Source organism: Tauraco erythrolophus, chromosome 11, assembly GCF_009769465.1.
Source record: "Tauraco erythrolophus isolate bTauEry1 chromosome 11, bTauEry1.pri, whole genome shotgun sequence".
In the NCBI taxonomy this organism is placed as follows: Eukaryota; Metazoa; Chordata; class Aves; order Musophagiformes; family Musophagidae; genus Tauraco; species Tauraco erythrolophus.
Window position 1 is genome coordinate 12,772,298 of NC_141475.1, and position 144,179 is coordinate 12,916,476.

The 144,179-nt window shown below is 37.7% G+C and overlaps 3 protein-coding genes across 11 annotated transcripts; all 3 read right to left on the reverse strand.

Moving 5' to 3' along the window:
* Nucleotides 1-5,270: 5,270 nt before the first annotated feature.
* On the reverse strand, nucleotides 5,271-32,804 carry GK5 (glycerol kinase 5). The gene is made up of 16 exons (XM_086618525.1): nucleotides 32,661-32,804; nucleotides 31,425-31,518; nucleotides 28,267-28,342; nucleotides 27,754-27,847; nucleotides 26,657-26,788; nucleotides 25,209-25,284; nucleotides 24,471-24,532; nucleotides 24,309-24,382; nucleotides 23,928-23,988; nucleotides 22,645-22,771; nucleotides 18,019-18,123; nucleotides 15,245-15,330; nucleotides 11,194-11,297; nucleotides 9,847-9,906; nucleotides 6,901-7,034; nucleotides 5,271-5,515 (listed from the first exon to the last, which is right to left on the reverse strand). Exons 1-16 carry the CDS (start codon nucleotides 32,796-32,798, stop codon nucleotides 5,379-5,381), a joined length of 1,560 nt encoding a protein of 519 aa, XP_086474651.1. The 5' UTR covers nucleotides 32,799-32,804; the 3' UTR covers nucleotides 5,271-5,378.
* A 2,103-nt stretch (nucleotides 32,805-34,907) lies between these two features.
* XRN1 (5'-3' exoribonuclease 1) lies at nucleotides 34,908-80,818 on the reverse strand. 8 transcript variants are annotated; one of them, XR_015222410.1, is made up of 45 exons: nucleotides 80,696-80,818; nucleotides 76,591-76,823; nucleotides 75,171-75,268; nucleotides 74,700-74,809; nucleotides 74,499-74,609; nucleotides 74,172-74,254; nucleotides 71,905-71,992; nucleotides 71,619-71,787; nucleotides 71,356-71,423; nucleotides 70,004-70,138; nucleotides 68,592-68,655; nucleotides 67,716-67,821; nucleotides 67,273-67,362; nucleotides 66,954-67,110; nucleotides 66,487-66,606; nucleotides 65,296-65,465; nucleotides 64,361-64,481; nucleotides 64,165-64,263; nucleotides 62,379-62,482; nucleotides 61,734-61,865; nucleotides 60,854-61,016; nucleotides 60,272-60,385; nucleotides 59,951-60,049; nucleotides 59,671-59,786; nucleotides 58,692-58,838; nucleotides 58,256-58,345; nucleotides 54,684-54,819; nucleotides 53,882-53,938; nucleotides 53,082-53,214; nucleotides 50,261-50,330; nucleotides 48,641-48,866; nucleotides 47,878-47,979; nucleotides 47,103-47,198; nucleotides 46,749-46,863; nucleotides 46,137-46,201; nucleotides 45,628-45,738; nucleotides 45,149-45,274; nucleotides 44,674-44,830; nucleotides 44,177-44,355; nucleotides 43,855-43,968; nucleotides 43,652-43,775; nucleotides 42,554-42,705; nucleotides 41,477-42,353; nucleotides 37,603-37,740; nucleotides 34,908-34,937 (listed from the first exon to the last, which is right to left on the reverse strand). XR_015222410.1 is itself a non-coding variant. In XM_086618519.1 (44 exons), exons 1-43 carry the CDS (start codon nucleotides 80,768-80,770, stop codon nucleotides 42,063-42,065), a joined length of 5,316 nt encoding a protein of 1,771 aa, XP_086474645.1. In that variant the 5' UTR covers nucleotides 80,771-80,818; the 3' UTR covers nucleotides 41,476-41,595; nucleotides 42,058-42,062. The 8 variants fall into 8 exon arrangements, 6 of the variants coding, with proteins under 6 accessions (XP_086474645.1, XP_086474647.1, XP_086474646.1 ...); XR_015222411.1 differs by lacking the exon at nucleotides 37,603-37,740 and having other exon boundaries at nucleotides 34,914-34,937; XM_086618519.1 differs by lacking the exons at nucleotides 34,908-34,937; nucleotides 37,603-37,740 and having other exon boundaries at nucleotides 41,476-41,595; nucleotides 42,058-42,353.
* Nucleotides 80,819-82,621: 1,803 nt separating this feature from the next.
* Nucleotides 82,622-125,914, reverse strand: ATR (ATR checkpoint kinase). 2 transcript variants are annotated; one of them, XM_086618763.1, is made up of 47 exons: nucleotides 125,856-125,914; nucleotides 124,944-125,035; nucleotides 123,447-123,590; nucleotides 121,977-122,866; nucleotides 120,767-120,954; nucleotides 119,298-119,501; nucleotides 118,851-119,077; nucleotides 117,904-118,056; nucleotides 117,556-117,754; nucleotides 116,688-116,947; nucleotides 116,081-116,271; nucleotides 115,877-115,977; nucleotides 115,381-115,552; nucleotides 114,531-114,698; nucleotides 113,852-114,046; nucleotides 113,316-113,501; nucleotides 112,744-112,836; nucleotides 110,936-111,066; nucleotides 110,597-110,740; nucleotides 109,360-109,453; nucleotides 108,481-108,606; nucleotides 105,057-105,263; nucleotides 104,726-104,839; nucleotides 103,708-103,823; nucleotides 102,705-102,825; nucleotides 101,644-101,781; nucleotides 100,345-100,552; nucleotides 99,696-99,874; nucleotides 98,634-98,798; nucleotides 97,347-97,438; nucleotides 96,668-96,759; nucleotides 96,133-96,310; nucleotides 94,749-94,925; nucleotides 94,165-94,324; nucleotides 93,441-93,620; nucleotides 91,971-92,113; nucleotides 91,455-91,552; nucleotides 90,091-90,323; nucleotides 89,170-89,304; nucleotides 88,374-88,574; nucleotides 87,914-88,057; nucleotides 87,007-87,157; nucleotides 85,955-86,111; nucleotides 85,671-85,824; nucleotides 84,611-84,762; nucleotides 84,256-84,361; nucleotides 82,622-82,842 (listed from the first exon to the last, which is right to left on the reverse strand). In XM_086618763.1, exons 1-47 carry the CDS (start codon nucleotides 125,912-125,914, stop codon nucleotides 82,669-82,671), a joined length of 7,992 nt encoding a protein of 2,663 aa, XP_086474889.1. In that variant the 3' UTR covers nucleotides 82,622-82,668. The 2 variants fall into 2 exon arrangements, with proteins under 2 accessions (XP_086474889.1, XP_086474890.1); XM_086618764.1 differs by lacking the exon at nucleotides 119,298-119,501 and having other exon boundaries at nucleotides 118,851-119,040; nucleotides 120,751-120,954.
* Between the last annotated feature and the right edge of the window lie 18,265 nt (nucleotides 125,915-144,179).

The following is a 144,179-nucleotide window of genomic DNA, read 5'->3' on the forward strand; positions in this document are numbered from 1 at the left end:
CCGTTACAGCAAGGCACACATCCAAGGCATGCAGTAATCTATTTTTCAAATTTCTGTAACACAAATTCACCTTAATGCCACTGAGCAAGCTGAGCAAAACAAGGTTTATGCAGATGTAGAAACACTATTCATGTTTTAGAAACTCCTAGACCATACACAGAGTAAACCAAACATGTTAAACTGTTGTTTTTCTTGCTCCACAGACAACGTTAAGTGTTCTAGAAAGACATATTTGATCCTACCTCCTCTTTACTAAAAAGCAAAGAAACATAAAAAACAGGTGTTCAGCCTGTAGAAGTTCTTAAATTAGCAAGTAAAAACTGTATGTTTACTTGAGTGGTATAGTTCACAACTGAAAATCTACCATATGCCCAGGAATTTGCTGACTTTGTGGTTTTAGTGTCTTTTCATCCTCTATTTAAAATACTTTTCATCACATGCAACAAGATCTTTATCAATATTTACAGTGTTATGCATGATACCTTCATGAAAGCATTAAAAAAAAAAAAAAAGCAAACTATTGAGTATTCTCCTTGAGACCTCTCCAACAGGTACAATCACAATAGCTCATATAAATGCAACTGAAGCATGCCCTGACAGAAGCTCCGAAGGCATGCACTGCCTTAGAAAAGGAAGCAAAACAGAAGAAAACCAGGTGGGCTGGTTTATTGCACTATTCAGTAAGTTACCTGAGCTAAACAAATACTTGAACTCAAACAGCCTCAATAAAGACACTTCTGCTTCAAATACCTGGTTTTAGTTCATTGGCTTATTTACTTTTCTGCAAGAAACACCAATGAACTGAAGTCAGATACAGTAACTGATTATGAACATGAAAAATAGGTGTTGTAACCACTAAGGAGAAAAAATGGAGAAAGGTCACTGTTGTAGTTTGCATTTGCTTTCAACAGCAAACTGCAGAATGAGATAACTATATATATATATATACATACATACACACTATTCAGCTTGAAGCTTCTGAAACAATGATGGGTTTGCAAGAGGCTAAATATGCCTCTTCTGAAACATTCTAAACCAATATATAGTCTTTCAGAACTTAACATAAATCCCAAACTTTATCCCAGAATGAGGGCTGCATTGAAAAACAACTTGGATTTTTTTTTTTCAGACATGCTAAGGCATGGGTTTAGTGGCTACTTACAGTAAAACCTGCACTGCAGGAACTTCTCATGTCTCCCTCCAGAAATGGTCACCAGTCTCCCAGCATTAGAACAACCTCTGGTTCCCTCTGCCTGGTCAGATCCCTTCCAGGTCCCTCACCTTCCCCTTTTACAACACGTTACTTTTCAACATTTGCTAGTTTCCTCGCTTTCTTGCCAGCCCACAACCCTAACTGTGATAACCTACACAAACACCGACAACAGACTCCTCACCTCTTTTCTCCTGCTGAACTTACCCCCACTCCCTATAAAACCTTGAAGTAAAATACTGCCCAACTTCTGGGTCAGAGCACTACCATATTCCCCAACTCAACCTGCAGTACTGACATACCTGTTTCTTTGAAGAGGGTATCACAACATTGTACTTTTTGGCTTGGACCACTAAGAGCATGAAACTCCCTCTTATTCGACTGGCAAGAAATAGTTGTTACCTTTTTCCACAAAGCTGCTGTTCAAATGGCGAGCCTCTGTGCTAGGCCTGATCCTGGAAATAGTGGGACTAGTTGAGGAATCTTGCTGCAGAGACTATACCAAAAAGCAGCTAGCGGGCTGAAACAGCAACTCAGTATTTTCCTTTTTTACTTTCTTCTGACAGGAAAGCAAGTATAAATGCTCTTGTCAAAACCAGATGAGAGCGACTGAATTAATTTTACATAAAGTTAGCTGTTACAGGAGAGGAAACACTGCTTAGAAGAAAACAGTACTCAAAAATCTTGGCAAAGTTCATTACAGTGAGATTTTAAACATAGCTGACTTGATTCTTTTCTTAGTTATGTAAGAAAACTCATATGTCTGCTCAGTATTTTCAACAAGCTGAAGACTGTTTTATCTGCCCTTTGTCTTCACGTGCAATAATTAATCCAATAGTAGTGAGATCCCTGCAACATTAGAGGGATTTTTCATGCCATGTAGTCCTCAATTACATAATAGGACTATATGTTGTTATGAATGATAAAATTGCCAAACTTAGGTGTAATTATCTACCATCAGCACCACGCGTATCTCTGAAGGCAGGATGCCCAGAGATCATTAACACATCTCTCAACTGAATTCCCAGTCTTCACATGCCTGACGAGGTACATTACTTCCCAATCCTAAGCAGAACATTCAGTCTCAACATGGTGTACCTCTTGAAATGATAAACCTACAAACTAGTTAATATTTATAGTTTTTGTACTGTTAACATTACTATCAAACCCAGCTGATAACAAACGTAAAATTGCATATACTTTTCAAACTGATGAAAACCACCCCTGAGGCAAAAATTTAAATATAAGTAAAAAGGGCACAAGTAAAAGCTGTAGTATTTTAAATAAAAGTTAGTAGGGTGAGGTTCTACAATGGTCTTAATGCCCTTCTGTGTAACAAAAATTGAGACAGTGAAGCACCTGGTAAAAATATCTAATTGCTTAAAGCTCATTTCAAATTCATTATCAATTAACAGGTACCACTTTAAGATACCAGCACATTCAAAATTTCCTAGGAAGATAAAATCAATTTTTCTTGTAACAGGTAAGCAAAAGAGGCTTGGTGATCCGTAACCAAATTTCTTCAAGATGTCTATTATAGTCTGTTCAGTCTTTGTGCAACTACCATCACAAGCTGTGGCAGACGCTCTAATGTCCAAAGGCTGCTCCATCTTGGTAGATTTAACAGTCTCTGTTTGTTTCAGAGACTTACTCACTACTTCGAACCTCTCCACAACAGAACACACAACTTTGCAGATCATTTGAAAGGCTTTTTGCATTCTTATTTTGCAGTGAAGTTTCTCTCCTGTAGATTTGAGGGTAGTGGAAGGAAAACAGTTTCCTGCTTCAAATTAAACAGTGACAGTGGTAAATAGTTATCCAGAATAGGTCCCCTAGGACACTATCTAGACCAAGAGGACTATATAATGTCTTGGGTATCTCCTATCTTTCTAGCTGTGCTATGGCCAGCATGAAAAGCACCAGCGTGTACAGGTGCAGTATAAGGCACACGGCTAGCTAAGTTACCTTCAGCTAAGTGATTGGAACAGAATCAGATTCAACTCCCATCAGAGCTTCATCTGGGAACACTGCAGGAACCCTCATCAAGCCCAGCAAAACCACAAAACTATTAAGTGAACATAAGTCAAGGAGCCTTCATCAGGAGGGTAACAGGTAGACATTATCCCTAGGCAGACTTTGATGAAACCGAACTCCTTCAGTGAGAACAAAGTGCTGAATACCAGTGACTGAAGCCACAAACTTCTGCTCAAAACACCAGACTGAAAGCCTATTTGGCCTAGTAGAACCTTCTTGCCAATAAGCATTTTCTTTAGCAGTGAGGTTGAGATGACAGAGAAAATCACAAGCTGAACACGGGCGTTGAAGCAAAACAAGCGTTCCACTATCCTGTGACTAGGGGAAATTTAGGTTAGATATCAGGAAAAATTTATTTACAGAGAGGGTTGTGAAGTATTGGAACAGGCTGCCCAGGGAGGTGGTGAAGTCCCCATCCCTGGAGGTGTTTAAAAACCGTGTAGGTTTGGTGTTGAGCAATATGGTTTAGGGACCCTGACAGTGCAGGGTGAATGGTTGGACTCGATGATCTTGAAGGTCTCTTCCAACCAGACTATTCCATGATTCTATTCTATGATTCTATGACTACTGGTTCTTATCTTACAGCAGGAGGAAGCATGGAAGGAACCTCGTCAATGGACTTTATATTAGTCTTGGCACAAAAAAAAAAAAAGCAGCATCTATAGAGCTGTCAACCATATAGATCGTATAGTCTGCCATATTACTAGAAAGACTCTCACATAGTCACCTGTTTCTGGACTTCAATTCAGGATTCCCATTAAAGTAGGTTCAGGAGAAGATGGTCTCTGCAACTTGAAGGATACCCAGAGGGAAAAAAAAAAAACCATGCCAAGATGTAGCACAGGTTGAAGGACAGAAATTAACAGGAGAATAAGAAAAATGGTACATTAAGCTAAGGGTGACAGGCAAATGAGGTCTAGTTTGAAGAAGAACACAGCTAGAGTAGATGCTCCAACTCCTGGTAGATGAGTGTGAAAGAAACTGAGAGAATGGTGTACGATTTGACCTTTTGTGTTTCAGAAAAAGTGAATGATAGTTCTTTTGCATTCTTCAATAATGTTAAATCTATAAACATTTCTTGTCTCCAGTGTCTGTGGAACACAATCACCCACAGCTTGAATTTGATACTATTCTGAAATGAAAATGTTTAATAATTTTACATTTTTGAAACTGATTTACACATACTCCTGAGAAAATTATAATTTAAGATTAGTGATAAACAAATACATAAGAATAATAAACTACAAATTTATTTAATTTATTTTAACAATACAAAAGTAATTCATAGCTTCAAAAATAGACTTTTGACCCCCTTTTAGCTAATAATAATAGGAGGTAACAATGGGTTTGAAAATACTAATGTTACAGATGTTTACAAGTTAGATAGCATACCTGTAACTACTTTTAATGTATTTGTACTAGCCATGCCAGATAATATAGCTTTTGGTCTTTATAAAATTTTAAAAAAATTGAGCTACAAACTAGATAGGAACCGCCAGCTACAAAAATGCTATTTTTTTTTTTTTTTATGGAGTACTGAAAGCCTATTTACTTTTGTATTTTATCTTAATTTAGTGCACAAAAATATCACCACAGAGCTGGGTCAAATGATTCCTTAGAAAGTCAACCAAATGGTGGTAACAGGCTACTAACAAGAAAATATCTTTGCACACGATCAAATTCATCATTACCCCATCCCCAATGATCATTTTCCTTTCCTTAGAAACGCTTAGGGAAGTATGTGTGCCTTTTACCCTTCTTTCATGATTAACATACCAAATATTTTAAAGATCAGAAGGGAGGTGAGTTCCTCAGTAGAAAACCTATCATAGGAAAAAACTCCCCATCTTCAGTACATGCTAGGATTCAGGCAGCTGGGCCACCCAAAGGAGGTCACTGAAGGGACACAAATGCTACAGCTGGACAACAGCTGTAATAGGGATGGTATGAAGGTTCATTACTGTGTGGTAAGCAAACTAGCAGCAGGGGGGTAAGTGAAGTACTTACTTATACTTATAAAGTATAACTTTATACCATCACAAGTTTCAGTTATGGTTTTTACTGTCCAGTTAATGTCAAGATTATAAATACGAATTAAAACATTTTAATTCTTCTATAACTAAAATGCCAATTTCTACCAGTGCAGAGAGCATTTCATTGCTTGTAGCCAGGTATCCATAGCAGGTTTGTATTCCTCCATGTCCTTCTGGGGCTCAAAAACTGCTTCTATTCGCCTTAGCTTCTTTAGTTGTTCTTTGTCAGTCCAAAATCCTATAAACAGAAAGTTCATTCTTAAGCTCAACTGCAAATATGTTATTTTTGACTTGTTTTAATTTATTTTGAAGAGATCCAAAGCAGAAACACAGTAAGAAATCATGACAGCTTTTCTTTACTCAACCAACAACTTTCTCAGAGGGAAGCATATTTCTAACATGTGAAACTCCTTTCCAATAGCATCCACTTGCTTGGAATCCTGACAACAGCACATCTGCTTAACTGGGACAGTTTCCAAGGAACAGCTCTGGCACACCGAAGTTCCCTTAGGTTTCATCCACACTGTGCTTTCAGCTGCAGGTCCCTCTCAACGAAGAAGGGCCACAGAAAACAGGACTTAGCACTAGTTGCTTTCTACTGTCTTAAAAATTGCATAAATGGCAAAAACCAGCTGGTGTTATGTATTCAGAGTAATTAATGCTATTGAATCATTCTTGTCTGACAAGGGCTGCAACTTTCTTCCAGTTTTAACTGCTGGGTCTTACCTGAGCATATAGTTTTTATGTTTCACTTGTGTTATTTACACATCAAAGCAATTGAATGAAGTTAATATCGATCTACAAAATACACTTCCATTAAGCAAAGCCATTGACAGTTTGTAGTTTTAAGTCTGGCTAATTACATACAACAATTCTGTGTGAATAGAACTGTTTTTTTTTTCCATGTTAATAATTTATTTTTTACTTCCATTGTGTTTATTTCTGTGAAAACGTTAAAGACTTGGTTCACAGATGAAAGGATACAGGTTCAGTAGGAATGACACGGCTGCACGTAAGCACGGCAGCTTCCTTGTCACGTGATCCATCCCCGCCAAGCACCGCTCCAGACAGTGCGAATACGGGAAGGGATGCAAAGTGTTGGGTCAAGAAAGAGGGAGGCAGCAAGAGAGGATTCACCTCTTTCTTCCCCAGTAGTATATCCTCCTAAATGTAAATTAACCATACAAACTTATACACAGATATTTTTCACATTAAACTCACTGTCACTATTCATTTATGTAAAACTAAACAAGCATGCAACTGCTCAGTAAACTGGGACATTGTGCTAGAAATACAAATAAGGTCCTTGACTTGGTTTATGTATGTTATCATTTCTTTCTTTCGTCCATCAAATACAAGTACATGGGTATAAAGCACAATACAGAGAAACATAAACACTACTTACCTTGGATTCTCACAAAAATGGCTGAAGTTTGGGGAGTTTTTACAATTATTTGAAGTTATGCATTGTTTTTTTCTAATTTCCTCCCCCCCCCTTGTTTACAAACAAATTGTTTTTACAATTATTTGAAGTTATGGACTGTTTTTTTCTAATTCCCCCCCCCCCGTTTACAAACATGTGTTATGAAGGTAAAAACAAAACCCCTTTAAATATAAACATACCTGAAGCAAGGCCTGCTAGAAAAGCTGCACCAAGACTAGACATGTCTGCATTTGCAGGTTTTTCTATTTTCTTATTAATTAAATCTGAAGTCATCTGCATGACAAAACTATTATTACTGACACCTCCATCAGCTCTATAGGGAAAGGGGAAGAAAAGTCAAAAAAAGGCATTTAGTTCAAATGTTTTTTGCCAACATTTCAGAAAACAACTTCTGGGGTTTCACACCCATGAACAAATCTTCCTGTCACTCATGCACAAACGCACTTCCATTTTATAGGCAAATTTAGAGGCCAGCACAAGATGCCCAGAAAAAAAAAAAAAGCCTATAAACTGAGGGAGGAATGGTAGACAGACACAGACACATTATCAAAAGCTTTGAAAGCTCCGTCTTCTAAAACTGTACATCATCCTGGTTGAAATGTTAGGGTTTATAACAGAATCCTTACTTAGTTATCACCACAACAGGACAACTGTCAAAAACATTACATTAAAAAACCCCTTTCAAGTGTTCTCAGATCCGGAAAAGTACTTTTTTCATTACTACCAAATGCACAGTTGCTTCTTTTTATGAGGAAGATGAGAATGAGGCTTCCATCTGTTTTCCTAACTGCATCATGTCAGAGACCCTTTCAGTGGAGAAAACTAGAACTTATCAATGCTGATCTTTAATCATCTGAGAGTGATTACTTGTGGTGCAAACTAATTACTCCTGGAAACAAAAAATAGCTGTAACAAAAAGCAATCTTTCAATTGTCAAAGATAGGTTTGTTATGGTGTTGGACTCCAATACCAGCCAGGTATGGAGTGGTTGTTCTACCAAACGTGATGCAGTAAAGACATGTACTGTTTATTACTACAGAAAGTGTTGGGTAATAAAACTTAACAGTTGCTTAGAAATCTTCAATTCAAATATGCCAGCTGAAATCTTCTATATTACATGATGCCTCAGAAAACTTTTGCATAAATGTTGTGGTTATTTCTGCAAGTAAGATCAGGAGACACTGCCTAATTCGTGATGTTACAGAGGTTTGCTTGTTTGTACATATGCAGTGAAGCAGAGTTACCACCTCTACACTATGGCATAAAACTCTTTAACTGGCAAAGTCACCTTGCTAATGCCAGTGATGTGCAATTTCCTTCTTCTGTAAAAATAAGACATTCATTTGATTCAAGTTACAAGGGGAAAAAAGAAATTTTCCAGATACTCAGTTTTACATTTAGCTAAATTTTGCTGCTAGATACTTTGAAGATTCAATCTGTTCAGTACATCTTCTAGCTTAAAGTTCCTATAGGCCATTTCACTGAGGATGTGCTATTTCACAGAAAAAGTAAATAGGTGACATTCCAGGACTCCAGGGACCACCAGGATCATCCTTATAAAGGTTGCTGCAGACTGCTACATCATAGGACATAAGGACTAACACTGAGGGCTCCTTCTCTGTGCTTTCTTTGATGGTGTTGAGACAAGCAAAGAGAAGTAATAGGAACGTAGAAGACTAATGAAAACAATTACTTTGTAGGAGCCAGAGATTGGGAAGAAAGGAGGGACATTGGACAATAGCTAAAAAGGGAATGAATGTATTTATGAGATAAAAATAACAACAATGAAAAAAACAAAGATAATGGATACTAAAGATGTGCAGAGAAAAGGATGGGAGAGCACTTTATAACCCTACTGAAAAACTCATTGTGTCTCATTATCTTCTAATGCGTAATCCACAATTTGAATTACTACTGATTGCAGTCAACTACTACAGTCACTATATGAAACAGCAATTTTATATTAACGAATAAAACAAACACAATCATACAATTTAAAGTTACCATTACAACATATGTGAGATCAGAATTCTAATGTTCCCTAGACAATACTTCCACACTTCCCATTTTTCAGTTTGGGGTCTTAATGTGACTTCTCAAATTTTGGATGCAATTTTCTATGTAAAAAAGCTTCCTAAGGAATCAACAATTGCAATGCTTTTCATCTTTTCCTCTTCATTAAAACCCCAAGCCTGGCTGTTCCTTCATCTCTGCCTACTCTGTCCCAGTATGTGATGGAAGACAGAAAATTTTACCTCCCCCTACTTTGTACTTTCACTTTTCTTCCACCACTCAAAAGTGTGACTTCTTAAATGTCTACATGCCTGCCAGTCTATGTCTTCCTTCACACGGGTACCGGGCAAAAAGGCACAAGAGGGACAGGACTGCTCGCCTCTCTGTCCTTGACCATGGTGTCACAGTGTCCCCTGGCTGCCAGAAGGAGAAGTTCTGGAGACCTTTCTAACGTGAGAGGGCTTCAGGCTCTAAAGACAACTGATACAATTGAAGTACCTACCGAAATGTGCAGCATAGTTTTCCAGCAACACATAATTCAGCTACATTTTCGAAGACGTTGTGAAAAGTATGTTCTAAGGATCACAGTTATCCCACTAAATTTGATTTGGTTCTTCGAAGACTGAAGCAAAACCAATGACTAACAATTAATTGTAAAAATATTCTCCCTTTTTCCCTCACAAACATGTCCAGTTTTAACTGACGTTATCAACAAATATTCAGTCTGTGACAGACTCAGTACAAAGAATTTCAGTATGAAAGAATGATAATAAAGGGTAGAATGACCCTTGTAGAAGGCATTGCTATATGCAGTCTACTGCTACTTGAAAACATGAATTTGTCTTTTTTTTTTAAAAAAAAAAAAAAGACCCATTCATTACTCACCTACTGACAATCACCAATGCCAACTGTTTAATTAATAACTGACTCTTCTGTGGGTAGTCTCTACTGCCACTTTTAAAGTTACATTAACATTTGACTTGGTAGTTACCTGTTTCTTAGCAGCAGAATTTTTACAGTAAGATAAAATGCATGATAAAATGCATAATAATATTCACACCTATTTAAATCAAACTACCATATATAAAATTTAGAAGTTACATGGAACTTACCGAATAGTTTGAAGAGGAATGCGAACCTTCTTCACAATGATATCATAAAGCTGTTTGTTTCTTTAAAAAAATATTTAGTTGAATTAAGCATTATATATTCCATAAAGCATTTCCAGAATCTACATAGTCAGAAAATAAAATACAAGGCAAAAAATGCCTCAGTTGTGTCAGAGCTGCTACAATAGCTAACAAGTTTCCAAAATGCAAAAATAAAATGAAAAAGACTGAAACCGGTCTTTGTTATACATCATTATGAACACACAAATATGGCTAAATCACAGACCATTCTATAGCAAGTCACTGTAGAAGGTAAATTTATTCCCACCTGAAACCAATGATAGGTTTCCACAGACAAGGTGCAATTGTTGATGTAACAAGCAGTTTAGAGTGAGGAAAGTAGGCTGACAGTGTTAACTAGAGTTTATCCAGCTGTTCTTTAAAGAGAATGTCTGAAGGCTGTAATCTTGACTTGTTCTGAAACACAAAGGACATCTACCCTTTTCTAGTTAGGTATTTGAAGGAGATGAGATTCTCAACATCCTTGTTTTCAAGAGGCCCATGCTTCAGTTCAGGAATTACTGCATCTTATGTTTCTCTTACAGTGCAGAAAAAAATGCATTAGAAACAGCTGCAGCAATTCAGAATGTTACTGTCCTCCAGACATCCTTTTTGCCTCTTTGCAGGACGTTACTGTGCCCAAAGCTGAGCTGGTGACTAGACGGAAGGAATCGTACCTGTGTTCCCTAACTGGCCACAATGCAGTGTGAGCCAGGCTCCCATACTCAACTTCAGTTCAAGGCATGCTGGATGGGTTTGCAAGGCAGAACCAACCTGTTCCACAGTGAGCTACTGATATGATATCATCAGTGATTAGCAGTAGTATCTTTAACCTTGACAGATAGATCTGGAAGTTGTTGTCCATTCACATCTTTCATAAAGCACCAAAAATTCAAACTTTAGCCAAAGAGCCAATATAAAACTTCCAGCTTCAGGGATACTTTAAACACAGCTGAAGCAGGCTACAGCTTCTGACAAAACACTGTCAAGACAGTAAGGATGAAATTTAAATAGAAAACATTTTTAGAACATACAGAAAACATTATAATTTAAGAACTCCTATATGGTTACCTAATAACAAAAACTGAGCTAATGAATACACACAAGTTTATTTGTAAAGCGTTAAAGGAAAAAAGGGAAGCAGCTAAAACTCCTTGTCAATGTAACAGTAATGGGTCACTACAATTTATATTTTACAAACTGCAGAAGTCCATGTATCCATTTCACACTGCTGAGCAAAATAAAAACAAACATAAGAAAATACAAATAAGATAGTTAAGCAAGCAGTACCTGAAAGCTACGGATTCCAATATAGCTCGTACAAGATGGTTTCTGGTAGTGGAAGGTTTCAGCCCCATGAAAGAGGCACATAAATATGGGTCATTCACAGAAACCTGCAGAAAAGATTTCACCATGAGTTCAGTGAATTGTATTTGTAGGCTTCTGAGAAAGGAGTCAAATAGTAAGAAAAAAATAACTTACGACAATTACAGGCAGCATAGTGAAAGAAGAAAATTGAAAACAATATGTAAGAGGTACATAGTGTTATTTTAGCTAACTCAGTGAACAGTTCAAATAGCTCCTTTCAACAGGAAGAAGATTTAAGTGACTTCTTCCAAATCTGACATATTAAAGAACACTAATCTGTATGACTTCCCTTTAAAATACCTATAGTGTACACTTTAAGTGCCTAGGACAGGGCACACTGGTATTGCTGTTCTCTAGCAAGATTTCACCCAGATGCTTTTTTTGTTTGTTTTTAACCACTCCTGCACTGCTGAAAGATGGATGAACTGACTTTTAAAAGTAACACTGAAAAGGATGGTAATACTTTTTATTATTTTATACTACAGGCTGTTTTCAATGACACTGACAAACAGAGTCCAACTAAAATTCTAATGATTGTGAAGTCGTCTTCTTTTTGCAGAACTGGAGGATCAATGGATGAATCTCCTCCCCACCCCTCTGATGAACTCTATCACAAAATACTAGTTTGCTGGTTCATACCTGGTTTGTGACAATGTTAAATCTTATTTTCACTGTAGACAGTAGTTTTTAAATTGAAACAATCCAATTGTATTGCGCTAAATATCAATTATGACAAAACTTACCAGAAGTTTTAATTATAAAGTACATAGACTCATATTTATAAAGTAAATTAAGGAAATGCTAACGTATGTTAAAAAAAGCCCACAACATACGGACAGGTACATGTAGCCAGAAGGAAAACTGGAATTTGGCAGAAGTTCCTAAATAGAAGAAACTTCTCTATTAAAGTAAAAGAAAATATTTTTTCTTTTCCTTATACAAGTACCCTTCCCATTCTAAGAATGGAACCACTTATCCAGCCTAGTAGGATAATAAGGATCCATGGCTTCCAAGTTTATTACCTTGTATATGAAAATCTGTAAACTAAAAAGCATAGACTTATATTCTACGTAAGGTTGAGACTCTTGAAAGAATCAATCATTAAAAAAAAAAGTTGCAGTGCATATGTATGCATACACCGCAGTAAGTTTTTGCTGTTACTACTAGCCAGAGCAAATTAACCCTGGCAACTTCTGTTTTTAGCAGAATAACTCAGAGGAAAAATTAGATTAAAGCACATATTCACTCAATTTCAAACACACTTTCGCAGTGATGCTCCTTTCGATGTGCTGCATCACAGCAGCAGAATTCAGTAAGAAATAAACTTAGTTTTATTGCCTTAATACAGATGGGTAGAGAAACATTTCTGCGTACAAAACGAACCTATGGGCTTCACAAGAACCCTCCCCAACCACTATCATTCTGAGGTCTAGGAAACACTACCATACAAGCAATTTGTGTTAGCATGTAGCCAGTGAAGCTAAGCAGACCTGTTACAGTCTGAGAAGTGTTCAACTCTCTTCATGTCCCTTTTCATACCATTTAATCCACTCAATTTCTAAACTGATACAGATTCTGTTACTGTGAGTCTACTAACGAAGCACGTTCCACTGAAATAAGCAGGGCTTTTAAAAGGCAAAGAAATTCACTTTGGTGGATACTACTAGTGGTACCTAGATGTCACTGTTAAAGAGAAATCTATTCAGTTTTCTTAGTACAGCTCCCAAATTTGGACTAGGAATATTAGAATTAGGGAAGACGACTGAACCAATGTTTACCAAGAAGCTAGCTGGAGCTCCTTCTGGAGAGAGTGTCAAGGAAGCAAGGAGGACACAAACCCGCAAAGCAAAACAAAAACCAATCAAAGAGGTTTTACCAACGTCTCTAGACTTGAATATTAATAGAATTAAAGATTCAAAAAAGATTTATATTAACATTTGTCTACCTCAGGATTCCTGTCTGCAAATATTGAAATTTGGCATGGCTCAACATTTGCTTTTTCACAGCACAGTTACTCACAGTAAATGCTAAATGGAATTATCTCAGCATAATCAAGCTTTATACCTTTAAAAACAAATATAATTATTAGGTTGGCTCTTTGAGAGAAGGTAGCTGGGCTACCTGCAGATGAAATTAAATTTTTCTCTGCCTTGTTCCATTAACATTTAGGACTTACACAAAGGTAAGGTTAAAGATATTACGTTTCTTCAGAAAAACACTAGTCCTGGGAACGATCAAACTGAGTATGGTAGACTGATGAAGACCAAAATAAAGTGCACTTTTGGTCACAGACAGAGAGATGAGCTGTCAAAAACATTCCATGTAGCTCTAAAATGTATATATTCAAACTAACAAATTACTATCTAAGATTTCTAAGAGAAAAGAAAAGGTGATTTTTGAGCAAAAAAGAGAATACTGTTTTCATCTTAATGACTTTTCTTTGTTTGGGTAACACAGTAACTTCTAAACACCTGATGGGTTCAAACATCAGTTCTGTATACAGCTGATGGCAGGCATTACTCAACCCCCACAGCACAGCAACAGCTTTTCATTTATCTTGCCTGGTCCATCTGCCCAATACAGTTTATAATGTTAATATTCCAAATGACAACTTGGAGACCAGGGCTACACCACAGAGTTTCTCCCGGACAGCAACACTGATTGGAAAAACAAAGTTTTGTGGAGACATGGATGTTTTCATGTTGACAAACCCACAATGTAGAACAACTCGCTGCTGAAAGCGAGTTTTTACTCAGATTATCTTATATTGCTTAGGAAAGTAGCATAACTAGATGAAAAAGTTGTGGGGCTCTGCACAGTCCCTAAGCTAGCAATGACTACATTAGCAAAACCTGTTTATTTTCATTCTGCGTAAACGTTTGTCTAAGAGCTCTGACTTGTAGCTCTGTCATATTTTGTGGTGACAAATTACAAACTATTATTACAAACTGTCAAACCCATACTAGAAGCACCTGCTTTGTAGCTAAATATGCAGTATGTCAGCTCCCCAGCTATCATAATTTGTCATTTAATGTAACGTATTAACTGGAATTCCCATCAATTTCTATCTAGACTAATATGCTACACTGAACTGCAGTATCAATATCACCCTTGTTGCTGCCTCTGCACAGGAAGAGTAATTCACATCTCTAATGAAACTCAAGAGGGACCACGAAAGGAGGCGGAAAGGACAGACATGAGGATACATAAGTCTCCAGCATAAACAGAAAGCAAGTAGAAAGAACCCAGAGCTCGTGGCCTAGAGGGGATCGTGTAACTGCAGAAAGTTCTTCAAATGGAGAGGAAGGTAAAAGCAAGCTACTGGAAAACAGAGGGGACTAAAGTGGAGAACAAATGCCAGGAACTCCTTACTATACACATTGTGATCAGCAAGAAGGCACAAACCCTATTTTAAAGGGAAAAATCTAACTCGGATTAAAATCTGGATATCAAAGAAGCGTCTATATGTTACTATCTTTGCTTTTCATAACACCAGGATTTGCAGTCTTGCTCATGTTTAAGTATGTTTAAGTATTCTGATGAATTGCAACCTACATCTCGAAAAGAGGCAGAATAAAATGAATTATTTTAGAACAGTGCTTAGAACTATTGTCTCGATGAAGGCTTTGCACGAGGCAGAAAAGCTATGGAATCAGTTTCTGTTTCTGCAGACACAGCCTGAGTTACTGTGGACAAGTAATTTAGTTTATCTGTCCCCCAGGTCTCCATCTGCAAAATCAAAGTAATTTTCGTATTTTGTAGGGTTTTTCTCATGGGGTGGGTGGTGTTTAAACATTCTCATACGACAATGACTTTCATACATTGTGGTGAAGGACAGAGAATAAGAACCTGAATAGTACAGAATAAATATTGTGATAAGATGAAAATTACTACATCTAAATATGTAAAAGTTAAAAGTTTAACTGGGTTATTAAAAATACATTCTCAATTGTATTAATAATAATAATTTTACCTGAAAATCTGGAACAAAACAAACGCCTTGAGAATCAACAATACTCCGCGCCATTTTTTCTGTTTCATCTACATTGGTGAAAAGATCTGTAAAGATGTGTAAGTCATATGCTTTTATTATTTACTTCAATTTCTTCATATATTACTAAGAGACAAAAATCTAGAGTTAGACTATTTCCTTTTGTAATATTCTCAAACTACATGTTCCAAGGGAAACGATCACTTCACCTGTATTTCATGTACATCAGTCTCATTAAAAAAAAAAAATACTATTCAGATGAAGGCTAAATTCAAAAGGATCCTCTCATATCTGTCATGCCATAGCCTTTTAATCTTCACATCCTGTAAGAAGTCATAAGCTTTCCAAAGAGGTATAAATGGGAATTAAGAATGCTAACAATGGCACCCTAAGAATGCTAAAAACCTAGATTTCCAAAGCGTAAAAAATGTTTTTCCCCCTAAAGATGTTGTTATTGTCAGCCCAAGTACCAAATGACTACAGAGATAGTTCTTTATACTCACCGTATTTTATCAGAGTGCTTAATATTTTTAAGTGACTAACACATGAATATAAATAAGGTAGGTTCTAATATCACCTCTTTGGTAGACACTACTTCTATTCTTTGTCTAGCCAGATGTCTCCTTTCACAATTCTATAGGCATCCCTCTTATCTTGGTCTTTACCCACATGCCGCTCTTGTGCTAACATCCATCTTCTGTAGTTTTAACCATCAATGTCCCCATGTGGCCACATAACATGTTTTTACAGAAGACTAGAGGTCTCCTGTAAATGACTGCTATTGTTTTTTCTTGTCTAAAATGTAAATTTCTGTATCAAAGATAAATTAGGGTAATCTAGCTCAATTTATCTTTGAAAAATCCATTTTGGTAACTTACCAGGAGTTTCAATTTACCTTTGTAATCTTCATAAATTTGTTTGAAAGCTTTGAATTCTACTGTGCCCAGACTAATAAGACTAAATCACATCTTCTCCTTCTTGTTGTATTTGCTATTACTGACCTATATATAGTACCTCTATGAAAGGACAGAAAATGAAAAAATTAAGTAAGATTCACTTCACCTTGAAATTCCACATACTACTTTTTCGAAATTTTTAGAAGTGATGTGATCCCACTAAAAGAAGCCCGTTAAACTAATTTTGTCCTGCTGCAGAAATTCCTATTTCCAAACCTTTACCACTATTATATGACTTATCTCCATCCATGTTGAGCCTCACTATCATAACTAAGGCCATTAGCTTACATTGTGTTTTGGCCCAATTCCTTCTGTAGAGCAAAAGTTTTACCCTTCTCTTTATTTGTAAAGCTGAGAAAAGTTTCTGAATTCTGCTTCTCAGCAATCACACTTCCAGAAAATAAAGATCTGATTTAGTAGAGACTTTATAGCAGCATGCCTGGTTTTTTATCTCCCTCTAAAACTTTCCCAGTTTTAGCCTGTGGTAACAACTGTAGGTTATGTCCATTTCACTACTGGCTAGCTAAAAATCCTTTATACTTTTGCTCTGCATACACCAATAATATCCATTTTCAGTATGGATAAGTTCTATATGGATAAGTATTCATTTCAGTATGGAATTTGGAGTAGCAAGCTTACGTATGTACCACTGATACTTGTATCTGCAGCACTGACTGTGTATTGAATGGAGTAATTTCCTCAAAAGACAGTGGCTGTTATCCTCTAGGCTCAGTCACATGTTCAACGATGAAGACCTGAGGACCAGTCTGAGCCATACATAATCCTTAAGGGCACATACATGAGCATATGTGCTCATATGCATCAGAAGCTGACAGCTTCTAGAAACATGGAATTTTGTGGTGAGCTACACTTCATGAAAACCTTTCCCAGATAACCCAAAGCTTGAGACACTAATTCCTTTTTATCACCCTAGTAAAGGTGTACTAAATTACTAAATTTACTATTGAGTACTTATTACTAAATTAAGTAAATAGCTTATTAGAACACTGGTAAAAGTTGTCCTATAAATAATAATTTATTACAACACTGGTAAAAGTTGTCCTATAAACAATCAGTAGTTTTGAAGATCAACTACTATAGAGCTAGTATTCTTAGTCTTTTATTAATCTGGAATGCTAATCTTTTCATTACATAATAGTCACAGCCAAAAGGCACATTACTTCTATATGAATCAACATACACAACGCCGTTACTTTTAAAGATAAAATTCTTCACATTATGTTCATACAACTCAAACCTGCTATTAATTCGGAGATGCACAGCTAGAGATCTCTCAAAAGCATTACAGCAACTGTTTGTGGAATATTGCATTTACAGTCATGCTACCTAGACTTAAAAGGTTGTCAATTTCTGTGCTTCTCCTCAACTGAAAATTCAAGTCCGAATACCCTGAAAGCACACATCTAACTTTAGACAGGTCTCCTTTACATCATTTCTATTCAAGTCTGGATACCAGGTTAAAAAAACAAAAGGCGGTGTCAGGAAGTTTGTCATGCTTGAGAGAAAGCAAGTGAGGAGTAAAACGTTTCAGGAAAATAAAAGCCTACTGAAGTAGGAGGGTCTGAGAGGCAGAGTCTGATGAGAAGATGATTGTGCAAACCAAATCCCCGCAGTAAACACTCAGAAGAGACTCTGCATTTTCCACTGTCCAAAACATGTAGGCTTGTTTCTTCAATCATGGATAATAAAACCAAGCCCAATAACATAACTAAAACACCATAAAACAGTTTCTTAAGTGGCAACCTATTTTACCCTATATACAGTTAAAGAACTACTTACTTATATCCTGAGCCCATTTTATGGCAGTGCCAACGTCTGACATGCAGCCTTCAGTTAAGTAAACAACTTCTTCTCCAATCTTCCAACCAATCAGTGGATACAGACCTTAATTATTTCCCATGAAACAAAACAAAACATCTAGTTAAATGAAATGTTTCCAGAAAAACATATACAAGCATCCCCCACAACAAACCCATCTTAAAATAAAAACAACCCACATAGTTTTTAGTCAATTCCTTTGCAGAATTAAGCTAAAAAACCAGTCACTGTTAGAGGTTAAATATATTGTTAAAAAATTTAGTGCTGGAATTACAAGAGACTTGAATGACAGTTTGTTAAACCAAAGTTAACCTAAAAAAAATTCATTATCAAATTACAAAAATATCCCACTTAAAGCTAAAGAGAAGAGCTATCTGCATTTATTTTCTTTTTAAATGACATGAGATTGTATATACTTAAAAAATTATCCATGTTTTCCTATTTGTTTTCAATCTACCTTATTTTCCCCAATGGCTTCTAAAAAGTCAGAATTTACTTCCTCCAGCATGAAGGCTGGACTTTTAGATGGGAAGCACAAATACCAAGACATATGTACAAAAAAAAAAAAAAAAGCAGCAGCACAAACTTAGAACATAGATCTTATTCATAGAAGAGGATGAGAGTGATACACTTTTTTATACCTTTTTCAATATACAATGCTTCCTCACATAGAAAGCAAAAAAAAGAAAATAAGTTTCACAATTTGCCCACCCTTGTCCCCAAAGGTTGCTGCCATTTAACTATAGTATTTTACATGTATGTTTGTCTAATTTAAACAAGAAAAGAAACATCCAAACTCATTAAAAATATTTGGTGATGTACTTTGTAACTACAAAAGATTAGCACTTCTATGATTTACATAATGGGATTTGCAGGAAGTTATGATTTCCACCAAACAGTTTTGCCTTTGCAGTGACTAAAGAAAAAAAAAAAATCAATGACTTTGAAAATTTCTTTTCCTTCTCTCAGAAGAAAGGCAGAAATACATAAACACTGTTAGTTTATTTGAAAACACAGTACAGCACCTTTCAAAAAGCTGTCTGCCTGAATATACTACTACATTAGAAATAAACAACCAACAATGAGGATAAACCTGATGATTTGTCCTTTGCCCCCTCCAGATATCTAGAAACAAGGATAGGCATACTACTTAAAACTGTCAGTGTGAGCACAAAGACCTTCTTGTTTGGTATCTGTATTAGTAAGGACATAGCACAAAGTCCTGCAGATTACTGCTTTTAATGCTAAAGCAAAAAGACTTCATTACCTGAACAGCAGATGATCTCCAGCACTGTGGCTGGACAAATGTTTTTCAGGTCGCTTGGTACGAACCTAAGCATTCAGTGGCCACTGCAATAAAAACTTCACCCAACCCCAGTATTGTAACTGTTGGAGTGAAGAAAGCACCCAGATCTTAAGGGAACCTGCTCAGTACTCAGATATCACAGGTAATGGAACAAAGGTAAATGAGTCCCAATAACTACAGGACCAGAAAAGCATCAGAGAAGATCTAGGAATTCTCTTTTCTCAAGGTGACTTTGCTGATATACAAGTCTCTCTCACAGAATCATCTCCAGTTTGTTTGCCTGCATCCAAAAGAGTGTCATGGTAGTACTAGCGCAACTGCAGAAACATGCTGGAGGCTTTCTGGTGCTTATAAGGGAAAACAATTAGCAGTACCTATTTAGATTAAAGTTTGTATTTGTCTCTTGAAAGGAAAAGATGATACACGTCTCTCCTTGGTGCTGGTCTCCCTTACAATCTTTATTTTCTACCAAAGGTGAAGCTGCAAAGCAGCAGGACCAAACAATTAACTGGGCCAAAAGCCCTAGAGAAGGACAGTGTGCTGGCTTTACGTGATGGGGTTTTGGTAGCACAGAAGGGACTGTGAAAATGGCCCCTGTAAGTAGCTGTGAAATGCTTCCCCAGCTCCAAAACTTGTTGGACCGGCCTCTGGCCAGGTTGGACCCCTCATCCCCTCAGGCCAGGGTCATGCCAATCAGTGCCTCTGTGAATGCTCTATTTAAGATGGAGACAAAGGAGCCTGAACCAGAGCTGGACCTACACTGAAGAGAGTGGGGAGGCGAGGGCTGGCCTCCTGGGTGGGCAGCTGCCCGTGCTGGACCACCACTACCTGACTGGAGATGGCTGCAGCAGTGTGGCTTGGAGAGCTCCAAACAGCCCCGCTCCCACAGCACCCACTGGGCAGAGTTCATCCTGCCGGGACTGCCAATGTTCGTCAGGCTCAGCACAGCTGCAGCAGAGAGAGGGCTGATACCTGAGAGAAATGGCCACACAGACACCAGGTCAGTGAAGATGGAGCAGGAGGAGGTGGGCCAGAGCTGAGATTCCCCTGCAACCCGTGGTGAGACGGCCAGCAGCCACTCTGTCGCCCATGGAGAATAATGGTGGAGCTGAGAGCCACTCGCAGCCCGTGGAGAAGCCCACGCTGGAGCAGAGATGCCTGTGCCTGAAGGAGGTCATAGAGAATGGTCTCTGTGAGCTGCTGGAGGCTGATGACGAGCAGAGAGGCATCTGAAGTCCCCGAAGGACCCCACACCTGAGCAGGTGGCAGCTCCCTAAGAAGCCGTGACTCTGGGGAAGAAGCCCGTGAAAGAGCAATCTGATGGGTAAGGATTGCATCCTACGGGAAGGACTTATGTTGGAGAAATCAGTGGACTGTCACATGAGGAGGGGATCCACTGGAGCAGGGGAAAAGAGTGTAAGGAGTCCTCCTCCTTTAAGACAGGAGCGGCAGAAACAATGTGTGACAAACTGACCTGCAACTCCCCCATTCCCTATTCCCCTGCACCACTTGGGGAAGAAGGTAGAGCCAGGGAAGAAGGGAGGGGTGGGAGGAAGGTGATTTTTAAGATCTGGCTTTGTTTCTTGCTATCGTCTCTGAATGAACCTTTAACGAGTTAAATTTTTTTGTCCCCAAGCTAAGCCCGTTTTGCCCAGGGTCATGGTTGCTGGATGATCACTCCCTGTTCTGATCTGGACCCTCAGGCCTTTTGTTACGTTTTTCTCCTCTCCACCTCACTGAGCGAGAGGAGTAAGTGAGGGACCCTGTGGTGGCTTAGCTGCCAACTGGGCTAAACCATGACAGACAGCTAATTAGGGACAGAGAAGTCCATCAGTTTACCCTCCTACAGATGCTCACACCAGAATCTCTAGTAGGGTAAGATAATTTACCTCTAGGGAACAGATCAATACGACATTTGGCACAACCACAGTTACTAAGAACTATCAGACTGTCAGAGAGGTAGATTTAAAATCTATACAACATGTTTCCATCATTGAATTCTGAGAAGTGCTGTTCTCAAAGGAACTATTTCTTTTTAAACTGTCATATAGAGCAACTAAATGTAGATCAGAAACTAGAGCAGCAGCTAATGAATAGCTTCTACAAGGACGTTGTAGGGATTCATCTTGCAGTCTTAAATACATATGTCAACTTTAAAGATTGAACACCTTACATTTCATGCCCAGGGCACTGAGAAAGCAGGTACCTAACTTGTCCTACTAACCATACCATATGACAGCCAAAGAACATAGGGAAAATTATTTTTACATAAATAACAGCCTAAAGCAGTTAAAGTTTCAGAGCACTGCCTTAAAAGATTTCAGCTCCTATCAGATCACAATAGCCATATATTTTCTTAAAAGAAAACAAAATGGAAAAAACTTACAGCATGGTTTCTGCTATTACATTCCCACAGACTACATACATCTGATTTCCTAAGTAAAAGTATCATCATAATGACATCATTAAGTAGCCTAAAAAGCATTCGTATTTATAGGGAATCCAACGTCTGTGCTATTCAGTTCTGACACATCTCCTGTATTTGCCAAGGTCCTTCCAGAGTTTAGCTGGTAAAGTCTCCTTAGCACACTGCTGCCCTCCTCCCCAGTCTCATCCCTTCCACTTTAAATCATAGGCTTCCTGAAATTAGCAACTGTTTAAAAAAATGACAGACAGAGACCGTGCAGGCAAATTTACTTCAGTATCGTCTGTTGCTCTCTTGACAATTAGCCATCTATGACAAATTAACAAGCCCGACAGACCACAAACATTCAGAACAACAAAGTTTAAAACACTAGGAACACATTGGGGAACTCATTTCTAGTATTTTACAAGAAAACTAATAATTGTTAATCCTGCATTATCTCATTGAAGGTACTTCAAAGCATAAGGGCTGAAGAGGAGGACCATCCAGCGATCCATTGGAACATTTTGATGGGTAAGCCAGAGGGCCAATCCTCTTTTTCCCCATTACTGTATAATACTGCTATCAAGAAAAACAGGTGAAGAAAAAGAAAAAAAGGAGGGCTGCAGGTAGCAGACATAATTATTAGCGATGTTACTTAAATTCTCTTCTTGAAAAGTATGTTTCAGGATACACGAGATCTACATTTCTAAGTAAAAATTTCCAGTCTTCTGTTCTGAAATCACTTTCAAGCTGTTTTTCTACAGCTAAAGACAGCAGGAAAAGAATAGCCCTGTTTTATCTCTTTTTGTACCCTCATCATTAACAGCTGTCAAGTAATGTGAAATACTGTGACACTAAAATTTTACTAGCTTACTTCTCCATGATGCAAAGAGATGCCCTCCAGTATTCACATTCCAGAAACCACCTGTTCCCATCGTCAATTTAACATCTCCTGGGTGAAAGCAGCATTCTCCAAACATGGCTGACTGCTGGTCAGCTACCTGCCATACCAACAAAAACAATATGACAAGTTAGCTACCAACTACCAACCTACAATGCTGCTGGATTTTAAAATATCAGTGCAAACACTTCAGAGTTCTGAGCACAAATACCATTCAGAATTATTACGAGAGGACTTATACACAATTTCTTAAGTATTTGCAGGCCATTCCAATAGTCAGATTTATCACTAGAATCAAATTACATGAGGTTTGGACACAATGAGAATATCTGTAATATTGCTTGCAACACTGAAAATCATGCTATGGAAACAAAAGAAGTATTTTATGGTTTAGTATTTAACAAGGATAAAGGAGGCATTTACAATCCCAGGGAACAGAACAGAGTAGCTTGGCTTGAATTCCTCTTCCCCCAAATAGAAAGCTGAAGTTTTGAGGTCTCACCTTCCTTTCTCCCTGCTATGCCTGCTCTTGTACCAAATTATTCCATGCTCAATTTTTCAACAATGATGATGGTTATTGAATATATTTATTTATGTTTATGCCTTGTTGAAACAGTAAGTTTACAGATAAATTGAGCTTACAATTCTTTAAAAATAGCTGGAGAAATTGATGTTAGCTAGATGACATTTCTCCCATTTAGCTCAAATCAGGCAGATTTTTCTGCAAGGCACTTTACAAAAATAATGGGTTTTTCTTATCCAAATCCTAACTACTGAGGCAAGAAGATGTAATTCTCTATTTCTTTTTAGTGAAAAAAATAAATAGAAGGTACCGCAAGTGGATCTGTTAACAAATACTCTTACATTTGTGTAGAGTCTTACTGAAGTCAAGCCAGGATGGACTCCATTGCACTACTTTATCTGCAAGAACTGATTTTAAGCCAGAGACACACATTACCAGAGCTGCGAGCAGAACTCAGCTCTGTTAAGTCATACATTCAGTGCTTAATCATTTGGTCATCTAACCCTGATGGGCCTCAGCCTCTAGAAATCCCTTCTTGTTCCTCTCTCCTCCTTTCTCCCTAAGGTTGTAAACTGAGTTTTTGGAGAAAAATTCAACAACCAATTCTACTGTAGTTAAGTCACAGAGAAGGAACAGAGAATACTTACTAAACAAGCAAGTATTAAATCAAAGCTAGATAAAAAGAATATAGGTACAAATATAGAGATTTAAGTAAGAAAACATTTTCACTCACCACTGCCATTATTGGAACAGGTACCCCAAATATTTCAGAGTCAGCTGATCCGAAGTTGAAGCTTACAACAAATGTTATGGAGAAACATCAAAACATTAAATTGACTTTTTTGTAAAAATGAAATCTAGATATATAATATCAGGCCTGGGTCTGCATCACATATGAAAGGATTTATTTCAAAGAAAGCATTAAAACTGTCACATCAAGAAATATTGAAGAAATAAAGTTTTGGATGTAGTGTTAAGTACACCTGCATATAAAAATAATTTTTTTTTTTGGTTTAACAATCTATTACTTGGCCTGTGCAGATTATATATTGTTTCAGTAAAGACAATTAATTTAACAGATATCATATTCTTTTGAATATGCCTTCATAGTTACCTTGTGTCTTTCACTGGAGGATAAATAGACATTGGAATGGAAAGTAAATTACTCAAAGTGGGGTTCCAACATTTCTGAAATAATATGGAAAAAGTAAAAGTGTCAGCAACTCACTCAGAAGCACAATAAATAGCAACAACATTTTTTCGGAACAGCACATACCGTAAAGGGTTCAAAAATGCCTGTAGCACTGGCATTTGAGTAATCTGTAGCATAAACAGAACCTACCATAAAAAAAAAAAAAAGAACAAAGATTTCAAACAGTCAAATATTTAAGAGTAATTTTAAACATACTTTTCCTTTAAACATCTCAGTGGCTCCCATGCTATATAACCTGAGCAGCTATAGGCAAAGTCATGATGATACAATGAGCACAGAAACTTTGCCTGCTGATCACTATAATGTGTATATATTAATTACCTTATTTTACCCTTATGGATCTGGCTAGAAGAGGGCTGGTACTTTTGACAATATGTACAACACTGACTGCATCGCTGTCTATCACGATCTATCCAATTGCTCAGGCATTAGCCCTCAGGACAGAAACTCATAATTCTTCCACATTTCTAACAAATCTTTGTTCTTTTGCTTTTGCAGATACTTTTCTTCAATCAAGGCCAATTAGCTCTGGTAGTCCTTTTTAACTTTTAAATGCTTAAAAGGTTGATTACACTGAAAAATCATTTCCCTTCTGACTACCCTTCCTGGCAGGTCCAAAGAATAATTAATTTAGCAGGGTTTTTTTTTAAACGGTAAATATATTACAATATTCATCAATTATTTAAAAAAGCACAAACAGTTTAAAAAGTATTTGAATTCTAGGATATATCAATGACAGTTATGAATATGATTACTTAGATTCCAGTATGTCGTATGTTTAAGAGGAACTGTGGCATTCACCTTTAGTCAATCTATACAGTAACCACGTGTCAACTGTTCCAAAGCAGCAGTTATTTTTCTTAGCAGCTTCTTCAGCCTGGGAACAAACATACATACAAAAAAAGTATTTGCAACTGGGTACAATAGAGAGAAACATATTTCCTGATTTCTTTCTCATTTTCTTTGTGGTTAATGATAAAATCCCCAGAAAATATGTCTAGTAAATAAAGAAAACAAAGTCCTGCACACTGCACTTACATAAAAAATTTACAGAAAAAGAATAAATAAGTGTATTCTAAAATATATGCTTGAGAACAATAAAGATGGAGTCATTGTTTTCTGGTTTATGATGTCTGTAAAGACTTCAAAATGTTATTTTCCTTGGGATTTTTTTCCCCCTCTTTAAAATGGGAAATTCAGGTTTCAACTAATTTCTACTAACTGATACCATGTACAACTACAGAATTCAGAAAAAGAACATACAAACAAATTAACTCACAACATGACTGAATACATTATTCTCTGTAATTAAGAGCCATGAATTTTTGAGCTTCTTGGTTTGATACTCACATATTTTAAGTATTAGTGCCTGAAAAAATGTGGGATAATGTTCATCTCACACTGAAAACTCAGCGGCTGCATGATTTTCAATTCTACAGTCCTCCAAATTAACACCTCACATTTTCAACAGGCCCAAATAAACATGTCAGTAAAAAAATTATACTTGAACTTCTCAATAGTTAGTTTTGTGACAGAATATACCAGACAAAACTCAAAAGATTGCGGGGTTTCTTTACTCACAGTAGAAAATGGATGACAATCATTTGCGTCAAAAATAATTTGAAAATTAACATAGAAAATAAGACGACTAAAGTTATAAATACAATAGGAAGAAACAAGGAAAATGGTAAGGATTAGAGCAAAGGATACAGCAACTAATAGCTCAGTGCTCATTAATCCATTAGAGTATCCCAGCACAACTTATTTTATGTGTATTTTCCAATTTACATTACAACAAAACACAAAATAAATCGCAGTGTTTGACTGTTCAGTATGATATTATTTGTAAACACTGAAATAATGCAGAGTGGAAATATAAGAATACCAGTGGAAAATAAATACAATTGTCAGGCAAAGCTATAGAGTGCAAACAACTTTAAAACAAAGTACAATTACTAATTGTGTAATTATATTAAGTGAGTGAAATAAGGTGATTTGATTATATTACTTATGCATGAAGAAAACTTTTTACTACTACATATTTCCAGAGTCAGAGGGAAAAAACTGTATAAGCATGAGTAGGGATCTAGGTAGACAGCTTTTGAACATTAACACAGATAAAGATCTTTCATTCTGGTTCTTCTAAGGCAAAGAACGAGCAAGACAAAACTGAAGAGGTTACAACAAATCTAAGTCACTAGCCGCTAATATGACTGAAGAAAGCTATTATTTTTCCCTTTCCAGCTTACCTCCTGTATGTTTTTAAAAACCCATGACAACTTCATAGAAGTTTGTTGTGTTGAAAAAGTAAGAAAACTTGGTGCCAAATACCGATCGCTCCCAGTCAAGAAATGAAGTACTGTAAAAATAACATGGATCACCTGTTTCAAAAGAAAACAATTACTTAACTTTTAATCTCTCCCTTTAAAGGTTTCTTATCAATTATCATCTTTAAAGGATGACAACACAGATGAAAGCTGCTGACATGAGATTAGATTCAGAAAGTTAAAACTCTGCTAGTGAATCCTTATGTAGGATTTCAACCCACCAAATACAGGAAAGAGAAGCTTCACTAAGGAAGTCTATTTCACTGACTTCTGCTGGCGCACTGGCAAGAGAGGGCTCTGCATTATGCAGACAGGTCACCTACACGAGCACAACACATGATGCGGTTGACAACGTTACCTACTGTTATTCCAGTAAAAGTTCTCCTACAGTAGACAGGCTCAATCACATTTTAATGGGTTAACCAAAATTCAATCATTATTTCCATTTTCATTCACAGAATAAATCAGTGGCAAAACCAAGAATTTAACTTCTTATTGTGAGCGTGCTAGTCAGTTTCCACTTACAGGAAAAGTAACTTCAGCTTTTGCACTCAGAGCAAATCTTTCTCTTCTAAAGGTACGAAGTGTAAGATACGAGCAGCATAAAATGTATCTTCTATTGATAATCTGAGCAGAGTACATTAAAAAAAAAACAACAAATAGACAAACAAAAAACCCAAAACACTGCCAACCAAGAACTATCTACATCCAAAAATTATGCAGTAGCAGTGTTAACATGCAACATTTTAAAACAACAAAGAGACTAAAAAGTAACAAAATGCATGCTATGCCTACAAATCTCTCCTCCTATCATTCATTACCTTCAGGCTATCAGTACCACATTTTTTCTCCGTCTTACCGTCCATGCTCATCTTGCCCAGTTAAATGTTTTTATGCCACAACACGTCATATTAACATGTTAACAGGACACTTGGTGTATTTCATGTATTGCCCTTGCTCTTCATAACAATGAAACAGTTTAATATGTCCTAGCAGTATCTAGTTTAGCACAGTTTTACCTTCAGCAGAAGGGACTTATTCCAAGAAGTCACAAGTTCTGCACTTCTTAAGTCTTGCCAACTTATGAAATTATGAAAAGGTTTCCCTGTCCTCCTGAAAAACAGTATTTGAACATTCCCATTTAAAACTATACAACACACACTGCCTAAAAAATTCAACGTCATTCAAACATTTCCAGTTCGGTTAACACTAGGTCAATTCCTAAAATAAGTGCATATCCTCCTGGCGAATTTGAGGAATTAGTAAACAGGCATGCAGACATTTTGAGTGTGAGGCTTCTCATGAGAATGAAAAAATACGTAGGTATTCATCTCTTCCAAAGTATTAAGAACGAAACAAAAGGGACATACACTTATAAACCATCCTGAACTGCTGCAAGGTGTGGCTGTGGAAACACAAGAGAACACAGTGACTAACCTTTGTTGCTTTCAGGTCGTGACTTGCATGATTAAACATCTCTACAGTCTGCTTCTATGAATAAAAATTCATTTCAAACAACACAATATACATACTTGTGCCATGTAATGAAAGTTGCTCTCTGCGTTGAGATGCCAAGACCAGCAATCTGCCTCATGTGAAGTCCCGCAGCTAAAAACCAAAAACAAACCACACAAAAAATCCCACATTTATTTGATGAAACAAACAAAAATACAACTTTTCCAATATAACTATAAAACCTATAGAATTCTTAGGAAATTAATTATTTAAGAGAATATAAATCTCTATGCCAACTAAGCAGTGAAATATCAGCAAACTCTGAGTCAGAACAACTGACTCCAAATCAGGGGAATAAACCTATGTATTTTACAAAAGCAGTTGTGGCACACTGGCCCTTTCCACCTTCTGAAAGGTCTATTTATACTTTATCTGAACATACCCAGAGACAGGCAGACAGGTTACATATGCCTATATAATCAATTAAACCGTGCATTTCACATGGATGAATGTGAATGAAAGCACAAACAGAAGTAAGCGCCTTTAAAAACTTATGGAAAGAAATTGCATAAAAAAACAAAACTAGGTTGTTTCTGTAGGCAGTAAATAGATTCATGCCAATACACCATGATTTTTTACATTGCTTTAATAATGACATGCCTCACCTTAAATATAATATTCCTTAAGGGATCTTTCAAAATTCGTAAGAGCAAATTTGCTTAAACCCCGTATCACTGAATGCAAAAAAGTATACTTCAAATTCAGAAGTATAAAAATGTACATTTGAGTATACACCAATTTTGCTGTCAAACCTTACCTTCAAATAACTGTTACAGAACGTTTCTCCTAACACATATAACTGTAAATAATTAAGTATGTCTACAGGTATTTTCAAAGCAGCTCTGGTCAGCTTCCCCAGTACCTCCATACATGCTTACAGAAGCAAAATTATACAAAAAAAAAAAATCCATCAGGAAATTCCTCTTAAATGACAGACTACCTACTTTGTCCAACGAACTGCTACTCTGAAGGGCTCTCAACGCTGCTACTTGAACACATCACAGATTAAGCAGGTCCTGCTCATACAGGTCCTTATGTTAACTTCCAAGTGCGAAGTTACTCATTCGCACAAGCATATGCTGCAGACTCTACAACCGACAGCCTCTGAGTGACAATTTCAGAAGGAGTTTCATAGAGAAAGAGGATGTCTTGCTCTGCCAACCTCTACACGTGCTTCTGCACCTTCCCTTATACTGGTCCTTGCGTCCCTGCAGGCAGTGGTATCAAGGCCCTCAATCAGCTGAAAATTAACACAGTGCCTTTGCAAGGCTATCTGCTCCAACTGCCTGCCCAAGTGCTGCTGGTAGCAGGAGCGTACGGGAGGAGGACCTGGGAGTGGGTGGCTTGAGAACAACAGTATTTCTTTTTCAGTAGCAGCTGAGTCTAAACTGAAAGCAAAGCCACACCAGTACTGCCACAGCTCACTGCAGATTAGAGTAGCGTGTCTTACTGCTCTCCATCTCCGCAAGCTTCATGCTCCTATCGCTTTTCCTGTGATGACTATCATGCTCTTTAGACCCCAATGACAGCGGAGATAACTTCCATTAAAGAGTAAAAACAAAACAGAAGAGAAAGCACATGCGCTTTTCAGCTAAGCGGGTGAGCTAAGCTGCCTCCTGGAAGGCTTTAACAAGCACCAGAGTGTGAGATAGGGGTGGGACTATGCAGCCAGAAGCAGTTCCCACCTTTAGGTAGTACTGAACTACATCAGCTCATCCACTCACACATGGAATCACTTGTTTTAGCTCCACAAGCACTGTAAACTGAAGAGCTCCTATGCCTTCTTTCTGCTTCCCATCATTCCTGCCCCCAGTACCACACCCTCTCTTGCGCTGGCACAAATATTCGTGAAGCTCTGCTGGCATAAACAACTGCACAGTAATTTGACTCAGGAAACTGCTCTGGACTCAAAACAACCCTGTAAAAAGGAGGGTGGGACTGCTTCTTCTGACAGCAGTGTGGGATTATGCTCACTTACATTACGCAGCCACTTAAAAATGGCTTGCTGACAGTGTGCACAGCTTGGGCACAAGAAAAGCTTCCCCTTTTAAAACTAGCTGAAAAATCTTGCTTCCTGCTTTGCCCCACAGAATGGGAGTAGAGGAAGCGAGTAAGGACTTCAGAGGTTGAAGTGACATTGCTATTCTTGCGACAGAACAGTGGTGGCTGCGGAGAAAACAGACCAAAATAATCAGCTGCAGCTTACACCTGGTAGCAGTTACTTTCCCTGTCCCCTAGGCTGCCTTCCAAAGGAAGAGATGACAGCAGTTTTGCCTTGCACCAGGCTTGGAGGCAGAGTGACGCTTGGAGACCAAACTGCAAGAGCGGCTGAACAGGAGGAACTTTAGGCATCAAAAGAAAGAGTATGACGCACACACACGACAAGGAGGCTGGGGCACTGTGAGAATGCGAATTGGGGTGCAGCTGGCAGGTCCAGGACATCGGCATGGCACAGAAGGTGATCCATGCTGGACCGCAGAATGCTGGAGCCAGTATAATGCAAAAGCTGTGAGAGTTGTAGAAACTAAGTGCACAGAAAGAGCAGAAAAGGAGGAAAACAAAAACTTTAGAAGTGTGGCAGAAAAGAGAGTTATCTGTGTTTTAGTGCGTGGAGTACTAGGAAATTTTAGGCTAAAGTACAAACAGAAAAGAACAACAATACAGAAATCAGATGGTAAGAACTGTTTACAGTTTAAACAGGGAAAGTGGGAGTATCGAGTTGTAACTGAGTGAGCACAACTATACAGCATCCTACTTTCTTTCTCTCATACACTCACATCTGCACACACAAAGCAGCAGTAGAATAATAGGGAATCAGAAGGAGAAACAAGCCTACTCTGTACACAGAGGTGTCAGGAGGAAAACAGATGCTGAGGAAGGATACACAAAAAGCTGGAACAACAAGGTGCTGTCACTGACATGTAAATCGAATACACACACTGCTTCTGGCCCTACTTCAATCCTAATTGGCCCCACTGAAAGAAAAAAAAGTAACTGAAGTGTCCTATTTCACATAATGATTGAACAGGCCTTAAAGAACGTTGTAGATCTGTGCTCAGTGATGAATTTTCAGTACTTTTAAAAAATACATACAGATAACCTTATTATCTAGCTAACTATCTTTACTAATTTTGATGAATAATTTATTAACTTGTCAAACTTTATAAGCCCTTACCTTGTACAGCCTCCTTTATTACATCAACAAACTGATTCCACAGCACTTCGGGATCTAACTCAACCCAGCCAGGACGAGGATAAAGCGATTCTACCTGTTCACGAAAGACACACAGCACAGTTACGATCCCTAGTTCACAGAAACCAGCACTCTTGAGGAAGTTTGTGCACATATATTTGGTTGTGCTGGGTTTTGTTCTTAATTTTCTGAATCTACTGCAAGAGCAGAAACAACAGTATTTGCCACTCTTAAAACATGATTGAATGCAGGAACGTAATCTCTAGATGACCTCCTCCACTCAGAGGGAATAAAGAAGCCCAAACCCCCGGGAACTGGGGAGCCCGTAAACCCCTGTTGGGTCTCCAAACTGGAAACCAGGTTTCTGAGAGAGCCTTTTGGCTCCGCTGCTGAACTGGGACATCAATGCCTCTGAGCAGCTCACTAGCAGCATGGCACAGCAGGCGAGGAATCACCCACCTGATGGGCTTCCAGCAAGAGGGAAGGTCAGCTCTACCGAGCACATCCCTCTCTGTCTCTGAAAATCCATCAGGTTTCTTACGCTTTTCCTCACTGCAATCTTTGTTGTAACAGCGAACAAAAAAAAAAAAAACACGATTTCTGGAGATTGTCTTTATCCCAAACTCACAAGCCATGCAAACCAAAAGTAGCCTGAAATTCCTGTTCCAAAGTTAACACTTTTTTTTACGCAGCGCCGTTACATAATGGGACGTGTATAACCGCAGGTCTCAGCTATGCCCTGCTAACAGAAGTCGTTAAGCGCCTAAAGCGAAGGTAGCAGGGAAGGGCGGGCAGGAGCAAACGCTGAGAGGTACCGGGGGAGTGCCGTGGGGGTACCCCCGTGGGGCTGCCCACCGGGTCGGCCGTTTCGTTTCACCCAGGTGCTCTGAGGGCGCCGGGGAAGAAGGCGGCTCAAGGGATGCCAGTGCACTGGGAACAGCCAAGCCAGGGGAGCGCCGCCAACGCTTCCTATGCCCAGCCCCGACCCACATCTGACCCGGGCAGCCCGCGGCCTCCCGGGGCCCCGCAGGTCAAAGCCTGCGGGCACTCGGGGGAGAACGGCGCGGTGGGCCCCGCCCGCAGGCGCCTCCCGCGGCGGCGGCGGCTGCTCCTCAGGCAAACACCGCCTCGGGCCGCCCTCGCCCGGGGGCGGGCGACCCGCGCCGCTCGGGCACGCCCCGCAGCGCGCCCGCTGCTGCCCTCCCGCCGGCGATTCACCTTCCGGCAGCTGGAGCCTCTCACCGCGGCCGCCCGGTCGTAGACGTGGCACTTCACCACCGTGCTGCCCACGTCCACTCCCACCACGTACGGCGCGACGGCGGCGGCGGCGCCGCTCTCCTGCTGCCCGCAGGGCATCGCCCCCCGCAGCCCGGCGCGCAGCGATCGCGGACTACAGCCAGGCGGCCGCCGCCCGCCAGAACACCGCCGCCCAGCCCCGCCGCGGGGCGGGCGCCCGCCCGGCCGACCTATGGGCGCGGGGAGGGCGGCGGGAGGCGGGCCGCGGCAGGGCGATGCCGTCGGGCGGGCAGGTGGCGCCCGCCGCCGCCGCCGGCGGCAGCCTCAGTGCGGCCTCCGCAGGCCGCGTCCCCGGCGCGGGCCCCGCGGCGGAGAGCAGCGCCGGGCCGCCGCGGGGCGGGCGCGGACGGCGGCACCTGCGCGGCCGCTCCCTCAGGCGGGATTCCCGGCGGCGACGGCGCTGCCTCAGCGAGAGCAAAGCCACAAACCCAAAATCCCATGTTCAGGCTGTGCAGTTTCTCTATAAACGTACCAAATGCCCGTAAAAGGCTTTCAATTATACACCGAAGGTTAAAGGGTTTCTAAAAGACAGAATTCAGCGAGCGCCACTGGATTATTTCCTCACGGTGCGAGTACTGACTCGAAGATTCAGTTTTAACTCTGATTTAAGTAGAAGAATTAGTCAATTAGTTTTATCTCATTTAATCGGAGCAGGAAAAGCAAGAGCGAAAAATACACAGAAAAATACTTTCCCTTTGCACTTCTGTTTGGCCCCTCTTACTTTGGCAAAAAGTTGCACTATGAACACAGGAAATTATGTGGGATAAGTGTCTCATGGTATTTGATTTTTAAACCAGGAATACTAAGGACAGAGAAAGCCACATAAGGAGAGGCTCCCCACCTCTCCCAGGCAGCTGCAGAGGTCATTGGGACAAAGGTCTGGATTACGGGAAATGGAAGGCATGTGAAAGAGAAAGCCAAGGAATGGCTGCTTTACCTCTTCTCCCTAAGGAACAACTCATTAAAAAGTCACATAATCTCTTTGATTTTTGTATTCTCTTTAACTATATCTTGACAAGTTATAATCTCTTGCTATGCAGCTAATAGATATATGTCAGAGAAAGGTATCAAGTACTTCATATCTGATTAAGTCTATTTTTCTTCAAACGAATTTTTTTGTTAGTTTCAGTATATAACAATTATTTAGAACTCCTGACGAGAGCTCCCATTATAAATAAGAGTCAACATGTGTAACTGGTATAAAAGGCTAAAACTTCTCCAAACATTGAAAAACTAAGAAGCGTTAAGTTAAATTGGGAAAATGCATATTGACATCGATGCTTTTACAGTAGCAATACAAGTGGGTCCCATTTCACTGCAAGATGAAGCAAAACTTCAAAAAGAAAATGAAGGTGCAGTTTACTTTTTTCTTTTACAAGCTCTTAATGTAACAAATACATACCCCTCTGATTCACTGTGTTGCATGGAAGTGACCATAAGCCAATTTCTCTATAGGAATCTTAAACTCTGTTTAATGTTACTAAGAACTTAGATGCATCTTGAAAAGGAACACCATATATACATTGGGAAAAGATAACATGAACCAACTTGCACAGTTGCAGTCCATACGTAATCTCAGTTACATAGCATGTATGAAAATTGCTCAATTTATGAGAGGCTTATGAAATAAAATTTTGTATTATTCTTCTGTCTCCAATGCGATAAAAGCAATGCGACAAAGGAGGCAACAGGTTTTCAGACATGCACACCTTGTACATACATGACTTATCTGGCATTAGCTTATTTTATTTTGTCACAAATAACATCATTCCCACACAGGCACTCCTCGTCTATCCAAAACCTCTGCCACCCTCGGAGAAAAGTCTTATCACCAACATGGGTAAAAGCCCCAAATTCAGCTTAGTACAGACAAGAAACATTTAATTTGAAGTGACGATGTACGGATACCCTCCTCTTAAACTGCGCTGCAACGCTGATAACAAGCCTGCATAACCTCTACTACCACCCTACTCTTCCTGTTTGGGTGAGAGCATGCAGGTGCCATTTCCACCCTTCAGAAGGCAGAGAATTCACACACCTGGGGTCACATACCAATTACTGCAGCAGCTATGTCCCATACTTCTGCATCTTCTCTGCTGAAATCCTCAGCTTCTTTGGTCCCTGGAAAGCATGACTAGTCAGATACTGGAGTATCAAACCAAGTGAAGGAGTGGAGGCACTCCAGGGACCTGGCCAATGCTGTAGCAAAGGAAAGAGTTACTAAGTAAAACCAACCAAATGGCAGAACATCAGGGACAAGAAGATCCTCCGTTGCTGGCAGCGATGACAAAACCTCCACCATGAGCAATTTATATTGAATATTTGTTAGCAACGTCATCACACTTAGCATGTTTCAGTCAGCAACAAGTACATTTTAGAGGATGCCAAGCAAGAGGGGTTTGCCCCAGTTATCCAGGTTAAAATAGGCCTTGAGAGATGGGACTGCTACAGATCCAGCAGACCTAATTACTAGAAAGAAAACATGATCTTGCCATTTCTAGGACCAGATTTTTTAATGGGAATTTCCAAATTATTAATTAAACTGTATTTGGAATAGGTAACTTATTTTTTCTTTTAAATAAAGGTATTCTCAAGTGCGTTTCTGTTGTGTGACTGATAAATAGGAGCCCCTTTGCTCACCCCAGGCTTCCAGAACAAATCAAACTTGCCAGTGGCAGTGCTAACAGGATTCCAGTTACTGGAATCTAGGAGAGCAAGACCCAAAATTTATAATGCATGTTTTTTTTTCTTTAACTTCCCTTCCTTAGCTGTATTTTGTTAAGATGCATCTACCAATCTACTGCCTCATCAAACTCTGATTTACCATTTTACCCACCTCCTTGGCTCTACCATTTTAACGAGTTTTAACATTATGAAAGCGTTGACCTCAGGGTTCTTAGTCAGTTTTCATTTAAGTAAGAAAGAGCCCACTAATTTCTGTTGCTCCATTGGTTGGTGCAGCGCACACGCATCATTCATTAGGCCTTGCCTGGAAACTTAACAGATGGCCCAAAATGAAAGCAATGACTTTTTGGCAAATTTTGCTGCAATAATTTACCATATGACCCTTCTCAGCAGTTCCTCCTGTACTCCTGCCAGAATTTACCACTCCCCTTGACGTCAACAGACAGAACCACATACAATGACATCAGTTAATCCAGCATGTTAGCTTTGTGAGTGACTAAGAGTTTTAAGCAGATTTGGGATGTTTCTTAAGCCGTTCCACTCTTGCTAAATCATCCCACCCTCACACTGTGAACTGTTGTACCAACACAGCTGTTCTTGTGGCTCCATGGTGAGCTATCAGGCTGAAAAATAATATGGGGGAAAGAGTTTCAAATCAGATTACTTCCTTGATATGGTTCATAATGTGGCAATACAGTTTGGCACGATCCAGTGGGAACAAATAATAAGAGACTGGTTAAGCCAGTGTTTTGACTAAAGATTTGCACATCAAAACTGTGCCCACACACATGAGGTTTTTGCATTGTGCCTAAGGCACAAGCAGTCCTTCCTTTCTGCCAGCTCTTTGACAGAAGTAACCTTTGACAGAAAATGAGGTGGACTTTAGGACCATCAAGTTTTAAGCCAAGACTTTTTCTACTAAAGCAAGTGAAGTGAAAACTGGTGTACTTATTCCATTAATGTTTCATTATTTGCCCATACTTTTAACCCATCCGCAGTAACACCTATATTTGGAGACGTGCAATGTGTGTATATGAGATAATGACCATCATCCTCTGGATGTCTCTTAAGAAATTATGATGTGGATTAAAAGTGACAGAACTATGAACAGTTTTGAGAAAATAAAAGATTGAGTCCCACGTCTGTGTATATATATTTGTGTGTAAATACATGTGATGAATGGTCATTTGCACCTAGAAAATCCAGGGCTGAACAGCTCTTTAAAAGAATATTGATTTCAAAGTCTGGAAATTCACAGGAAAAAAATCTAAAAATAAAGAGAGGAAAATGGCCATCAATGAATCTTAAGTAGAAGAACAAGAGAAGGGATATATTACAGGCTACAAAGATTAAAAACTACTTAAGAACTATAATTTCAATAGGACCTAGCCACTTTTTTTTTTTTAAAAAAAAAAGAATTAAAAAAGAAAGCAAGTGGAAGGAAAAGGAAAAAATTTAAACATAGAAGAATCTAGAAGAACAAACCGTCTCGGTATAGGCTCAGTGAACTCAGAGGTTTTAGCAGCCTACACTGCTCTCCATTTACCCTGCTGAGATAAGTTTCAATGACTGACAAAGCATTTCAGCTGTTTCAAAGAAACATGCACTGGAAGAAACATCAAGAGCTAATAGTAAATGTCACATTCTACCCTAAATTAGTGCTAAATCTAACACGTGCATAGGTTACTCTGAAATAATCACTCCTTTGTACTGGATTCATACTTCTCTTTTCACCCCATACCTGCAACATGCTAAAAGTTGCTGACTTTGAATTTTATTGCTGTTGTTACTTGCACAGAAATTACACTTGGCTTTTGATTGCCAGCCTTTGTCTTTCTTGCAATTACGCAAAATACAGGACTAAGGGTGATCATCAACTTTCATAAAGCAATGCTGATGCGGTAATGCTTACTGACTACGTTTTATCAGAAAAAATAATTTTTAATGAAAAATGCTTTCTCTGTCCTTTCAAATAACAGGAATCAAGTTTACTGTTTGCACTTGATAGCATTGTGATTCCTTCTGTTCTTTGATTTGTATTGTCTTTCTAAGCAGAAATGAAACAGGAAATTTGTAAATAACAGAAAAATAATAGTAAACACCCTGTCAAAAATTGGCAGCAATAAGGAACTGTTGTTGGAACCACGGACTCTTTTGTTACTAAACAACAGCTACTTACCTCATGATATCCAATTCTTCCAAATATTTATCAGTTACAGTCTCAATATTCATGGATCCTCATGCACCTGAATTTGGATTCTTTTGGCCAAGAGCGTGTATTCAGAGTGCCCTTATACCCTTGGTGTCACTGTGTCCCCTTTCCAGAGACAGAAAGAGAAGAACATAACTGTCTCTCAGTAGTAAGGGAGACTGATTATGGAATACATATGGAGATCACATCTCAAATAAAAAGAATTACGAAAATCCTTTACTGTAAGTAACTATTGCTTCTTTAAGATTCCTCACTCTCAGGGGTCATCTATATAGTAGTTCAGATGAACTAAACTAAACTGAACAAAAGTCACTTAATTTTCGAATGGGAGTGTCCATGCAAGATTTATTACGCACAAACTGATATATTTTAAAGTTCTCTCTTTACTAAATTTGTTTAATATTCTGTAGTGCTATATATTGAGATGGGAAAAGTAACAAGGCAGAAGTTGCCATGCAGAATAATTGCAGTAGTTAAAAGTCCATTGACTAATAATTTGAAGACAGCTTACCAAAATGCAAGATTGTATCTTGGTATCTTCATGTTGAGTGATAGGACCTGAATGTATATACCAACCAGACTGTTCTATACAGAATATTGTTACATAAAGTTGCAGCAGCTGGTCATGTTAAGAGCGTGCTCCATTCGTTATGCTATGCTTTAAACAAGCTAATTCACCCAACACGAGAAGGAAAGTAACATCTCCCTACATGAAAAGCTGGTGCTGCAGTTGGTAAAAGACAGATCCTAACAAAGTTCGTAACTCACAACCAAGGATACTCAGAATTAACGGCATGACGACAGTGTTCGTTATGCTTTAAAAGGGAACGACAAGTAGAGTTTGAACATAATCTTAGAGATAACTGGTCAAAGAGAACAAAACTCAGCAGGCTGTATATATACACAAGACAAAGGTGAAGAAACTTATTTACCCTCTATTTACCTCTCTAAAATAAGGGTAAAATCTAGTAACATTAATTCAGCAATTTTGAATTAAAAAAAAAATCTGCTATTATTAGGGATGAGGAAATCAAATTATGAAATGTAACTGGTCATTTGTCTCAAAGAAATTCAAACACATAACACTGCTTTTAGTGTGGTTTGTCATTATGCTTCATTCGGAAGCCTGGTTACAAATAAGGTAACTACTCTTACTCTACTTTGGCAAAAATCTCAGCACAAAGTTTTGCTCCAGGTACAGAAAAGGGTATCAAATATTTCTGGTACTCATGGCTCCTCCTATTTTTCAGCTATCATCTGGATTTGCACCTTGTTAAGAACCACTAGGACTGAACTTGCTGGACTGCCTTTTCTATAGCTAGCTTGTTTGTTCTAAATCTAATGCGTGATGGAGGCCAAAGAAATTTTGCAAGATCAGTATCTAGTTAAATGCTTTTAATTGCAAAGTGATCAACAGCCTTTTTAACAAACTTTGTGTCTTGAGCTCAGTAAGAGCTGAAAGCCATCAAAAAATAGCCCAGAGGTGGGCAGTTGCTGCTTCTGAGAATTGTGGAAATTTGCCTTCATGAGATTTAATCTACATCTTAAAATTTTGGTTTGGAGCACCCAGAAGTTCCCATATAGTATTTAGAAATAAAACAGTGAAAGTAAGTAATGTTTCTTCTTTCAATATTTAATCCAAGCAGACACAGACACAATTTATAAAATTATTCTATTGCATTAAAGTTTTATATAGCATTTAACTTTTATGAATGTTTTTCCTTCAGTGTATCATATATTCATATTTTAAAATAGCTTTGCACAGTTCTTTGTGCAACTACATGCTAAAAATCTGCAAGTGCACACTTAACACTAAACAGCACAAAAAATACATTCTGTATCCATTCATATGCAAATTTAAAACATTTCACTTGGCAGATAAACAATGAAAAGTTATTTTTAAAAAAATCAGAAACTACAAAAACGCGCACATAAAAGTCTTCCCTTTTGGAATTTTAGTAAAATACTGCTCTGTATAAGATCTAATGAAAAACTCCAGTGCTTACAAAATACTTTATATCTATGAGAAAAACAAATGCTTAAATTCATATCTGTATGAATTAAACATAATCACCTTGTTAAAATATAAAACTGAAATCGTAGGGGACATGGCATAGGTCAATGTAGATGTCACATCTACCAGGACATGTAAAACTGTAATTAACTGGGCACCAGGCAGTCAGTGTTATAGAATATATAAACTAAAAATCAGGGACTAATACAATATGCAGTAGCTACAGAATAAAGTGTTTAACCCGCTATATATACTAAATGTAGCAATTCTACTTCAAGAGGGAGACGAAGTCTTAGTCTGAAGTAAGTAGTTAATAATAAAAATTGCTGTGTTTACCGTGTCAATAGTATAGTGATCTTCATAACTTTGTTTCTATAAAAACACCATAAACTGGCTATCCAGATACGTCAGAATTCTGTGATGCAAGAATCTGACGTAGCCTCATCTCTGTCACAGGAATTTCTAAACAGATCTTTTCTCCGATGATCAGATAATTCATATAGGATATGGGGGACTAACACCTGTGTCTCATAACTAAATTTCACATAAACATTTCTAAAATATTGGCGTGTCAGCATCGTGTCAGTCTCGTGTTGCTACTGACAATAAATCACCAAAACATACAACTTTCTCTTTATGGAATATGGCTTCAAACCCTCTTGAGACTAGATGGCTGTAAAGAGAATAACAAAATCAATGTATTTTAAGATTGTAAATAGAGTATTCTACAAGGTTTGTGATACTAGGTAAAATTAAATAAAACTTCTTAACCTTGTTTTTTATCTTTGTGATCCTTTTTATAGGGCTTGCTGCTATTCTACAAATACTGCTGAGGCAACAACTGTTTCTGAGAAATCAATATAAAAAAATCCTATAACACAGTAACAATGTGAAACTGGGTACTACACCAAGAAATGGAGGCAAAGAACAAGGTAGGGGAACTGACAGAAAGTCTACAGACTTGCAGATCCAACACAAAACCTGTGTGGAGGTAACAGAGTGAATCACTAAAGAATGCTCTATTTCTGAGCTTTCTGGGCCTTAGAGGAATTTTTTTTTTTTCCTGGAACAGATTAGAATAAAGAAGAAAAATGAAATTTAATAAACATCAGTAAACAGCACCTACTGAGGCTTCAAATTTTCTTTTACACTGAAGATTTCTTATTAATATCAATAAGAACGGTACATGTGGGTTAAAAATAGTACAGGGACCTTTGAGCCTTCTTTTTTTTTCCTATATGAACTAAGAATGATGGATTTACTTCTTTTACAACATAGCTCCCTCCAAAAATACCAGTCAATTTTTTTGTCTGAATATTCTCATGGAACCAACAGTAACAGTTTCTGGTAATTTAATTTTGCTACACAGAACTTCTATCACAAGACTGAAAAATAAATATTAAAAGTCACTAGCAACAAAAAATAACCTACAAGGTTATACAGATATAACCTTGAGAAGGTTTCAAGGCGCAGACTCTTGGAGGAGAAACGGACTCTAAGTAAACATAACTTTGACAACCATACTACACAAATGGACATCTTTAAACTCTGGCCATTTTTATAATTTAGAAAAAAATCAGGGTATCACTAGCATTTTAGGAGGCTATGCAGATCTGTAGTAGACATCTATGTTATTTTATCATCAGAAAACAATTAAATTGATAATGCTGCTAGATTAAAAAACCTAAATGTAATTTACCAAAGAGGTCTCTACTCTGCAAATGTATTTTTTATTTGATACATCCTATAAATTAATCTCCTGGAACAGATTCTGCATCAGCAACCATTTTTTTGCTGCTTTAATACTAGAGATACGGTAATACCTACATTTTGAAAGTTGTAAAGATGTTGCCATCTGGGATAAAACCTAGCAGTTCATAGTTAAAGTGGATTTGGCAGTTCCACTGTAGTTAGGTTTTAGTCACACTGATTCAACTCAGAAGGACCTGGAGAGCCAATATAAAAGCTGCATTTAAATAATTTTTCCTTTCTGTCTTATTACACTATTTCAAAATAAGCTAGCATACAAAATGTCATACTAAGCAATGTTAGGTGCCCAACTCATTACTGCTCCATATCCCTCCCAAAAAGCACGGCAATTCTGAATTAAGGTTGCCACTGTTATTGCTGCTTACCCAGTATAGTCTGTAAGCCACTGTTTAGAAACCTAGGCACAATGGATGGCATGGTAACCTTAACTCAGCATTTCCTGGCTTTTGTTAATTTCAGTGAAAATAATTAAGTTTTAACATAATTTTTATAACAACCTGAAAATCATAGCAAATAAAATGTATTTCATTTTATATTATACTTAAAGTGGCTGGTCTTTTTAATAGAGCTTTCTGATTTTTTTAAATGACAGAACATAACAGTGGGGGAAGAGTTAAAGATAAAATACACCTAGCTACCATATTTATTCTGAAGATTTTGGTGCGCCAAAATTGACAGCCAGCTTTCTTGCCTTTCTCTTGCTGGAAGTGTTTGGTGTTGATTTGTTATGAGGAACGCTTGGAGTAGCCACATTATCTTGAAATGAAACAGTGGACTGAGCAGCTTGAGGAGATTTTAAAGGAGCTGAAGAACTATCTTGCTGAGTGTGGTCAGAAGACACTGGCTGTTCGTTCTTTAGTGGTGCAGCTTGAGGGGAACTCTGAAACTCCTTGAGCTCAAAGTTTTTCTTGCTAGCAGCCCTTTTTTTAGTTACCTTTAAATTAAATAAATATTATTTAACAGAATGCATTCTCAAAAAACTGCAAATATTCCACTTTTAGAAAACATGCATACAGTTTTTTACAATAATTTTGTAATACTAAATAGTGCTTCACAGTGGGGCTGTTGTTGCATTCGTCATGTAGGCATGTTTTTTACAAAAATAGCATATTAAGTCAAACCTGTCAATCTTACCTGCAGAGGTATAAACTGGTTGTGAGAACCAACTGGTATAGTTCCTGCAAGAGACACATTTCCTGGATAGGAGCCAGGATAATAATGTTTAGGCACTGGAGTTCCCCATGACACTGGACCAAACATGTGAGACGATGGAGGCATTATATTAGCTGTGAAAACAAGTAACTTTTAGCACTCTTTCCTCAAAAGGAGGATACCAACTCCCCAAGACCACATATGTACCCCAAATACATTTATCTGCATGTTGTTTCTTTTTCCAATAAAGCTTCATATTCTCCATATTTACTTGAAAATAGATAAGTATTTCTTTATTATCAAAAAAATCCCAAACAAACAGTTGTTCTTTTACAGAACTACACCTAAATGACAGCACCACTAAGTCATGGCACCTGCATTTCAGAGCACAAATAACTTAGTATCTTCGCAACCTTAGCTGAAGTGAATTGTTTTAGTAGAAGGTTGCAAGTTTAGGCTATCCCTTTGAAACAAGTCAGCAACATAGAAACCTTGGGGAAAAAGAGATGCAGCAGCTGCTGTATGGGTTACTAGGATGCTACAATGGTACTGACTCATTAATTACTAGCATGAATGTGAGCTTTAGTAGAATACGAAATAGAGGGGAACCAGAACACCACTAAGATTTTTAGCAATTTTTGGAGGGGTTACTTACCATGCTAATGTTTGGCAGTGTACAACAGGATTGGGATGTAGCACGTCAGTGAAAGTTGGTTATAAACAAATAAAATCACTAATGCATAGATAACCATTAACTACACAGGGGGGGGAAAAAGAAAAATCCATGTAGAAAGTCAGGGGTTTGAATTCTGGAGTGGGACTTAACTACTGTTGTATTGAAGGAAAAAAAAAACCTACAACTAAGACTGAATGGACGAATACATTCTTGAGGAAAACAAATAATCAGGAGTGATGTGATTCTTTGTACTGAATTAATTTGCATATAGATGAGAAGAGGTTCATGAACTGTTTTCAAAGCACTTCAGACATACAACTACATACACAAAGACCAAAAACAGAACTATTACAATTACAAGAAATCATGACAATATTTGAAACATGTACTAATCAAATACTTACCAGGGGGTTGTGCAAATACTGGAGGAATAGATCCAGGTGGTACAGGAACTCCCAGCGGTTGATAATTTGGAAACACTGGTGGAGGCGGAGGTGGAGGCAAAGGGAAGTTTACTCCTATAGAACTCTATAAAGAAGGAAACAGGATTACAAACAGACACAATGCAATAGAGACAAAGATTTTAAAAGATTCTTGGCATCCTCACCAAACGCTGTAAAGCAAAAAGTGCAGCTTTCTCCTTTGCTTCAGCTTCAGAATGACACTGTGGTCCATGAACCAGCAAACCATTTGATAATTTTATGTGACAAACTGTCATGGTCTAGAAAAATGAGATAACATTTTTGAGGAAATTTGCATTGCTGACAAACTGTAAGACAGAAACAGAGGATTTGTTTGTTTTGAAAAAAGGCAAGAAAAGGAGCTAAGGTTTTATTTTTAGGTGGATTTCAGTGCTTAGTCCAAATGTTTAATATAGGTCAGTTGAAACAAAGTTGAGATCTTTAACTTTCACAGAAACAGCTTTTTACCTGTGGTGTTTTTAGGAAAGAGAAATCTGGTTGCGACATTCCAAGAAGAGAACAAATACGAGAAAGTTCAGAAACTGTAGACAGTGCAGGCTGTGGACAAACGAAAGGGTGACCTCCGGTTTCCAGTGCTGGTGTGTTCTGAGGGCCTCCAGGGCTATGAGGCTTGTTCATATAAGCAGCTGACAAAAAAAAACCCCAAACAAAAAGAAACAAAAAAAAGCTGTGTCACAAACATTTCCTGCACTGAAAGGATAGCAACTTTGTTATTAGCAGAAAAAAGAGAATATTTCAAGTTTTTTGCTAGTATTTGCGTATCTGACTAACAAAAATCAGGATACTATCTATAAAGATATTTTTAGATCTGAATAAAAAAGTAGAACTGAAAAAGACGGACATTTTATTACCATATTTTGAAAAACAGTACTATACTGTTAGCTATGTTCTAAAATGTCACTACAAGGTGAAGCTCTGAACTATGAACTGATGTCTAAACATACCCATTTTTTTCGTTTGTCTATATTGCAAGGCAGCTCCATGGCAATCCTGTCTACCAGGGGGAGCAGGAACATCATTAACTTGGCATTTCACTTCATTCCTTGTTTCCAGGTCAGAGCCATCTATCTTCAAAATCTCTTTGAGCATCTGTGTTCCTTTCTTTAAAAAGAAAATAAACTATTCAGGGACATGATGGCATTCAGATAACACCATCTTCTTTATTAACTCTGAATATCATAATCGGTAACAAAATCTGAATTTTTGTTTTCCTATCAGTTACATTTTGCCAAAGCACAGATAACAGCATCTTAGCATAAAGAAATGTTTGTTAATTTTCTTGGAGAATAGCTAATTAAAAGCTCATCAATATGTTTCAAAAGACGGCACGAGGTTTCATGGAGTTTCTTTAAATAGAAGCATTGATGCTACGACAGCAGATGCTAAATTGCAATGTAATGATTCCCGCAGTATACAGACCATAGCAAATGATTGTGGTGACAGATGTTCTTCATTTGTAGCTCTTGCTTCCTTGGAATAAGTCTGCACTTCATTTTCTTTGGAAATTTTCAAAGAAGCCAGAAGGCTTTCAAGTTCATTGTCCTTCTTAAAACAAATTAAAAAAAAAAAAGGTACATCAACTTAGTATATTACAAGCAGATGCAAGAGGAAGAGTATATTAGTTTACTGAGATTAATTTTATGCTCATTCAAGAATTTCTTCTCTTAGCTTGAGAGTGTGAGCAGATACCCAGAGAGTGCATCAAGTTCTGCACCGTAAAAAGATGCAAGTATTGACCAATAGAGAATTGATTTAAAGAATGATCAAGGTTATATAGGTTTGTCTTGTATTTGTTATAAACATGAATTTGCACAAGTGACCAGGAATAACTGGAACAAAATGGACTGGAAACTGAAGTTATTCAAAGAGCACAAGAAAATAAATTATCTAGATCCTACCTTTCCACCTGTACAGGGACCATCAACTGCAGCCTTCTGAATTACAGGCACGTTGGGACTTTCATTCCTCTTCAAAAGTTTGACATTGTACTTATTCACACCTGCAAAATTCTGAAATAAACTGCAGCATTTATTATTGAATACTAATACACCATTACTCGTTATAACACAACCATATTAGAGAAACGCATCTGCAAGAAGCTTTCACAAGCTAATATTCTTGGAGGATTTCAGCTTACTGAAAACCTAGCATTCATGTTTTCCTATTACAGCATAGCTTTTAGAGTCTGAGAAGAATAGGAAAATCATTTGGTATCATCGTTATCCATCTTATGCACTTTCTCTCCTTTTCTGTCTATAAAATCTCAACGGGGAAAAAAAAATCTCCTAAATAAAATTTACCTAGTAAAAGAATCAACTAAGATGAAGCTAAAGAGAAATCTGTGTAACGATGAATCAAGTCAGAGTAAAATGAAAAGAATACATTTACTCAGTACAGAAGAAATTACCTGTTTGTTTGATATTTTATTATGCAGCTGACTTTCACCTCTTGTAACTTTGGAATCTTCTTTAACTACAAAAGAATGAATTCTTTTGAAATGCTCTTAGAAACCATAATAATAAGCAAGACTCAAAAAAATTAATAACTCCATACAAGTACACAGAGTTGCATTTATTTGAATGGTTGCATCAAATGTTTAATTCATACTTTATAGGTTATTCGGTGTATGCTTTTCTTGTAGGATAAAATAAAATTAACTATATGCAATAATATGTCTAATTTTGCATTCTACAAACATGATCACAAGCAAATTTTCAAAGCCATGTTGTGGGTTTGGTTTTTAGGTTTTGTGTTTCGTTTGTTTGGTTTTTATATATCAGATGGGTGAAAAGCCAACATAATGCAGAACAGCTTGATTAAAAGGTTCAGGATTAAGTGTGGAATAACCTAATGTGCACACCAGGGACATTATTTTACAGTAACAAGTGCAACATAGTGTTTATATAACTATAACAAACTATTTTCTGTCAGTAACTATAAAAAATTCAATAGACATTTCAATGAAGATCAGATAAAGCAAGCAGTTATCCTAAACAAAGTTTCTAATTATAGTACTTACATTTTTTATATGGCTCCTGCTTTCTTTGCTGACCTTTAAAGCTGCTGTCATTGAATCCTGGCTTATAGAACTGATTGCCAGTTCCCAGCTTGATTTCCTGAGGTAGAACTGCACCCTAGGATTTCAAACATCAAACCTTAACCAGAAAACTATGTATCTATCATTTACATAGTAGTCTTGTATGATTATCTCTTTCCAGAGCTATGCATACCCTGTGTAACTAATGATACTTTCATCCCGAGGATTTATTTGTAACATTAACTAGAAAGCTTTCTGATGTTAATGAGCTGAAGTATAGAATTAAGTAACTTTGTATTTTGAATCCAGAGATGTGTTTAAAGTCTATATACTAACCTTGTCATGGATGTTTTGATGAATGTGGTGAGACTTCCGAGAACTCTGCAATGATTGCCATATGCTGCAGAATTCATCATCTTGCTTACTCTGTGCCTGACAAAATAAGAAACAACACCCCCAATAAACTCAGCAGCTATAAACTCAACTTTTGAATGGCTAATCATATACAAAGACATTCTGAAAATCATAAGGTTCCAGTTTAACAGTGCTTGGATGACAGAAATTTTCATACTGACGCTAACAGAACTTGCAGGTATTTAATTTATGAAATAGGCTATTGTGGTGGGTTGTATTTATATAACAGCTTATCCTTAGAATCGCTATTAAACTAAAACGACCTTAGTTTGTTTTGAGATTGTTTTTGTTTTGTTATTAACTGAAGTTATGAACATGGGAAAGATCACTAAGTATAATTAAACTCAGGTAATAATTTAAAATGGTTTCAAAATCATGCCATTGTATTGGTAGTATTCTTAAATTTTATTATTAATACCCTATTTTGTAAACATCACAGGTATGTTACCACAGAACTGAACCCCAGCTATGTAAAACACACTTGAAAACCCAGAATTTAAACAAGCAAAACACAGGATATTACATTCATTCAGGAACTGGGACAAGTTCTGCTCCAGTCTTTATCTGGACTAAAACACCTGACGTACTAAAACAAAGTTATCTGTTAATTATGAGAAAAGGACACCCATTCACTCTAGAGAGCCAAAATAAATATTCAGACATTTGGGCCCAGTATTAAATGAATCAGAACACTCACTTTATTCTTCTGACTGCCACTCAGAAATGATCCTTTCTGAGGTGAGTTAGAGTTGCCCTGATTTTCAGCCCTGAGATTGTGATGCTGTCTTCCATTGAGTTGCTAAATCATTGAAAGAAAAAAAAAAAACCAGAAGTGTCTCATTGTCTTAAATTTTCTTTTGGAAAATAGATTTTCTTGTATAGACTTAGAAAACATGAGACAATTCTTCCCAAACACACCTATAGCAACATGAAGTTACCCATTAAACTAATTTTCTTTAATGAAGTCACTTATTAAAAAAGAGAGCTTAATTAAACCAATGAGAATCCCAATTCATTGTAATTTTTCCTCCTTTACTGTATTTTCAAACAAAGTAAACTACATCCAAGAAGCAAAATTGACAAGGAAATCATGTCTTCTCTTTCTGAGCATGGACAAACTTGGCCTACAGGAAGCATCACTTGGAACAGACATTTCAGGAAATAATTGCATCTCTGCCCAAACAAACTATTTGTTGACACCAAATGTGGTGTCACTGTTCCAAACTAAGTATTTGTCTCTTGGAAATGCAACTGGGGCTACTCAAAGCAAAACAACTGTCAATAAGGAACTTCTAGTCCCTTTCAATATTGGATTAATTCATCTCTCCAAGATACAGATTATCCTACTTCTGATATATTGACATAAAAAATTTTCTTTGTACCAATGAAGATAACAACCATGGTCATAATTCAGCTTCTAGGGAAAAACATTTTTCGTACAAATGAAAGAAAAGTCTTACTTGAGTAGGAACAAAAAGGGAGCGAGGAGAATGGTTGAGGCCTCCCAGATGCACTTTTTGCGAGCATGCAGTTGACAGATCAGATGCACATGAATTGTAGCTATTCACAGCTGGCTGAGGTTTAACTATAGCCGTCAGTTTTTGATTTCCCATTTCTGACCGATTACCATGAGACAGGTTAATTAAGGCACTTGACGGCAGACGATAACCTCTGGCAGGTGAGCACCTTAAGAAAAGCAAATTACATCATTGTTTCACGTAGTTTAATTGTTGATATCTCAATATATCTTATTTAATAACACTGTTGCGTCTATGCCAAAAGATAATTACTAAGTTTGAACAGCAGAGGCTGGAAATCGTATGCAATATTGAAATCTAGTACCCTTACACACAATGTTAAACCCTTTGTGCTCCCCTTTGGCCTCTGGCTGTCAAAAACAGAAAACAACAGTAATTACTACCACTCTGAGTTTATATTGTACCTTCCAGTGCTGAGCTCAAAGAAGTTTTAAAAAATCAGTGAATTGTTATAGCACAGTTCTGTAATAAGTACTTCTGTAAAAAATTACGAAACAGGAAACAATGTTACTTTCTTTTGTGAGATCAAAACCAAAGCCAGTAGCAGAATTATAAATTGAAGTTAAGCAGCATTTAATAAATTTTATCTCTTCCTTAATGATTCTGAATACTGAAGATTATCTGTGTTACAGCACAAGCTCTTGCAAGGGATAGGGTTGTGGTATGCTTGCTGAATGCAGGGAATAGGTAAGATTCTCCTCTAATTTCTGTCATTAAAAACTTAATTTATCTAAGAGCAACAGTAAAATGAAGCCTGCTGGGTAAACTACTGCACTTACAAGTTTATCTGCTTACTTAAATACAGAAGAGTTATGACACTTTAAAACAAAAGCATTAACCATGCCTCCACTTCCTGAACTCTGCTAGTTCAGAGCCCCTCCTTCAGAGGAACAGATGATTTTCCTAGTGATAGGACAAGGGGCAATGGATTTAAACTGAAAGAGGGCAGATTTCGATTAGATATAAGGAAGACATTTTTCACTCAGAGGGTGATGAGGCACTGGAACAGGTTGCCCAGAGAAGTTGTAGACGCCCCATCCCTGGAAGTGTTCAAGGCCAGGTTGGATGAGGCTTTGGGCAACCTGGTCTAGTGGAGGGTTTCCCTGCCCATGGCAGGGGGGTTGGAACTAGATGATCTTTGAGGTCCCTTCCAACTCTAACCATTCTATGATTCTATGATTACTGACAATTTCTTAATCTGTATGTTAGAGACATACCCATAACCTGTTTTCTACAGATTTGTTTTAGAAAGACATTTGGATCTAGTGCTTTATTATGCTGGTTCATATTTTCTTTCTACAAATCAGAAGCTTCTTAATACGCAAAAAGTCTAAAGAGCATTTCCAAAATATAACGTGCTTCATAAAAATTATCCCCACTCAAAGAGAAAAAAGAAACACTAAATAAATAAAAACTGACCAAGGCTGTTGAGAAACAAAGTTTTGAAAAGAGGCATTAAAAATACTCAACCAAGCCAACGGCAACAATTTCATTCCATCTATAGCAATAGCATGAAATGACTATGAAACCCTCTGCACAAACCTTATAGTTAGGCCTCCAAGGAATTCTTCATCAAACAAAACTTCGAAGAGCACATCTGTTTCTCTACTGGCTACAGAAAACAAAGTAAAAGATCATCCTATATATGTAACGGTAGCTGTTTTCATCTAAATTATGTTAAGTATCTATATTAGCCATGCAATAAATAATGAAAAGACCAAAAACTAAGTAATTTGCATCAAAAAATCCTTATTCCTAGACAAGTAGTTTCATTAATAGCAATTCAGAAATGCTTCTCAAAGTCATATATGGCTGCCCTTTTAGATATACTTTTAACAGAAACGTACCATGCATAACAATTTATTAGTTGGCATTAATAGAACTGCAATTCATAGTAGTACATTGCAGTTGTCAGAGACTGCTAGAGAAGAGATATGGGCAAATCTTTACATTCAGGCAGTCAGAAACTGACAGCTTTGACACTACCTTCTTGCATAACGATAGACTAATACTCCTTTAAAATTATGCTAGTATATAATCATTATGGAGAAAAGAAAACCTCTAAAAAAGCTGCACTCTAGTCTATTCAAGATTCTGTTGGATGCAAACTGAATGAGAAAGCAACTACTTAAATGCCAGGTAAGAAAACAATTTCTATTACTAGATCTCAAACTGTTACACACAATGTGATTTGGTAAATCCTTTTGTTTACCTGAACTAGATTTAAGAAATCTTGTCAAAGAAGGTATAAATCCATGCCATTTAACAGAAAAGGAGTATCACAGTAAAAACAAATTCCAAATAAAACAATTTGAAACAAAACATATTTGACAAAATTTTATGTTAATATGAGTTTTAAGGTTAACGCTTGTTTTTATCTCTACTTCTCTTAACTTCACCCTTATCTTCCCAATGTGGCAGCATGGCACTCCAGGAAGAATTGAGCCGGACAATGGGACTCATTTCCAAAACAATCTCAACCGATACTTGAGCCAAAGAACACAGCATTGAGTAGGCATATCACATCTCCTACCATGCACCAGCCTCCAGAAATATTGAACGATACAACAGACTCCTAAAAACTACACTGAGAGCAATGAGTGGCAGAACTTTCAAACACTGGGATACACATTTAGCAAAAGCCACTTAGTTAGTCAACAGCAGGGCATCTGCCAATTGAGCTAGCCCTGCCCAGTCAGAACTTCTACGTACTGTAGAAGGAAATAAAGTCCCTGTAGTGCATATTAGGAATATACTGAGGAAGACAGTCTGGGTTATTCCTGCCTCTAGTAAAGGTAAACCTATTCATGGGATTGCTTTTGCTCCAGGACCTGGGTGCACTTGGTGGCTGATGCAAAAGAACGAGGAATTCTGATGTGTACATCAAGGGGATATGATGTTGGGTGAAAATAGTCGAAGAACTGAATCATAAGATGTTAATGCTAAATAACCCTGCCACTGCATATCGTCACGGTTATGGCTGCTATGTATTATACTAATGGCATTATATTAAGAATCATCCAGGTTACTGAAAAGTGAACTTTGATGGAACCAGAATTGATTTCAACAACTGACACCCAGCAACTTCCTTGAGATCAACATCTTCAACCTGCAGACCATGTTGGATATACTAGCTATGAGCTCTGGATACAGCACGCAACAGAGACTACACATTATCCTCCTGCTGCATCCAATGTCACCCACTCTACCAACTGAGAGAACTCCACATGATCTCTCCTGCCTTGAAAGACTGTCATGACAGATGGAGCCCAAAGTTATGGACTAAATGAACCCATTTTGGAGGGATGGCCCGTAGACTAAGGGAACACTATCTGTGTGCATGTACTGAAAGACTGGAAAAGCAGTGGGATCTGAGTGTGACATGGATGGTACGGAAAAAGCAGTGGATACTGTCCTGGCTTCAACTGGGACAGAGTTAATTTTCTTCTTAGTACCTACAATAGTGCTGTGCTTTGGATTAAGTATGGGATTTGGTATGACAAGAATGTAGATAACATACTGATGGTTTTAGTTGTTGCTAAGGAAATCAAGGACTTTTCAACTTCCAATGTTTTACCAGTATGTAGGTGCATAACAAACTGGGAGGGAGCATAGCCAGACCAACGGACCCACAATTCCTGGTTCAGGATTTGAGCTTAGGTTTTGGGCCTCAATCCTAACTGGCCAACAGAATATTCCATATCATGCAACGTCATATTCAGTACATACATGAGGGGTGGCTGGGAGGCCCTCTCTTCCAGGCTCTCTCTCTTTCGGGATTGTGGTTTTGGGACTTCTCTGTTTTGGGATTAGTAGTCGGGGCCGGGCTGGGCGTTGGTCAACAGGTGGTGCGCAATTGCACTATGCATTGCTCATTTGTATCTATTACTATAATTTTTATTATTATTACTTTTAATTTATTTCAATTATTCAATTGTTCTTATCTCAACCCATGAGTCTCCTTCCCTTTTCCCTTTCAATTCTCTTCCCTATCCCCCAGGGGTGGAGAAGGGTAAGCGAGCAGCTGCGTGGTGTTTAGTTGCCAGCCAGGTTAAATCATAACACTTCATTTTGTTCCTTCTTTGCAGCCTGTGTTCTCTCTCATTGATCTCTCTGCCTTCCTCATATACAGAAGGAACAAATGGTAAGTAATTTCTTATTCAAAGTACAGCTGTGTAAAACATGAGGTTTAATTCAAAACAGTAAACAAGTCACTAGCAGCTTCAAGTTGCATATGCTTCATAGGTGTGAAATTTCTGTACGTTCACAACCATTATACAAAACACTTTTCTGAAGCCTGCTTTCACTTCACTAGCTGAGCTGTTATATAGCTAGAATGCTACAATTATGACACAAATATTACCTCCTTTAATTCCTATAATGGTACCTCGAAGACCAACTGGAACGGAAAAATTCTCTCTCACATTGACAACACGGTCAAACAGCCTATACTCTGCGTCTTGATCTGGAACGACCCCATTCTGTTGTTCTAATGGCTGACAATAACCAAAAGATTGTGTTAATGCTTGCAAAAAAAATAGAGATTACAATCAAAATGTATTTATAACAATATCTGAAACACACTATAAAACAAAATTTCTGAAAAAAAGTTGTCTGAGAACATAGAATCTTTCCTCTCCAGACACAAAGCAAACTTTCTTTTTTTTTTTTCCTTGCAACTCTCACTCACTGCTTCTGCCCAAGAAACCGCAGTGCTGTACAGGATCCAAGACAGACCAAGGGGTTCAACTTAGACAAAACCATCAAGTTTAAACTGCCTGTATCGGTAACATAAGCATCTGTGAAATACCAGGCAAGATGAGCAGTTGGTCATATGTCAAGAACTGAGCAAAAAGCAAAACAGGGAAGAAGTAACAAATGGAAAGTAAATTCTATTTTGCCTTTATTATATAGCCAATAAGAACTGTAGAAGCATGAAAGACAGAAGGTAGGAAAGAACGGAGTTTGTATTTATTAGAAATTCTCTCCCTTTAGAGACAGACTACTGTTCTCAAATTGATTTTCTAGAAGGCATTATTAAACCTTTTCTTACATCAATACTGTCCTAAAATTCCACCCTCTGAAAGTTGGTAAGCTTAGGTAAATTAAATATGATATAGGCAACTTAACTTTTTTAAAAAAAAAACTTTTCATATCACTTACTCTGTACAGTAAATGGAGTTTCACAGTTACTCGCACCTTCTTGTTGCTCTTTCTCTGCTAAAGGAAAGGAACAGAAAGTCATTACAAACTAGTGTAGGAATCAACACTGGATTTCAGGTACGACAAAACACCTGAAAATATAAAGTATAATTATTTTTTTTTAGATAAAGGTATACAGCTGTCATGAAGTCTTTAGCATGACTAAGTCCATTTTTTAAAACATGACTGATTTCTTACTAAAGTTTTTGCATTGTTTGGCAAATTCCAGAATTCACACCAATTTTATTATCATGTCCTTTCAAGTAATTTCCAAGAAATCAGCCTGTTATTTCATGTGGCTTTGCTGTTAACTTTTGCTTTAGTAATTTCCTTGGCCCCTTTTTTGATCTGTGGCCTTTAGAAAACAGCCTTCTAATTTTCCTCAGACCAAAGAGAAAAGGGAAAAACAGCTAGGACTGCACTTAGAAACAGCACTTCAGTAGTTCAGAATATATACTGACACCTGTTCCTTTCTGAAATCACCAAAAGGCAGAGTTCAGAGTATGGCCTAATGCCGCTGAATCGCCTCAAACAGAGTGACTCAATTAAAAACATTAATAATGAGCTCTTCTGAATTTCTGGGGCAATTCACATTATAAATTCAAATCACAAACTCAAATCTTACATTACATTCTGTATTTTTTTTTTTTTTTTTGTAATGACAAGTAATCTTCAATCATCTTATTCTAATTCAAGAATTTGGAAAATAATGAGCAGCTGCTTTTTGGTTGATCCCTGCTCACAATGATGTCAAGCTGCATACCTTGCATTTCTCTATTTCTTCTTCAATTTTCTCAACAATAGCTGCATCCAAAATTTGCAAGTCACAAGATGAGCGAGACAAAGCAGACACAGGATGTGCCTTTAACCAGGCAACAATTTCTTGAACTTTCTCAGCTCTAAATAAAAAAAGACATTAATGGAAACTTTTAACTGCATAAACTAAGCATTTTACACATTCCATGATTTAGTCAGTCAAATATTATGATATAGGCACAACGCTTGTATACATTCATAAAGTAACAGAACTTCAGGGTGCTACATGAGTTTATTGTAAACTCTGGTAAAATGGAGGAAAACCTCAAGATTCTTATAAAAGACGACTCCCACAATGGTATAGGCACCCAGTAAGAGTCCTGCAGAGTGCAGCATCATGCAGACTTACCAACTCAGGCCCATGAATAGGGCTTACTAGCTAATACTAGAAGCTTTTTTAACGTTACTATACTTCCTTTGGAACCAAGGTTGCTTCCTGTCTCCCATGGAACTGACTGAATGTACACTAAAAACGTGAAAAGTACTTTAAATGCTGTACATGTTATTTTTCAAATTCAAAGCAATCTTAAACAATTAAAATAATTATTGCTAATTTTCCGAAAACTATCTTTAGGTTACTTTATGACTGTTCGTAACTATGCTTACTGAAGGTAACTTTAAAAAAAAAAGTAATTATAAATTAGCCATTATCTTTCTTATTTGTTGGTCTTGAGATAGGAGTCTGACAGAAACTTCAACTTCACAACTGGAACGTACGACATTCTGATAATTTTTTCAGATTCACCTTTCTCTAAGCAGGAAGAGGGTCTTTGCTGATGAGCTAGCGGGGCTCATTGACAGGGCATTAAATTTGAAAAGGGAAGGGAATACCAGTCCTGCTCGTGACAAGCTGACAGCACCTGAAGAGCAGCAGAAAGGAATTCCAGCCACTCCAGCCAGTAAGTCAGCTTCATCGGGGGCCCAACTTAGATGCCTCTAGGCAAATGCATGGGGAGTAAACAAGAGGAGTTAGAGATGTGTGCACACCTGCAGGGCTATGATCTTATTGGCATCATGAGGACATGGTGGGATGACTCCTATGACTGGAGTACTGGAATGGAAGGATACAGGTTCTATCAAGAAGGTCAGGTAGGAGAGACGAGGAGGAGGTGTCACCCTCGATGTCAATGGCAGCTGGAATGCACGGAGCTGCACCTGAGGATGGATGACAAGCTGACCAACAGCTTATGGGTCAGGATTAAACGGAAGGCAGGGACAGGTGACATTACAGTGGGGGTCTGCTACAGGCCACTCAACCAGTAAGACCAAGCAGGTGAGGCCCTCTATAGACAGACAGGAGCAGCCTCATGATCACAGGTCCTGGTCCTGATGGGGTACTTTAACCACCCTGATATCTGTTGGAGTGACAACACAGCAGGGCAGAAGAAATCCAGGAGGTTCCTGGAATGCATTGATGATAATTTCCTTCTCCTCGTTAGTTCCTCTGTCACTTGGAGAAGTGCTATGCTGGACCTTGTTCTCACCAACAAGGAGGGGTTGGTGGGGAATGTGAAGCTCAAGGGCAGCCTTGGCTGCAGCAACCATGAAATGGTGGAGTTCAAGATCCTTAGAGCAGTGAGGAGGGAGCACAGCAAGCTCACTACTCTGGGCTTCAGAAGAGCAGACTTCAGCCTCTTCAGGGATCTGCTTTGTAGAGTACCAGGGGATAAAGGCCTGGAGAGAAGAGGGGCCAAGGACGGCTGGTTAATACTCAAGGATCACCCCCTCTGAGCTCAGGAGCGGTGCATCCCAACAAAGAGGAAGTCAGGCAGGAACACCAGGAGGCCTACATGGATGAACAAGGTGCTCCTGGTCAAACTCAAGCACAAAAGGGAAGCCTACGGAGGGTGGAAGCAAGGACAGGTAGCCTGGGAGAAATACAGAGAAATTCTCTGAGCAACCAGTGATCTGGTTAGGAAAACTAAAGCCCTGATAGAATTAAATCTGGCCAATGACATCAAGGGCAACAAGAAAAACTTCTGTAGGTATGTCAGTGATAAAAGGAGGACTAGGAAAAATTTAGGCCCTCTCCAGAAGGAAACAGAAGACTTGGTTACCTGGTACCGAGTACTATGCTAAGGCACATGAACAATAGGGAGGTAACTGGTGACAGCCAACATGGCTTTACTAAGGACAAATTGTGCCTGACAAATTTAGCGACCTTCTACAATGGGGTTACAGTGTTAATGGATAAGGGAAGAGCAACTGACATCGTCTACCTGGACTTGTGCAAAGCATTTGACACTATCCCGCATGACATCCTTGTCTCTAAATTGGAGAGACATGGATCTGACGGATGGACCACTCGGTGGATAAGGAATTGGTTGCACTCAAAGAGTTGTGGCCAACGGCTCAATGTTCAAGTAGAGACCAGCGACGAGTGGTGTTCCTCAGGGGCTGGTATTGGGACCAGTGCTGTTTAACATCTTTGTCGGCAAAATGGACAGTGGGATTGAGTGCACCTTCAGCAAGTTTGCTGACGACACCAAGCTATGCGGTGTGGTCGACACGCTGGAGGCAAGGGATGTCACCCAGAGGGACCCTGACAGGCTTGAGAGGTAGGCCTGTGTGAACCTCATGAAGTTCAACAAGACCACGTGCAAGGTTCTGCACATGGGTCGGGGCAATCCCAAGCACAAGTACAGGCTGGGTGGAAAATGGATTGAGAGCAGCCCTGAGGAAAAGGACTTGGGAGCGCTGGTGGATGAGAAGCTCAACATGAGCTGGCAATGTGCGCTGGCAGCTCAGAAAGCCAACCGTATCCTGGGCTGCATCAAAAGAAGCGTGGCCAGCAGGTCAAGGGAGGTGATTCTGCCCCTCTACTCTGCTCTTGCGAGACCCCACCTGGAATACTGCCTTCAGCTCTGAAGTCCCCAACATCAGAAGGACATGGAGCTGTTGGAACGTGTCCAGAGGAGGCCACAAAGACGATCCAAGGGCTGGAGCACCTCTCCTATGAAGACAGGTTGGCAGAGTTGGGGTTCTTTAGTCTGGAGAAGAGAAGGCTCCAGGGAGACCTTCTAGCAGCCTTCTGATACCTAAACAGGGCCTACAAGAAAACTGGAGAGGGACTTTTTGCAAGGACATGTAGCGATAGGACAAGGGGTGATGGCTTTAAACTGAAAGAGGGGAGATTTAGATTACATCTAGGGAAGAAATTTTTCACTCAGAGGGCAGTGAGGCAGTGGAACATGCTGCCCAGAGAAGTTGTGGATGCTCCATCCCTGGAAGCATTGAAGGCTAGGCTGGATGAGGCTTTGAGCAACTTGATCTAGTGGAAGGTGTCTCTGCCCTCTGCAGGGAAGCTGGAACTAGATGATCTTTAAGGTCCCTTCCAACCCAAACCATCCTATGATTTCTATGACTTTATGATCACACAACAATCATGCTGCTCAAGGAACAGCAAGGTTTCAGTTACATAGTAGCCACTAAACGATCATCACCAATTTCATGATGTTGTCAGCCTCTATTCTACTTATTCTAGGGGTGAGTGGGGTGGAAAGGAGAAAGATGGCTTACCCATTCTCATCCTCTCCAGGCCAAATGTCATCTTCATAGAAGATATCTTCCTGGCTATTCTTGGCTATATAATTAAATAGTTCAGGGACTCTAAAAAAAAAAAAAAAGGAAGACAAATATAGTTTCACATCAGCATAGACCACAAAAAAGCCTCACCAAAACAAACTCTGACGGACTTCAAAATTTCTGGAGCCCAGCCGGATTATTTTTTACATTTCGTGTCGTACTGTTCACTTGTCAAGGGTAAGCAGCTGACAAAATTACTCTATCCAAAACATTCTTCTCCTTGGAAGGAGAACATTGGAATAAAAGAAATTTCATCAAGCAATCTCCAAAGAAAGCTCATCAGTGCTCAGGAGATCCGTGTCCAGAGGAAAAAATCCAAAGACTGATACAAAGGTGGACAATTTGGATGAAGTTCATATCCAATATCTACCTTTCTAAATACTCAGCAAGTAGTTGTTCTACTGCAGAAGAATACATCCATTCATTTCCAACTTTCTTAGTATAACCAGGAACTTCTTCATTTTTCTTATTGAACTTCAGATTTAGCCCCACGTTTGCTTTGTGATCTCCATGAGGACTGGAAATGAGAAGTTTATTAACTTGCAAGAATATATGTGTGTATGTACATTAAAACCCACATAAACATACATCCTCAGCCTTGAATCACAGAAAAATTAAATTAATTATTGGCGACAGCTGTAAACGTTACAGGACATAAGTCGTGCTACAGTAGCTGTCCACATGCATGCCCATACCTTATTGCAAAGAAGGGCAGGGAATATTTTACCCTTCTTCCTTGAGATCTGATCAACCACAATCTACCTGGCATTTACCTAGATGTAGGATTTTTCTGAACAATCAGTGGGGAAGAAACGTACACGTTAAATCACAAGAAGATGGCTCATGCATCAACCAGTTCTTTAGTGAGCTGTCCCAGGAAACCACAACTCTGACATTCAGAGAAGTAAAGGGATTGCCTCACTTATGCATTTTAAGCAGCTTTAGTCTCAACTAGTTCTTCAAAAAAATTACAGGTAAAATTATTATCCCTTTATACTAGCAATAATTATAAGTACAATGAAATTAGATCTCAATTCCACCTTTTATTCTGTGTGGCAAAGTCAAGTCCAACTCCTGCTTCAATTGTGCAAATAGCTAACCAGAAAAGTCAATTTAAGTCTTTCTACAGTACTAAAATCAACAGAACAAACCGCAAACAAAAATTAAAAAGTAGTTCATGATAGGAGAGAAAAACACTGCACAGTAATATAGTTTAGAGCAAATATACTTTAAAAAAAGCTTCACATCCCCAGTTATACACTTGATAAGAACAGTACTTAAACATGGCAGAAATTCTGCAGAGTTGTATTAGAATTTAGAAGCTTCTCCACAGTCAAAAGAGAACTTACTTTTTCTTTGATCCTCTTCCAATAAAGATACTCCCTGTAAACCTGGAGACAAGATATCCACTTACTCCAAGACGGCTGGCCAAAATATATGCAGGATTGTATTTCACAGAATATTTCTTTAAAACAAACAAACAAAAAATATTGCCAATTCCTGAAGGATAAGGATGTTTATAAAAAGGGCAAATGAATGATATGGAAGAATCCTTTAAAGACATTTACCACTGCAAAAATATATCTGAGACATTGTTTAAGCTTCTGCTAGAAACCCAGAAGCACTTACATGCTGGTTCTGTATTAAAGGATCAAGCTGGGGTTCACATGGAATATTGAAAACAACACGAATTCTACCTTCTGTGATCACATCACGTGAATCTTGAACCTTGGAGAGAAACAGAACATATTAAAAATGTTATTTGTAAACAGCAGTCTTTGTAGCCTACTGCAGCAAAATTGTTCATGACATAGATTACAAGGTCTATTATACAGAGATGCTTTCGGAATCATCATCTTGGTTACACAGATATTGTGCCACACAATATCTTAGATTAGTCTTGCAAATAAAGAAAGGTAGGGGAAAGAATATGAAATTATTGGAACTAACTTCTCCCATGCAGCCGTAGTAAGGAGATCCCAGCATAAAGGTTGTACTTCCAGGAGGAAACAAGTCATCCAAAGTTTTGATGTTTGAAAAACGAGAGTCAAAGGCTTTGATATCCTACATGAAAAAGACAAAATCGATAATGTTAAATTTTGTTCAGTTCCAGTGGAATAATTAAAAAGTTCATATAAACAGACACTTAATCCAAAACATTGAGTCTCAAATAATTCACTGAAGGGAAAGAAGTTAATGCTGTATTGCAAACGCTGTTACACAAGCAACTGTGCTACCTTACAGAGCACCAGCATTGTACTTCATTTAAAATATCATCTGTAAAAAAGATGACAAAAGTCATTTTTTCCATAAGATCTTCAAACTGTGTAACAGGTTCCCAAATTATGGGACAAAATACTCGCCTAAGCACGTTCCATTTTTTTTTATACACTAAATTACATTAATTTAAGATGCTTATTTTTGTTCATTGTTTTGTTTTAAAGGAACATACACTCTTTCTTACCCACACTCCCCCACATCTCAATGGAGTAAGGAGCTACATGCAAAAAGATACTGAACTTGTATATTTACCTTGACAACAGTTTGGTAAACAAAAGGAAGAACTTGTTTTGACCACTGCTTCTCCAAATAAACATCTCCATTTTGGTTTAGTTGATATCTATTACCAGTGAGTAACTGTGCATATACAACTATTGATGTTTCATGAATAATTATTCCTTTTCTTCTCTGGTAGCTGAATAAAAAACAAAACTTTTAGATTGATTACAATAAACAGAAGTGAATCAAGAAGGCGAAATTAATTTATTGGGGCAGAGGAAAGAATAATACTTTTAACAAAAGGATTCTAATAGTTTGTTTCCTGTTTTATAGGAAATACCCGGAAAATGGCTTGACCAATTGCTTATCCACTGTTGCACAGCCATCGCTGCATAGCTAAGCGTGTTAATTTAAATATATTTTACCTTTACAGTAGGAAGGGTTAGGGGTAATTAAGGTAGTTAAATGACAGATAATAAAATGGCAAGCTACTGTAACTCAGTTGTCCTCCACTGGGCACCCACACCCTAGAAAAGCAAAAGCTGTATGCAAATTTAACAATGGTAAGCTATTCAAGCCGTAACTTGATACTGTTCGACTCCGTTCTATATACCTCTACAACTGAAGATTACCAAGACCAAAACAGAAAATTGAGTGGGAAAGTAAATACTGAAACTCATTAGTTAGACAATTCTTTCGTAACAGCATCTAACTTTAAATACCTAGGGACCAACTCCACATATTCTGAAGTTTCAATATAAGCTCTTTTACATTGTTTTTTTTAAATTCCAGCAGACTTTTATCATCAAGTTATGCAGCAGCTCTTCTCTACTACCTAGGTCTGTAATACAGCAACAAAACATAGCTAAGCTATAAAATGCAAAGTTACACTTTAATTTTCAAAGTTACTTACTGCTCTGAAATGCCTTGAACTTCTTTTAACCACAGGCTTTGTTCCTTATCTCCAACGTACGCCACTTTAGTTGGGGGCACTGCATTTCCCATGTAAAGCTTCTGTGTGCCATGTGGTTCTTCCAAATAAAACCTTGAGAACATTATGACAGGTATGAATTTAACCAAGTAAGATTAACCTAGACATAACCAATTGTGAGCAAAACTTAAAATAGTTAGAAATGACTTGTTAACGACATGGAAAACTTGCAGCATCACTTTCTCTACCCTTTCCACAACAGGCTACACAGCGTATTTTTAATAAAAAATACCAGTGCATGTGCTGAAAGCAAGGTTGTATAGAAACATTCTCTTTTACGTTATTCTGCATGGATTTCTGTGCCTGTGCACTTTCCCTCAAAGTTAAGAATGAGCTCTCCCAAACTTCTACATCTATAGCAAAATACTGAAGGACTAGACTTCTATAGAGATAACCAAACCTCAGAACAATGTAACACAAAGGTTGTTCCACCAAACAGCCTTTGATACATCTGGACTAATTTGCTGTTAGCATTACAATAAAACTGAAACTTTTGTACAGCCTAAGGAACTTCTTTTTAATAAAACAGTAAAGACGACGAACAACTATCTATAAAATGTCTCTTACTTAGTTTCTCCATCTGACACAGCAACAACTCTGGCTTCTTCAAGGTGTGGCCAGTTGACAAAAACAGGCTTTCCAAGTACCATACTGGCAACATTTTCTACCAACTGAAAAAAACCCAAAAGTTACTATTACTAATTGTTTATTAAAAGATTTTTAGTTAAAATATTTTCAAACTGTTTTTTCAATAAAAACTACTCTGGTTAAAGAACAGGTTTTCTTGTATAATAAAAAGCTCATTTCAGCTTATTAAATTATATTTTGATACATATTACATAATCTCGGATTAGAAATGGAGAATCATGTTTCATTTTTTAGGACAAAGTATCACATTCCAAGTGCAGCTACTTATATGTAGCATATGTTAGTTGCAAGACCTGAGTTCACTTACATTTCTAGTATAGGCTTACTATGTACTTTTTTTCTTAAATCACTTAGAACTATTTGTGTCTCTGGGACACCACAAACTGACAACTTGAGATTAATGAAATATTTTGTACCATAGATTTTACTTTTTTATCTCACTGAAATAAAGAAACAGCACTTACGTCCAGGACTTTGCTAGGATCTGTAATTTCAGTCTCACTGTTCTGTTTTTCCAATGAGTTTCTACTATTTTTTAATGCATTATTTTGGTTTATTTAATTCTCTTTCCCAGAACCTTGAACATTCACTCTCCCTGTCTCTCTACTGTAAAATCCTATCTTGTTGTTTTCCTCCTCTTTCTGGTTTTATTTACCTCTGAAACTTTTTTCTTATCCTGGATTTGTATTTTGCTACCTGATATTTTTGATTACAAAATAGAGTTGGCTTTTAAATTATTTAGACAAAATATTTTGCTTCTTAACATCTCTGCATCAACTCTTTCCTCAACAGTCTCCCTTTAAGTGGAAGGTGTAAGTCTGCTTTGTTGATGAAAAGAGACTGATTAAAAAAGAAAAAGTGTCCATATACTCAGCTACACAAAAGACAAGAGCCATTGCTCTTGAGACTCTGCTTCCTTTCATTTGTACCACTTCCAACTATTAGCCTGGAGTGAGTCTCATCAACTCCTTACCTGAGAACATTTGATAGAGTTTCTGGCATTTCTCTGTGGTAACTATTAAGGAGATTGACATTTAATAGAATGTCAGGACAAATTTAAATCTTTCAGCAGATTCCTCAAATTCTAGACTGTGCTTCATACAAATAGAGCCTTTGAATCCTAATGAACTTTATTTTTCACTATTGATTCCAACAGTCAACAAAAGCTTTCAGTGTGAATTAATACCGTTGATATGTACTGTTTTAGTTGATCTTTCCAAAACATATGCCAAGAACACTACCACCTAAAGCTCTCAACTTTGGGCTGAGAGGTAAGAACTCCAGAGTTCTTACTCCAGCAATTAATTCTCTGGCCTTGAGCATACAGATTCATTTCACCTTCCTTTCTATTAATCAAATTTTAACAACTTATATATAAATCTCGTTCTGAAATCAAAGCATTACTAGTTAAAGTTTCTAAACAATCTGAAGATATTATTTTAAATTAACTATTCGTATATTTAACTATTCTTTTTTAAGAAATACTTGGGTATAAAATTTTTTTAAAACTTTTTCAGTACTAGTCTAAATGTTTTTCTCCTATAATACACTATTGAGAAGTTATAATCAATCAACACTTCAAATCTGACTATTTAACAAATTCTGTCTTTTCATAAAAAGTTTTTTTGTCTGTTGTTTTTTTTTTTCATTTTCTTTTGTTGTTCTTGTTGCTTCGGGTTTTTCTTGTTAGGAGCTGAATGCTTACCTGTTCTTTTGATTTCTCATCAGCTATGACTTCTAACATCATGTTCTCCCCATGGCTGCTTTGCTGAAACACCTGTACGCCACTTTTTCTAAGACAGAACTGGGTAAAAACAAAACAGCATACAAAACTTACTGGAACACTTACATAGTTATCTATTAAATACAATTGAAAAGGTCAGGAGAGAGAAATCTTTTACCTTATGTTTAATGTGCTTTAACGTAGGAAATCCACAAAAATATAACGCACTCTTGTTGATTTTAGTTATCTTATTGTGGGTTATTTCTACGTGCCAAGCATCCAAAGGTATTGTTTTATACCTAAAAAACAAGTTGGACAACATTTGCTTGTACAGACTGGCCTTCAGCTCTAGAAACTCTCATTACTCATTCAAACACTCATTAATTGGCAAATCATTTGACTTTCCTGTAAGGTGACAATTAATTTAAGCCACTTGAAATCTATACAAAGGACTATAAAAACCCATGCTATTGCTGCAAAGAGACTACTTGTTAAGAAAACAACAAAACTTCAAGCCACGGTATGTCCCAATCTCACTATTTTAATTCATTGCCATTGTCAAACTGTAACTAACAATGGTTCCATACAGTATCGTTCATCTTCACAACTATTCATTCTTCATGGAGTGTAATCCTGCAAGAGCATTCCTCTCCTATTTTGCTTTGACTACTATTTAGGTTATGTTTCCATTTAATCTTGAAAACTCAGCTTGGCTGGCTACTTGCATTGACAGGAAAGTGAACACCACACTTGCGTTCAACTCTGCACTGGATCCAAATGCTTACATTTTTTTTACAAGCAGTCTGGAATTAGTGTGTTGACAAATCACCACTATTATCAGATACCTATACCAGACTTTCATCCTCTGTGTCACACAAAGTTTAGTAATTCTCTAGAGTTTTGTTCCTGATTTAGGGTTGGTTCACCTGTTTCGCAAAGTCACATTTGTAGAAAAGGGACAAACGCTTTTACCATGCCATCCACAAGTAACGTCTAATTCAACATTTTACGTTTTTCAGTGTACATATTGGCATACTGAAGCTTCTGTTAAAATGCAAATGAAAGTATTCTAACTACTTTTAGTCTATTCTAAAACGGTTATGCCGGCGTTACCTCGTATGACATCTTTCTATTGCAGGGAATTTCTCTGGCCATGGTGACATGTACTGGAACTCTGCATCTTTGTCATACCAGTACACTAAGCAAGCACTGTGAGTATTTCTTTGTTTCTCCTCTTCTTTTAGGCACTTATTACAGGATTCCATGGCCTGCAGCAGTCTCTTCTAAATTTTAGAGAAATTAGCCCATGTGAAACTGGCAACAAAAATTAACATGGAAACATCTACACTGGGACAGAGAATACCCGCATGTTTCTGGTTAACATGTTAACTTTCTAAATGCAGACTCACCCTTCCTCACCTCCCAGCTCTCTGATAAAAATTGGACAATTACAACAGAACGGCTTTGGAGAATGAAGATTACCCTTTTTGTAAGTATGTTTCCAAAGGCTAGCCATACTTTGCCTTTTACATCTAACATACAAAGAAATAACTATAAAGATTTTAGATGTTACAAAATTCTACAAAATAACTTTTGAAAAAGCTTCAAAACCTTGTAAGTCATTCAAGTAGCAACTGTTGTCTTTTGTGAGAAGACCAAGTCCTGTCAACCTTTCACTGTGAACCATGGAAACAACTGATAGGCATATGCCACTACTTGTATATATCTTAGTATCTAATCTGCACTTTTATTTTCATCCACTCTCTTTCATGTGCTCAAATCTAATCCGATAAAAGATATTACAACTTATATAATACTATTATTCTATACACAAAAGGAAAACATTACTATTTTATTCCTCTCTGTTAACGTTTTACTGATTGATTTGTACTTAAAGTCTTCTACCCATTACTGGTGTTCGTGTGAAGAGATTTCTGTAAAAAGATTGATCTTTTCTCAAGTGTTTCTTTTATTTTGCCTACAGACATTCTGTATTTCTGTATGTAAATAGCAATAGAATTTTTTTCTCAAAAAATCTGAAACTAAATATTTGAATAGCTGACTAAAAACACGAACAAACTAGAAAAAGTCCACATTCTTTAAGACTTCTGTCACTTGAAAGCTAACTTTGTTTGTGGTAACTTAAGCTAGCCTTACTCTCCAGGCAGCAAATATTTATATTTTTCTGTGGTCTTATCAAGTGTTAATTTAAACTTCCATTTAATTGCATGTCTAACTATTGATAATAAGTTTAGCAGCTTTGTTATGAAGCTTTTATAGATGGCAGACTTTGAAAGAACTTACCTCATCAATAAATGGGATTAATACTACAGCTTCCCATTCTTGTTGCTTTCCATTTAGGTCTGTTTTAAAATCTGGTGGATAATATTCTATAATAGGAGAGTCCTGACTAATCATCAAATGCTAGGAAAACAGAACAGAGGAATTAAACAATATCAGAGACAACTTAGCTCTAATTCTAAGAAGAGACAGAGGAAGGCTGGTTTTAAAATCAATTCAAGGCTGAAAAGAAATTCAACGTTTATCATTTAACTATCCTGTCTGAAATTGCTTAGCAAATGCAAAATTTTACATTTATTACTTACTTTACAATGTGCTAAGAATAGTAAGAAGTATTTAACTATACACCTAAAATATAGAGGCAGAATATAACTAAGAGGACGTGCAAAAACATCAAGAAAAGAGTCACTTCAAAGTAAAGCAGACAACCAGTAAGTGATAGATAAATGCAATTAATTTCTAAATCCTACCTGGTAGCATTTAGGTAGCAGATCTTTGCTAGCTGCTGGTAGTACAGCAAGAAGCTGTTCAAATGGCATGAAAGGTTCTCCTAGTTCAAATTTGATTCTGAGTTCGCCAATGTTGCGAATATCTGACAGATAAGGTGCATAATGATAAGGATAATACCTGCAGGGGAAAAAAAAAAAATCTCTTAAGTTACTTGTCTTAATTTCAGCATAGCAGCGTTCACATATCAGAAACAGAGTGAAATACATTAAACATTCCCAGTGTACAAGGTGAAATATCGTTCCATCTTTAAGCAATTTCTCATTTGACAACTTTTCTTACCAGCTCCATGACTGAACTCCATGGTAATAATAATGCAAAATCCATTGTATTGCCTGGACGTAACATTCAGCTTGATCAGCTAAGAAGTCACTTAAAAGAAAAACGTAAGATACTGATTAGTTTTTCTCATTTTCACTGGTATATAACAATTACTTAACACCTTGTACATAGGAATGAAGATAGAGCATTTTGGGAACCTGGTAAGACCATGGTTTTCTAGATTCATTTAATACTGATGGATTTTTTTAACTCTGGTCTTCAAATACTTGTTACTGAAAACTTGACTTGCAGCTCTTCTTGCATTAGCAAAAAGCATCGCTGCTGCAGCACACTGTCATGTGTTCTCTGCTTTTGACATGGATGAATATTCTGTCTTGTATTAGACATATGCAAAGACTTGTCCTCGATGTTTTGGGAAAAAAAAAACCAAACCATACACTTACTCAGAAACTACTTCTACACCCATTTTTGTCATGTAGTAAGTTCTTTTGTATTGCCTAAACTCAGTTTCAAACAGATCATCATCTTCTGGTTCATCTTCCAACACAGCTGAAAAAGCAGTCATGAAAAAGAAGGATTAACATGCACTTCTCTACTACAATATGGTTTGAAGACATTCAGTTTTGACTTAATGCCTTAACTTTATTCCTCAATTCACAGTTATAGGTGCTCATATCTTCCTTACACTGGAAGTAACATGAAAGAATCAAACAAAATCTTTACACAGATAAAGTCTGGAACTTTTTTTTTTCCCCTTTAAAAACAGGCAACCCATTTTGTAGCCCAATGACAAGAACCGAGAAGAGAATATAAGCCATCAGAAAATAATTTAAGAAAACGTTAAAATAAATTTTAAAATTTAATCTTTTTTTTAGCATCACCACATACATTTTTCATATTCAATCTGAAAACATGAGCAAAAGACCTTTTCTGCAAGCGAAGTGAGTTTAAAAGCAAAGTCAACACATCCAAAGCCTCCAAGGCCATATAAAAATCTGTTCATTTGTCCCCACTTGTATAACAAAGTACTTAGGCATACAATTATCAAAAATATAGTGTTGTTGAAGATTTGCTCATTCATTCCTTTAATTCATCATGGAAATACTGATCAGGTAAGATGCACTTCAAAAGCTTTAGCCCCACTCCCTCTCACCATAAGCCAGTGACGTGCAGTTCCATTTCGCCATAGCTGACTACGGAACTCTTTCATTTAGATTAAGTTCATCTCCGACATGAAATTCTTACACATCTTCCAAATCTATACACAAATTAACAATTTTTTTTTGTTGTATGTATATGGAAAAACTATTTCCACTTACTTTTAGGAGTCACTTCACCTTCGCTTTTTTCTAAAGCAGCCAAACATATAGAATTTTCCTGAGCCTATTAAATTAATATTTGAGACAAAGTAAAAATACAGAATAATATGCATACACCCCATTCAAAACCATATAATCTGCAATTCAAAATGCTATAATAAAGATGTATTAATATTATTACTTAGTATAAAACCCACTACATTTCCTTCTCTTGTAATTGCCTAGAGAAAATGATTTTATCCATATAGATTAGACAAAGGAGCAGCCTCAAATAAAATCTCAACTACCTTTAAAAAACTATCTGAATATTTGTTTTCCAAAACTGTGCAGTACACACTTAAGCATTTTTACCTACATCAGGCATTTTGCTACAGCACCAGTAGGCAATCAAACTTTTCATCAGTAAATTTTTAAGAGTTCAAATTACTTTTATGGTAAGTAAGGATACAAGAAATTGTGTTTTAGAGAGTCAAACAAGCCAAACACTCACTTAATTCTCACACTACACAGCCTTTTGTGACATTAAGTAGCTTTCAATAAGCAGAATTATGAAGTTGGCCCTCTTCCCCTGTACCTGAGATACGCAAGCTCCTGACTGTCACTGCCATTCAAAGCATCAGTCAAGATGGCTAGCTAACACTATACAGCTGCTCCAAAATTCTGTGGCAAATAAGAAAACAACCACAAATAAAGCATATCTTACTAAAGGAAGAGTTAATATCTCGCTCTTACAAACCACAAACTGCACTAAAGAACAGGATAACAATATACAGTAACCTATGAAATTTGAGGGAATTTCCTGCTGCTGCTCTACACTCTGCTGAAGGCATATACTGAAGGATGGCCAATGGATGTGGTAGTGGGGAACACAACAGTGGGGCAGAGATAAGATACAGAGAAAGGTGCTGTTCCTTATTAATCAGCTGTATCTAGAATTTCGAGTTCTGAAATAGATCACACCAATGAAATTGCTATTTATCTACTCCTTGTCAAACAGTCAGCCAATACCAAGACACGCATGAACAATCTATCAGTATACCATAAATATATAAAACCCCTAGGAGGCTATGCACTGAAATATAAAGCATAGCAAATTTGACCATAACTCACCCACAAGTTAAGTTTTGCTGCTGTTGAGGAACAGATAAATTGCCATAAAGTATTAAGTTACGGGTTTACAAGACTTCAAAAATCATAAGAACCTGACCTTGACTTAACCATTTCATTTTCACAACCAATGATATATATACAGGCAGTTCCTCAAATGTTACATTTTACTATCTTTTCTGATCTCAAAAAAAAAATAAATCTCAAAACAGAAGTTTATGCCATTTAATTTGTCTACGATAAAAATCACTGATTTGCAAAAAGTAACATGCAATTTTAGAAATGAGAGCATGTAAAACACTAACCTTCTGTTTCTTTTGTTTGTTTTTCCTGGCTTCCTCTGCTGCAATACCAGCTGCCTCGTTGAGGTATTTATTGCCTACTTTACTTTCAAACCATTTCAGGTCTACAAAGACTTCACTGAAGTGTTCACGATCAAACTGTGCAGAAAGATTAAAGTAAGTTTAGAAATATTTGAGAGGTGTCAAATTTAGAATGCTAAATTAACAATGTCTTTTCAGAAGGTGCAATAGATTACATCCAGAGTCATTTGTACATAAACATTTTGCCCTAGAGCTACAACTAAGCTAACAGATTAATAATAAAAATATTTTTCCTTAGTAATATGTAACATATATCCAAGCCATACTTTGTTTTCTTTCAGTAAAACAGCAATAGGTAACAAAGAGTTAGATAACTTCCACATTTCATTATCAACTCTAGAAGTAGCAGAAATATTTAGGGTCTGGGTAGCATAGTCTTGTGTCACACATCCAACACTTTCATGGTTCTGTCCAAGAAACAGAAGATAGGGCTGAAGCAGTGACAGCAAGTGAACCTCTCCTTCCAAGTTCAGCAGAAGGCTGAGACCTTTCCATTTCTACATGGCTTATATCTTTCCTCACCTCTAGGATGGATTACTACAGTAGCACTTGAAATGATATCAGGAAAAATTTCTTTACAGAGAGGGTTGTGAAGTATTGGAACAGGCTGCCCAGGGAGGTGGTGAAGTCCCCATCCCTGGAGGTGTTTAAAAAACTTGTGGATTTGGTGTTGAGGAACATGGTTTAGGGACCCTGATGGTGCAGGGCAAATGGTTGGACTCGATGATCTTGAGGGTCTCTTCCAACCAGATGATTCTATGATTGCCTCCTGTATGCCAGCTAGTTCATGAAGAATGCTGATGCGTGCCTCAGAGATACTAACGCTTCATTGGTCTTTACCAGTGATCTTAATAAAAAACATTGCTCTCCAAGATCTTCAGACATAGCTTACCCCACAAGAAACTGATCAGCAGGGGAAGTGAGGAATATTGTTGCCTGCAGAACACTTTGCTCGGTACTGCCACTCATTACTCAATGAGAATCAAGAACATGATTCTACTGGTGAAGCCTCATTTGACTTGCAGTACTAAAAGATGCTGGCTAAAGCATAGATCAAATGACTCAATCTTTTTCCTCCTATATTATGATAACATCAGACAACAACTGATTGGATCCCATCAGTTAAATGATAGAACAGCTGACTGAACCACTTTTAACAAACTGTTAAATGACCGTGTTTTAGAACTGCAGCATAGTGTATTTCAGGGCACTATATCAAGGTTATGTTCAACAGACTATATGGTTCTGCACAGTGTAATTTCAAAGTTACTTACATCTGACAATCTTGTGAGATATTTCTCGAAGCGTTTTAAATTCAGATGCCCATTTTCATTTATGTAACCTATTGGGAAAACAAAGTACATTTTTTAAATTAACGATTTAAATTTAAATGCCACATAGATAATAGAATGCGATCTTGCTGGCTGTCTAAAGAAAGCGTAATAAATGCTAAACATTCTAGCATGGCTTAAAAAGTCAATATTAACACAGGAACATTAATGTTTCTACTTTCCACAACTAAACTTGGTGTTCTTACCTCCCAGTTCTGGCAAGATATCCATATATGTTCTATAAAGTAGCGGCAGTGCATCATGATTAATGTGTAAATGAGGTAGATGAGGAATAAAATCATTTCCTACAAGGAAACCCATTAAGATCCAATCATCTATTATCCTTTCGATATCATATTCAAAGGAAATCTTGTCCTGGGGAGACAAAAAAAACCCACCACACAAAAAAATACAGGAGCATAATTTTTATTACCATGTTTGCATAAAAAGACCTCACACATTTTTTCCAATCACAGCTGCATTAGAACTTACTTTTACTGGTGAAAATTCATAATCAATATATTCTCTCATCAGTGATAAGTGCAGTAAATGAAATGTGGTTTCCTCTGGTGCACATGCTCTGTAAATTATTAAAAGCATTAAATCAATTATTTATAAACACACTTTCAGCATGGATATTTAATAAGTCCAAGGTTACCTAAACCCAAGTAATCTTACTAGGATTATATCTTTGCAGAAGAAATAATGTATGAACATTTCTTTGAATGTATTTTAGGATTCATTTGGTTTGAGTCTATAAAATCTTGCAGCAGAATCTTCTAAACAGTAGATACGACTGCATTGTATGGAAAACAGCTAGCTTAGAGAAAGCAGGGCTGCTTTGCAGAGCTCATGTTGCATTAAGTATTTCCTAAGTAATTATCCCATTGTCCCAAAAAAGGACAAGCTAACCTAACCTAACTTTGCACGAAGCCAAATATACTTTAAGGTATTTTAGAACTAGTCTGATTACACAGAGAGTACATAGATTCATGTCTAAACTGGCTGGGTTACACCTGCAGTCATTTGAAATGCTCCCTTTAAGAAAAGAATATGCTTAACTTGAAAATATGCTCCATATGCATTATCTAGTGGCTTTAACACAGAGCACTACAGCACCAAAAAAATGATAAACCTACTGTTCGGTTATGGCATAAACTAGTCAACTTAGGTTCTGCCACTTTTTCCTCTCTTCACTAAAATTACTCAAGACCTAAGCCAGCATTAGGCCAAATTCAGTTAATAACTGCACTAAAAGATTAATGAGCTAAAGACTGACATATTTTAAATTTCTAAAGGATTATTTCACCTTGCAGATACTATAACTAGCTGGGAGCACCTCCAATGACAAACCAGCATAAACACCTGTGTGTTCACACATACACATACATAGTAGCTCTTGGCCAAAACCCTCTGAGGAAGAGGAGAGAGAACTCCCTCTGAGAACTTTGGCAAATCCAGGTTGATGCTCTAAAACTCTAGAGACATTTTGCCCTTTATTTTCTTCATTGCACTGGACTTGAAAATCCTGATAAAACAAATAATTTCTCTCAATCAAGAAACTGCTGATAGATACTAATTTTAATGAATTTTTAGTATTTTCTAATTTCCAATTGTGTATTCATAAAAGTGACAATATTGACAGAAGGCAAAGGCAATTCCTGTAACTTCTGGAAGTAAATTCCTGTAATGAGCAATATTATCCAGAAATTACAACAGGAGTCAAGTATGGAACAATGCATGAGAGGGGGAGAAAAAAAAAAAAAAAAAAGACATCTTGCCTTCTGATTTCATACTTTATTTAATTAATCCCTCAAAAAGCAATCATGTTTTTATATTATATTTTTAAAAGGTAAAATCAACATTTTGCTTTGATCAGACTTAAAGTCTTTTAAAAACATTAGTTACATGCCTATACTATCAACAGAATGAGATTAGTGAAAAGCTGACTGTGGAAGACTATGAAAAGAATATTTATTTCTGATGTTTATCATATTGTCCTTGGCAATAAAATCTTTTGTTTATTAGCAAAAATGATGCATTTATCTAAACATTTCTATGACTTATTACTGTATTAACCTAAATCCTTTTTTTTAATCAAAAAAGTATACTTCTCTCTGTCTCTCCCACCTTCTCCCTTTATGCACCAAATACATGCTTAAGGTCCTTCAAGGAAGGAACCTAGCCAGAGTAACAGTTATAGAATTAATTTTTCTATTCCTTCAGAATAGCTCCAGGTACACACATTGCTCTGGAACAAATCACCTTGTTCTGACTGGTTATAGCCTACAAGTTAGTTCAAATGGGCAAATCCAGAATAAAAGCATCCAGTCAGCCACTTTAATTTACTAGAATAATTACTAAAATAAACTCTCTTACTTACATGCACAAAACCTCAGAGACACAAACACATTTTAAAAAGTCAGTATCTGCATAAGACAAGTATGGAAACAATGTCAGTAGAGCCTGGGCTGCTCCATTCATAATGTAGAGGAAGAAACACAACACACCAAAGTTCAAAGGCCTTTTTTTTTTTTTTATCAGCTGTCCTGACAAAATACATTTTCTCATGTAAACTAGTTCAAATGCACAATTTAACAAGTTGATTTCTTTAATTTCATGTATTTTCTAACACAAAAATAAACTAATACTTTATTAGCTTCCATATGCAATCTACAAAAAATATGGTTTAGTCACCCAGTACCTTTTGGATATAATTTCTTTGTATATAAAATAAGAGTAAAGTTAAATCAGTTCACCTTTGAGATTTTTTACCACCAAATCTGACTTCTTCTCTTAAGAGCGCAAAGTGTGCCTCATGACTTGTTAATCCCAGCATAATCTATTACAAAGAGATATTAGAAAGGTCTTAAAAAAGGTCTTAATTCGATATTTTTTTTTAACTTCTACTCAAGATTCGAGCAGTATAAAGAAATTCCACTGCTCTGTTTCATTATAAATTCAAACGTTTGCAATACAAGATTAAATGCTTGTTTAGTAACATTTATAACCCTATGCGCTTAGGAATACATCAAATACATATACACTTAAACTTCAGTTGCTTTTATTATTTTAATTGCACATACCAAGTCAGCATCTAAGCCATAGAGACAGTGTCTTGTGTTTGGATCATGATGGGGCTTTGCTTTTTCTGATCTGATGAACTCCATAATTTTATGCTCACCTTCCCCCGGAGTCTGCACAAAAAACCCCAAAAATTCACCAGTAAGTATTTTTCTATAAAATAGAAATTTATTTAAGATAAAATATTAACAAAATACAATTACCTCGTGGCCTGATAAGTAAACTGTTACTCCTTGCCAGGATTTGTCTGTGGAAATCTTCATGTTTACAAAATATTTAAGATGTTCATGCAATCTGGCCATGAATTCAGTTCCTGAAATCAGAAATCTAAGTCAAACACAAAGCTTTTCACTAGTCATTCACAATTGCATTTACATATCAAAAGTATTAATGAAAAAACAACACATAAAAATCATGCAAGAGACGAAGGGGATAGCTAGTTTTTTTCCCCCAAGAGGTTTCATCTTTCCCATAGCAATCTTTATAGAATGGACAGTATTCTAACCCTACTAAAAGTTTTTAAAACTTCTGTTCTCAACTCACTTGAGCTTTTATTGATTCTGTCCTCTAATTTTTTAAAAAAAAGCCTTACGATAGCAAAATAGTGCAAAAAATATGAATTCAAAAACATAAATCTAAGCACTTAAATTTAAATAATTAACCAATTATCTTACCTGGTGTAATACAGTTGGAGTCAAACCTGGCTTCTGTAGGGAGAGTTTCTCCCTTTTCTAATGCCTTTTTTATTTTGTCCTCTGCCTCTTTTGCTGATCTAAAACAAAACAGGGAGAGAGGGAGGAGAGAAAGAACCATCTTATTCAAACGTTAATATCCTGAGTACAGCTTTACTGACAAAATACATATAATTGATTTTTATGAAGTCTTTTTTTTTAAAAAAAAAAAAGAAAGAGAGAGAAATTTAACACCCGAATAAAGTCTGAACTTGTTTCTGATACATCTGGAAGGCTTCAAAATAGCCTTTTTCCCCTAGCAATGATCAAAATCTGTCATTACTCACATGCAGTTAATATTTAGATTACCAAGATGATCATTCAATGACTGATCACAATGAGAGCAAATTAATGTTGAAACATCAGGATCTAAACATCTGAAAACGCTATTCTAGAACAATAATGGTAATGTAGTTGAACAAAGCAGCGAGTTTGGCACACCATGAAGGCAGGAGGGGTGAACTAACAATTTATCATCACTAGTAATGGAGAAACAAACAAACAAATATCATCCTAGCGTTTCTTGGCCAAGGATTTCATAAATACTTTTGAATCAGAAAAAGAGAAGCCACCAATGCCTTAGATTTTTTTCTTTCTCTCAATTCTGCTCCCATTTTCTGTTTAGAACTTTCTTAATCTGTTCTTCCTCTCAACCTTCTTTTTTCCTTAAAAAAAAACCTACCAAAAAATCTCAAAAAAAACCCGCAAACAGTAGCTTGAAAATATTTTCTCTTGTCCCTTTCCTCCAGTTTGCTTCTGTCACATTTCACTCACCATCCCTGTACTGTCTGACCATGGGCTTTCTTTCCTTACAGCAGTCTTCAAAAAAAGCTTCCACATCTCCCAAAACATTAATACCACTCTTAACTCTGCAAAACCTACTTGCAGCTCTGTATTTGAGTTAGCTTGCTAACTAGTATCAACAGGAAACCAGAGTTTCACCAGAAAGTTAATTTTTTCTATGACCATCAAGAATGTTCCACCATAGTTACCAAAAGGCGTATCTAGAATTAGCATTTGCAAATACCAAAGGCTCTCACAAGTTACAAAGCCATTGGAGACACCTCTAAGAGCTCCACTGCAGATTTATTTCACAGAAATTTTCATAGGCAAAAAGATCCTCCCACCTCCAAGTCCCTCATATGCAGTGAAAAATTTAAGTAACAAGCAAACTTTCCTTTTTGGAATCCTGATTTTAAGTATTAACATTTTACAGATAATTATCTTCATTTAAATAAAAATTAAAGCTACTGTCAAAGGCACAACCACTCATAATACATTTTACTTTCATGGCATACATTTAAGTAAATTTTTTTTGAAGTGTTTACTATCCTAAAGACAGAGCAAGAACAAATATTCTCACCTAAAGCGTCTCCCACGCTGCTGATTCATTTTTGCTCTTGGAGCTACTCCATCAACTGCCATGAAGAAAACCTTCCTTGGTTTAATAATCCGAAATAGTACTTCCAAGTAGTGAAAAATATCAGCAAAAATCTTATCTTCCGAGATTCTGAAGTGAACATCATCATCATTTGGATGTGAACACTGATGTATAATGCCATTCATGTCCAGGTATAAGTTGTCAAATTCTGGAATCTACAAAAGCCACAGTTAGTACCAACTTGGTGACAGCTGAAGCAATGCAATCACAGCCCAAGGTGAGGCTGAGACTAATGAATTCTGGAAAGGAGCTGAGGTGCAAAGATATGCCTGGAACCTACTGCATGCCAATGCGCTAAGAGTATCTTGATTGGTTCCAGGTTTGCCTGCACTTGCAACCCATTATTACGATCCTCCCAGTGAAGAATATCAGTTGAACAGATTTCTATCCTATCCTGACAGTTTCTGGTACCTCAGGACTTCTGTCCCCTGTGCTCGGCTAATATTCTACACTGTATAAGGAAAAAGCAAATTTAAAAAAAAATTAAAAACCACACTTTTCAGGAAAAGGTAATTTTTTGTGTTGTTTAACCCCACACATTCAATCTTGCATAGCTGCATCATAAACAATGAAAACTACAAAACTTAGTAGGGCAGTTTTCAACAGTATGTCAAAAACAAAGCCAGCTTAAGAAGCTTTAGGGCTCTCCCTGTTAACCAGTTCCTAACATGACCACTTCTTGCTGATCCTTTAGCTATGCTAAGAGCCACCTGTGAGCCTAGAGAGTGGCAATTACCACCAAAAGGAGTAAAGTTATCAATGATAACATCAATTTCTTTCTCACACTTTCCAAAATGTGGTGGGTTTTTTTTCTATTTAGTTCTCCATTCTTCTAACAGTCTTATCTGCAGCAATCCAACTTTCTTTTAAAGGAAAAAACCCTCCCCCAAATACACAAAAGTCACATATACAGGCACAAACACTGTTAAAACGTATGAAGCGAAGGGGCCGTTATCTTTTTGTTACCAAAACCCACCAAATATGCACAAGAGCAATTTTCAATAAACAAGTCTATTCTTTAAGCCACCAACATGACTGTTCATAAAAATCTTCCTGTTGTTACAGCTGGAAAAAGACACTGCTAATTTCTTGTTATTTTCTGTAGCATTGCTGCTGATATGTCTTGATATAATTTTGAAAGGCATGTTATCGGACTTGTATTTATCATCCAGATGCAAGAGAAATATAAGGAATGCCACCCAGAGGGACCCTGACGGGCTTGAGAGGTGGGCCCATGCAAACCTCATGAAGTACAACAAGGCGAAGTGCAAGGTCCTGCACAGAGGTCGGGGCAATCCCAAGCACAAGTACAGGCTGGGTGGAAAATGGATTGAGAGCAGCCCTGAGGAAAAGGACTTGGGAGCGCTGGTGGATGAGAAACTCAACATGAGCCGGCAATGTGCACTGGCAGCCCAGAAAGCAAATCGTATCCTGGGCTGCATCAAAAGAAGTGTGCCCAGCACGTCAAGGGAAGTGATTCTGCCCCTCTACTCAGCTCTCCTAAGGCCTCCCCTGCAGTACTGCATTCAGCTCTGGAATCCCCAACATCAGAAGGACATGGAGCTGTTGGTGCAGGTCCAGAGGATGCCACAAAGATGATGCAAGGGCTGGAGCACCTCTCCTACGAAGACAGGCTGACAGAGTTGGGGTTCTTTAGCCTGGAGAAAAGAAGGCTCCAGGGAGACCTTCTAGCAGCCTTCTGGTACCTAAACAGGGCCTACAAGAAAGCTGGAGAGGGACTTTTTGCAAGGGCATGTAGCAACAGGACAAGAGACTTTAAACTGAAAGAGAGGAGATTTAGATGAGATCTCAGGAAGAAATTCTTCACTCTGAGGGTGGTGAGGCAGTGGAACAGGTTGCCCAGGGGAGTTGTGGCTGCCCCATCCCTGGAAGTGTTCAAGGCCAGGTTGGATGAGGCTTTGATCAACCTGATCTAGTGGAAGGTGAGCCTGCCCATGGGAGGTGGGTTGGAACTAGATGATCTTTAAGGTTCCTTCCAACCCAAACCATTTTATGATTCTATAACTCTGTTTCAGAAAAAGGAATGACAAAGAGAATAAACAAGAGGCAAGATCAGGAAGGATCTCCAGTCACCTGCAATAACTAGTCTTCTGCTGTGGCAATGATCTTCAGTACAGTTAAATTCAGTAACCACACTGCTCTCAACACACTCAAACACTACATGATCCACATAGGCACCACCCTCAGATAAGAAAACAGCAGGGCACTGCACAGGCAGCATTCTAAAGAGACAAAAACTAATGCTCTTATATGGAAGTTATATATATATATAAAACAGATGACCTTTTTAGAAGCAGGGCTATAATATGATTTCAAAATAATGATGCAATTTACATGTGATTGCATTTTATTCTGGGTAGTTTTATCTATAATAGCAATCAAAAATCCTAATCTAGATGCTAATCTAGATGTGTCAGTCTGTATACTCAAGTGGCCTGGCAGAGAAAATGAAGAATGGGGATACATGCTACTACTGTTGAAGCTCAATATCATGGATAACAACCTAGACGTTTTCTTTTCTTTTATACAGAGTAAGTATTCTACATAAGTTAACAACATCACCTAGTCTTCAGAAAGACTAACTAGAGGACGACATTAGCATACTTAAGGTTGAGGTATGCTTTCTGTTTACCTTAAAAGCTCTAACAGCCTCTGTCAGAAAGCATCATGGGTGTTACATCTTGCTGCTAACTACCCCCCGCCCGGTTAGAGTAGACACATGCTGATTCCTCAGCTTGCCACAGTTCACAGCTCTTCAGCAGAAGTTTAAAGCCGCCACCAATTTCAGCGACCAGTCCAGGGGATAAACAAAACAGCTGAAAAGCCAGCACACACTGCTGCCGCCTTGCTACACAGGCAGTGTAAGACGCTGTAGTGAAATCCCACAGATCATAAGCAAAGACCTAAGCTTTGAAAACTGCTTTGAAATTAGAAAGGAGGGTCAAATATCCAGGTTTGGAATCACTTGAGCAGGGCATCTTAGATATGTTGATACAATGGCTATTTAATCTTTAAAAATGCTATCTGTTTAGGAAAAATGTATTAACACTCAAACATGCCTTCAATCATCAACTAACTCATCTCAGAACATCCTCACTCAGACTATATAACCACATCCATAACGTTAACTGAAAATAATAACGAAAAAAGTTATGAGCTTGTGTCTAATAGGTAACAAAGGAAATTTCTCTGAAAACAAGTTTTTTTGTCTGACTGTTAAAAGCACTATTTGCAGCCTTCCCCTTTCAGGCTTTAACATACTTCTCGTTTTCGCTACTAATACAAGCTGTCCGACGCAGATGACAAGGAGACGCAGCAGAGCCGTAAAACCTGTCCCTCGTCATTGCTGTGCCATTCGTCGTCAGCAGCAGTAACTTTTCTGAGCCCAGTAACGAGATAACTCCGACCTTCAGCTGCCTGAGGGGAAGCAGGGCCGCCAGGTGCCGAGGAAGCACCGCGGAGTTCCCGACGGGCTGGGGAGGAGCGCGGCCGCCGAGGAAACAAAAGCGAAAGGCGAGAGCCCGGCGGTGGGGAGCCGGAGACGGCGGCGCTCCGGGCCGGGCGTTTCCTGGAGGAGCGGCGCGGTTTCGGCCAGGGTGCGCTTCTTGCCCGTGACGAGGAGCGCCAGCACCCGCGCGCGCACTCCCGCAGCGGGCTGCCGGCACGGCCGTTCGCTAACGGCGACCGCGGGTCGGACAGTCAGGCTTGGGGGGCTCCGAAAGCCTCGCCCGCTCCCCAGATACCGCACACCGCCATCCCGCCACTTTCGGCCGCTTCGAGGTGCGGGTCTCGCCGAGGGGCGGCCGCAGGCGCCCGCCTTGCGCCGACCCGTCCCTCGGCAAGCCGGCCTCGGCGCCGGCTCAGCCCCGCAAGCCCAGCCCAGGCAACCGGGGACAAGGCCCGCTCCCTCGCCCCACCGACGGGGCAGTCAGAACCCCCCGCCTCCGCCTCGGCGCACAGCGGAGACGTGCCCTTGGCAGGCAGCGGCGCTCCTTTCCTCGCTCACCTGATGCTCCTTCAGCACCTGGCTGAGGCAGGGGTACCGCTCCGAGATCCACCGGTAGAACTTCGGCACCCCCATGGCCACCACTCCGCGCAGCCCCTCCGAACCCAAACAACCCCGGGCCGCGCTCCGCCCTCCTTCCGGCGCGCCGTACTGACAGCCGGGCCGCCCGCGCCATAGAGCGCCGCGCAGAGCGTCCCGCGCCGACTATTGAGAGCAGCGGCCAGAGCGGCGGAGCTGGGGCGGAGCTGGGGCGGAGCTGGGGCGGAGCTGGGGCGGAGCTGGGGCGGAGCTGGGGCGGAGCTGGGGCGGAGCTGGGGCGGAGCTGGGGCGGAGCTGGGGCGGAGCTGGGGCGGAGCTGGGGCGGAGCTGGGGCGGAGCTGGGGCGGAGCTGGGGCGGAGCTGGGGCGGAGCTGGGGCGGAGCTGGGGCGGAGCTGGGGCGGAGCGACTCCCTCGGCCTCACCCCGCCGAGGCCGCGGGCGGCCTACGCTGCCGTCGCCGCCGAACGTGGTGCCGCCGCTCCCGCCCAGCCCGCACGGCAGCTTCCGCAGCGCGCCTCGGCGGCCTCAGGCCCGGCCTCCGGTCCCTGTGCGGTGGAAATCGGTAACTCCCGTATCAGTGCTCGCTGTGACGTTCTTTTCACTGTGTGGTGGGGCGATGAAGCCCCAAGGTAACGTGACCTCAGCACTCTCACGGCAGCAGGAAAGAGCATAGGAGGTTCCAAGGCCCTTACTTGGAAACATCTTCAGGTTTATGAGACAGTGCAATGCGTTTGGAAGATTACCCACTAGTTCCCCAGAGAAATAAAACTACTGCAACCAGCTATAAACCCACTATTTAAATTCACTCTTCCACGTGTCTGGATTTCAGCTGAACTGGAGTTCGAGGCTCATGACGCAGCATCACGGTGGTCCAAAACTAATGGCAGTGTTTCTGCTGTTGAGACAAACAAAAAATACTGCACAAAAATTTTAATGATATCTTACTGTAGAGTGAAAGAACACAGTGTTTCTTGTATCTTTCCCCTCATTTCCCTACAGTTCTCAGATGCCTAGAGAAGCAAACATTACTGTGAATTAGTACATGCCTTCTAAACATATTTAGTTAGTCTACTCTTGTCCCTGTCAAAACGCTTTTTCTGAAATGGAGTCCGAAAAACACTCACTATAACCACACTTTTTACAAAGGGAAGAGAGGGCCTGCCCAGAACTTTCAGGAGCTTGAATGGATGTCAGTCACAGATACTATGCCCTGCCTGCTGCACTGGTGTTCCAGCGCTGCTGCCAGGGTCCTCTGCCTCACAGCTTTGTGTCACTTCCTTCACAGGGGTTTCTTGGCACAGCAGGAAAGGGTTAAGGAAGAAGTTTCAGAACATTGTAACACTTTACTGGTTTCGTAAGATTTCAGACCTCAAATGCTTTTCTAGACTCGGCCAGGTCATGTAGAAGAAAGTAAAAGGAAACCAAAATTCAAGGCTGAAGAGAAATACTAATTCTTTTTAGAAAGCTCTTCTGAACTATGAGTAGAAAAAGTTGAAAGAACCACTTTACATTGTATCAGTATAAAACAACTTTAATGTCAGATTTTCTAATCTACAGTAAGCTGAATGAGAAAAACCTTCACAAAAATATACAGTACTTCGTAAAGTTAGAGTGCATTCTCTTTCAACATGGTGAAAGTTTTTCATATAGTCAGAGTAACAAACTTGCAGAGACTTGCAGAGTCTAATTTTTAAGCAGTTCCTACACACTGCCTTCTATATGTATACAACATCAATACACTTGCAGATGTGTAAGGTAACATACTTGCAAGTGTATTGTATTTTACACAGATTTTGTATTGATAAGAAGACTGTTCTGCTGCTTACAATCACAAACGAACAGAAGTAACCAGTTAACACTGATTAATTAATACCTTCTCAAGAACATTATAGCTACATCACTTGTAAATGGCATTGTTCCAAAGTGAACAAATTTCACATATATGGAGCCCAGCCCATATACATCTGGCAGAGCAGGTTGTCATCACTCGCTTCTTGAATAAGGTAATGAACATGCCCTTCAATAGATAAGGGTAATCCTTTTATTCTGTTTCTAGTCTTAATGACACCTTGCAGCCGCTGTTCTATATCAAGGACATGGGTTTTGGCCTGGAAATAAAGAAAAAGAAAAAAAAAAAGTAATATTGCTACTAGTCATGAACTTCCACTTCTTAAAATAAAGAAGTATTTATTAGGATGTATTTGAAATCTGTATGCTAATTTAATACAAACCCCAGATGTCTACACCAGTTACTTTGAAAATAAAGGATATTCACTTTTTAGAATACCTCTTGAAATAGATATATTATTGCTCAAGTTATAACTTTTGCCTTACATTTTTACAGATAAAATTTACCAGAGAAGACTGAAAAAGCTATGCAAGTGTATTTGAAAACATTAGAATGCTTTATTTCATACAATTACTTTCCAATAAATGCAAAACTTTCCCAGCCTTTTTCTTGGAATTTTGGATAAAGTTAAAGAAGATACCTAGTCTGGAAAATTTAGGTCAAAATTATGAGCAACTGAAAATGAAGAAGTCTAGCACTGGGTTGTGCTGTGTAACTCAAAACGAGCTGTTGTGCTCAGCTAGTTTACGCCACTCGAATAGCTAGTTCACGCCAATTACAGTCGCACGCTTTCTTCTAAACCTCAAGCATAACATTGGCACCTATCCAGAAAAAAGTTAACATCTACAGCTATGTGAGTGGTCCTGGAACTGTAAGAAAGGTTATGTAGACACAGCCTGGTTAGTCATTGCTTGAAGACCAGGAGATCTCCTGTCCTCAAATAGCTCAGTTAAGTTCTTTATTGTAATATAGATGTAGTTTGTCCTTATCTTAGTTGCCGTGTTTATCACTGTTTCCTAAGTTTTATCTGCTGTTACACAAATTTATTTTCACTAAACATTCCTTTTAAAGCAAAAAGTGACAAATCAGAATTTTTGCAAAGGGGAAAGAGAATAAATATTACAGGTAGTGCAAGCTATATTTTGGATGAACAATATAGTATTTATCAGCAGCTACAAAAGAAACAGTACATATGAAATCCTAATTTTAACCAAGTATTCCTTGACGTGTAACAAGGCATGTATTTATTAAATAATAAACATCCACTCATGAAAAGCACAAAAATACACATGGAAAGGACTCCAGATGTTACCATCACTGTAAATCTGGAGGACTCAAACAGTCAGACTCAACAGTCAGAGTGAGGAGTAACAAGAGCCTCACCTCTCCTATTGCTTCTGTCGATGTTGTCCTTGATTTAGTAACAATAATAAGAGAATTATAGGCCCTATTTCGCTTGGTTCTTTAGTAGATAAGTTACATTTTCTATCAATAAGAATAGTTTCTTTATGGATAAAAATGATGAACACGAAGTAATCAAGAAGAAACAATCAGAGGAATTTTTAAATGAAAGAAAAAACAAGACAGTTAAGGTTTCAATTAGAAAATATATAACAACTTGTAACCATAATGGATATTTGAATACCTTATGCTATACTTGTTTTAAACTAACCTTTTCATTGACAACTTCTCCAGTTTCGTTCACCTGTGCTCTTGTATTCCCCTTAACAGGTTTACTCCATTCCACAAGAGGATCATGGAGAAAAGTCTTTAAAACACTAAATAAATCAAAAATAATAAAAAGGATAAGGTACATATAATACATTTAATTTTCAAAACAACACTGAAAGGAGTCTGAAGTTAGCACTTTATATTTATATTGCTTTATTTTCAACTGGATGTCGTAGTATGACTGAGCTGCATGATAGGCATATGCTGGAACTGGCATACTCACCAGCAGTTACTGTTTCAGATGTTTAGACTACAGACAGCTTTTTCAGAGATTGCAGCAAAAACAGTTGCCCTACCTCATTAGAGGCTCCCTTTGATCACGCATAAGCCTCATTGTGACTTCACAAGCTCTTCGAAAGAGACCTTCTGTTCCCATGGGACCCATTCCATTAACCATGTTGTGAGTGAGACGAAAAGGTACAATTTCCGGAACTTCAAAAGTTTCTCCCTTTACATTGATAAAAAAAAAGTATGCCCTAAGCGTTTTAAACATTTTTAAAGGGTAACGTTTGCATTATTTTAGTTTTTTTTCCCCCATCCTTGTCTGTGGCAGTTTCCTAGCTGACAAGAGATATTTGCTCCAATCATGGTCCTTCTCAGCTGCTAAAGGGAAACTACAGTGAATAAAGGATACCAATGACCAAATAATCTCTCTTTTTCTCTGTTTTAATACACTAATACAGGACATAAAATTTTGTTCTAAATATATATTGCTGCTCTGTAGTCGCATGCAAAATGCTAACTTTCCTTTCACAATATGAAAGTTAGCTTAAAAACATTATTTTTTTTTTTTAAGGATTACGCAGGACAATTTAGGCTTACTAAAAAGAAAGCAGGAGAAATAAACTAACAGTATTCCTGCCTCACTTCCCTGAACTTAAAAGGGCACACAAAAAGCATCCTTCAACAGAAACACAAAATCTCCACTCTGGTCACAATTTCTACTTGTTTATTTTTACAGAACCATTGGAATTTTTGTGCTGAATTTGTGTGAAACTCTTCATAACAACAGAATTCTGAATGTAGTAATTACAGCTTTGTTTGGACAGTAATAGTGGAGAGAAGAGAGTCACAAAGTACAAACACTCTAAAATTTGGGCTACTTCATTATATCCACATCAGCTCATCTGATACTGGCTAAATCAAAAAGCTGGCTTTTCATGAATGCAGTTTACAGAACAACCACAGACTCTTCACAAATCCCAGACTGTTTGTTTGGTATAAATAAGAAACAAAGTGAGAGAGATAACACAACAGATATGATGAAGTAAAAAAAGTAGAAAACAAACAAGACAGAAATTTGTAACTTATACGCACATAAAAGAAAGAGCAAGTTCAGCAAGTGGCATTTCTCACCTTATTGAAAAGGCAGTTGAAGTCCACATGCACACATTCACCAGTCAAAGAATCAAACAGGATGTTTTCACCATGACGGTCTCCTAGACCAAGTATGTAACCTACCATTGACATAACTGCAACAGAACGACAATAGGCTGACCTACTGTTGTACCTGCAGAAGTATAAATCAAATATGTCTAAGTCGCTTCCTGAGGTTATTCATCTTTACTCCGTAGTATCATTAATGTTAGTGAAATACACAAAGTAGATATTCTTGAGCTAGCCCGATCCCAGTCACTCACCATGAAGTAGGATCAGGAAACGTTCTAAGAAACCATTCATGAAAGAGAGGAGGATGACGAGGCAGAAGGACTTCTTTGAACATTTTCAGCTTTTCGGACAAAGGTGCTGACTTTGGAAGCATATGCTGACGCAATTCTTTTCCAGTCATATAGATACCTGTAATAGACCTCCTCAATTAGGCAAAAGAAATCCTCAAATATGAACCCTATATGGACCTACAATATGGTATTTTAAAGAAGATAAACATCTCCATAAAGTTGAAATAAATGGACAAATGGAAAATAATCCACAGAATATCTTGGTGGTGGGGTACTGGAAAGTAAATAAAGAAATCATAACGCTAACTGAAAGAGAAGACCTGGCAAACAAGCCACCATGGGGTGGAGTGTGAGGAAATACACATACACAAAAAAAACCCACAAAAAACAAACCATACCCTCACAAAGCCATTCAGTATATTCAGCTGAGATGTTTGGAGTTCCAAACTCCCAGATGTCTGCATACATCCAGATAATGTGCGAAATTTTCCCCCGAAATTTTACTGCACTGACCAGAAAGTTGCTTTGTTAACAAAAACCTAAAAACTAAATTTTATCTTTTCCCTTGGAAGTTGCTGTACCCTCAACCTTGATTCAATTATAAATTATCTTTTTTATCTCACACAAGTCTAACAGAAATGAAAAACAACAGATCAAATTTAAAGAAAAAATCTTCAGTCTTGTCTTTTATTCAGTGCTGCACATACATTCCCTTGCTGCTGGCACTGCTGATGAAATGATTTACAACACTCTATAAAAGAATGTATTAAGATGATTGTGTTATCAGTTCTCATGAGGAACTTGTTTATTGCAAGCACCAACTCTCTTCCATTTCAGACAAAAAGTCTACCACAAATACGAAGAATAATGCATTGCAAATAGTTAAAAATACATGTGACTGCATATTCCTAGAGTTTAGTCTAATCCTTGCTGTTTGTCTCATTTACTAATAAAGGTCCAAGCCCTTTAAAAAAAAAAAAAAAATATCATTATGATCAAACACATTTCTTTACCTTTCTCCTTATAAAGTTTTATCAGGATATTTCTTAAACCAGCAGTATTGTTCACCCATTCAATTATGCCACATTCATCATTTAATGGAATAACTGCGTAGGTTCGAATATGGAGTTCTCGCCTACGTGACTCCGCATCTTTTCTTAAGCACTATTCACCAAAGAAAAATGAGATTAACATAGATAGGATCAAAACATACCAATAACATTAACCATTCTGTATACATATATCTCTATATATCTATTTTCCAGTCACACAATCTAGAATCTAAAATTCTGAGCTTCACTGTCTGTAGTAGGTCAAATGCAAGAAAAATGCTCACCTGTTCTCCAAAGTAAATTAAAAAAGAGGATTTTGCAATAAAATAGTCGAACTGCATAACTTGTACATGGCTTGAATACCTTAAAAGCGGTATTTGAAATAAGTGATTTAGCGTTTCAGAGATGCTATCATTTGTTTAACCCAATGGAAAACATGTACCTTAACTGTAAGCATATCGCTGAGAAGCAAAATGTTACTAAAATAAAAAGTATGGCAACATTTTTAGTGTGAAAAGATGGATTTACCTGTTTTTTTATTAAAAATATTAGAAAATACTGAATAAGAAATATGAAATATAACAGCAGAAAGTTTGCAGTTATTTACTGTAAATAACCTTTCTTGTATATTTTTGCTGGAATAAGCAATAGTTTTGCCAAGATGTTATATTTTGTTATTGTTTTCACAACTCTAAGAAATTACGTTATCAATTGCTATTGATTTCCACTGAAATGAGATATTTTGCAACAGTTTACTTTTCTTCCAGTAAGCTTTATCTCCAGGTAAGTTGGGGATTTTTTGTTAAATAGTTCAGCATTTTGTTCTGCTCAATAAGTATAAAACATCTGATCGTCTAACTCATCAAACCTTATTAATAAGGGAGTTGAATTCCATGAGCCGACAGTCCTTTCTTAGATCATCCTTTGGCTTACACATCATAATGTAAGATTTCCCATCTGAGCCTTTTAAGGTGATTTTTTTTGGCTTTTGAAGTGAGGCAAGAATTTCCACCTAAGGAAAAAATTAAATTCTTTATTAACATCTGTATCAGATCATAGAAAGTAAAGTGTCTAACTGTAATAAACCACTGCAACTGATCACGTTAGCACTTCCACGGTGCTACAGCGTATTATCCTCAGGCCAAAATTTTATGTAAGTACGAGGAGGCCACATCTGTCTCAGGCTGTTATGACAGAAGCCACTCAGTTTCCATGAAAGTAATTACTAAGTTTCCTACTCAATCCTCCATTTCTAGGGAACTAAGATATATTTGCAGCTACATTTGTTTAACATGAAGTTTAAAATGAGGTGCCAAGTAGAGCCTTACCGTATCATCAAAGCCTGCAATGTAGGCCCAGCATCCAGGAAAAGGGTCATGGTTAGCATGCGTGCCAGGAATGGAAGGAAGAGTTGGTATCATTACAGATTGTAAGGGAATGAGAATTTCACTAAATGTGTGCTCTTCTACTAATCTCTTAAGTGTTTTGAAATGAATATTCATGCTTAACGTTGAGCTGTTTCCATCAACCTTGAAAAAAAAATCAATAGTTAACAATAAACACTTAAAATATTACTGCTATTTCATATTAACTAATGAATACAATAGACTAACAAATGCTTATAGTAATAAGAAAATTGGCAAATGACATTTCAAATTAAATGAGAGTGGTAAAAAGTAAATATACATGCCTTTATGGCACATGTATTTTTCACTCTGAATGCAAATACAGAATAATTAAAGAATTTATTTAGTTTTACCTTTATTATCAAGTTCATTTGTTCATGAAAACACAACCAGCCTATTTTCATAATAAAACTCTGTGAAAGTTACTGGGCAAGAATCACACATGAAAGCACATGACAATGTAAAGCCCATGCACTCTGGAATGTACCATAATGTACTGAAATATTCTGCAATGTGCTCTATATAGAGCTACTTTCTACATTTTTTTTTTTAAATATTTTTATTAAGTTAAAAAAAAAGTCTTTTAGAAGTTAGTGTAGTTTCTGTTGAATTGCAGTAATGTAATGAATCGGCTAATGAAAGCCACAGGAAGGAGCTTTTGTATAACAGTTTTGAATAATTCCATTACATGTATGAATTTGTTTATTTTTGTAAGTACCGGTTTGTTGCATAGTTCTAATAGCTTATCTGTAAGACGTGTTGCATCTCCAATAAATTTTCCTAAAGATTCCTTCATGTGAATAGCTTTGTTTAGAATTTCCTTACATCTATTGACACGCATAGGGTACGAGGACTGAAAAAAGAGGAAAGTTAAAATTTATTAAACAAGTCATATCAATTAAAGAATCCTAAAAAAAAATCCCCCAAAAACTCCACAGTAATTAATACATCCTTTTCACTACTTATTGCTTGTCATGTTTAATATGTGGAGAAGGATGTTCTCCAACTGAAATTTGGTACCTGAACAAGTACTACAGTGGTACGGTTGGCCCGTGTGCAATAGTGTGGGGTATTACTTTCTGAAATTATTCTTGGGAGTTCCACAACATAAAGGCCAATATTCAAGAATATACCAGTGTATCCTCAATGTCATTTCAGCATCCTTAAAGAAACAGCATGCACCGTGCTTTCCAATTGTCTTTGGAATGACCTTACTATCAGGTAAGTACTAGGACTAAGTGGTACATCTATCTCACGTTGATCAAGGCACAGAGTTGCTTGTCTGATTGTAAAACTGGAAGCACTATTACAATTACTAAACCCAACAAAATCTGTTGTCCCTGACTACTCAATTCATCAGCTATTTTATTCAAAATTCCTTTCCTAATACATCATACAAGTCAGGATGCATGTTAGCATTCTAATTTGGAACATTTCAACTGTAATATCTGAACTTTAGACTGCAATAAAATCTTTTGCAGTGATAGCACTGATATCCTGTTCCATAACACTATCACAGCAATGGAAACGCTCAATTCCTCTTTATCATCTCAAAGTAGAACAGGTGATATTCACATTTCTCTCTGATGAACACAGTTTTACAAACTTAATAATGGTACAGCTATACTTATCAAGGTACCTTGGACACAGCGGTCATCATCCACATTGCTTGCTGTGGATAGGCTAAAAACACTTTAGCAACAATCACCATCAAAACTGCAAAGACTTCATCATGAGAATGGCAGATTCGGGAGATTAACTGAGAAAAAGCTGTCAGAAACTGGTAAGGTGCCAGGTGATTTGTGTGCTCTGCAATCACCTTATTTATTTTAGCTAAATCGTTTTTCATTTGGACGCGTTCTGAACGACTAGCTGAAAAACACAAGAGGACAAGATTATGTTCCTTTTTCCCCCCAATAGAAATGTAAAGTCATTTAAATCAAGCCTACAGAAACATACTTTGTTGGTAATTTTCATACACAAAAAAATTCAAGGAAAAGGTCCTACTGTAAATTTCTTTTTAATATAGCATACAATGACTTAATACATATGCTATTTAGTTAACCAGAAGAACAAGAAATAAACAAGCACAGACAACAGGAACATGGAACAGACAATATTCAAAAAGCTCTCCTTACACTCTTAAAATAAAACATCTATTACTCCTTTGAAGCGATGCAATGGCATAGAACAAAACCAAAAAAACTCCATGCATTTTCCCCAGTAAAAAGATTCTAACATTCTTTAGTGGGGAGGAAACAAAGAAAGTCTTTATAAGGGATGAAATTAGCACATCTGCTGCTATCTCCACCCTGCACCTGAGGACCCAGCATGAGTTGCACGTCAACAACAGATAAAATAGCATCTGATGTGCCTGTAGCCAAATGCAGTTGACCTAAGTGTACAGAACCAGGCCAAGATCAAAGGAGCCACAACTGTCTGTTTCACTCCAGAAACTCCATTCCACAGGCAATGTTTGCAATTTTCGTTTGTACAAAAATTTCCCACCCAAAACACACCTATGGTAGTAGTTTCACATGCCTTCATGCTGCCCACAGGATTCTTCCTCCCTTGCCCCGCTTTAGATTTACATAAGACTTGTTCAAAAACTGGAACCAAGGCCAACTGGAAAAAAGTCCCAAAGCCTAAAACTTTACTGTAGCAAGTGTATACAAAACCACTACTCATGAGGCAAATTACAAGAGGTGACAGGTGACATGCAAGGATTTTCCCTAAATCTGTTTATCAACTTAAGTTACCTGAGGAACAATGCTATCACATGATATATTTGAAAAAAAAAAAATGGAGGGTTTAATTAATATAATTAATATCTCTCCTGTATATTAATATCCTGTAATTTTAAAGAATACTAGTACTTTCTGGTTTCCATATAATCTCAGGCAATAAGTCTAATCAAAGAACTGTAAATATACTTCACTGCTCTTTCAATGATGTATTTAAAAGTATGACACAGGAAGCATGTACTGGAAAAAAATGTTCTACCTTTATCACATTCATACGCTTTTGCTCCGAAGTCCAGCCATAAAGACAACATTCTTGGCATTGACTGATAGATGAACTGATTTCCATACTGTAGAGACCTGTGATTACAAGTTTAATATCACAACATGTTAATGGATATATATTAGAAGCATTACAAACTTTACATCCTTAATTGTTTCATATTCCATTCTGGACTTTAGAAATTTACCTTCGGCGTTTTAATGCATCTGCACCAACTAAAAGCTTACTAATATACAAAGGTTTTTGTTTTATTAATCAAAACATCAGATTAAACAATTAACTGTCTTACACAAGACAGACGACAATTGCACAGTCAGAAGGCAGAAGTAAAATTAATTAGGTAAGAAAACAAAAGGAAGCATGCAGTATTTTCTTTTACAATACTACATGAAAATTTGAGTCACAGTCTAAATTGTTGAAAGACAACATATTCCTATAAAATGTATAATTGTCATCCTTCTATAGAAACTAAGCAAAGTTCCCCTAGGGTCTAACCTCCCAAAATGATGAACTATGTATCGAATCAGATCTCCTTGTTTTTCTATCTTGTTGTCAGTTACCATCGGCATTAATTTATCGTAATATTTAGCAAGATAAAAATGTCCATCTTCCCATTCTGGCAAGAAAATCGTAACATCCTGCAACAAAATCAAAAAGAGATAATTACTTTTGAGAGGACACTAAATTTAAAATAAAAAAAAACAAAACAGTAATTAAAAAACTATTTTCAAGCAACAAGAATCTTGTATTAGTTACCTTTATGCATAAAAGGTAAAAACTGTGACTTTTTAACTCCAAAATTTTAATTTTGACCCAAGATAAACGCCTGTACAAACTCCAAGTCTGTTCTCAAAATACCTTTTAGATTTGGAGACAGCAAGATAATTTAAGACAGGACGATATAGGATTCCTCAACTAGGAAAGATTATAGTTTCATTAAAAATATTATAATCAAGTTCCTGATCCTGACAAACTCAATACTAGGTTTCTTCTAGTTTTTTGAAAGGTGAAACAGCAGGATGTTATTCACATTTCTGTTTTCCCTCTAAACACATGATGTTTAAAAAAAACCCCAAAAATTATGTGCCATATATTAGAAAAGAAATAACTTAGCAAGTGGCACGTTCATTCTCTAGTAACACTGGCTTGTTTCCAGTGTCCATATTTAGACAGTAGAGAATTCTAAGCATTAGTATTTTAATATAATCCATTGAAACTTCATTAGTTTCCATTATTTCAACCTCCATTTGATTTCATAGTTGATTTCTCTAAATGACTGTCACAGAAGTATTTTAATTAGTAAGACAGCAATAAACATTAACAGTATCAAATGCCAAAACTTGAGTAGGAGACACACTGCTTTTAAGAAGTCTAAAGATCTGTATCTACTACTGGTTTAGTACACAATCATTAATGTCAAAACGGTATTTCACTGGCATAGCAAGATGAAGCAGTGTAGTGCTGTGTCGTTGAAGAAAAAATACCAGTGGCCTCTTTTCCTGGTTCTTCAGAGCTAGGAAGCATATTTAAAGCACAGTTATAAGCCACCACCAGAGAGAGACGTAACACTGAAGAGTAGCACAGTGTGTCATCAAGTTTTCTCACTGTCTATTTACAGTAGCCCGCATTTTAGAGAGGTATTCTAATTTGTGCATGCACAAGTAAAAAGCCATGCTCCTGTAATTTGTTTTGTACTTTCAAAGAGTTATATCAGGTATTTTTAGCCTCCACTGTTGGGAACTGTAGACTTCCCTGTATTGACGTGTTACATTAAAGCTACTTCAGATAGTTAAATCTTTACAAGAAGAACTACTTCCCTCCTACACATTGATACACCATTTAATCCCATTGTTATTATCCTTGATTGACATCATCAGGAATGTAACAATAGCTTACTTAAGGGATATATTATTACTATTCTTAATCAAAACTACTGTCTTGTTAACACTAGTATATCAAATTTACCTTATACTTTTTCATAACTGCATTGCTTTCAAAGTTAGCAGTTTCTTCCATAAATCTGCCCACTAGCAGCATTGCCCGACCATGGATGAGCTGATTTTTGGTACTGCACGGTGCTTTATTTTCAGGGAAACATAACTCTACCCCCTTCTGGAGAACAATGAGTGCTTGATGAACCTCACCCTAAGGGAAAGAGGGAAACATTTTATATACTTTGAATAAGAGAGATGTAAAACTTCCATCTCACAGTTATTAAGGCAAAGCTATGTCCCTGAGTGTGTTCTAGATCATTCTGGCTGTGGTAACTGAACATCACTGACTTCAAATGCTTCTTACATTCTCATGTTATCTCAGCATTGTTGTACTTTTAGGTTTACCACAATAACTGCTCCCATGTTTGCTGCCTACTTCTATTAGTAAAAAGGAAACAAAATAAGAAAAGGCGTGCTATTAAGACAATTTAAATTTGCCTTGGCTGCTTTGACAGAGGCAGGTAATCCACCAGTTTTATACATAGCTGCCAGAAAAGTCAATGGACACAGAAAAAGGCTGGCTGGCAGTTGGAGGTAGACTTCTCATAGCTCAACTGCAATCAGAATGTGTTGATAGTCGCAGTTTAGTTATATTTAGTTTTATGTATACTGATTGTGTGCCATTTTTTCTTGAAGATAACTAAAAATTATTTTCTTGCATGTAAGAACACAAGTTCCATTTTTATTTTCTTTACCTTGGACCAGAGCCACTTTGCTCTTTCTATATAAAGTTCCGAGAGCGTCGATTCCCCAGCGTTCAGAAGAGCATTATAGGCAGTCTGGTGATGACCAGCTTTTCTCGCCACTCTAGCACTCTGGAGCCAACACTGACCAACAAGCTCACTGTAATCCTGGCTGCAGAGATATTTTTACAGAAAATGAAAAATTTCAGTCATGAATGCTACTTTATAATCTGAAATAAATATCATGATGTGTTAAAACACAAATAAAATTGCTCAATCAGCTATATACTGCATAACGATCATTTAAAAGTATTTGTCATACGTTTTTTCACCTTTTTTCCATTTTGACCCGGAAACAAATACTCTTTCCCTGTTTCTCCTTATCTTTCCTTTCTTTTCCTTATTCTCCCTTATCTTCCCTATATTCTATTCTCTTTCTCTTCTATTTTGAAGGTACGTAACATTAGAGAGAATTGCTTTCATCTACAATATAAACTTCCACAGAGTTTTATCGTCTCTTTTCTGACACACATATGTAAAACCAGAATATTACAGAGAATACAATGTAGACAAACAAGAAATAGTCTTGTTCTCACCTTTTACTGAGACTAAGCAGAGCCCTTCTCAGTGCTAAAATGGGTTCTTTTGCTCTGTAAGAGTTTTGGGCCATTTCAATACGAGCACACCAATTCAGGGAATCTCTACCATGGTCACCATCTGGTTGCTGAAACACTGGTCCAATACTATGTTCCAACTCACACAGCATGTGCAACCTGTGTTAGCAAAATAAAGGAAAAAAAAACGTTGAAAATTGGTTGCTGTTTGAGATACACGCAAGTTTTACACAGCTTTTGTGATTTTCTTTCTACAAGCTGGCCACATAAGTAATTTCAAACAGTAGGACTTCTTTTAAAAGCAAAATGCAGCAAAACAAAACACATAAAATCAAGGATTTGTAAACTGATTAGTTATTTTCTCCCTATTCATTTGCCAAGCTGCTGAGTGCAGAGACCATGAAGATCACCTGGAGAGGAAGCCCATCTTTAGAAAGAGTATTTCTATCCATTACTTTTAGCAATAATTCTTCAAAAAGCCTGGTATTTTCAACAAATACCATTTTAGAGGCAATATACTATTTATTACTTAAACACCTCCTTTACAATACAGTTAGTCCATTGATTTAAAAACACCATTATTATTAGCTGTCACTGTAAAGCTAAAAAAGCTGAGAGCTTGTAAACCCCTAAGTCCTCATTGGCAGAATCTAAGTGTAGTGGGTGTATCTGACAGAGAAACAGTGACTGAAGGCTTCCAAGAGGCGCAGATTAACAGCTAAATCGAACTATTTTGAAACACTTATTTCTCAATATTCAGACTCCTTTCCTAAATAAAATGACACTGAAAAAATTACCAACTCAAAATAGAAGAAGTAATTAAGAAATACATAGTTCAACCAGTTAGTTTGCAATATCTTGCCATAAGGATGCATTTACAGTGCAGAGGAAGTATTACTCGCTTGTTAGTCTGCTACAGCCAACTTCAAATTTTTTTAAAAAAGAAAAGTAAAACTACAAAGGGATGGGGTTTCAATTTTTACTGCTTTTTGTTGATAAAAGAAGGGAGTGCTTTTAAGCCACCATACAGATTAAAAGCAATGCTCTTCAATTAATGGAATTACTGGCCTATATGTACTACTTCGAGCATGGAATTAAATTGTCGATTTTTATTATCTGATGTTTACATAAGCTTGCTTGCTGATTTTGAAAGACTACACACAACAGTTTTATGTGAATATTTTTCATGGAAGATAAATATAAATTCTCAGTTAATCACAGATTTCCAGTTGGGTAAGTATTAAAAAGAAAAGGTGACAGAAAATGCATGTCAGTACTATTTATTGTGGAAATGGAAAATTCTTGCTGCTGCATACTTAATTACGCGATTTCTGGATTTGAAAAGAGTGACAGGAGAATCAGAAACCTGATAATGTGTTCATATCCACGCTGATAGGATCCTCTTTCAAAGCTTGCTGCTGAAAGGGGTACAATCTGTTCTGCTCGAACAACCTTGAGTGTTTCATAAAAAGCTGCTTCATTTTTCTTCTTGGCAGATAATAATAAATGTCCTAGTCTGACACTCCAAGTTGTGGACTTCAGATCTTTGGGGAGAAAAAAAGCCTCTCAAACTCTATTTCTTTAAGCAGCTCAATCTGAAAACGCTCATTTGTCTTAACATACTACTGGAAAAATAAGTTATTCTCAGAACTTTTGAATCGAATTTTAGAAATCGTGCATAATTCCACCTCACAATCCTCCCCCCTAAACCAATACAGAAGAAATTTGGCCTTACACTCACTTGAAACTTCTACTTAAAGACCAGACAATTTACAATAAAACATATTTACAAGACTAAAAAATTACAATAACTGCCCCTTGATTCAAGATGATTAGACTAAAACATATGATTGTTCAGAAATGCAAGGAAGTATTCATATTTTGATACCATGATAACTTACCTGAAGCCAAATAATTTTCCAGTAAATCCCATTGTGACAGTTTCCAGGCCGCTTCCACTCTGTAAGTGTTCAGTTCAGAAATCCATTCAGATCTATTAAAAGAAAATGAAGGCAATAAAAACTTGTGCTGAACTCAATTTCCCTCCTCAGTATGTCAGTTCTACATTATAGTAGCAAATATTCTTTATGTAAAACTTATCTTACTTGAAGTAAGGTAAACTTGCTTCTAATAAAATTCAGTAAAACCAAAGGATGTGCACTGATAAAAAATAATAGCTGTACAACACAATCGCACAAATTCAATTTCCAAGTAGTGTATTTAACTTCTATGGTACATTTTAAAAATTACCATTTTCCAATCCATTTATCTTATTAGGCTACACAGTAGCTATGGAACAAGTAACATGCAAGACAATAAATAAAAAATGCTATTTAACAAATTAAAGCATGTATCAGCACTTTAACACAGTGCAGACAAGAAGTACTAACATTTTGGGAAGTCTTGAAATTAATTTCAGACAGACAAAGCACTTAAAGTTTTCTAGCTTTGCGTTGCTAACTGGATATGCTTGATGAGCCTCCAATGCTTCATAATGCAACAAAACAGCTACTGAAACAGAGGTGTGACACAAGAGCTTCATATTCCTCAACTAGACATTGTATTAGATGCTTACAGTACCTGTTCGCAAGCACTCCATTGACCTGAGTAATTACAGTAGATAACTGACCGAGGCCTAACATGGACTTCACTACACCATGGTAATGAATAATCTAGAAATAGAGAAAAAACAAACAAACACACACACCCCAAACGAAAAAAGCACACATATACATTCACGAAATTCATGGCAGTCTAAAGGAGGAAGTATGTCCATTTGGATGCTTTTACAATATTAAAAGGAATAACCAATTGCACCATAAGCTAAATGAACATCCAAAATTTAAAAAAAAAAAAACAACAAACTATAGGTAATTTTTGTAATGCATCTCAGCACAAATGTAGTTTGATATTAATTTATTAACAACCATTTCAGAGCTGTGAATAAAATTTGATTTAAAGAAACAAACAACCAACAAGAAGGAAAAAGTCACAAGAAATAACCCCCAAATCCAAAGCAATTTCACTCTTCATAAAAACGTTTTCCATACTCTGGGAATGAAGCAGGGCCATCAAAACATTCTGTTTACTATACCTTTATCAGCTGTGCTAGATAACCTCTGCTTCATAGGAAAGTGCGAGAAACTATAGGGATATCCTAGCCTGGGAAGCTTTTTATCAATCTCCATTAGAAAAGTATTTCAAATACAGAAAGGGTAACACATGTCTTCAACTTTATTTTTGCATTTATCATCACATCTGGATAATCTCTTTGGCATATGAAAAGCATGATGGTTTTCCAGTACTGCTCAGCTTTACAGTACCTTATATATTCCAAATAAAGGAAGGGAAAGGGAAATAGAAGACAAATAATTTTAAGTCTTCTTTAATCATTTTCCAATTGCTGTTATATTATGAACATTTTCCCTGGAAGTCAATAATCAAAAATAGTAAATCAGAAATTGCTTTGAATAAAACCTGAGGTAACTTGCTTTGTTTTCTTGGCATGTACCAGTACTGACTGATACTTAATTAATCCACTTCCAGGTCTTCCCAAGCAAAGACTGAGCTTTAATTGGTAAGCTGTCCTAGCAAAATCCTGGACATAAGCATCCAACTATTAACCCAAGTCTGCCAATTACGGTATAAACGCAGTAAGATTTGTTTCAGTTCATAAGACACTTCCAATAGCAATAAGCATTCAGCAACTGCCACAGTAAATTCTTATGTTCCCATTTTACTTAAATATTCTCAAGAGGTACTTTTGGCTTAGTCTTGTGTTACTTAAGAAGATTTAAAAAATTATAATTACATATATTTTTTTTTAAAAAAAAAGGAAGAAAAAAACCCATTTTGTCTTGTATTTACCTGATCAGGTTCCAGCTGGATAGCCCTATCATAACAGGCTGTCGCATCTCTTAACAAGCCAATACTTTCATGCTCAAGGATTTGTTCTTTGAGAGATGGTTCCGCTTTCCGAATTGCACTCACCCCGGCTACTCCATCTGGCTCATGCATAGCTGCATACAATTTCTTTATTCAAAAGAATAGGAAATAGACATTAAAAACAACGCTATGACATGAAGATATTTTATATGTAACAGTCAGAATCATGCATCTCCTTGAAAATAATGAACTACTCTGTAGGACTTCTTGGCATTAAGTTTTCAAGGAAAATGTAAGTTTTGCAGGGCTGCTTTCAAAGTTGAGTCCTACTTTTGCTTAGCATAATGCAATACTCATGATCTCATACTTCACGAAGAATAAGAAAGAAAAACAGATCAAGTTACCTGAAAAAAATCTGTATAAAGGGCAAAATAAATATCCTATTATTACGTGACAAGTTGTATAATATGAAGCTGCATATTACTTAAGGTGGAAAGGCAACATACTGAGTTTTTCAAATTTGAAACATCACTCAGGGATATAAACCATAAGGACGCACAAACAGGCTCATCCCAGAGCTTAAAACACTTCTTGAAAATAATTTAAATCATTTTCAACACACTTAGTGTTAGCTCTTTCTTTACAGTACAATAAGCCACTCAGCTTTGCTTCAAACGTGTTTTGGCTTTTTTGGGGGGGGGAGGGTTATTATAGTTGGCTGTGCTTTCTCTGACAAAGGACAGAGTTAACTAAAAGCAATAAATGCTATAATTTCAACAAAAACACATTTAACTATTTTCAGGATTTTACAGTCTTTTATTATACACTAGAAAGCTAGTCCTTCCTTTTCACATAAGTAGCATGCCAAGCAAGGGGAAGTACTAGATGTTGCTGAAAGACGACTAAACACCCCTATCCACAGCAAGAGTCTAACTACATCTTTTCTTCTTCCTGTCTCAAGGAAGAATTAGACAAAGCTTTATTCATCTGTGCCTATTTTCATTTTAAGATAAAACAAACAAAACCCAAAGAGAACTTCAGAACCTGAAGAAATCCAAGATGCTCCTGAATATTTTGTTTCTTCTCTGTGATGAATGATTCAAAGTGCATCACAGCCCTTGTGTAAGCCTTAGAGCGAAAGGAAGCCACAGCTAGCGTATCCTGAGGTATGAGGTCTAGAAAACGTGTCACATTTTGATATTCTCCATAGTCCTCACTCGATGCTATAGAAAAAAAACACATTTTAAAAAGTCTGTCCATTGAGGTTTCATTTATAAGAATTACTTTATGCATCAAAATGCAGTTAATTCAATTCACCATTTAGTGAGATAATGTGATTATTTAATAATATATTTTTCTCTTCTGTCAAGAATAATTAATTTAAACAATCCTGGTGGAATTTCTACATCTTGCAAGACAGCATAGAATATGTTAAACTTAACCTTTAGAAAACTAACAAATTAACAATTTGGTTTTTTTTACTTTAAATCTGCATTTCTTACAATGGTCATTCAAAACAAGGGTTTTGGGGTGGGAGGGCAGAAATCACAATATGATAGTAAGAAATCAGAAAGCAGACTAACATACAGTAATACAGTAATACTGCATTCTTAAATGGTCATAATGTGAAGTGGCAAATTTAAGTATTTATTAGAATGTAAATGCCATTTTAAATAAAATAAGCATCACTCACTCTTTAGATCACTTCTGTCTTTGCTAGATTTGCTAATATTTTTCTCAGCAATAAGCATTTGAAACTTATGTCTAGCCCACTGAGTCAGATGATCAAGCATGGAAAACACCGTCTGTGTGCTCAGCTGACTTAGATCAGATGCACTGTCTTCAAGTCTCCTAGTAGACTGGTCATCGTGTTTCAGAACAGCCATAATCTCCACGTAAACCTACACAAACATTAATATGATAAAAGACAGAAATGCCATACAGGCACCAAAATAGTAGGTAACAGCAATTAACAAAGAAATCAAACTAAAATACTAGATAGTTTAATTGTGTATCTTAATAATTTGGGGCTTATTTGCAAGCTCTGTTTGTCCCACTATCTTAAGAGGAAGAAATGGCAAAGCCAGTAGCAATTGCTGTCAAGAGAATCCATACAGGGAGAAAGCCTTTGAAAAGCAAACCCTTGGAGTACCGGAATTTTAGGTTTCGAAATACAATGAATGCTACTGCACTTCTGCTGCAAATACAACACTTCAAGGTTTGATAAAACTCAACTTATCTACTGGCTACCAGATCACAGAACTACTTTTTGCTTATATTTACATAAATATCGTTCCAAAAGATCTGCTTCCTGTTTGTTTTAGTCAACAGATATGAATTCACATACATAATAGATGCTTATTGTGGATGTACTTGTTCACACAAGAAAAATCATCTCTACACACCCATCATGTCTAAACAGATATCTTAGGTATGAAATTTCAAATTAATCGAATGCAAGTTATATTTTTCAGTCTCTTCAACTGACTGGATCCAGCAGACTGCAGAATTTTTTTCTGTCCTATCCATGCTTTGCTACAAGACATCTATGAATCCTGTTCTGCATTAATCTGGTAGCTAAATAGTTTTTCCACTTAAATTTTAAGTGTATGCAAGCGAGAGAAAACATTAAATGTCTGAATTCTTGAAAGTACACAAGTTCAATCATTTCCTTGCTTGTGCTGCACTCTCTTCCTCTTTGTACCACTCCAGCTCTTGAAGTTGCTGCAGTCATAATTAACTGCATAGTGTCTTGTCCTAGGCCCTACCAAAGAAATAGATGAAAATCCACAGAAAAGTAGTTCAACAAAAACTTGTATAAGTATATTCAAAACACTGGCAGAAAATGCATATTATTAACATAGAAAAAGGAGTTTAGCACCATAAAATTTGTTCATATAGGTCTACAGTAATTTTGCAGAGCTGAACAGTTCTTAGGAAGAACAGCTCCTGAACATTCCTATAAAAAACACTGTCTTCTTATATACCTCACCTCTTGTTGATCCTCTTCACTGCATCCCAACAAAACATAGACAAGGATGTGTGGAAGCAGATAAATTGTCACTTTATAGTCATTCTTCATCATAATACTGCAACAATCGAAAACTTTTCTGGCAAGATCATGTCGCACCTATTAAAAAAAAAATTTCCAGGAAAAGCATCATTACAAAAGTGCAAATGCCTGAACAATTAACAGGTTTCTTTCTGTCGACAAATACAAATTCTATTCCATCAAATAATTTTTAGATATGTGTCTCCTATAGAAGGGTCTGCAGACTTAAACCTGCAACAGGGATGCGAGACAGCAGTTGCTATTACACATATCGGTTGCTGATACCACAAATATAGGCAAGCATTGCTTACATGTTCCACTTTTCCATGTTTTCTACACCACTGTGAACTTGCACTGGCCACAGAAAAAACCTTAAGGCCGAGAGTCTACTACTGCACTCAGCCTCTCTTCTGCCCTTAAAAGTCTGCAAAAAGTAGGAAATTATCAAGACACTCAATTCTTCTCTGTCTGAAATCAAAAGAGGACAGTGTAGCTACTGAGCTATTGTGATTAAATTCACTTCCTGAAGAGGTTAACTTAGAAGTGAAATTTTCAGTGGGTCACTAACATGTTGGAAAGGGGAAAGGAAAGCAAGAAAGTGACAAATACTTTTTATGTGCGGGGACAGTGGAGCTATGGGGAAATGAAAGAAATCCTTCAAAAACTGAGAAGGTAGATTTGAGATTTTCCAGAAGCATTTCAGATGCTTTTAAGAAGCATTTGCCAGTGCCTTCAGCTACACAAGAGTCTCTGAACAAAGGCAAACTTCCTAGACTTTTGGATGTGACACTACCTGTGAAGCCTAGCCAAGAAGCAACAATGCTGGGCAAGGGAAGGTGTGTGGTTACTTTGATGATGCCAGAAGTCTTTAGGTATGGGCTTTAACAGGCCTATAAGAGAATAGGCATATTCCCCCATCCATCCCGGACTTCAAAAAACCAAAATGTAGTTCAAGAACTATGTTGTATATACCAATATAGAGAGCGGATTTATTGTCTTACCTTTGTTACAAGATAACCTGCCCAAGTTGCTGACCATTCTGCAAAATTATCACCTAATTTGCTTAAGTAAATTGGCTTCTTCATCTTAGACCAATTTACAGCCTTTTGATAACTCTTGTACCTGTAATTTTAAAATATCGATTCAATAAAACTAACTTTTTTATTTAATAGAATTTAAAAAACCAATAGCACATTGTTAATTATGAAGTTTCCTAACTGGACTCATATTAGATTTCATCTTCTGAATATTTTATAAAAGTATTAAGAAAATACTTTCAGTAGTCAACATATTTTATTCTTGAGTTTCCCAAAATGAAACATGAAGTACGAGCAACATAACATGCTACCACAATTTTTAAAAATACTTCAAAGTGCTGTTCAAATCAGGGTTTTTTTTGAGTACTATGATTTTGATGGGAAAAACACAGAACATACACAAAAGCCAAGAAATGTCAAATGGTAAAACTTATCACAGATGAGCATGATGGTCTTCGTGAGGAAACAGAAAGGAAACATTGTTCATTATTTCAAATAAGGTACACAGGTAATTTGAAGTTTTCTTCACATTATTTTTGTCATTAATTCAACAAAATAAAAAGTCAGATTAAAACCCAGCGAGCTCTTCTTACTTCTCTAAAGGGCACCAGTAAAGTGATATTAATGGATCTGAGTACGAACTCAAATGCTAGAGAGAATTTGTACAGAGGAAAGAAAACAGAAATAAAAGCTTCAAAACTTCATATAAAAAAAGACAATACTCTAGGTACAAACAGGCAGATCTGGGCAACATATGAGCTCAGAATTTTGTTCTTTTGATTTACAGAGAATTACATTCAAGGAAGTGCTAATTCAGCTTTACATAGAAAGACCTTATTTGAATTTTGTACATACTCTTCCGTGAAGAGCAACAATCACAAAACCAAAAGAAGTTATGGCTAGCGTAGAGGAAAAAGAAGACTTTTTAAAGCTGTTACGCAAGAAAATTGCTTAAGTTGTCAAATACCGTGTATTTAAGTGAGGTTCCAAGATCTCCTGCACGTGCTCAGGAAACCTCCTCCAAAGTCTGGAGCCTGGGCAGTCAGTGTTTGTCTCTCTACAGTCATAGATAGACAATAATTCCTGAAAAGGCATGGTTTAGACGACCGAGTTAGCACAGAAAATATTTCATGATCACAGTGGTAATAAAAACTGGTGTATATACAGAATTTACGAGATAGAAGTTACAGAATGTTTAATTCAGAAATTATAACTGTAAAACTTTCATCCATCATTGTTAATTCCTTATTACTATGCAGTGTTGATTTCACCTAACTATTGATTCTCCAGATTCTCCAGTTGGTGTTTGGACCACGTTATCCCATATTCTTCACATCTGCCAATAAACCAGGACTACAAGTTAGTCCGATTCTTCCTTGTGTATAAGCTAATCAAATTCTCTTACCCCATTGACTACCTGGGGCCACTTATTTTCTCCTGGAGCAAAGAATTGTCCTGAAGTTTTCACAAAGATATTAAAAAACAACAACAAAAACAAAAGTTGGCAAACTAATACAAAAGACTACAGTATGAAAATAAGGGTAGGCTCACTTTCAGTTGCTTCTTAAAAGTGTAAGCAGAAACACTCTTAGGAACGCTTACTGCTTTTCATTTCTGCCTATGGAACATGCACCATTTCTAAGTCAGTCTCAGGATTACTCCTTCAATCACTGTGTATGGACTGTTAGTTACCTCTGAAATGTCGGATTTCTCCTAAGACATTGTGACACAAAAGCAAACAAATCTTCATTTATTTGACAACTCCTCAGAACTTTAAGCTAGCACTGAGCAGTTTAAAAAACTAAAAAAAAAACCTCTATCCTGAATAAACTCTTAATTTAAACTGTAATTTAAAGCTGTATAGGATGAAGTTTCAAATACTTAAACATGTACTTCAAAATGTATACTTCTATTGCATAATTCTATGTTCAGTGTGATAGAAAATTATTTGTGAAGAAAAAATAGGATCTAACCATATATCTTACCTGAATTGCATATGCTGCAGAATCCTGAGCGCGAACATTATCAGCATAAGCAAGGAATGCTCTGGTCAGTTCCATTAATAACCCATAGGCAAAATTTGGATCCTCCACACCAGCCTCAATCAGAAACAGAATGCCAGTTTTAATAAAACAGACAGAGTAATAGCTGTATCTTTAATCTCCAAATGATCACTATGAAGTCTGACTCTAAACTGTTTTAGATGAGAAAGCAAGTACAGATTTTCAAAGGGTCTAAAGAGAAGAGGTTCCCTACTCCCAAGTACTTTTAGAAAACCCTTAATGCTAAACAAAACACAACAGCAACACGTCTTACCACAAACGTAAAATGTTTTCCTTGAGTTTCACTTGTTGAAAAATCCAGCCTGCCGGGATCTATGGCTCCTAGTTCACCCAAACATTCTCCACAAAGTAGTCGGGCTTGAGAATTTGCATCCTGGCAGCCGATTAGAAGTACAGTCACCAACTGGGAGATGACTGGCTCCACAGTTTCACTGTCTGTTACATACTTTATCAATTTTTCCTAAGAAGTTGAAAAACAAAGATGAGTTATTTTACAACTATGCTTACGGCAAACATTCCTGGAAATTTTCCATCTGTAACTTACTCTTACTGCATATTTCATCTACCCATAGCAACTCAAATAGTCATTTTGTACCTATAGCCCAATCAGCCCTAAATTGCTTGCTACCCTAGGAAGGACTAAACAACTGAATGAGAATGAGGGATTTGGGCCTCAATTAACAATTTTATCATGGCCAACATTGTATTTTGTTATCACATACCTCTCTACTAACTTCATTTTCTTTCCTTGTCTTACCAAGAACCTCTCTTCTTTTCCGTGTTAATCTTTTTCACTTATCTGCCCCTTTTCTTCATGTGTTCTGATACTTCCTCTCAATTTCTTTTCATGCAGCTCTTGTCAAACCTCTGGTTTCACTGCCATTTGTATCCTTATTATTTCCTGTTTGTTGGTGATTTCTTCACTTTCAGTTCTTACAAAGCCCAGGGTTTCAAGTCCTTTAATCAATGCCCATCACTTTAATTGGATTTTCTTTCCTTTTCATTTTGGCCCAGCTTTTTTTCCCCCAGTTCCACGTTTAGTCCAAATACAGAAAAAAAATTCTCTTAATAACGTGAAAATGTTTGCCGTTATTAAGTTTAATGAAAACTGAAACCACAGGCAACATAACCGAACAAAGAGTTCCACAAGTTGTAGAACTAATTAAGTTTGATTTGCCTCAATTATTTTGCTAGACTTCTAACTAAGCAAGACACAGCAGGATTTTGTTGACCTCAGCCGCAAGAATTACCGACTGGTCAGGAATATACACAATGATTGCTTGTTCTTTTAGCTAGGATTTTTTTTTTTTTTAGTTTCTGACTGAAGTCTGTCCCACAATCTTACAGCTAATAAGAGGATAGATTTATTTATTTATTTATTTTTAATAGGTCACATACACCCCTCTGGTCTAATAACCATATTAGTAAAGCAGTATCCTTGCAATTTGTACATGGCTGTAAAATTTATTTGAATATAATCAATAGATTCAAATTTTTGAGGATAGAAGGCAAAAAAAAAAAGTAAAAAAAATCCAAAGGTGTGAGATGGTCACTCACATCTTAATTCTTTCAGATATTACACTCACACACAAAAACCACTGGCTTTAGTGTATTAGTCTCCTGATGCAAAAGCTGTGCATCTTCCAACCGAGAACAAGCCCATACAACAGACTGCTGAAACGGACTTCTTAGATACATCTCTCCTCAGAGTTGAAAAAGATAAGAAATACACCACTAGCCTTGCTGAATCAGTACCACACAAATCAGGAGTGTTTGAAAGTCCTCTTACACAGAAACATAATGAAAAAGAATACCTTCTCCCCATTATATGGAGCAACAGCTAGCTTAACAAATTGGAGAGAATAACACAGTTCATGTGAACACCCAGTAACAGTAAGGAGTTTTAGATTGTTGGTCCAGACACTTCTCTGATTTATTTTTAATTCTACTGAAATGATGAGGACAAGGCTGAGGTCCTTAATGCCTTCTTTGCCTCAGTCTTTAATAATAAGGTCAGTAGTTCCCAGGTGAGCTGGCCTATGGTGTCTGAGAGCAGGGAGGGAGAGCAAATCAAAGCTCCTGTGATCCAAGAGGAACGGGTCAAGGATCTGCTTCATCTGCTGGATGCCCACAAGTCTATGGGGCCTGATGGTATCCACCCGAGAGTCCTGAGAGAGCTGGCGGATGTCATTGCCAAACCCCTGTCCATTATCTTTGGGCAGTCTTGGCTCACTGGGGAAGTTCCGCTGGACTGGAGCCTGGCGGATGTTACCCCCATTTACAAAAAAGGGCGGGAGGAGGATCCGGGGAACTACAGGCCTGTCAGTCTGACCTCGGTGATGGGCAAAGTCATGGAACAGGTTATCTTGAGTGCTATTAATGAGCACATACAGGTTAACCGGGTGATCAGGCCCAGTCAACATGGGTTTATGAAAGGCAGGTCTTGCCAATCAAACCTGATCACCTTCTATGATGGGGTGACCCACCTGGTTGATGAGGGAAGGGCTGTGGATGTAGTTTTCCTTGACCTCAGTAAAGCCTTTGATACAGTTTCTCATAGTGTTCTGGTTGAGAAACTGGTAACTGCTGGCCTGGATAGGCACACCCTCCTTTGGGTTAAAAACTGGCTGGATGGCCGGGCCCAAAGAGTGGTGGTAAATGGGGCTAAATCTGGCTGGAGGCCGGTCCCCAGTGGGGTTCCCCAGGGCTCAGTGCTGGGTCCAGTTCTGTTTAACATCTTTATCAATGACCTGGATGAGGGGATTGAATGTACCCTCAGTAAGTTTGCGGACGACACCAAGCTGGGAGGCTGTGTCGATCTGCTCGAGGGCAGGGAGGCCCTTCAGAGGGATTTGAACAGACTGGATCGTTGGGCTGAGGCCAATGGCATGAGCTTTAATAAGGCCAAGTGCAGAGTCCTTCACTTGGGGTATAAAAACCCCAAGCATCGCTACAGGCTTGGGGAAGAGTGGCTGGAGAGCTGCCTGGTGGAGAAGGACCTGGGGGTGTTGGTTGACTACCGGCTTGATATGAGCCAGCAGTGTGCCCAGGTGGCCAAAAAGGTCAATGGGATACTGGTGTGTATCAAGAATAGTGTAACCAGCAGGAATAGGGAAGTGATCCTGCCCCTGTACTCGGCACTGGTGAGGCCGCACCTGGAATATTGTGTCCAGTTTTGGGCCCCTCGCTTTAAGAGGGATATTGAGCTCCTGGAGCGAGTCCAAAGAAGGGTGACTAAACTGGTCAAGGGGCTGGAAAATAAAACTTATGGGGAGCAGCTGAGGGAGTTGGGGCTGTTTAGCCTGGAGAAGAGGAGGCTGAGGGGAGACCTGATTACAGCCTACAAATACTTGAGAAGGGATGGTGGGGAGGTGGGGGAAGGGCTCTTTACATTAGTGATGGGTGACAGAACAAGAGGAAATGGGTATAAGCTTAGTCAGGGGAGACTCAGGTTGGATGTTAGGAAGTATTTCTTCTCTGAAAGGGTGTCAGCCACTGGAATAGGCTGCCCAGGGAGGTGGTTGAGTTCCCATCCCTGAATGTGTTTAAGAATAGGGTGGATGAACTACTTAGGGATATGGTATAATGGGGATTAGGGACGGTTGGACTGGATGATCTCTAAGGTCTTTTCCAACCTAGAAATCTATGAATCTATGAATATGAAAGGTTTCCTATACCTGATTTCTATATAATGTTTCTTTCAGGCTGGTAAGTGCATGAATACGAACATCCACATTCTCATGCTGAATAGCTCTCATAGACAGCTGCAGTGTTGTCTGCAAGTCAGTGCTTTTGGAGGATTCCTGAACAAGACATGAGACAAGAGGTTCAAGTTAAATATAAAAAGGAACATGGTTTAGCAGCATCTCAAAGAACACAACTGAGAACATGTACAAACAACTACTTTTCTGTCTACATTCTCACCTCTATCCATATATCACTGTCTCCCTATTTTTTTAAATGTTTTCCCTCAAAACATACTATATTTACACTTTCGCTTAAATATAATGATGGTGTAAATAAAAGTGATTAAATCAGATGAAAATGCTTTGCTTTGAGCATCTTGTTATCTAAAAATGAAATTAATTTTTACTTTTGTTACCTCATTCCCACTAAATAATTGCTACTTCCCATCTATTACTTGACCATTCTGATGTCAAGCAAAAGAAACGGACCACAGAAACTCCTAAAAATAGGCAAACTTTGTTACCTTTAACAATACAGAAGAAGGATCAAATTAAAAGTAGCTTCTCCTGTAACACATTCATTGCCAGAGCTAATACTGCTGACTTTTATAATCTCTTTAGTCTCAAAAAGATTAAAAGTCAGCATTCAGAAGATGCTACAGAAACAAGCATGTTAGTCATGAGCATATTTCACTCCTAAAGAGGAATCAGAATCTGCTTCAAACTATTTCTGCAATACCCAAATTCTGTTTTGTTGTGGAGGCAGATAAATACTATTTCCACTTAACAAGAAACTTTACATACTTTCCTCACTTGTCATGAATTCATTTGATGCATTAAAAATTAACAAATAAATAAAAGAAGCTGTACCTTTCTGTATTCCTGAAGAACTACTTGGATTTCTTTCAGTTCTGGAAGGTCAGGCAGAAAATATATTTCATGTAAAAAGTCTCGTACCGCATCTCTAATAGTCGCAAAAAAAATATTGCAAAGAACACAGCAAGCATTAGTTGGATCAGAAAAATCTTAAAAACCCACCAAAAGAAAGCAGCAAAATGTAATGACTAGAAGAACTAAGGCTTGAAAAGCAGAAAAACCGTAAATTCCATGGATTTTTTTTACCCAATTAAGTATACATATTAAACAACTTGTTTCTCTTATTTTACTTAACTAAGTCACAGATATTCTCCTCTATACTTCAAATTAATTTCTCTTTCAAAAGATAGCTCTTTGAAAGCTTTCAAAGTTGCCATTCACCTCTACCAGGTTTGGCTCTCCTTATTTTGAACACTGGCCAAAGGGTAAGAATAATCCCATTTGATGTGAATCCAGTTCCAGTTTTCCTCATAAGAAAACACACAATGAAAAAAAGAATCCTGTTAGGAACATGAAGGAATCTTTCAATTTTGCTACTGTGGGTTTCTACAAAAGCCTTGTTATTTCTATTGTCACCTTCTATTTTAAATACTGTTATTATGACACAGTGCAAGAAAAAATAATCAAACAAAAGTAATCAGGACATAAACTATCACCATCCCTTAAAAAAAAAAAAAAAAAAAAGAATTAAGGCTCAACATTGTCTCCAAAAGTTTAAGTCACAAAAATTTAAGTCTTTTGTATTATACTTTGATATTATTTTCAGTTGGTGTGACCACTTGTGAAGATGATGTATGAAATCTTACTCAACATTAAATTCTGTGCACTTCATAAATATAACTCTACTGAAAGAGACACAGAATTAATTTGATCCCTATCTCCAACTCTGTTCACTTCTATCGTGTCCTGTAGAGGGAATTTTCTGTACCAGTAGATAAAATGCAGAAATCTGAAAACCTGGCAGGAGGAAGTGTCTGAATGGGTTGTAAGTTGGCCATAGCATCATATACTTTTATAAGGACAATATAAAAACACCTTTTCAGATGAGGCTATCACTTGACAAACTTCAAAATCTCATTGCAATTTAGAGAAGTGGGACTTTATAGAACAATATACTATTTTGCAGAAAAACAAATTTTCTCATCTCAGTGCTGGACAACTTCCATTTAGGATTATCCTCAATTCTATTACAGGATTTAATCCATATAACTAAAAATATTTTGTACAGTACCTGTTCTCAACTATGAGAAAGTAAAATACTGCTGTAGTTTCCTTTGGTTGGATGTGTATAAGGGGCAATAATGCTACTATCACATGACTAAGCAAGGATCCAAGGTATGAATGGTCCAGACTTCGAACAAAACAATCCCAGGCTCTAAACAAGAAAAAACAACAAAACAAAAGCAATCAATGATTCTTCTCTGTATGACAACATTTCAGGTGAGTCATGAGAAGCATTTTAAGTTGCTTCAGCTCTATAGTTTAGATTATTGTCTAGAACAAAACAAAACAGTGAATTCAAAGACGGAAATGCCAGGTACATCACTCTTTCGGTACACTATCAGTTCACCTGCAACACAGTTCTGGAAAGTCATCCTTATATCTTAGAGCTGTTCTCAGTGTAGTCATCATCTTCACTCTCACTGAACTGACGTGTTTGGGACCCATGAGCTTCATTAAAGACATAAGACTGTTTAAAGCCTAGACATAGAGAAAAGTCATTTTAGTGCATTAGATACTCAGTAAAACATACACAAGTCATATTTTCTAACAAAACCAAGCTACCCTGGCTTAAGAAATCAAATCCTACGAGACATCAAATTTAGTTTGATTTTTCAATAAAGAATTTAGGAGTTAGAAGAAAAGAGAACAAAAAGGAATCTGTAATGACAGGTTTATAATAAAAAAGTCGTTATTTTGGCTGTTGATAGATTGAGGGAAGAACAGTGGACATGAAAGGAGTTCATGGTATAGAGTCTGTTATACGACATGATTGACTATATGTCCAAAGCTTTAAAAGCTGAAAAGAGCAGGTTTTGAAAATACAGAGAAAACAAAAAAACTTGCCTCAAAAAAACCACCACAACCACTAAGATCAAAATAAACAAACAAAAAACCTGCAAAAAACAAAACATCAACAACAGAACTGACACATAGCTTCTGGCAGAAGCGACTGATAAGCTTCAGAGAACAGGTAATAGCTCAGTTGTCAAGGGGACTGATGAAAGACAGAAGAGAAATTCTTCGACAGAAGAGAAACACTTCCAGGGATGGGGCATCCAGAACTTCTCTGGGTACTTCAACAGGTTGCCCAGAGAAGTTGTGGCTGCCCCATCCCTGGAAGTGTTCGAGGCCAGGCTGGATGAGGCTTTGAGCAACCTGATCTAGGGGAAGATGTCCCTGCCCATGGCAGGGGGGTTGGAACTAGACGATCTTTAAGGTCTCTTCCAACCCAAACCATTCTATGATGCAGAAAAAGCAGGAAATAAGTCAGTCACAGTAACACTGTGCCAAACAAGGTAGTACAATGTCCAGCATGACAGATCAGTAGCACAGGAAGAAACTTGAGGAAAGGTCATGGAAAGGGAAACGCACTAAGAACAAAACACAAAACAAGAAAAGATAAAAAAAATAGCAGGTGCAGCAGAAGAACTGCTGCACAAATGAAGAAATCCATAAAGTGTAAAGACATAGAGCTATGTAAACTAGAGCGTCTCAACATGAACATCTGAGAAGCAAAAAGCTTTAAAGAACACCAGAGAAAATGCAGTCCACCAGCGTAAAGTTTATATACATTTTAGCACTGAAAAATTCCCTACAGAAATCATCTGCACTACCTCTGTGAGGTGGTAGTTAGAAGCACTGCCCCAGCAGAGCAGTTCAAAGTATGTCTCAAGGCATGAGCTCCAATTTCTCTCAACGCTCTCTACTGTAAAGTTGAAAGGAGCTATTCTGTGAGAAGCAAAACGAATAAAGCTCAGTTTCTCTTGGATTTGCATCTTATTTTCTTTAACTTTGCCTTATAGCCTTGTTCCCTGCAGTAACTCCAGTTTTCTCCCATATTCCCTCATCCTCCGTTTCACATATATGAAACATATGCTCGGATTTCTCCTCTATAATTATTAGTTGAGTGACTTACAATATATACCATGTCTGACTGAAATATGTACATTAGCTGACCATTAAAGAAACAAAACAAAACAAACTTTTGAGCTTACACAGAAGTCCTACCCACAGTGAGATCATCAGTTTTCAAGAATCATGGGGGAACCTTAGCATCTTTGAGACTTCAATGACAGTGGCACAATCACACAAGTCTGGAATATTAAAATAGCCCTTGCTTATCAAAATGTTAGCTTAATTCAAAATTAAGTTTACCATTTTTTTATCCTCAATGCCAACACTGGAACTCAATAACTGCATGTTAAAAAAAGCCAAGATACCAAGCAATTTAGGTTGCAGATAATCAGCCTGTGGTGTGGGGAGAAAAAAAAAAAAGTCAAGTAATTTTACTATAAACACATTCCTAATCTTAAGAGATTAAAAAAGCAAGTATGAAATGCTAATTCTGAAAGACAAATAAGAATCCCAAATACGCACACTGCTCTTTAAGAAATAATCAGTGTTATTAAAGATATCCTTATTATGCTGTAGGTTTTTTTGTTTTGGTAGGGTTTTGGAGGTTGTGGGGGGGGGGGGGGGGGGGTGTGGTTGGTTTGTGTGTGAGGGGTTTGGTTGGTTTGTTTGTGGGTTTTTTTGTTTTCTTTTTTTTTATGCAAACTTGGTAGTATCTCCCTATTACAGGAACACTTAGTATGAAGTAACCACCTTTCCTCCACTTTTTACCTCGGACACAGTGACATTCAGAGAATATCAAGATGTCTTTGCTCTCAGACTAGAGAAGAAAAGTTATTGAACAAAACTGAACATGAATATTTTGACGTCCTTACCATTTGTTCAGGTGATGTTATTTCTCTAGGTCCCTGATAGGGATCATCATGAGATGCAAATGAAGCCAATATTGACAAGCCATTGAAGACTTGTTGATAGTGTTCTCCTATACGGAGCAATAACTCATTATGCAGCCCCTGGTAGTCTTGTCTCAGCAAGCTGCCCAGTTCTATCTCGGTCTCATTCTACAATCAAACAGCAAATAGAAACCAATTCTTCATTTCATCGCAATGAAACGAGGACACAGAGAGACAGGAGGAATTGGACTCTGGTTGATTTACCATAGAGAGCAAAGAAAAAGCTTCCAATCAGCTCAATGTTAGACAAACCAAGTTTTTAGAATTTTTAAGAGCGCAACGTGTAACAGTGCCTCCGAGTCAACAGAACATATTATAAGTAACAAGAACAAAACTTCTGCATATACAGTTTCCCCACCTAAGCTTTGCAAGATCTTAACTTAAATAAAGCAGAAAGCTCACTATTCATCAACTGTTGGTCCTAATCTGCATGTATAATAGAGCGAATGCCAATTTACCTTGAGGTAATGAAGTGCCCGCTCAAGCTCATCCTTGGAGCAGGAACAGACCAAATGAGAGAAGATGTATTTGAAGTTATTGATTAAAATCTCTCTCCGGTTTACATTCAACTGTTTTGCTATGGTTCGGATAAGCGTGGAGGCTGCGGGACTAGCCTTGGCTGCTAGGTCAGGAAGCAAAACTTGTAGGGTCCGCTGGTAAATTAAGAACAACGCTTAATAGAAAAAAACAAACAAACAAAACCCTTCAAAAAGCCAGGGCTCAACTTTATTTCATTTGAGTTAGTACAACACCACACACCTCTGGTCCTACATATGACCATAGGTATGAATAAAGAACAACTTTAATGAGATGGAAATACCTAGTAAAAATGCAGGTAAAATAAAAATAATTAACTAAGGAGGTGCTTCATCTAATCAATATTGAGAAACATGCAAACAAAAAGCGAGTTAGCATTTTCTATGTCCATCCAGACACTGTTCCTCTGTATTTGAGCTCCTAGTTGCAGCAATCCCAAAGTATTCTATATTATAACAGCAAGTAGAGAAAAAAAATTCATATCTGTGACATTCACAGAAAATTGTGGACTAAAACAGAAATCCACAAACACTCACACCCCACCCAAAAAAAAAAAACACAACTAAAAGAATCAAAAGTAAAAAGGACTGACCAACTTACCGAGAGAAAGCGATTTAGATCTGGAAAATCAAATACATTGGCGATCTCAGATAACATGTCCAGAGCCATTTCTCTCTGGTGAGCAGCTGTTTGTTTCTGTAGCTCATTACCCTGGCATGGAGCACTCAATACTGCCATCTGGCTGGAGTGAAGAGATTCCACTAGAAACTAAGCATGAAGAAATACATATTTAGTATTATTTTCCCCTTTTTCGCTCCCTAAAAATAAACAAAAGAGTTTTGCTCCTTTCGATGCATCTGTTTTTCTTTCCTTCCCATTTACTACACATAGATCCATGATTGTTACTTTGTGATAGAACTGGATTATCATCCACTTAATAATAGCATATAATTTTGCAACCTTGGATTCAGACATTGCATTTGTCAAAAAATACTCAAAATTAGAGAAGCCTGCTTTTGATAATTTTCTTTTAAACAGAACTTCTGTCTTTAGGTAATGGGTATAACAAAAGAACAAACGAATCATGTTAGTATTATGCCTGTAAAACGTTGACTTCCATTCCAATTTTAAATCATAGTCTCTTGTGGCAAGGGTATCACCCAATGCAAAAAACATTGTATACTTCCTCTGTTTCAGAACAACAGCATCTAGAGAATAAAAAAGAAAGGCAATACTGTTGAGGGGAGAAGACCATGACAAAGTCAAAGATCTCCCACTCCTTCCTGAATGTTTGTAGGGTTTTGTTTCGTTTTTTTAAATCATCTCTTTCTTGTCCTATGAGATTTCACCTTGTAAAATACTGTAACTTTCACCTTTAATATCTTGTTCAAAATACACAGAAAGAACCTAAACATATGTCTTTCCAAACCACCAACTCTCTTCTTTTTACCTGACAGATAGGCTTCTTGTACTGACTGAAAAAAGCTTGCAGTTTTATGCACTTTGCTGCTGCCAGGGAACGAATTTCCGTGTACGCTGCTCCAGCCACAGAAGCTGACTTGGACAGCAAACAGTGTAACAAATGCAAGAGGGCAAATGGTACCAAATCTCCTTTTGATGCCCTTAAAAAGTAAGCAAAAGAAAAAGAATTAAAAAAGAAAAAAGAATCATTGCATTAATAAAATTACTTTAAGAATACACAACTACCAGAATACAAAATGGCTCATCATTGTATTTGCATAGCTTATCTGTACTTCCTATGACAGGGCAGAAGCAAATGAGGAATATTCCATATGAATCAACAGCTTAGTACACTTACAAATGACTCTGGACAAAGGCTGACCTTGAAATAAGTGATTTATCCTTACATTTACACTTGAACAAAAAGTCACTTTGCATCACAAACTGATAGTACTTCTCAATTTTCAAAATACTATCAAAAATACCTTCCAATATCTCCTGTTGTGAGAATCAAGGTATCTTTAAGCTCATTATTTCTTGATATTTTGGCATTGGTATAGGCTTCTTTCATTCTTGAAACGAACAGCTGAAACACATGAAAACAGAACAAAAAAGTAGAGTGTTTGACATTAGTGAAACAAAAGCCATAGTAAGTTAGGAAAAACAACCAAAAATAAATATGAATTCACCTCTTTAATGAATCCTTCTTCGGAGTCTAACGATTCTAATATGTCCTTTATGCAGTCACTGAAAGCCACTCTTACATCTTTGTCTGGATCTTCCATCAGATTTAATAAAGACCCAACAAGAATCTTCACACTGGACTCATCAGTGTTAAAATCCAGATGTTTGCAAAGATGAGGTATGTTTTCTATAAATGCTGGGTGGCATGGATTGGAGGAGGGAAGAAAAAAAATAATTTTAATGCTTTTTGGAAATCTATTGAAGTGCACAAAACAGTGATGCAGGTAAGCCACAAAGCACACTATGTTTTTTTTATCAAAAGAGTAAATATTGTCAAACTAGACAAGCTATTTAAAACTCAGATTTTATCAAGTATTACATTTCTATATATAGCCATAGACCAAAATTAAGCCCAGGTAGTTTTTAAAAAGAGTATCAATGACAAAATCAAACATTAGCAGTGATGTCAACTGAAATACAACATTTCAAGCACCATTACAGCTATAAAAAAAGCAATATAGAAAAAAAGGAATGGAGAAAGGTACAGAAGTAGTGACTTAGTACCTCATACAGAAGTACAAAATGTTAGTTAAGGTAAAGTCACATACATACCTAGCTTTACTGAACTGGATACTTTGTTCTCGAGGAGAATAAGAAATGGTTTGAAAACGCAGGCCTGCACAGAAGAAGTTTTTTCATGAGCAGAAGTCACAGTAAGGCTGCTACATAAAATACCGTAAGCAACATGCTTAATAGCAGAGTCTGCTAAGGAAGGTCGTATACTAAATGTACCAGAAAGACAGCAAGATAATTTCCCAACTATAGCAGCACAAGCCTCTTTGACTAGCTCAGACTCATCTTTGATTTGATTTCTGAAATAGAAACAAAAATAAAACCATTTTAATAGATCACATACCTAGAAATTTGTATTTCTACGCTGCCTGAACTCTCTTTTTATACTGAAAGTGACATTAGGACAATTTAAGGATCTGTCTCACTAAATTATCTTTTTCTTTTCAGATAACCCTCAAGTTCTATTAAATGTTTAAAGCACCACAGGGCTTGGTGAGTCTGACATGTTATAAAGAAACTGGAGAACAGTCACTACAGGACAGAAGACACCAAGCCATTACATAAAAGGCAAAGAAATTGGAAAGATTTTTTAAGAGAGAGAGGGACAGATATCACACATATTTAACTGACAAAGATATCTCTTTCCCTCTTCTTAGTTTAAATTTATTAATTAGAACTGAGATCTTCAACTAGCGAAGTAACTTGTATACTGACATGGTAAGCAAAAACTATTCATCATACAGACACTGTCACACCTATCCTGCTGACATCTTACGATTTCTGAAATTGAGATCTAGCAAATTCTGGATGAAATAGAAATAAATATCTATTTTGGTGCTTATGCTACGTTTCTTATTTGTCTATTTTTCTTCTTGTGTGAAGACAGAAAAGCAGCATTAATACATACAAAAGAGCCTTGGGAATCATACTGCAAGACTGCACACTTAGTGGATGAAGCAGGAGAGAGAATCCTTTAACGCAAGTAGCCCGAATTACTTCATGGGGACTTTGTAGTGCCCAATGATAAATGGATTTTCTCCAATCCAGACGAATGTTTCTTGGGAAGAGAGACAGAAGGAACACACAGTGCGACTGAGTTTGGGGTGCTAAAGAGAAAGAAACAAAATAAAGCAGATAATGACTTGATTTAAACTTTGAATGTCCTCAATCATCATATTCGGGCAAAGGAAACAATTCTACTTTAGAACAATAATTCCAGAAATATCTTAGGTTTTACATACTTTAACATACTTACAGAAACTCTGTGCAGTTTTTTGACTCAAAACTAGAGGATCAAACTCAAAAGTAGATGATTTAAAAGAAGAATCATCAGGATGGCTGTAAATCCAGGGCAGAGACAGCAATCCACATAAGTTATCAAGAATCTGGTCACTCAGTGAAATTTTCACTAGGGAGAAGAAAAAAACAAAACAAAACAACAAAAAACTGATACTTTTACAGCTCTTCATATTTCAAAAAGAAGATGCAAGTTTTATGTTCTTAATTTGTTTTTTCTATCAACAAAGTATCACTATTCCCACATGTTCATATCCTACGTTTTAGACATATAATAATAAATGATACAGTGCTACATCAAAATAATCTAAAAATTTCATTAAACAGTTGACAGCATGTAATACATGAGCAGCAGAATGAATAAAACTTTGGTATCTCTCGATTTCTACGAAGACTCTCGGCTAGTAAGCTGACCTCATAATAACACTTCAGTCTTAGTATCTGTCCTCCATCCCACCAGCTACTTTTAAAAAACCATGCAAGTACTTGATACGGTACACTTCCTGCATGCCACATTTGCTGAACTGGCCAGAAGCTTTGAAATCTTTGAGTGGAACAGAGATAGGAAGGCATACTATCCCTCTGTGTTTTAAAAAGAAAACTGCTTAAAGTTCATTTCTTGGTCACGCACATTCACTATCCCCGCATAGTCTCTTGTTCAGATAAAAATCAACAGACATACAGACCAAGACTAGTAAATCCTGTTCAAAAGGAATGCAAAGGAAGGTCTCTAAACAGAGAAGAATGGTCTGGGGTTTTTAACCTTTTTTGTACAGGAATTGGATTTCTAACACAAGATCTATAATTTCAGTACCTCTACTACAACAGACCAATTTAGTCAGATGCATTCCTGATTTAAAAAGATAAAAATCAAGGAAAGACATGCTAGTTCATAGAATTTCTCACCTTGTGCATACAGCAAAGCATCAAAGATTTTCACTATTCTGTCAATCACTTGTTCTAGGTTAACAATCTGCGTAGCAGCCTCTAACAGGTTTCTGCAGACTTTCACTACTCTTGCAATAAAATCAGAGGAAATCCATGTGAACTGTATATTCACCACTGAATCTGAGGAACTCGGTGTATTCTTACATGTGTCAGAGTTACATGGATGAGTTATTTTATGATCCATACTGTTAAAATAGAAATCATATGATCAGTACAACAGACTATAAACATTTAATATTGTATTGCTTGTAAGCAAAGGCACTATGAAAATGTACTACTACAAAACATACAGGACTTATCCAATACTTGTCCTGATACATGGACAAGCATGGAAGTAATCTATACAAATCATAACAACAGTTACAAGAAACTATTGGTCCCACGGTTTCACATGGGTACATTTACCTTTCACATTGGTTAGAATTTGTTGGGGGAGAACAATGAACTATGCACAAAGCAGCCAGTTGCAGAATTACAGCAATCCCTTCCACAGTCTGAAGAATATTCGGTGTCAGAATTTCTCTCTCAAGGCTAAGTATTAAGGATGAAGCTTTCTTTGTGATGACATTCCACAGAGTGCTCTTCAATTTCATGTTTGCAGGACTAAGTCTGTAATTTGACCATATTAATTATTTTCCAACACATACTTTTTTTCAGAAAAGTTAAATAATCATAGCAAAACCAGAGCTAATCCATGTTGGATACAGGATTAGTACCAAATGAAGCTTTAGCTTTAACACGCTCTTTGGGAGAATAAGATACTAAATCTGAAGTTAAGTATGATGCAAATCAGACTTATCTGAAAGGCTATAAAGGTATAATTCTACAATCCTTGGAAGGTCGTGTTGACCAAGGTGGTTCCTGATGACTACAAAAAGGCAAACGTCACACCCATCTTCAAGAAAGGCAAAAAAGATGATCCAAGAAACGATAGGCATGCCAGCCTAACCTCAGTCGCTGGGAAGGTTACAGAAAAAGTCTTCCTTGAACTCATTTCTACCCACATAAGGAACAAGAGTGTGACTGGGAACTGCCAGCACATATTTACCAAGGGCAAATCATGCCAGACTAGCACGATTCCTTTCCACAATGAGACAGGTAGCTCTATAGATAAAAGAAGAGCTGCTTATTCAGAGTACCTTAACTGGCTGGAAAACTAGGTTGACAAGAAGGTCAACAGAGACATATGAAAAGTCCTGCAACTGGCACAAAAAACCCCATGCAACAGAACAGGCTGAGGGCTGACTGGCTAGTAAACAGCTTTGAAGAAAAAGACCTGGTGGACTTGAGGAAAAGTTCAATATAAGAGCAGCATGACCTTGCTGCAAAGAAGGTCAACTACATCCTGGGCTGTATTATCAAAAGTGAAGGCTGATCATGAGTCCATACCTGGAGTACAGCATGCTGGAGCCAGTTTTGAGTGCCCAAATACAACAAAGACCAACATGCTAGAGCAAGTCCAAGATAATAAGGGAGCTGAAGCACAGCACAAGCAGAGACTGAGAGAACTGGCTTTTGTTCATCTGAGAACCACTTGACTTAGCTAGGCCTTTTTTAAGCACATGCAGTGCAACAGCAAACAGCATAGCCACATACTTGATTCCGTCACTCTTTATGTATTCTCTTAGCTTTTCTGTTTTCAGTGTGTAATTATGAAAATAATTTGCATTCAACATATTAAAAATACAGTCTCTTTAACTAAAGTTTGGCTTAAAAAAAATGTGTAGATTTTGGTCCTTCAAAATATCATTTAGATCTTTTCCCAGAAGATCTTTCAATGTGGCTGTTATGAAGAAACTGCCTGAAAAAGTTGTCATTTGTTATTATTCATCAGCCAAATTACTATAAAAGCAGTTATTGAGTAAGTGTCATACATTACTGGTGTAGGTGATTTCTTTGGATGCTTTGTTGATAGGCTTAGTCGTCGTCTTTTCTCTGGAACTTCGTCACTGCTGCTGCTCCACCCATCAGTATCAGAAGTATCTAGCTGGTTCTGATGAAGCTCCTGCAAGATTTCTTCTGTTTGTGTTCTTAATGCTGTATAAAGTGGACTCACTAGATACTGGGATGGACAAACAACAGAGGCACCATGATGTATGCAATGCCTTGCTTCTCAAAGACACGACATTATTGCTTCTGACTTAAAATATAAAATTTCAAAGTATTATGGTAACAAAGTCCTTAAAAACCTTTCCCTTCAAAAATCTTAATTACAAGATGAAAACTCTCACAAGCAGTGAAGTTTCCTGTGTTTGTACCAGAGAGGATGTAGCTTGTACAGCCGTCCCCCAGTTCTTGCCATAATATTCTGCTACCAAAGCCATCAATACAGACACACTAATTAAGAGACAATAGATAATGATACACGTGTGGGTGTATAGGGCAGAGGGAACACTCAGTGTATCAGTACCTCATGATTAACACCTTATGGTTTCACACTAATAGAGGGTAGATTTAGAGTGGATATCAGGAACAATTTTTTTTACGATGACGGCGGTGAAACACTAGAACGGATGGCCTAGAGTGGTGGTAGATGCCCCATCTCTGGAAACATTCAAGGTCAGGATGGACAGGGCTTTGAACGACCTGATATAGTTGCAGATGTCCCTGCTCACTGCAGGTTGAGGTGGACGAGATGACCTTTCAAGGTCCCTTCCAATCCAAACTATTCTATGATTCTATTTTAATTCAAACCTTTCTGTCTGTCTGTCCCCAACAAATAAGACTAAAAGCATATGGTTAGAAAGTAGGAGCAGCTCAGATGAAGGGAAATTACTTGTAAAGCTGTCTGTATATGAGCATACTCTGTGCCTTATCTCCATTTTATACTATGATTACAGACAGACCCTTGTGCCTGCTTCTCAATAGTTTAATACACGTAAAAAACATAGGGTCCAGCTACACCCAACTAATTAAAGAACTCTGAGCTGTACAAATACGTGAAACAGTTGAGAAACAAGGAGTATCAATCTAATAATGCAACTATAGATCGTATTTCCTAGATTTTCTTCTTTGCACAGATACAGGTTTTTGTACATGATCTATTCACACAATAAATAAATATAGTTTCTAAAATGAACCTACCTCTTGTTCTTCCTGAGTTCCAAGCACATTCACAAAAATTCCGCATATGGTACTGATACGGACTTTTCTTACTTGTAAGGCAGATTCATAGCCAGTTGGAACAAACTCCAGAAAATATTGCAGTATATGGCAAAAGGCAGTTTTCAGCTTTTCAGACTGAAGACACCTAAACACATCATCTTCAAACAATGCACAGAGCTTCTCTAGCAGCATATTCAAGTAGACAGGTTCAATATTTTTGTAAGAATCTGCTTCAAAAGGCAACAATGTCCTCACCAACAGTAAGAGTGGTTCTCCAAAGAGTTCTGATTCTTCAGTATCCATTTCAAGTGCTGATTGCAGAATTCCATAAAAGACTGTGAAAAAAACACTGGCCAGCTGTTCTGGAGGTCCTCCTAAATGAATTAATTTTACTAAAAACTTCACTGCCAAAGCTTTCATTTTTGGATTGCCATACTCCAACAGGGAGCAGCCTATCCCCCAGAGAATAGTGTCTTGTCTCACAAAAAACACATCTGCAACAATATCTGTCAGAATAGACATTAATATAACTTCCAAACATTCTACATAGGGCATACCCATTAGCTGTAATGGTGCCAATTTTAAATATCCCACATTGTCACTTCTATTGCTCGAAAATCTCTTTACAGTCACTGGCCAGGTCAGTACGTCTCCCCAGAGATGCTTTTGTGCATCTCTCTCATGCAGGAAGATTATGTCTTGGAAAAGCTGTAGCAAGTCTTTTGTTAGTACTTCAAAAATGGAGCAACTCTTCATTTTAAACAGAAAAAGTAAAGAGCAAATGACATCACAAATGTTCTTATGTAATGTGTTGCAGTTTGGAGTTGCAGCAATTCGGAGAAGCCTTGTTATGATCCAGTTACTAAATTCTAGGACAATAAAAAAGAAACAGCAAACAGAAAATTATTAAGATAAAAACCAAAACCTCTTATTACGAGCACCTCTGACAGCAGCTTGCTCATCAGTAAAACAAAAGAAAATGCCTTGAGATAAATGCATATAGGCTTAGTAAACAGCCTTCACTGGGATATTTCTTCAGTTTATTGAAAATAAGGAAAAGGAGAGGGGGGTGCATGCAGGTAAAAAAAAAATGAAAAAAACCACCACAAAAAAACAGACAGACATTTTCCACTAGGTCATTCCAGACATTTTCCGCTGTCAAAAAAAACTCTCAAGTATTGAATATGCGTACAGGATATCTCATCAACATGAGCTAGGCAATATCACTAAGCAATGGTAATGAATAAGGTCAAACTCTGTCATGATAAGTTTCCCTTATAACAAGTGCAAATCAATTCACTATTATTAGAAGTCTATCATAATATTCACTTACTTACAAATATGTAACACTGAACTTGTAAATCTGCCTTTTTCCCATTTCTGTTCGTTTGTATGATCCCATTGTTAAAAAACGTCAAGCTTCAACATAAACATTTTCAACAAACTCACCAATGCAACTGCATTCGGTTTCCTCCTGATTTCCATCCACATTTACAAACATAAGTGGGGAAGATTTCATTATATGTTGAATAAAATCAAGCAACATTACAGAACTTGGCTGTGAATCTGATTTCTTAAGCAGTTCCAAAGCAACTACAAAAAAAAGGCACATTTCTGAATTAGCATTGCAATAAATCAACTTCACAAATTCTGTTCACACTTAAAGAAGAAATTGATTATATAAAATACTATGATATGGTATTAAACCTGTATAATTATCAATTGAGAGTGTGCTTTATTAATCGATGAAGATGATTTTGTGCATATTGTAAACCCTCTACGTGACACCAAATTGTATGAAGAAAAATACAAACTACTCAGATTAAATATTATTCATTTACATTACATGCATTTCCATTTAGTTAGTATTATATCCAGCTATTTGATGAGTGAAGAATACCAGATAGCTAACATTTTCATTTTTAATCATACAATTTTTCCTAGGTTTATGATCTTGGTAGAAAAAAATCTCTAAGGACTGTTCCAAATCTCGAAAAAATTGAAGTTTTTAAATGGTAAATTCAACTTACAGAATTAGAAAGTTTAGCAAAATACTAAAACAACTCTAAGGCTGCTGTATAGCTCCACTGAAACGAGTATCTGAATCATGTCAGATTTATTCCAATTCCACGGTTAGTCAGCACAAGAAGGAAACTATCTCAGATTCAGATAGCAATTAACCAGAGAAGTTACACAGTAATGATAAAACACAACACCTATGTATTCAAAAGCGATACTCAAAGCAGATTGGCTTTTTGTTTTTATATTTATACTCTTCCCTTTCAGAACTGTAAGAGAATTAACAAACACACCATCTACAGAGTAACATGGGTATGACACTCAAATTGATCAATTCAAATTGATCAATTCACTAGACAAAATATCTTAGAGACAGCTACATGAAATTATACCTTGTGTGATTCTCCTTGATGCAGATGTACGATAACTGCAAATGATAATTTTGTAGCACATGTATTTCATAATTAGCAAAATGTTGTTGAAGTTAATTTCAGTAATAACTGAAATCTTAACATGACTTAAGGAGTACTAAAATAAGGCTTTGTTAGAATTCTAAAATTAAGAATAAAGCTGTTCACATCAAAGTATTTCAATTCTGAAAGATGCTGTGAGTACTAAGACTTGCAAGCTAAATTACTCAATGAACAAACATATTACATGATACTCCTAATTTTCAATGCTGTGAGCATTTATATTCATATAACCCTGCAATGCATTTCCCCCGCTCCCTTCTTTTTTTAAGTTACTTCACATCATACTAGCAAATACTTCATCATGGAAAATATTAAAAAATAAGTCATAAATGGTATTGCATTCAACTACCCAACCTTCATGAAATGAGAGTTGTAATGTAACTATTTTTTTGGCAGGAATTACTTAAAGCATAAAGCAAGTAATAATTTTGAAAGATAAGAGTGTAATACTTACCAACATCTACATCTGTAAGAATTCTGTCAATGAACTGGCAGAGTATTTGTCTTGGTTTCTGCACAACTGTATTGTATTCTTCCGGACTAGCACTAAAATTAAAAGTCTATTATTTTGACATTATCCACTTTAAAACACAAAATAATTATATAAAGTCTATCTCAAGAACACAATGTTAAACGCTGAGTTTTTTTATCTGTAAGTCTTCAAAAATAAATAAAAATTGATTTCTTGTTTTAGTGACGAGTGTATTGCCTGTTCCTCTTTCTCCTTATTTGCCAGAAGCACAAAGGTCTATGAGGTGTTGAAGAGTGTTTATTTTTATCACACAATTATGTTTGATATATATTAAGCTCACAAGCAACAAACCAGTTTTGGTGCAGAAAAAAATAAAATTAAGAACCCATTTCACTTTTGGAACTGATTTCAACTAATTAGCTACCAGTACCCTGGGTAAGAGGTGGCAATAGCAACTGCTCAGGTGACTACCACGGCAGATAAATGTGACCTGCGAGACTGCACCTCCGTGTAAACCAGCTGCCCAACACAAACCACAGCTGCAGCCTTGACGCTGCCATTAAACCTTCAGAGCCAAACATGGCCAAAGCCTTTCCACCCTCAGTGAAACCACACTACGAGCGCAACGGAGGTCCCCGGGACGCTGGGTTCTGCGCAGACCACCACGCCATTCCCGCCAGGTTCCACCAGCGCCGCTCGCGCGGGAGGGAGCGACCGCAGCAGGCGGCGGGAGAAGGATGCGGGGTGAGGGGAGGGCGCCAACCCAGCCCCGGGAAACCTCGCACGGCGGAGGGGAAGGAACCTCCTTTCCCCCTCCCCATGCCACACGTTACTGCCGAGGGCGGGCGCGCTTCCCCCGCACCCCCTACAAGGCGGGGGCGGGATCCATCCTACCTGGCCAGCTCCCGCAGCGCCGGGATCATGGAGGCCATCTCCAGGCCCTGCTCGGCCATGGCTCCCGCTTTGAAACAGGCCGCGCGCCGCCGAGGCGGGAACTGCGTGACGGCGTCCGGCGGGACCCAAAACGCCTCCGTTTGTCGAAAGGGCGGCTGCACTCCCCCGCCGCGCTGGTGAAGGTTAACCGCTTCGTGACCAGACGCGAGTGCCGCCACCGCGACTCAGTGCCTGGTGTCTAACGGCCTCCCACGGGGACCTCGCCGCCGCGGCAGGGCTCTCCTCCGCGGTGCCGAGCACAGCCAGCTGGCAACCGAGCAGGGGCCGAGCGCACCCCACCGGGGCGCGACCGTTTCGGGGTACGGGCCCTGAGGGGCTGTCGGGAGCGCCCACCGGAGCCCGGCCACGACGGACGCCTTGGCGGAGCAGGGGCTGCGGCTCCGGGGGACTCGCAGCGCACGGCGGGGCCAGGAAATGCCGCGCTCCTGAGGGTGGCTTAAAGTGAGGGGGGAGCGGCCCCGGTCTCAGGGCGGTGAGGAGGAAACGTCGGTGCTGGCTGAGAAACGCCCAGTGGAGCGCTCCCTGCAGCGCACTGCGCCGGGCTGCCCCTCGCGGTGCCGCGGCGGCCTGCCGCACGGCCGGCAGGGCATAGCCCCGGGCGCCGCATCCTACCGCTCCGGTCGGGCGTGTAACGAGTCCCTCGGGCCGCACAAAACGGTCCCAAGTGACCCCCTCCGCGGCCCGTCCCCGCCGGCTGCCGTGTCATTGGCCGCCGGCGCCGCCCGCCCCGCCCCGCCGGCAGCAGGTGGCGGCGGGCTGGGGCGGGCGCCGTGGCAGTGCGGGAGGCGAGCGCCGGCGGCAGGTGGGCCGGTAGGGAGCGGGGTGCTAGCGGCCGGTTCTCGTTGTTCCCGTGACCGGGGCAGGGAGGTAGAAGGGGTGAGCCCAGCGCGCTTCGTTGCGGGAAGGCGCGTCCTGCAGGGGTGGGGGCTCGGCGCCCACCGGCTCAGCGCTCCTCTCTGTAGGTAGCGGTGAGGGGCGCACTGAAACAATGCTTAAAATAATACTGGTTTTGGGGGGGTTGTTATTTGGTGGTTTTTTGTTGTTGTTGTTTGGGTTTTTTTTGTACTTTTAGCATACGTTGCTTTCTTTTTATGTTCCTTTGAGAGACTGCGTTTAAATGCGTGAAGTATGAAAGGTTTTGAGGGAAAAAAAAAACCCTCAAAAGTTACTTAAACGTCATACAGTGTGCGGAGAGTTATGTACTGCCTTACACCAGAGAGGAAGCTGTGTTTTAGTGGCGGTCCTGGGATGCACTGGTGAACGTAAGCTTTTGACCCGCACTTGTGGGCCCTACCCGTGTAGCAAGTCTGCAAGGTTTCGGGGTATAACAGGATAAAATAAGAGGGTTTATGTGTACATAGGAATAGCAAGGAGAGCATGTGAGAGGACATTGAAGCCTGAGTTTTGTTTTTCTAATTAAGAAGTATAGCACTTTCTGCATTTGTTTATGAACTTTGTCTTAGCGTTACTTCTGGGCTGAAATAAAATTCTCTGAGGCTTCTAATTCTGTTGCCTGTTTCCACTGTGCTGGGGCTGTGTCTCTTGTATGTAAAACAGTCCGCAAAGTAGGTGCATGTGTGTATTTCAATTACTGATTCATTTCAGATAGATGCTTTTGGGAAATCTATTACTAATTTTTCATTCATAGATGGTTATTTTTGTCCTGCAAAATATACGTGCCATTTCATTAACAATTCTGCTGACCTGTCAAAGGTTGCTAACATGAGAATCGCCTGGAATGCTTTGAGAAACTTTACAAAATGTAACTGGCTTTTATCTTAGTTTGTTTTTCAGCATGTATTGCAATGTTTTTTTCCAGTTGACTTTATAAAATATTAGTCTTTGACAAGAGTCATTCCTACAGAGAAAGCAGAAACCGTGTAGCTTTACTTGTTTTGTTAGGTAGAACTTTAATGGTCCAGGAAGACGAAATATGTCTGGGTTTTGTTATCAGCGTTATTTTTCAACACAAAAATTTAAAAATCTATTTATTGTGAAAACAGCGTTCGGAGTGTAAATGTCCAAGCCTGAGACAACAATTACACGAAGAAAAGTGTAAATTGTACTACTTGCTACTTTGATGTAGAGTTAAGTTTATCAGGGATGACATAGGAATTTTAAGAAAGACAACAAGATATCTGTTGGGATCTTAGGAGAGTTTGAACAGGCTATATTATTGTTTTGCTTTCACTCCTAGGAAATATAAATTTATTGAATCATAGTGTGCTTTTTTTTTGTGGTGGTGATAAAGCATAACTGGGGCACATAAAATGATGAAAAAAAAAAAAAGTGCTTTTCCCTGGGAGTCTCCTGAGTCAACAGTGAGATCATATTAATTTAGGTATTGTAGAAGTGCTTTCATTTGTCGTAGGTAGAAGGCTATATAAATTTGTGGTGCAGTTTCTTTAAGCATTTACCAAGCGTGTAATTCAGGCTTTTTTCTTTTTTATAAATACCTACAGCAATTCACTAAAGAGAGTTCTGCTGCTTCCCATTCTTCACAGGGAGTGAACTTAGGAGACTTTTTCCTTCCTGGTTGCAAAGCCTCATCTACTGCCTTCTGACCATACCAGCAAGTTCCTCCTGCTACCATGGTCTTATAAGACTGCCCATAATAACAACTTCATTGTGCTATGGGGATGTAAGAAGTCTTCCTGGATGCTCCTCATGAAAACATTTTTATAGGCGCTCACAAAAACCTAGCGCTCCCCAGACCCTCCAGCGAAACAGCAACTGAAACCTCCAACTTCATTCCTTGCTTTTCTTGAACACACAATGAGCAGCTCAACAAACTCTTAATCCATCTCCTTGTTTCTTCCTTATCCTGTTATTTTATACCTTTATGTCTCTGTACCCTCAGGTGGAGAAGCAGATTAGCTTCATCCAGCTGGAGAGAGTGACTAATTACTAAAGAAAATAGTGTGCCTTGAGACCATCCTGTATTTTATTTTTCAGTGCAGTATTCCTGTTGGCGAAATGAGTCTTAGGTGTGCAGAGCTCACAGCTTGCAGGACTCAGTGGGAAATTCATGCAGATAGGTAGAGCAGAATATCAAATCCAGTGTGTGTGGCACTACTGAGATTTCTGCCGAAGCTGATGTTACTTTTTTTTCCCCCCTTCCCACACTTGGGGGTCTGCCTTCTTTAGCTTTTGTTACTTTTTTACCACATGCCTCTGCAGGTCAATATACTTATTTTAAGACACTGAATGACTTTGCCTCAGACCAGCAGGTCCTAGAGTACAAAAGCATGTTGATTGTACTTTTATTCCCTCTGATGTTGTTTAATTCTGAGGTAGAATTACTATTTTTCTTGGGGCTCGTCCACTCTGTGGATGTGAGATGTTCCCTCATGTGGTTTGCATTACCTCAGTTAAATCTCAGCTACCTCTTGCAGGTAGACACAGTGATTACACAAGACTTTTAAATGCATGTATATTCCTTGATGTCTTCATGGGCTGTGAAATATAAACTTTATCAGGCTCATACGGTGGTCAGAGGAAGTGCAGCCAAGATGGTGCATGGAGGTCCTCTGAACTGTACTAAGTAGTCTCATATAATCCCAAGGTGTGCTTATGGCTTATTTGCATGGTTGCTGTAATAACACCTGATAGTCTGTATGATTACTTGAAGACTAATTTCCATATATAGTCATGAAAGTGGTTGTCGGAGTAGTTGCCTGACCTTCGAACACATTGCGTTGTTCCTGGACGCCATAAAAACGTTTATTCTGGCATGTTCTGTTTTTATCTATGCCTGTGTTGCTTAGTCAACCTGGCTGAAGTGAAGGGCACAGACTAAAATTATGCCTAGTCTTGAATATTGGTTTGATAATTGAAAAAAAGAAAATGAAAAACTTGAAATGGTAAATGGTAGTAAGGACCACAGGCAAGCCAGCAACCTAAAAGCAGAATATGTATATTCTACTACTATGCAAAAACTAACATGTAAAAGAGGAAAAAAAGTGAGGAAAGAAAATACAAAATGTTAAAATTTGCTTTTCTTATGTCTTTTATTTCTATATTTAATCTAGACAAGTCCTAGTCCTGAAAGCATTTATCCACAATTTTTATATGAATAAACCTGCTTACATAGTTAGGACTATTGATGATGTGAAAGTAAACATTTGAGTAATTTGGAGAGATAGCATGTTATATTAGGCATTCTTGTGGAATTTGGCATTATGATTTATATAGCAGCAATGACTATTTTTTGCTTTTCTACAGCTACTACCATTAAAAATAGTAGCCTGTATATATATCTTTTTGTTACTTGTTGTTTACTTTCTAGTATTTCTAGAAAAGATTATTGAGGCTAGTAGCTGTGGAGGAAACTTGCAGAAATGTATTTACTACCAGGATCAGTGTTATAACATCAAGACTTTTTGAGCTGATAATTTTTGAATGAGAGTGAGATGCCTGGAATCTAGTTCCCTAAGGCAAAATTTTCAGAGTCTTAAATGCCAATTTTTAAAACTAAAAAAAAATCCAGAACTAAGAATGTAACTGTCATAATGATTTCTTGGGAAAAATTTTTTCATGGTTTAATTGGCTCTGGAAATTACATTGGATTTTTTCCTGATATTGTAGCAATAGTGATACTTAAATCCCTAATAAAGTGCAAAACTCTGTACTAGTCATACTAGGAGAAAATTGTGCAGTGTTTTAATTTAAAATGTCATTTAAACTACATTTGAAAGTTCCGACTGTTGTAGTTACGTTATTTCTTCTTTTATTAAAATATTTCTTTAGGGAAAATCTGAATAACTGTACTAGCTACGACATTCATAGTGGAAAATTGTTGTTTTCTGAGAGAGATTTATTATGAGGAGAAATAATTTTCCATCTGGTTCTGTGTTCCATACTGATTAATACTAGAATAGAGTTTATGCATGGGAATATTAAGAAAAGTTCTGCTAAACATCAACTTTCCTTATTCCATGGCTTACTATAGAAAACAATGCAATGGAGGAAGGAGAAAGGAGATTCATGTTTTTTTTTGTCCTTTTACCCTCTTTTTTTTAGAAGTCAAATAAATTAAACCTATATATGTTGAAATGGTGTTCATTATGTTTTAGAGGAGCATGTGTTCCTTGGTGAGTGTTTTCCCAGTACTTGGACCTTTCGCCACTCTGTGAGGATTGTGTCTGTGGAATAGACATCACCTTAACAGCATGTCATATGGGAATACCTAAACTAAAAAGATTATACCAGTACCCTTACATTTAACACCTCATGTAAAGTCTGTGTGTAATGTTTAGTTGCCACCCTTCTTATTGCAGTAATTAATTAAATAAAACGTTTTCATAGCATTGACTACGATGTGTGAAATATTTCACATCTATGACAACTGTTGCCATAAAAACTCCAAAAATGACTCGGTCTACATAAATGGATTAAATAAATGTAGAAGAGGAGTACCAGGGAGTAAACGGATATGATCCCAGCAAGCAATTTTATTACTGGAGAAAGCGCCACTGAACTGTGACAGACAATAAGGAAACAATAAATTGTAGTGCTGGGAAAAGATACCTAGCTGCAAGGTGAAAAGATACCAAACTGCAGATGCTTTTGAATCTAAACCACAGGTTTTGAGCTCTTCTGTATAAGATGTTGTCTCACTAGCTCGTTTCAGCCTTGACGTTAAAAGTTGACCAATAGTCATGTTTTGATATGCAAAGGAATATTAACAATGAAAACAACAACTGGCATTAGTCAGATCAAGTTCAATATGGATCAGGAGTTCCAGGTTACTGACAGAACCAGTTCTGCATTACAATCATGTCCTGCCACTTTATTTAGGAATTTTTAAACATCGCTGTTTCTACACCTTTAAAAAAAGGGTGCAAAATGAAAGTTAAGAGTGTCTTCTCTATTCTCCAGTGTATTATGTTTGTGGTGAAATTACTAAGTACATGATTTCAGCTTTGATTCAATGGTCACATGCAACAAATACTGGGTGTCAGTCATGACCTTGTTATATACCTCATTATTTGTTTTGATACTTCTAAATGTAGATTATTTGATGAATTTCTAGGTTTTTATATGGGGGTGTGTGCTTAGTTAGTGCTATTTCATACAAGTGTCCAAAGACAATAAAGGCAGTACATGACAACAGCTTATCAGTAAGACTGATGTTGCTAAGAAATGTTGCTCAGAAGTAAACTAGGCATAAAGCAGATTGTGTGCTTCTACATGGATGCTTTTGGTGGGAAAAAGATTTTTCAATCCACTTTCAGAGCTCTCTTGCAGATAGAATCATAGAATGGTTAGGGTTGGAAGGGACCTCAAAGATCATCTAGTTCCAACCCCCCTGCCATGGGCAGGGAAATCCTCCACTACACCAGGTTGCCCAAAGCCTCATCCAACCTGGCCTTGAACACTTCCAGGGATGGGGCATCCACAACTTCTCTGGGCAACCTGTTCCAGTACCTCACCACCCTCAATGTAAAGAATTTCTTTCTTATATCTAACCTAAATCTGCCCTCTTTCAGTTTAAATCCATTGCCCCTTGTCCTATCACTACACACCCTTGTTAAAAGTCCCTCTCCAGCTTTCCTGTAGGCCCCCTTTAGGTACTGGAAAGCTGCTATAAGATCACCCCGGAGCCTTCTATTGTCCAGGCTGAACAGCCCCAACTCTCTCAGCCTGTCTTCATAGCAGAGGTGCTCCAGCCCTCTGATCATCTTCGTGGCCCTCCTCTGGACTCGTTCCAGTAGCTCCATGTCCCTCTTGTGTTGGGGACTCCAGAGCTGAACACAGTATTCCAGGTGGGGTCTCACGAGAGCTGAGTAGAGGGGCAGAATCACATCCCTCGACCTGCTGGCCACGCTCCTTTTGATACAGCCCAGGATACGGTTGGCTTTCTGGGCTGCCAGTGCACATTGCCAGCTCATGTTGAGCTTCCTAAAAATACATCAGTATAAAGTAGTATGAAATTCTTTTCGGTTGAGCTGAGTATTTTACTTCTGCAATGTGACTAGTCCTTCCAAGCTTGATTTATAGGATCAAGATACATTTAATTTAAATAAGTGTGGATTCTGCCAGTGATATGATGGCATCAGGACTTAACTCTTGATTTTAAATCTGCTTTTTCCCCATTAGGGTAACATGACGTATTCAGTGAAAAAACAATTCATAACTAAATATAAAGATACATTTTGCTTTACTTGTCATCACTTATATCAGCCACTTAATTGTATGGGACAGGATGTTTTTCACATCCAAATTAGCAGGATGTTATAGCACACAAATTTAAATCTTATCAGTAATTCCATTGATTTAAAAGAGTTATCATGTGCTTAGTTATATCCACAGATGATTATGTCACTAATTCAAGATCTGTTGAACAAGATACAAGCTTTTAGAAGGATTTGTCCATCTTAATCATTGATTTTTATGTATCTTTGTTCTTTCCAAAGGGATTTCATTATTCTGATATTACTATGTGTCTCTAGATACGTATTGCTAAACATACATGGAAAATACATATCGTCTGTAAACTACAGTGTTGGGAAGTAGTAACATATTGAATAAAGTAAAATATAGCTTTATGAGTATTAACTAAAATGTACATGTGTATATGCCATTGCAAAGTGGAAGTTTTCCATTGTGTATATGGGAATTACTCCAGGGTTTGTTTTTTTTTAAGTCATTCAAATTTCAGAGGCAAAATTTCAGTTGCCTCTTGCAGTTTGATGCTGTATGTGTCAGGCTGATTGAGCTTTTGCATAAAGATGGTATCGAAAGGGAATACAGTCTTTTTTTAATAGAGATTTTTTTTTAAATGATTAACTTATGTGTACGCACCCAAAAATTTTTGAAATCTTTGAGACTATCCATTCTGCCTGAAACTCAAACCTCATGGTTGGCTGCTTCAGCGTGGGCATGGTGGTTTGATCACGTCCTACCAAAGCTGATCCCAAGAGAGGCTTGACAGCAACACAAGACGAGTTGTTTGTTGTGCCAGAGCAATGCCTACTTCTGACACCCTTTGTTACGTTTGTTTTTGTAAGGTGGCTTGCACCTTAAAATGGCAGCCCTCTGATTGTGAAAGACAACTACTGGGTCAGCCATGGAGCTTTTTAATAAAGTTCTATCTGATAAACTGCCTCAGAGAAGGTAGAAATTATGAAATAATCTATAGTAATAGGTGCAAGTATTTCTGTTGCGTTCCAAAACTTCTCCATGCTTTCCCTCCTGAAATAATTTTTGTGGTGGTTAATCTGTGGAACAGGCTCTTCTGCCATATAGTTTATTCTTTAAGCTACCATCCTGCTTTTTACTAAGCAAATTAAGTTTGAGGCATTTAAACTCAATAGGATTAATCCATATCAGTCCTTCTCAACCAAATAAGGGTATGTTGGATGAGTAATTGGGTGTTACTATAGTTGCTGTGCTACCTAAGAAGTGCTTCATTAGCACTTCATCAGAAGTGCTTTCAGCTGGACTCCTCAACCAGGGGGAGGTAGACCAGCAATAGTGGGAAAGCTTGTCCCTCATATTTGAATGAAAGTGTGGAAGGTCAGCATAGCGTTGGCTTGCTAATTGATACTGGCAGCACAATAAATATTTCTGTGCCATGTTTAGAAATTAAAAATATGGGTTTAAATATAGATTACTGTTTAATGATCAAAAACATTAATGGTGAAGAGTTGGAAATATAAGTTATTTTTCATGAATTGTCACTGTAAAGGGAAAGTAAACAACATGTCAGGGGGATTCAGTTTTTGTGAAGGTCAGTAGGAAGAGGATGAGCCTGTTGATGCAGACTTGTAGCTAACCTAAAATCCAAAATGTCTAAACTCAGGATTTTTGTCAAGTTTTTTACGTTTTGATTTCTAATGTTTGTAAGAAAGATAGTAAAGTTTTCACCTAAGCATGAGAAATAACTTTATATTCTTAAATGAAAACTGTCTCCTAATCATATGAATCCTAAGGCTGAGGTTTTGAATAATTTAGTTACAAAAAATTCCCTCAGAAATTTCTTTCTTTTTCCTTTTCAAAATATAATTAAAAATGACAGTTGGCAACAAAAACGAGATGTTTTCTTCTGGCCTAATTATTGAGAACTACAGTGCCAGCAAATGAACTTTTATTTGTTCCCCAGATAGTCTTCTCGTTTAGAAGCCACAAACAATACTCCATTTAGTTTTAGTTACTCAGATTTACTAATGTGCTCCTTTTACCCTCAACACTGTAGCAAATGTAGCTTCTTAATGCTGTGAGCTGATAAATGAGTAGCATTTCTGCATCTGTGGGCTCTGCAGAGATGGTTTTGAAATGCTGTCAGTTGCTTTTCCTGTGTATTGTGGAAGACTCTCCTTTTTTCTCTAGCTTGACCAATGAAAAAAGAAAAACAAAAATAACCTGTGAATTTTCCATGACAGAAAATCCTGGCTTGCTCGTAGTGTAGTAGCTGATCAGTCTAATCTTTTAATAATCTTTTGGACCGTGTAGAGTTGACCAAGGAATTAGCAGGTGACAGAAGGCCATACTGCTATCTGATGATTAATGAAAACTGAAAATACTCTGGCAACACTTATCTATTTAGTACTATTTGGTAATTGCAGTTAGCTGGAATATGAAGACTATGTGGATGTAAATTGAATTGCTGAGGGCAGGAGAATGAATGTGCATTGCTATTGTTACTCTTAATGATCTTCACATGATTAACTTCTGGGATGACCTTAAAACTAAGTTCATTAGTAAGAGTTTGCCTGTGGCGCTCTGCTGGAGTTTTAGTATTTGTAGCAAGCTGAGGTTTCATGCTTCAGACTACCAGTGAGCAGGCACACAGAAAGACAAAGGCAGGAGTTTTCTGGAGTGTTGCAGTTGCGCTGTTTAAAGATCTCCCTCCCCTTCTGCCTCTTAGGCAGTTTTTACACTGATAGCTTTGTTCATAGTTTTGCTTTTTAAGTTACGTGCTACCTAAATGCTATTTTCATGCTTGGAGAAGAGAAAAATGATTGATAATGTTTCAGTTGGCTTAAGAAAAAAATACTTTTCTGAAGTTGTGTGCCATAGAAGGATAAATTCCGTAGCAAGGAACACCAAGTACAGTATGTCCTACCTCTCAAGTGGCACCGAATCTGGAAAAAATAGAGGCTTGAGACAAAAACTGACAGCCTTGCAAAAGATATTGTAAAAATATCAGTGATACCATAACAGACTAAATGGTTGAAGGTGAGTATGCTTTGATAGTAGAAGGTGGAATATGAAATCTAGCAAACTGAAAAACTGTGAAGCTTGTAGCAGCAGCAGAATTTTGACTGTGAAATTGTTAATAACAATTGCTATGCTAAAAGCTGATAGATAATGAAAAGCTGTGCTATTTGTTGTATTTTAGTGTTTCTGATTACTTTTGTTTCCTTAGTATAAACACACAGGTGGAGATAACATTGTAACTACTTGACTTGAATAGCACTATTGCTTTTAGAAACATACCGTTTAAATTGTAATTTAGAGGCAGACCAGAAGATGGTGAGTCAGTGACTTACACAATATCATTGGGTCTCATAATTTGACTGAGCTTTCCATGAAAATTGAAGATGCTCTCAAAAGTCCAGTTTATGGACTTGAGAAATTGAGAGGATCTGTTCAATTTTAAAACAAATTTCTAGTCCTTCCAGTTACGGAGAAAAGCTTGAAAAGTTAATCTGAGAATAACGTGAAGTATCTGAAAACAGAAGACAGATGTCATTCCATAGGAGTAATTTTAAAACCCTTTGACATTTCATAATGTTTTTTAGTTGGATATGGTCTGACGTTATTGTTTTTGAAAAGTTGGGGTTATGACTATTGCTTCTGGTTAGCTCTTCTGTTTAGTAATTAAATAGCAGTACTGAAGTTTAATAATGTACAAGAATAATTAAAGCATAACCCCCAAGTTATGAATATTAATTGTAGAGTACTGAGACATCCAGAAAGCCTCTCTGTCAAATGAGGGTCCTGTCAACACATTGTTAGCTGTGAGCCTGAATTTCACTGTATGCACAGACAAAATTCTTATTGATGCAAATGTTTCAATAAGAATTTCAAGATTTGTTTCCTGATATATGAGAATTTCCTGTGAAATGAATGCAGTTTTTACTTGTCATTGTAGTTGCATGCTAACAAAAGCTGTGTGTGCATAAACCTAGACAGAGAAAGAAAGAGATTAAGTATCATTTGCTGGTGTGTCTTTTGACTCACTCGCTTTTGCTGTTGTAAACTTGATATGTCAGCCCAGGCACAAAAGAATGACTTGAGGATGGAGTGCCTGAATGAGCTTGCTTTTATTAGTGTAGCCTTTCCATTTATATTTTAGTGTGGTTTGTTTTAATGTAATGTCACATAGAAACCAAGTTTGGACTTAAAAATAATTCTATTCTTCAGAGCTGCGACTGGTAATCAAATGGGTTTTATGACAAAATGTTTCCTAGTTTCTCATCAAATTTTCGATATGTTAATGATAGACTCTTTCCATCTAACATACATTTGCGTGGTAAAACTGCCGTGATGCTTTGACCTTAGCAGGCATTTATCTTGCCACAATTTCTGGGTTTGGCACCCTGTGCTGTGGTGGCTGTGGTTTTGGTTCAGCCCATGTTTTTTTCCTTGCTTTTGATGGCAGTGTCCGAGGCACCAGCTTCTGATGCTAATTGGAAAGCATGATCCTTGCCAACTCTGGCCCTCCAGAGACAGTGCGTTTGCCTGATCACTGGGTAGATGTATTCAGAAGTGATACACAAAGACATTCATATGGATAAAGATATGAATGAATATCTTCGTATCTTCTAAGAGATGAATATGCCACACAAGGCCTGCCTCCATCAAGAACCTCTTCTGCTCTTCCTATTCTACAAGGCTACCTTTGCCCCACTCTCACAACTGAGACCTTGAGGAAGCTTTCTGTTGCAGGAACAGAAGCATTCTATAGCAGCATTAAACAAGAGCTGCTGCTATCTCTCTTGGAAAGAATATCATTGCAATTGCATTGTACTTGAGTTAATTGTTTCTAAATTCTTTCACTAGTTTATTTATGGCATGATTATTAGAGATGCTGAAAATTCAAAAATTCAGCTGACTTCAGTTGAAATTGCTGGAATACAACCAAAAAATTTGTCCTTAATAACTCTGATACCTTTGCTGTGGTAATATCTGATAATCTGCATTGTGAGCCTCTGGAAGATGTTCCGTACCTTAATGCAAAAGTAACTAATCTGCTTTAGACCAACTGTAAGGCTCGATTACGGTGTTTCAGAGCTGAATTGCTGTGGATGGGTGGCACATCGTCCTAGCTTCTGAAGTCATCCAGGCATTTAAACTTGTATACCTTTAGCTTTGTCTCCAAGCTGTTTGGCTGCAAGTAGTAGACTCAAACTTATTTAAAAGGCATAATAGGACCATCCTTTTCTACTGTATGTTGTAAAAACTCTATTCTTATTTATTCTATTTCATTTCCCTGAGAACATAAGCATCTCTTATTCACAAGGGGATCTGAAAACACTTTTTAGTGGAAACAGTCTCTTATTAGTGGATAGTTGGTATGTTTATGTTAAACATAAGTCCTTATGCCTTTTGTGTTCTTTCTCCTGATTAAATATTTATGTTGAGGAATGAAACAAATATTTAAAATATTTGTTCACGAAAGATGCTATCACAACATAAAAGGTAGTTAAGATTTATGGTTTGAGTGTATTCAAATTCCTACTGTGCTTTCATTTTCCTTATGTGTCTGCACTTCTCTTGACAGAGTTTAGATACCATGTATGTGCTGTTACTGAACTTTTACCAAGGCAAAGGTTGTTCATAATAAAAACTGAGAGCAAGTGCCGCTTGAGCAGGTTTGCTGTATTCAACCTTTACTTTGGATCAGAGTTCTTTGAATTTAACCATGTTAGAGATTCCGTAGGAAAACTTTATTTTTGTGTACCTTCATTTGTTGCTTATTATGGCACAACTGCTTAGTATTTTATATTGTATACTTTGATTCTGTACTCCCTACTTTATTGGAAAGATAATATTTATATTTAAATCACATAAAATACACAGATAGTTCAAAATACTTAATCTTGAAGTTTCCATCAAGTAAAATGTAAAACCCATCTCAAAACTGAAATGATTTTGCTTCAGATTAAGGGATAAATTGTTTTTGCAAACAATCTGACTTTGTATTCTGAAAAACAGAAGTGTTGTTTCTTATCAAGAGATCTATAAGAAAAGTCTTGCTTCTGTGTTTCCAATACTGATTTGCCTGATAGTCTCAAGTCCTAAAGAAAAACTGCTTGTTGCATGGAAGTGGCTTTGTGCACGTTATTAGTCTGGAAATGGTTTGCTGACAGGTGGGGAGCCCAGGATGCACTGTATTGCAGACATACACAGATTTAACTTCCTGTTACCTGCAACAATGATCTAACCACAACTAGTGGGTTGTGAATGACTGTACATATAAACATCAGAAAACACAGTTAGAAAGCAGTAGCTCATGCACACAGCTCTGCAGGGCGAGTGGTAATTGCCTCAGCATCCCTGTTTCACAGAGAATGTCACTGTCATATTTGCTCTTGATGACATCCTCATTAATATCACAACTTCTTGTATTAAAGCAAACAAGAGGAGGAGAAGCGGAGCACTGGCCTGTAATCTGTTGTGGGACTTGGAAGACTGGAACTCACTTCCCTACTTTCCTCTCGGTCTTTGGAACTGGAGGGGAGGGTGCTGTGCCTTCTCTTGGCAGCTGCAAGGAGCAGTTGCAGAGGCGAATTCATGCATACCACCTGCTGTTTGAGATTACAGCATGCTTAGTACAAATGAAATGGAAGAGTACAGCCTCAAAGAATCCTTGACACAACAGATTCAAGGAGGAATTTTATACGCTTTATAAATCAGGCAACATCTGGGTAATGTTGTATCAGCAGGCATTGTTTTGGCTGTGGATATGAGGTAGACCGATTCCATGTCCCTGTCCCAGAACAGGGGATGAAACACCCCTAGCCCTGTGCTGGAGACAGGTTAAACTTGTAGAACTCTTAGAAAAATAACTAATTAACCAAATCAGAACAGGTCACACATTATCTGAGATAATCAGTTTGGACAAATTCAGCCTGAAGTGTTGGTGTAGCTAAACTGTTAAAAGGTTAGGTTTGCAGAATGTTTCAGGAAACATAATTCTATGAACTCTGCATGCAATAGCATTATTTTCAAAATTACTTCCCTAGAAGTGTTTCTACTGGCATAGGTAAGGTTTCCATTGATGTTTTTTACTAGGAGTGCTGAATGCACAATAGGAAGCACAGGCAGTCTGAGATCCTCTTGAATGATGCATGTGAAGGAAACTACGTGAAACTGATACTGGTGATGAATTTGCATGGCTATTCTGTGTACTCAGCAGCAAAAGGAAGCTGGGGGCATTTTGTTTGGCTGAAACAGTATCTTTCCAAAGTAAACATGTGTCTGCTTTATAACAGAATTGCTCTTCATCCTGACTTAAGCCTCGTGAAATTATTCTGTACTTATACCATAATAAGTGAAGTCAGATCATGCCCATGACCAGTCTAACAGTTAGATATCTCTGTTTATTGTTTTACTGTTTTTTCTTGAGTCACCTTTGTTTATCTAAAAAGCATAGTGGAAAATGTTGATTTTATTATTCGCCAGTTACTGTACTATGTTAAATAAATTCCTATAGAGCAAATAATTAACTTCAATGTAAATCTTGTTGTCCTTACATAAGATATATATCTCATGAGCACAAAATTTATCACTCTAGCTGGTTTGATAGTCTTCCTCTAACAAGGATCAGTGCATACAGTTTTGGAGGAAGTTAAAAAAAACCCAGTTTTTGCCCCTTAAGTTGTACCTTCTTCACTATGTAACGCAGCATGTAGAAGACTGAGGAAAATTCTGTGGATAATCAGTTTATATGTTGAAGCATAACATTTCTTCATTGTTATCCTCTAACTTCTAGTAATTAAATACTTCTGGTGGTCATAAATGTATACAGCCATGTTTATAAGCCCAGGCTGGTATACATACATTGACTCTTTCAACTAGCGAAGCTTCAGGCTGACTGTATATTTAAAGAACTTTCCACTTCATACTACTCTCTTAATAACTGTACCTGATACCATAATTATACCCTGCCTCTTCTTTCAAAAATTAGCAGTGTGCTTCAGCAGTTGCAATATCTCTTTTATTATTTTTTTTATATATAGAGGTATATGTATTTGTATACTAATTACTTCGACCTTTTGGTGCTCTTCTGTTTTAAAGGTTTACAAGCATCCTCTTTGCTGCATTAGAAGTGGATCTATTTTTGTATCTTCTTTATTCATAAGACCCAGTGCTCATACTACAGGTGTATTGGATTCTTTCTATGTTTAGAGTACTGGCCACACCTGGAATACTGTGTTCAGTTTTGGTCCTTGCTCCACAAAAAAGATGTGGACAGGCTGGAGAGGGTGCAGAGAAGGGCCACAAATATCATCAAAGGATTGGGAAGCCTGCTATATGACGAAAGGCTGAGAAAACTGGGTTTGTTCAGCCTTGAAAAAAGAATGCCTAGAGGCAACCTTATGACCATCTTCCAGTATTTCAAGTGTGGCTACAAAGAAGGTGGAGACTCCCTTTTTACAAGGAGTCACATGGAAAAGATGAGGAGTAATGGGTACAAGTTGCCCCTGGGGAGATTCTGACTGGACAAAAGAGGAAAATTTTTCACAATGAGAACAATTAGCTATTGGGGTAATCTACCCAGGGAAGTGATGGATTTCCCAGTGTTGGATGCTTTTAAGATTCACTGGACAGGGTGCTGGGCCATCTTGTCTAGACTGTGCTTTTGCCAAGAAAGGTCGGACCAGATGATCCTTGAGATCTCTTCCAACCTGGTATTCTATGACCACATTCCACAATCAAGACTTCTTTCACTTTGGATAACATGGAGTGTATTTCTCTCCTATTAAAGTCTCCTGCAGCTTTTTCACTGGTACAGGAAAGATAAGCCATCTTTCTGTATCCCATACCAGTGTAAGCTATAATTATTATTTAAAAAAAATTATCAAGTCATCAAACCCCATTGATTATTAATTTCGTCATAAAGATTAAATTACCTATCACAGTAAGAGAAATAGTTAATCTTCAGTAAAGTTAATCTCCACTGCTGTTTTATTACAGACTACCAGTGAAACACCTAAAATAATTTGTTCTTTCATGTTGTTAAAGGATTGCTTTAATTGGCCCTTAATCATCTTTATGTTTGGGGCTCAAGAATAATCTTGGCATCAGTAAAAAGATCTTTCAGTCTAAGCTGGGGGAGAAAAAAACCCAAGAAACAGAGCAAACAAAAATGTGGGCAGTTTTATCTTCTTGAAAAGATATTAAAAACCTTTGTGTGTGTATTCATATAAAGCTAACATTCTGTATATCGATGGCAGTTCATTGCTCAAATTTTTATTATATGCAAGTCTTTTCACTAGTGTTTAATTAGCGTTTCCTCAGTTAAAATACAGCAGTGTTTTTTCCTCTCTCCTTGCTGACTAAAGGGAACATCTGATGCGTATCTGTGTTTTAAAGTTCCTTTTATATGTCTTATACCTTATAATGCATTCTTTTCTCAGTGAGACAGGATAGAACTCTAATAGTTTAATCCATTGAGAACTTAAGAGACTAATGGTCCATGAAAGCTACCCTGTTCCCACCACATTGGTTTAAAGAATCCCAGATAAACTAACACAGGAATGCTATGGGTTAAACTATGGGTTTTGTGGGATTTTTTTTTTTTTTGCATTAAAATCTATACAATTTCATTCAAAGCAGAATAAAAGGAGCAGAATCTTCATGATTTGTAATTATAGATAGTACATACTAATAACCAGCTGATTATTGATATAAAAGCACAACCTGTATCTGCAAATTATGCTAGCTTGGCTGTCATTAGAAACAACAGATTTCAAGATGATGCAGCAATGGAGAGGTATTTGTACCAGGAACAGAGGAGGTGTTTCCCTAATGCCAGACAAAATGAATAGCAACAAAAGAAAATGAGCTCTTGAGTCAGCATTTGTAATGTCCATTGTTGCTGCGGAAGCAGCTGCGTGTGGAAACAAGACAAATAGAATTTGAAATGAAGAGCTGGAAAAGAAATTGCCAATTGCCTGCAGAGATGGAGAAAACTATTGGGCCTGATTGCCAATTAACTGCTCTGTTTTTTCTGACAGCTTTGATAACAGGTCAAAAAAGCAGCAGGAACTGCTGTTTGGCCTGCTCATGTTATCCTTTGAGCTGCTCAGCCACAGATACTCCTCTGCACACAAAGAAATACCACGATGACATCAACAGTAGTTTTTATCTGTATCTGTATTAGCGTTGAATGTGGAACATTTCCAGGAGACTTCAGTGAATTGTCTTGAGATACAAAAAGCCTTCCAGACGCAGAAGGCAGGCTAGGGATAGATGAATATTGTCAGTTCACATTAAGCATATTGGCAAGGACTGAAAAGAGGATCACAGGCACTTTGTCAGCATAAAACCTGTGTTTGTACGAATGTACAGTGTACCCTGTACACTCCTGCAGCAGGAGGTGGTTTGATGTAGGCATAGGCTACAGAAAATCTAAGTGTCATATGAACGCTACCAGAGTACAGAGAAATGTGTTCTCTGTAAGTGAATCTATCTCTCAGCGGGTAGTCATAGTTCCAATAGATGTGTACTTTTGGAAACTCAGTTTTAATTCTTGTCAGAATTGCCTGTGGACTGAGTCATCCTGGGTGGTGATAAACCTGTGTGTGCAAGGTATGTATTAGCTTAAATAGACAATCCCTGTTTCTATATTGAAATTGTCTGAAATGTCTGACTAATTTAGGTGGTGTCTCTGCTCAAACTAGATCTCCCTTGAATGTCGGAACTATGATTGCAGCACTTCTGCCATGTAATTGACCAGCTAATTTACCCTGTAATTATATAATAGGGTATTTAAGACTGTCTCTTTAGAGCAGAGGTATTAGCTTTATTTATCAGCTTCATTCAAGAACAGATGTTTCTACTGTGTTACTGAAATAATCAGTCTTTGGAAATCAAAGATTGCTGTTTTCTGAAGTAGAATATGATGGAAAAATCTAAATTATGAATCATAAAAGGGGAGGAGTGAAACTAATTGCATTGCAACTTTGCAAAAATTGTTTTTGATAAAATCTGACTCATGGTAATGGTAAATAGTTAAAAACATTAACAATATCACAGAATTGGAGTTGTTTTTTGCACCTGTGTGGCGAAGCATTTCACTTTTGC

Bases quoted from the DNA above. Each gene is read 5' to 3' on its own strand.
- GK5 (XM_086618525.1), bottom strand. From the start codon at position 32,798: ATGCCCTGCGGGCAGCAGGAGAGCGGCGCCGCCGCCGCCGTCGCGCCG. The intron at 22,772-23,927 runs GTGAGTGAAAAT...TTGGTATGGCAG, and splicing joins CTGTTCCAATAATGGCAGTG to GTAGCTGACCAGCAGTCAGC. The intron at 7,035-9,846 runs GTAAGTTCCATG...CTTTCCCTATAG, and splicing joins ATTCCTCTTCAAACTATTCG to AGCTGATGGAGGTGTCAGTA.
- XRN1 (XM_086618519.1), bottom strand. From the start codon at position 80,770: ATGGGGGTGCCGAAGTTCTACCGGTGGATCTCGGAGCGGTACCCCTGC. The intron at 75,269-76,590 runs GTGAGAATATTT...GTTTTGTTTTAG, and splicing joins CAGCGTGGGAGACGCTTTAG to ATCAGCAAAAGAGGCAGAGG. The intron at 46,202-46,748 runs GTAAGTACTATA...ATTCTTTTGTAG, and splicing joins GCAGGAGCCATATAAAAAAT to TTAAAGAAGATTCCAAAGTT.
- ATR (XM_086618763.1), bottom strand. From the start codon at position 125,914: ATGGCCGAGCAGGGCCTGGAGATGGCCTCCATGATCCCGGCGCTGCGG. The intron at 102,826-103,707 runs GTATTTGACAAC...TTAAAATTACAG, and splicing joins GAACCTCACTTAAATACACG to GTACAAGAGTTATCAAAAGG. The intron at 94,325-94,748 runs GTGAGAACAAGA...ATATCTCTGCAG, and splicing joins CTGCTTAGTCTCAGTAAAAG to CCAGGATTACAGTGAGCTTG.